This window comes from Rhineura floridana, chromosome 1 (assembly GCF_030035675.1).
Source record: "Rhineura floridana isolate rRhiFlo1 chromosome 1, rRhiFlo1.hap2, whole genome shotgun sequence".
NCBI lineage: Eukaryota > Metazoa > Chordata > Lepidosauria > Squamata > Rhineuridae > Rhineura > Rhineura floridana.
Genome location: NC_084480.1, coordinates 143,346,370 through 143,490,548, shown reverse-complemented (window position 1 = coordinate 143,490,548; position 144,179 = coordinate 143,346,370). Strand labels below are relative to the sequence as shown.

Genomic DNA, 144,179 nt, shown 5'->3' with positions numbered 1-144,179 from the left:
AGCAGGGGCACCTAAGGCGGAATGGTCAAAGCTGAAACACCAGACTAAGATGCATCCAAACTCAGAGGAAGGCAATGGTAAACCACCTCTGAATATCTCTTACCATGAAAACCCTATGAACAGAGTATCCAAAATGCAACATGAGCTAATGCTGGAAGATGAGACCTCCAGGTCAGAAGACACTCAACAAGCTACTGGGGAAGAACAAAGGACAAGTACGAGTAACGCTGTGACTAATGACGCAGCTGGGTCAAAGCCAAAAGGAAGCCCAGAGGCTGATGCGCACAGATGCGAAAGGAGAGTCCGGAGTTGTACAACAGATGCTCTTGGAGGTCACTGATTCATAGGGTCGCCATAAGTCGTAGTCGACTTGGAGGCACATAACAACAACAGCAAGCCTTGTAGCAGCAGCGCACCTTGTAGCTGCACCCTTTTTACTTATTTGTGTGTGTGAGAGAGACTGAGAGAGGAGGAGGAGTGTGTGTATGCTTGTGTGTGTAAGGAAGTGTCAGTTTGTCTTTTAATCCCCCCTTTATTTGTTTTTATTTTATTTTATTACCGTAAGGCAGAGGTAAGGCAACAAAGGAAGAAATGTCCACAGGTTTCGTTGGTTGATGAGACAAAAAAAAAACCCCTTTCTTGTGAAGACTTTTGTTTTTACTGAAACACTTTGGTGGTTGGGTGAGAGAAATGGTGGCCAGTCCATTTATGCCGTAGCAGTACACCTTTCCTCCTTGGCTAAGGTGGGGTGTGTGAGAGAGGGGATGTTTGCTTGCATTGAGGAAAGTTGTCTTCCTTCTTGGCCCTTTCTTGAGGGCCCTTTTCTGTGTAAGGGGAGCTGGGGGGAATATGGAGAGAAGATGGCAGCTGCAAAGCAGGAACCTTATTTTTAAACGGCGGAGCAAGAGAAATGGAGGGCAGCATGGCCTTTCTTGCCTTGGTCTGGGCCTCTTGAGAACATTTTTCCCCCAGTGGGGGAGGAGGAGAAGATAGAATTTTGCAGGTTTCTATTGAAATGTGTATGTGTGGGAGCTGCTTATTTATTTATTTATTAAATTTATACCCCGCTTTCTGGCCAAAAGGCCCTCAAGGCGGCTTACAAACAACACGAACGTAATACATCAATAAAACATAATACAGCAATAAAATAATACAGTTCTCAAGATTAAATAACAATTCTCAAAATTAAATAACAATTAACATTTGCACTAACTAACTATAAAATAAGATGATTCCCACATCATAACATAACAGTTAGCAAAAAAAAAAAAACACAAAGCAGTAAAAACAAAGAATCTTCCATGGTCTTCTTCTCCAAGGCAACCCCAAGACGACGCCAAGTGTGATGCTAAGTGTGCACTTAGCGTTGCACTTGGCGCAACGCCGAGGCGCTGCCTCAGGCAGCCCCTCTCCTTCATATACCTGCTTAGAGGGGAAATGTGTGTGTGTGTGTGAAGGGAAATTATCTGTTGAAATGTTATCGTATATATGGCTTTTCTTCTGGGCCTCAAGAATCTTTTTTCCCATTTGGAGAGGGTGGGTAAAAGAAGAGACAATTCTGGAGGCTTCTGGTTAAATGTGAGAAAGGATTACTTTCACACAACACATCATGTGGTATTGGCCTTGGTTTACTCACTTTTTTAAAAAGGTGATTAGATAAAGCAGGTTTTGAGTCCGAAAGCGCTTTTGCTAACTTGTGAACATAACTAATTGCTTCAAGAACCTAAACAAGCATGAAGATTTTAATTTTGCATACTATACAACTAACAGAAAAATAAAGCATTTTTACCCCACTCTTCCCCCTAAAAAAGTTTCCAAAGTTGCTTACTAAGATCAGTAAAAAGACTAGGCGGTCATGATTAGGAATAAAACATATAAAGCATCTCTTTTCCAAACACTTCTCATCATTGTCACTTTGCACAGAAGTCAACACAAACCTTAACATGTGATGTATAACCCTGTTCATGTTATATTTAGCCAAACTCTTAAGAGTTAACTCTTAACTACTTCCTATTCCCAAACTTCCAAACTTTTTATCCATTTATCATATTGGGGGGGGCACACCCAAAACATTTAGGATAATTAAGGCTATACTATATTAATTACAAATATTAACAATTTTCTCCCTCAAACAAATGTATTGACAGGACCAGAAACCCAGGGGCCTGGAGATCCAGAATCAAATCTTAAGCAGGGAATTTGAAATTGCTCAGAAATTAGAAGAGACCAAAAGGGAACAAGCATTGAAAAGCTGGTTTTGCCAGTCTTCTGCCATGTTCTCTGTTCCCTTTTCCATGTGGCTGCTTATTGAGGCAATTAGAAGCAAAAAGAGACATTGTAAGACAAGGAAAGGAGAAGTTTAAATGCACAGAAACACACAGCTGATGCCTGAAGAAAACCATCTCTTACTGAATAAAGAGGACCCGCAAAACATGAAAGGGAGGAAGCATCTCTTTCATGTGGTTTAGAATTGGCATTGGGGAAAACAAGCTTCTTGTGCCTTTTAACAGCTGTATCTCTACAATCAGGACCAGCAAGACATAGCTGATTTCCCATGGTAAATTTGAGGTTGTTTGGGGGTGGTGTGGGTATGGAAGCAGCAATGACTGCAACTGTGATCTCAGGGATCCCTTCTGAACCAAGGGAAGACATTTTAGGTGCTAAGTGTTTAAAGAACTGTACCGATTAAGTGCCCACTGTTTCTTTATAGGCTTGCCATAGTCCAGTCCCACAAACTGGGGCGTGCTAATCTGCATATTATGCAAACTATTTGCTAATTATGCAAATTAAGCATATTAGTGGTTGCATTGTCCAGTTGTTTTGTTTTTGTGCCTAGTAATTACCACCAAAAACTGGAGGAGGATATGATGAATCTTATTTTTTTAATCTGACATTTTCAGCCTTAAATGCCTAGAATATAGTTTCCAACACTATGGGAAATTTATTTATTAAGAGGATTTACAACCTGCCCTTCCACGGTTAAAAACAGAGCTCAGGGCAGCTTACAAACATAAAAAAATACACAATCAATATAAAAACATAATAAAACACAAAATAGAAACAAACATAAAACAAGTCAATGCTACAATATAAAAATCCAGCATAAAACAAAAAGCCAGCAAAGCAATAAAAAGCAATACTGTGACCAAGAGGTCGCCTGTACCAACAATTAGGAAATGTGAAATGAACGCACCACTACAATGCAGACAGAAATCAAGATTTTAATATTATCAGTTCAGTCAATCATCTTTTCTAAAGAGAGTAGTGTCTGAGCATGTGAGAAATGTCTTTAGTAAACTGATTCTCACATACCAGATCAGGGAGGAACACAGCCTTCTATGATAAAGGCTGGAACTTGATGGAGACTTGAGTGCTGGTGCCTCTTAAAAAAAAAAAAATGCAGTGAATTCTATAGACCTGGCAAGCTGTGCTAGCATCAGACAGGGCAGCTGTTCCATTCCTATTGGTCTTAAGAGGGAAAAGGTTACACCCCCCATTGTATTGAATAGAGAGAGAGAGAGAGTATGATTATCTATCTATCTATCTATCTATCTAGTCTCTGTATGTATATATATGTACATGTGTGTGTTTATATGCACACACACACAACACCCATTCCTGGGAAGGAAATGAAGACGGGTGAACTTTGGTGGAGAGATGCCTGCCAGTCATTTTGAAGAAGGATATGTATTAAAAATACTTTTTTAGCCTTTTCTGAATTGCTGAACAGAGGCTCTGCCAGGCAACAGAATGAGTGAGGCTGCATTCCAATGCAACTTTACTTGGGAGTAAGCACCATTTAACAGGGTGGGGGCAGGGCCAAAAATGCAAATACTACACCCAACACCCCGGCCTGCTGCTCCGGAGTGGATTTAGGAACCCTAACCTCTTGCATCTGTGTCCATAAACCACCTCATGGAGATATACTGAACAGGCCCTTCTGGTTGTGATGTCACCTGTGCATGTAAACCTCATGGCAACCAGGGAGGTTCCCAACCCTTGGAATCGCCTCCCCCCACAAAATACAGCAGGCACCAACTTTAGATATGTTTTGGCACTTGTTAAAGGTTTTCTGTTTTTTAATGCCTAGCTTTAAGTGATATGTTTTTTGTTTTGTTTTCTATGGTGGTTTCTTGTATTTATGATTTTAATATATTAAGTTGTTTTAACGTATCTTGTACATCGCTCTGGAATTTTATAATGAAGACCAGTATATGGATAGTTTACATAAATAAATCCATTTGCATTTGGCTTCCCAGACAAAGGGCTCATCTATACAGGGTTTTACTGTGTGTCTGAGGTTACTTGCATCCCCTTTTAATTTGCAAGGTTCACATGACTTTACTGCCAAACAGAAGCTATCACAGTTTCCCCCATGTAAATCCATACTAACCCAATCCTCTGATAATCCAAAAAGGGAAGGAAAAAAGTCTCCACTCCGTACCTCTAGTGCTTGCAGACGCTGTGTTCCAATGATTTTAGGTGGGTGTGTCAATCCTTCCCCTCTCCACACCCACTCCCTCCTCCTCCCTTCTTTCATTTCATTTCCTGTGGAATGAAGAGAAACTTCCACTTCTCTCTCCCGTTCTGTAAGCTTCTTTTATGTTGCTGCAAACAGTGCCTTTATTTTCTTTCCCCTTCAACTTGTGCACAAAAGCATAACACTTCTCAAACAAAGATTTGTATTTCAGCTGTATTGTACCAGTGAAAATACAAATAATCACCCTTGCGGGTTGTTGTTGTTTTTTTTTAAGTAAAAGTTACTGGTAGAACAGAGAATGCTCGGTTGCCAGGTAAGCAGCGGGAGTGGAAATGTTAAATTAGAGGGTGTGGTCTTTAGGAAACTGCATGATTGATGCTTCCTCTCAAGTGTGACTAGAAAGCACTGTGTTTGCAGCTGGCATTGATCCCTTACTGTAGACAGTGTAAACAGAAAACGGAGCTAAAAACAGCGTCTTTAGCAAAAGGTTATGCTCCCATATGTGGATAAGCCCAAAGACTTGTTTAGAACTGGAGGTGGCTAGCCAGTGTGAGAAGATGTGAAACTCAATCTCCTCCTCCTCTTCTCTTCCTCCTTCTCCTCCTTATTATTAATAATAATACTTGTTATTGTTATTTCACAACAATATAATGAAATGCTAAGCTTGGTAATTAATGAAATGTTATTGATGTGTAATTGAAGCTATTCTATATATGTTTTTCCCCTTTTTTCTGGTTTTTGGATTTTATGTAGATAGTGATTGTTTGGAAAATTAATAACAATTATGTTTTAAAAAATAAATATAGCCCATGTAGACAATGATCTAACCACACATTTTACTCGTTAACGTCTGAAGCTGATGTATGGTCAACTCCTCCTTACCACTTGGCAGGATGATATGGAAACTCTCCCATCATGGGGAGAGCATGTTGGGGCATTTTAATTAGTGTGTCTATGGGCTCATAGGTTAAGCTGGCACAAATTAGTTAATTCTGTTGGTGAAAATCAGAGCTTGGAAAAGTTACTTTTTTGAACTACAACTCCCATCAGCCCCAGCCAGCATGGCCGCTGGATTGGGCTGATGGGAGTTGTAGTTCAAAAAGTAACTTTTCCAAGTTCTGGAAAATGAATTTGGCTACTTGCTCCTTTGCATATTGTTTTGGCCACCTCAAACTATGGGTGATGAGAGATTTCAGGGGCACCAGTACATACAGTGTTTTGGGTTTCATTCCCTTAAAATGAAGGTCACTGGAGACAGTGGTGTCTTTGTGATGTATGGTTTTGTTGACATATAGATACAGGCTGAGCATAAGATGGAAGGGCTCACAGCAATAAAACTCCAATGAATCTTCCTACCCCATTATGTTTTTGGGGGGAGGGGGAGTCACTGCTGTGGATTCAGCACAGAAAGCAAGTCAGGCCTCTGAATCTTCCCAGCCCCAGCTCCAGATGAGACTGGCCCAGGTCAACTGGTCTCTTACAGTCATTGATGACATTACCTTGAGCCAGGGGATGGGGAAAGCCTTTTGCCCTCCTTCTGGAAGCATCCCCTTCTTATAGTTTTTGTGACAATCAGTCATGCAAAGGGATACATAACAGACTTGGCTAGAGCCATTAATGTAGCAAAGAGACTGACCAGTTGAGCAGCCTCTCTTTCTCCAGAATCCCATCTCACAGATAAAACCACAAGCTGGGGGGGGAGGGTGATCCAAAGATGAGAGCCAGCCCAGCCCCCCAACCCTATAACAATATTATTTCACACTTAAGGGTGTTCTAAATTTTAGCTACTTTTCTGCACTGGTGAATGGAGTGATGGAAAGAGGATGCTATAATCATAAAAATGGTCTTTGGGGAGTGTGATGCAAGGTGTCCCTTGCTTTTGACCCTGTTGCCCTAAGATCTGGTGTGGAGATGGAATAAATTGTGTCTTCTCTCTCTCAATGATTTTTTTTCTAATTAAGCTGGTGCTTCTTGAATTGAGGGTGGGAGGCATTCCTGCAGATAAGCACCACACTTTGCTTATGAAGGGTAAGAAAGGAAAGGCAAGAAGGGGAACATGAATATGGAGTTGTATGCAAAATAAATAAATGTGAAGATCTTGTACAAACTATTAACAATAACAGAGACAGAAAACACACATCCAACTGGCTGCATTTAAGGTAACTCAAATGCCTGCATAGTTCATCCTAATTCTGCAGCTTCTGACATGCAAGTGCCTGTGGGTAATTTACCAGGTAAAATGGCCAAATTAAACAACACAGTGGAATGCACTGAAATATAAACTAGAGAAATGCCATTGATTTCAATTCATTCGGAGCTGCAGTTGCTTCTATCTGGGTTGAATTTGGTTCTAGTCAATGATGGGTAGCAATCAGCCAGTTATGAGTATTGATTTTAAAAAGATTGTGATGGTCACTAAATGAAATGTCAATACTCATCTTTTTCTTGTAGCAGAAATCTGATGTGTCAAGTATGGTATAGATTTTGAGTCTCTTGTTGGTAGAGTAGAATTTGTGTATTAAAGACTATATTACATAGTCAATAGCACATAATAATAAGAAGGATCCCATGGAACATGTGCTGTTTGACAAAACACGCACTGCGTCTTCTGGGAGGATATCTGGTAAAGGTGACTGTATGTTTGGAAGGCATTTAAACATACCACACTGGAGAAGAACTGCTCAGAATGAAGACAGCACAATTTGGTTGCTACACAAGGAGTTACCATCTCTGTAAAGAGAGCGTCTCTCCATTCCCTCCCCTTCTTCATTTGCGCATGTTAGTTCTTTTACTGATAAGTACTGTCCTCAGTCAGCATGAGAGTTGTAGTCCAGCAACATCTGGAGGGCACCATGTTGGCTACCCCTGTTCTATAGTAATGCCCCACACATCTGTACATCTCTGCATGTTATATACGTCAGTGCAACCAGGAGACACTAGAGCAGGAAGGCAAGGTAACAGTTTTGGGGAGCCTGTAACTTTCAACCTGGGTGAGAGAACATTCCAAAAGCCTTTTCTGCCTCAGAACTACATAGCTCCGGGAGCTGCAGTGGCTGCCCATATGCTACTTGGGTCAGTTCAAGGTTTTGCTTTTAACATTTAAAGCCCCAAACAACTTGAGACCAGGTAACCCAAGGGACCACCTAATCCCATATATCCCTGCCCAGCAACTGCACTCCTCAGATGAGGCACTGCTAATGTTGCACTTAGCTTGTCCTAAATACTGGGCTTTTGATGTTGCAGCTCCAGCCCTCTGGAATCAGTTAGCCAGAATTAGACAGGTGCCCAGTGTCATAATGTTTAGGTGCCTACTGAAGATATTTTTGTTTAAGAAGGGTCTCACTGAGGTGTGACCCAGTTATGTATGAAACATTAATCGTACGTTGTAGGAATGGTTTCATTGTTTTTAGAGTTAGTAGAAATCATTTTAATTGTTTTTAAAATTTGTATTTTACCTTATTTTTATCTTGGACACTGCTTTGATTGCCTCAGACTATGAAGCAGTGTATAAATGTATAAAATAAATAAAAAACAGCAGAAGAGCATTGCTTTCTTCTTTCAGGAAGGATCTGTGCCTTTTTGGACGACCTTACCTACTGCAGTCAGAAGGACACGTGTGCATTTATATGTTTATACAACCCTATTATTTCTGACATCTCACAAGGTTTTGATACCCTTGGCCATGGTATCCTTCTGGACTGACAGCTGTGGATAGGAATTCAGGGAAGGACCATAGCTCAGCATTTGCTTTGCATGCGGAAGGTCCCAGTTTCAATCCCTTGCATCCCCATGTAGAACTGGAAGAGACCCCAGTCTGAAATCCTGAAGAGTCACTGCGGTTCAGTGTAGACAATGCTGAGGCAATGGCGTGACTTAGTATAGGGCAGATTCCCATGTTCCAAAGCTCTAAATGAAGAATTTATCCATGCCTTTGCCACCATTAATCCTGCTACTGTTAGCAAAAATTGTTTGAAGTGGGTCTGTTCCTACCTTTCAGCATAACTAAAGTCACCTTCTTTCACCACTTTCGGGAACTGCAGCAGCATTTGGGAGACCATTTGTGTCTGAAAAGGAAGCAGAGCAGGGGGAAATCAATGCGAATGTATTAATTCATTAATTAATAGTGTGTAAAGCTGCAGCTACAGGGCTAATACACTGCAAGGTGACCCTTCTGCCTGGCCAGCTGCTCTTACCAAGCCCCTGAGCAAATTGATATCTTGCTTTTATTCTACCACCTGGAAAAAATGTTGACTTATTCCATGCTGAAAATATAAAATAAATAAAATATCCCATCATTTTAATAATTATTAATGGGTTACGTGACCTGAGATGCCTGTTTTGCATCCCTGTCCAGCTTGCACTTGGAACAGATCCCATTTGCTCTGCCATTCAAAGTAAATTCCCAAATGTAGTGGGGTTAGAAAACTCTGAGAACACTAAAGGAACTGCTGCAAACAGGCAAGTGCTATGATGAGATACACTTCCAAATTACTCTAGACAAGAGATGGGGAGCCTGTGCCTCTCCCAGTGTTGGTGTAGTCTGGGTGAGGAATCTTTGCTCCTCCAGATGTTGCTGAACTACAATTCCCATCAGCCCCAGCCATCCTGGCCAATGGCCAGGGATGATGGGAGTTATTGCTATTATGTGGGTAGGATTCAATGGCATACTGACAAATTCAGGTTGTGCAGTTAAAGTTGATTTGGTGCTCTTGTGCCACAAACCTGCTTCCAACATTTTTTTTTTTTTAAATAAGACTTTTGCCGGAAATGAAAGTAATAGAAAAATGCACTGGAAAATGTGGAACAACAATTGCAAGATACAACATCATATAACCTCCCCACAAACAAATCAGAATGAAGGTTAGCAGACACCATGTTCCTGCCACACACACACCCAGCAAACCTTGTGCAAACATATCAGGAAAAAATGCTCAATAAACACATTGTTTGGAAGCGAGCCAAGAGAGTCCCAGTCTAGCCTACCCCCTGCTGTGCTGCTGCTGCTGTTTAACTTTTATGTAGCTTTACAACTACAAGAACAATGTAGGGGAGCATTCAAAAATGCATCCCCCACCTGTAGCATGAAGTGGTTCAGTCCATTCTACTGCCTCAGGACTTTTAACACCTCACTGACACTTCCATCTCTTTCTGGTGCTTGTGTGGACCAGGTCACTGACATATTAATTTGTAAGTTTACACAGAAAGTAATATTATAGTATTTTCAATGTGGAATGTTATTGGCAGAAATGCAAGTCTCTCCGATGTAGCAGATGTTTTTCTCCTTGCTGCTTGATCCTGTGAGGACCCAAATCGTTAATGTTTACCCAAACATTTGACAACTGAAAGACCTGTCACTGGCCACCCTGAAATTATTAGTTTTGAGAGTAGGTAATTGGTTTTAGGAGTTTTTAAACTGTTATTAGAAGGTTGTTTTTAACTGTTTTTAGGAGTCTAAATTGTATTGTTTTAGTATTAACATGTTTGCTGCCCTGGGCCCATTTAGAGGAAGTGTGGGATATACATTTAACTTATTCCTCCTCCTCATTTCTTCTTCTTGAATTAAACCAGGTCTGCATGACATTTAAACCACTCCTATGCCACTTTTAACAGTCATGGCTTCCCCCCAAAGAATCATGGGGACTGTAGTTTGTTAAGGGTCCTGGGAATTATAGCTCTGTGAGTGGTAAACTACAGTTCCCAGGATTCTCTGGGGGAAACAATGACTGTTAAAGGGGTATAAGTATGCTTTAAAAGCATGCTGTGAATGCAACTCAGAACTAGATGGCAGACAGCAAAAATTCCCAGTCCTTCCCATTTGCCTCTGACATGCAAAATGGAGACAGGGAAGCATTTGCCAAACAGTTAAGGTGACTGGCAGAAGACAAGGCTCGCCCAAGACATTTTGCTGCCTCCTCCATTCCACATACACACCTGACCAGACAGGCAATTGATTCTTACTTCAGTGCTGGAAATGGGATAGAATCCTGCTGCTGAAGGAAGCAGCCTAGCTTCTGGGATACAGAGCAGGCCAAGTGGCTCACCCAGCTCTGTCTGCTCTCCACCCTTCATCCTCTGCTGCCTGAGGCAGTCCTCTCACTCTGCCTAATGGTAGGGTGGCCCTCAATGGAGCTCTGTGTGTGTTCTTATCCCTTCCTCTGCATACTCCTTTTCTTCTGTAACAGTTCCTCTTCTCCCAGCAAGTGTCCAAGATTGGGGTGTTTCTGAGCTTGGGGAAGGGGCTGCAGAGAGCACAGGGCAGTGGGCGCCCCCATGCTGCCCAGTTTATTTCATGGGGAAAAACCCCAGCCTCATTATGCATGCTGGAGGCCAATGCAGGTTTGGGACTCCTCATTTTGCTGTTGAACATCTGTTTCTGACCTGAGTCATTGTATTAATTTGCAGCTTTACACTGTTCCCGATCTAACTGCTTTTCCCCCTCCGCTGCTTGAACTATTTATCTAATTAATTTCTCCCTATGTTAGAGGTACTGGAGTTGCTCTGGAGATCTTGCAAATTTTCCACTTAGTTATTCTTAGATGAAGGAGATGCTTGTAGGGATGGAAAGTAAATTTTGGTTCTCTTGGTTTCTCATTTTGTGCTCTGTACTTGCGAAGCTAGCCTGCTACAATCAGGTGCATTTGGGATGCTGTCCCATGGTCAGTGTTGAAGTAAGATTTCTTAAAATGTACAGGGGTATACATGTTAAATAAATAGGTAACTAAATAAATAAAACATGGAATTAGAGGGAGATTTTTCTTGTCCTTTTCTCAGATAGCAACATATCCTTGGGCCTAGGATTGTTGTTGTGTCAGATACATATCTATATATGTGCAGGACTGGGTAGGTACATAGTCTTGCTACTGCCTACTATTGAGTTCATTTGGTTGAAGAGAATACAATGTATGTGCCTATCTCTGTGTGGGTGCTTCTAGACATTCGCTATGTTTTGCAGGGATTCATTCACATACCAGCAAATTCAGGTTACACAATTACAGTTGATTCGGAGGTCTTGTGCAACAAATCTGTTTCCCCAAAAGATTGAACTTTTTGCAATAAGGGAAAGTGGTAGGAGAATGTACTGGAAAGCATAACACCTACTTTGATAGAATGTTATCTAACCTTCCTGCAAACAAACCAGAATGGATGTTCATTAAATAGCCAACATCATCTAATTTTCCTGCAAACAAATCAGGATGAATGCTCAATAAAGAGGTCATTGGGAAACATTCTGTGTCAGGTAGGGAAGAGGAAGAGGCAAATTCTTTGGTTGTGCAGGAACCATGTGGGTGGCCAGCACTTGGTTTACAGCAGTCTTTGCAGCCCTTGTACAGACAATGTTCAAGTTATATATTAGACATTTTCCTGCCTAGGAGGGGACATTGCTGGCAAGCTCAGAGAAGTTAATATTAATACTCATTACTACTCATTTGTTTTAGAAGTCTGTTTTGAAATCAAATGTAACTGTTGGTCTTTCAGGGCAACTATCCACTTAGTTTAGGGATGGGGAACAGTGGCAGCTGGTCCACTAGGGCAAATGGGGCACTGCCCCACTAACCTCAGGCTGCCCTCAGCCAAACCTCACCTCCCTGCCTTCTTACTTACATCCAGTCCAGGTGGTGGTCCTGGCTGTCAGCTTCCTTCACCTCCTTCGCCTCATCATTGTCTTTGTAGAACTCAGCAGGGAGGAGGATGGGAACAAACCTAGAATGAGTTGGCTCTGTCTCTCATTGGTTCTGGCTCCACCTGTTGTTGGGCTCACTACTTTCTGCCCCACCAGCCATCACTTGCAGGGAACCTGTGGCCTGCAAACTAAATTAAGCCCACTGAGCCAACCAATTTGCTCCATGTGGCCATTTTTTGGCCGGCCACACACACCTGTCACTCACCCAACATCATATGATGCCGGGTGTGGGACAGGTAAACCTGTGGCTGCCATGGAGCAATCAGGAGCCCTGGTCACCTCTCGTTTGGACTACTGTAATGTGCTCTACGTGGGGATACCCTTGAAAACTGTCCGGAAATTACAACTGATACAAAATGCGGCGGCTCGACTACTTACGAATAGTCGCCGCCGAGATCACATCACACCAGTGTTGTTCGACCTACACTGGCTACCAGTTGTTTTCCGAGCCCAGTTCAAGGTGTTGGTATTGACCTTTAAATCCCTACACGGTTCCGGCCCAGTTTATCTCACGGAGCGCCTTCAACGCCACCAATTATGCCGCCCGACAAGATCGGCCACACAGGGCCTTCTCTCAATCCCGCCAACAAAAACAGCCAGTTTGGCGGGTACAAGAGAGAGGGCATTCTCAGTGGCGGCCCCCACTCTTTGGAACTCCCTCCCACAAGATCTCTGGCACGCCTCTTCTTTAAATGTGTTTCGGAAAGCCTTAAAGACCTGGCTCTTTCAGCAGGCCTTCGGGGTATCTGGGGAGGGTTAATTGTTATAACTGAAATGCCTGCTGCCCAGTTTTAATATTGTTGCTGCAGATGTGTTGTTTTTATATTGTATTACTGTATTTTATCAATTGTATTTTAACAATTTTGTAAGTCGCCTAGAGTGGCCATTGGCCAGATAGGCGACGAAGAAATTAAATTTATTATTATTATTATTTATTATTATAATCTGTGTGTTGAACTTGATAGCAGTGGTGGCCACTGTTTTCAAGTGATTTGACAACACATTTCACACCATGTCCTGGGTACCACTTGGGATTAAGATGATTACCTCCCTTCTAACTCCATGATGAACTATCAATACAGCTTCATAATATCAGCTTCTTTAAAACAAGGACCATGGAATCTGACCACAGCAAAGGTCAGACATAGAAGGATCTGCAAGAGATGTTTTTCTGCTTACTAAACTGAATGTAATTCTACATACTTTGAACCACTTATCTGTTCCTGGCAACAACACTTCTATAGCACAAAAGAAAATTCACACCACTGACATTCAAATCTATTTCATAACAGTGTTTTAATAATTAACACCTTATTTTTCTATGAAAATGGCTGTCATGGTCCAACAAGGATATTTCTGCAAATGGGTAACCTATGGGGGCACCTGACAGCACAATGCTGTGAAAAATTGCAGCTGGTACAATTTAAATAAATTTACTCCTTGGATTCTTTTAGTAAAATAATTTCTTTTCACAATCTACAAAAACATTTGCATCATTAGAAAATTTCAGTGCACTGATTTGGTTGCAAATTATTTATTTCCAGGGCTCTGGGCTTATTTTACTTCCCTCAGTCTTTTAGGGTTTTTTTTTGGGGGGGGGTACAGTTTTTTAACCCAACAACTTAAAAATGCACTACATTTGCTTCAAAGAGAAATAGTAAAAATGGATTAGCCTCACTTTTTGATTAGCTTGTCCTGAATCTTCCAACATTCAGCTTCTTTAAATGTCCACGAGTTCTAGTATTATGAGAGAGGGAGAAGAACTTTTCTCTATCCACTTTCTCAATGCCATGCATAATTTTATTCACTTCTATCATGTCTCCTCTGACCCGCCTTTATTTATTTAGTATATCCCACCTTTTGATGAAATGATCCTTAATGCAGTTTACAATATATACAATACATAATACATAGAAGGGTAGCTGGATTAGTCTGTTCCTGCAAATATAAAGAGCCTTGAGGCACCTTAAAGACTTCTCAGATGGAAAATTTCAAAATCCATATTAGGGCAATACCTTTATTAGGCTGGCCAAAACATCACAAAACAATACACAACCTTTTGAGTTCTCCAGAACTCTTCATCAAGCTAGATGGTAAACAAAGCAAAAGGGGTGTGTGTGAGGTGAAACATGGTTAGTGGCACTGGTAATGCCATCAATCTGCATTTGGTAAGAATCATAAAACCAAACGTGGGAGGAGGTAACAGACATTCAAATGAGATTCCAATTGGAGTTTGGTATAAGTGGAGCAGCAGAGTGCAGAAACAAATAGTCTGGTAAGATTGCTGGTTGCAAGAATAAAGAAACATAAGGTTTATTCCTCTTGGGAAACAAAGCCATTCTGAGTACAGACACACATGTGGCCATTACGGAGTCATGAGGGTAACACAAACATGAACAAGAAGGAGGAGGAAGGAAGCATATCAACAAGTAGTTACTGAAGAAGGAACCAGTGACAGAACAACAGGTTGCCTTTCTGTGTATCCTCCCACCCCCCACTGGTTCAGGTTAGTTGTTTCAAGCATTGGTGTTTTACTCCCAAGTTATTTTAGGTACCATGCAGGTATGAGGGTTGCACCTAGGCCTGCTGGGAAGAAGAAACATAACAATGGTTGATTCCCCATCTCTGGAATGACCAAAAACAGGTGTAACCTATGTCTTTCTCCATCCTTAGGAAAAACACACAAGTACCTCAATAGGTCGATAACAGGAACAAAGAGATACTAGGCAGTTTTTGTATTAACAGAGCTGGAAATTAACTTTAGGTGTTGAGCCCAGTAAAAAGGCAATAGGAGCCAAACTGGGTAGTTTTACCTAGCAGTGGAAGGAATGTTTCCTCAGAGAATAAAATCTTATTTTCAGGTGTTTTAAGGTCCTCTTTCTCCATTTTAGGATCCCACTGATGAACATTTGACGTTTTAGTCACACAAAAAGTAAAAGCAGCGATTAAGATTTAAAAATAAAAATCACCAGGAGGGTCCCATTTAGTTTCCCACCTGATGTGCAAAAATAATGATACCCTAGCCTTGCAGTGAGAGTGTATCTTTAGTGTAAATGGACTGGTGAGCAGTGCTGAATGCTGGGGGCTACTGATGAAACAGTATTAATGTTCATTATATGCCAACTATATTTAAATTGGTTTCTTGAGCTGGAATATCAGATGGATTAATCACACTACCAAAGAGGCATAACAGGAGAGAGATATAAAGACACATGCTTATTCTCTGGGAGGCCACTGTAGCTTCAAATGAACATGCTAAATTGCTTGGGAGATGGATGAGTCTCCTTTTAATTGGATTGACATCATTTTTGCAAGGGCGCTTTTATTATAAATAGATCAAATAACAGCTAGTACATTTTAACCTGGACACTAACAAACACTCCCCACCACCGCCAGAAAGGCATCTTTTATCTATTTTTCAATATAGCTGAGTTTAATTTTCAATGTGAACATTTTCCAAACATTATTGGAGAGCTCTCTGTTTGATATGCTGTGCCAGGATTTTAATTAGCAAGGCTGTCACTGGTTACTCACCTTGTGATGATGCTGAACAGAGGAGGAGGAGAGAAAATGAGAAGTTCATATACATATCAGTTAACTGTTTCTATTGGAATTAATTCTATGGATCAAAACTTGCTCTGAGGACCTGCTCCAGGTTTGACCAGGCCTTGGACAAAATGCCTTTTAATGGAACTCTCTCCTTCATTGGTGGATTCTGGCAAGTGTACCTGGAGGTGAGTAGCAGTACCTCAAATAGTACCGGAAAGTCTGCATCCCTCAACCACTGAGTAGAACACAACTATTGGTCGAATATAGCATTTCTCTGAATTTTGCAATGCAGATGCCCACTCAAAAAAATACAGCAAATACACACAAAAATACTTAAATATATCCAAAATACAAATTCAAATCTATATACAATGTCAAAAAATACATAAAATACAGATTTTAAAATGTACCTTAGTGGAATGTTCTGTGCTTTTAAAAACAACAATGATGCTTAATAGAGAAATGGCACAAAATAGATCAATGACTGGGAAAAGTGTAAAAACAAATAGGAATGGAAATATTCTGATCTGTAGATCCTTAGTTTAGGGAGCCTTTTAATTTATCACAGTGTCCTGGAATGGTACTATATGTGGAGGACATTGTGTGAAATTAAAATGCTGTCTAGACCCAGCTGCCCAAGACTGCTTGGAGACCTGGATTTTTTAAGGGGGGGACAGGCATCAGCAGTGGTGTCTACTGGGACACTGGGGTTGGCAGGTGCCCAAGGATGCCAGATGCCTATGCTGGTCCTGCTTACTCCTCAGAGACAAAAAAAGCCTATAGATGCTAGCAGTGCTTTTTTTTTGTAAAAATAAAATGAAGTGCTAATAATCAGACCTTACATGTATGAACAAGATAGGACAGTTGATCTCTCTTCTATATATAGATGAATAGGACAATTATAGTAGCTCACAATGCTTTATTGGGGGATAAAGAAAATGATGAAAAAACATTGTCTGACAAAAAGCACAATCACAGTGATCCACTCAGCATCCCAGAGCCAGAAAAAGTTACCTTCAAGCTAAAATCAAGCAGATTAGGAGAATGGGCAAAATGGAAAATAAGACCCAATGCAAGCAAATATAAAGTAATTGACACACTGGGGCAAAATCTCCAAAACTGACACTCATTATAAAGGAATCTGATGATCATGATGACTAACCAGTCTTGGGGTTGTGGTAGAAAGAACAATGAATGTGTCCATTCAGAGCACAGCGGCAGTGAAAATTCCATGGTAGAGATTACCAGGAAAGGGAATGAAAATAACAGCCATTCTCTTCAGGAATGTTCATATATGTGGTGTAGCTGCATGTGGAATACTGCATACTGTCTGGATATTGTAGAGCTGGGAAAGGTGCAGAGAAGTGCCACTAAAATGATCACGGGATTAGGGAACCTTTGCTTTAAAAAAACTAATAAGAGTTTGTGGCCTCTGAAGACAATGGGGAAGTGATAAAGGTTAATAAAATTATGTATGATTTTATTTACATCTTTGAGCTTGATATGGTGGATATACTTTGGATCCCTACTGTTACTAACTTTTTGCTGCCAACTGAATTTTTGTTGGGTTTTAATGGCATTTTGCAGAAGTTACTGTTATCATCCTTTTCTGGTTTTATGTTGGTTGAGGGCTGAAAGGCTGGTGAGATATAAAAATAAATACATTCTCAAGGGTGCTGTGTAGAGGCCCCAAGCTCCATCAGGATACGGGAAAACATAATTAAAAAAAAAATCACCTGCAGCTTACCATATGATAATGATAAGTAAATAACATCCTGCATAGAAAAGCTAAGAAAGTTTGATGGAACAGTTTTGATTCAGTTGTAATTCATCTACATCTTCTTATTAATTTAATTTTCTAAGTCTACAATGTTAGAAATGTTGAAGAATATGTTTCCTGTTGCTTTTATTTCAGAGCTCAAAGTTGATTAGAATATTTTCACAAAGACTGTGTCTGAAAGACTGGGCAAAGCTGTAAATAAGCTCATTCATTCCAATCAAATGGTCATCAGACAAAATTGTTATCTTCTCAAAAACAGCAACAGATTTGCTTTGAAGTTTAATAAACCTGCTCTCATCCTTCACCAGCTTCACCTCTTCATGCCAGAAACAGAAGGTATTTGATAGGCTGAAGTAGAAACATATGTTCTCTCCCCTTCCTTTCTTTGTCATATGAAATGACACATCATTAAATAGTTAGGTATGTTTCCCTTTACTATTCCCCCCCCTCTGTTCAAAAGAACACACAAGCTCTCTTCATGCATTACATGCATGAATGGGGTCCATGCACAGAAAAAGAAGTGAGGCTGAGTAGCTGCTGGTTTCAACCTGCAACATTGCACAGCCAGGTTAGCTCTCCCTGCCAACATCTGTGTGTTGAGTGCAAATGTCTGAATTGGAGCTCCTGCGTGTGAGCCCCTGCTCACACAAAGGGGTTCCTCTTCAGGCATCCACGCTCAATGTGCAAACCAAACATCAGGGGGCTGGAGCAGAATGTGACTTCACTCCGTGTTTTGTGCATGAACCAGCTTCACAAGGGAGTTGTATTTGCTCCTCGGCTCTAAGCACACTTATTAGTTAATAAAGCCAATGGTGTATGTTCAGCAAAATCATGGTAGAGACTTTCCCACTGCAGTTTTCTGGTAGAGAATTGGATTTGTAAATGTTCCCTCATGTAAGAGATTCCCTGCATGTAGAAAATTAACATACTAGAGAAAAGTCACTAATCTGGTCTGATATGCTAGTTTTTTACATTCAAAATCTTTTAAAAGAAAAGAAAAGAAAAAAGTCTAATTTTGTGAAGAACTATTCAAAATGTAATTCCCCACCTAGAATCCATAGAAATCTGGTTCAGGAAAGGACTCTGTTATGCAATTTGGATAGCTCAGCCCTGAGTCTCATTAAATTCAACAGAATGTGTATTGAAGTCAGTGTCTAAGACTGCAGCCTTAAACTCTTGACCATTTGATCACACCTCTAAAACAAGATTATTTTTAATAAATATATAGAAATTAACAAATCACCAGGTGCACCTAAGAATTCTTAAAGAACTCAAATGTGAAATTATTTATGTCTTTAAAAATGTGTCTCAAAGATCAGTGTCCATACTGGAATGAGGACAGAGAAGTGGCTAATGTAACACCAATGATCAGCTGTCGGGGGGGGGAATGAGAGGACGACGAACAAGAAAGTGAAAAGTCCTCGAAGCCCCACATGTACATCTGACTAAAGAGGAGAAGTGGAGAGTCCCTAGTTCCTTGACTGGAGATTTGGACACTCAGCTCATCCCTGGTCTTTCTCTAGTAGCAGGTGCCACAACAACTTTTTCATCCCCTTTTATTTGTTTGTTTGTTTATCCATTCATATGATTTGCATACCACCCTTTGAACATGCAACAAAATCAAATAAGATAAGAATAGTCCATAAAATAACACAATTCTTAAAAATAACCATTACGAACAACAGCAGCAACTAATCCATTTGTCTAATCAGGGTATCTCCTTCTTTGAACACTGGCCAAAAAAGTGCATCTGAACTAACCCCCTCAAACTATAAAGAGATGGGGCCAGAGATTAACTTCAGTAGGGAGGGAGTTCCACGCACCAGAAGCTGCCACTGGAAAGGCCCCTCCTCAGACCCGCACACCATGTATTTCATCCTGTGTAGGGACCACCCAGAGAGTCTGATCCGCTGATCTTAAAGCACAGGCAGGTCAATATGGATGAAGGTGTATGTGCAGATATTTGGGTGTCGCAAGCTCTATCACCATAGACTTCCCAATAGTTTAAGTTCTGGCTCACCACTGAGTATGAACACTCAGATCTCCCACACGTTTGTTTCTTCTCTGTTTGAGTCTTTCCACTATGGTTTCCTCTCCACTGGAGAGGAGGCTCCCCAAAGTTTGCTCTCCTGCTGCCCTCACCCCCTGTGTTAATGGCACCCACTTGTTACTGTGATGGTGAAGATAGGAGTGTGTCAGATAGCCAGCTGCTGGTTCCAGCTAGGGATGGAAGGATCTGTTAATTTTGGTTCTCTCATTTTCTCATTTTTCTAATCTTAAATTTGGTTCCCCATATCTCTGCAGCAATTTGCTATTAAAAAAAATCCTCATGAAATTTTGTCAGCATTTTAGTGTAAATTTCTCCTAATAAATACATTTTAGTATGCAGTTTTGACCAATGAACACATTTTTGCAAGCAATTTATCCTAATATTATTTATTCTTGTATGTTATTTTTATCAATAGATTTATTTTGTGCACAACTTTCCCTAATATATGTATTTTTTGTAAACATTGCTTCGATGAAAAAGTGTGAATTTCAAAGGATGTCTGTGTTTCAGTTCTCATATTTTTTCGGAAAGTGCAAATTTGATAAATTTGGCTTTGAATGCAAATTGAATCAAATTTCTCCCTCAGCCCAACCATGCTTACTTCTGAGCAGGCCAATCATGGTGTGATGCGGAGGCAGGAGCTGCCTCTTCCTCCTCCTGGCACCAATTTTTCAAAGGGATGCAAGAAATTACATCTGTTCTGGGAAGACTGATGGAAAACCAGAGCCTACAAGTGCCTACAAGGTGCTGGCCTTGGCTGCTGCACATCTAAGCAGCCTAAAACAACATTAAAAATAAAAACACACACAGAGCGGTAGTAGAATAATTCTTTTTATCCATAAAATAGCAATGGTGGTCTCTCCGCTGGTAAGGGAGGTGGGGAGGAAAGCAGAGGCCACTACTAAGATCTTTGCATGTCAAACCAAGTGCCACCCTGCCCACTCAGCCAGCAAGCACAATCTCTCTCACTTAACCACCTCCTGGACCCTGCCCTGCCACCATCTAAGGGACACCCACCCAAACAAACATTTTCCCCTGAGATGCAAAAATGTTAAAACACTGCAAATGCAGCACAGTAGCCAGGGAGGGTGGCAGAGGCTGCTTTGCATGCCAAATGCAAATGCAGTATTCACACACACGTACGTTGTCATCTTTCACCTCCACAGTTCTTTATCTCCATTCTGCTGCTGCCTCCTTCTCCTCCTATATCCATGTTCTTGCCCTCTGGCTCCTTTCTCCCTGTCCTGCCCAGAGTTTGACATAGTAGTTGGAGGCGAGTCTGGCAATAATTCTTGCTTTATTAGAATGACCATTACACCAAAGGCAGTGCATCCCATAGGCCTGGCTAAACTAGCTCACTACTGATGCCAACTATGCTAAGCATCCTCTGCAGCGTATGGAGTACGTTGACTCAGCACCCCAATCAAAGGGGCGCCGCCTTAAGTAGGAAAGGTCTTCGCTTGACTCCTTCGAAGACTCTCCCTCTTACCGAACTGTTTCTCGCGTCGTCTTGCACAGGGTGAAGGGGGGGGCGAGCCTCCGCCTGGTCATCGGACATTACAAGCTCACTAGGTGCCTGCTCGACTTCAGGGGGCGGGGAGTGAGTTGGTGGGGAAACATTTGAAGGTCCAGGGGGGTTGGAGTTGGTACTCGTGTGAGATTGCTCCCCAATGGCTCTGGCAGCACTCTTGCAGGTGGCAAGACGCTATCAGGTGGAACAGGCTCTATGCCGCCCGGGAGAGTGTCCAGAGAGATTGAAGGGTTGCTAATGCTTCCCCCTCCTTCAAGGCTCTCAGAAGTCTCGTCTTCCTCTGCCCACTCGCTCTGAGGCATTTGGAGTAACTGGGGCTCAACACTCCCTCCACTCTATTTTTCTCCACCACCATCCATTTTTTAAAACAATTGTTTTCTCCACTCCACCCTCCATCTCGCTCTCCACCTCCTCCCCCATCGCCTCCTACCCACCCACAGAGCATGAGGGAAGAGCGACGCTGCACAGAAGCCCACTTTGAGGCACATGATTTTCATTCACAAATCAGAGGAGCAGAAGACTTCCCCTGCTCTCCCTCCCAAGCAATGCCCCAAAGTAATGCTGGAAACATTACAATTACTCCTCAAAAGTAATAAAATTACTCCTATTACAATCAAAATGCAAAGGAATTACCCACTCATTCCTCAAAAAAGTAATAAATTGCAAGTAATTTTTTTGTAACTAATTACTTCCAAGCTCTGTGGAAAACATTATTAAAGAAAATGTAATCAAGCATATAGAAGAGAGGGATAGAGGCAGCATCCCAAATCTGTTCCAGCCCAATTATATGAGTGAAGGTCTGTGAGTGAAAGGACTGAATGCCCTTTGGGAAGGTTTTATTTATTAAAAATTATATACCACTTGATTGTAGAAAACCTCTACGTGGTTTATAAAAAAAACATTAAAATTATCAATAAGACACTTAAAAACAAGTAACTTTTTACTTTTTAAAAAAACTATTAAAACAACATCAGACTAAAAAGATTAGAATACATTAACATCTGTGTGTATCGATAGGCTTGCCTAAACAAAAAAAGTTTTAAGCAAGCATAGAAAAGAATACAGCAAAGGTACCTGCCTGATGTCAATAGTCAGGGAATTCCAGAGAGTAGGTGCTGCCACACTAAAAGAATTATTTCTTACAAGAGCAGAATGAGTATTATGCACACCTGTAATAGTGCCAGTTCCATAGACTGAAGCACTTGAGCAGGCACATATGGGGTAAGGCAGTCCCACAAGTAACCTGGTCCCAAGTTGTTAAGTACGTACAACTTACAAGGTGATCCAAGGGCTGCCTCTTGCTCTAATTTGTTTGCATCGCATGTAATTTGAAAAATGTGCTTTCCAGCTGCCTAGACAAGTGGCTAGCTAGTGCAAAGAGTTCCTGCTGCCACATTCACTGAGGCTGCTTTCACACTGCACTTTATTCCATTATTCTGACGATTTCTTACCTGGTAATTTGCGCATTATATTTGATCCTTCACACGACGCACAAGCTAGCTCCAGAATCCTAGTGGAATGTAGTGGAAGTTTAGTGCTAATTTCTGTGATAAATGATTCCAGAAATAATCCGTTAGCAAGGCTGGGAACCTGGAAGATTGCAGGAGTTTTTCACTAGCTGCAGCCGCTCATGTGACAGGCATCCCAGCATGCAGTGCGTTCCCGCCCTTTAGTCGCACAGGTTGTTTTATTTTTGCCTGACAAACTTGTACCGGTATTCCAGCATTGGCGCAGATAGCAGCAGCATTTCCCACACATACACCTGTCTTGATACAAGTAAAACAATTTTAAAAGTCAGATCCTAAAAGGAGAGGGCTTGCATGGCGATGGGACGAAATCTTAGACCTCCTACACAGTGAGGAACAGTGTGCATGGGTGAGGGACAAAAACAAGACGTGTGAAAGACAGTTGCGTGAAATGCCGCTATATCAGCTGAAAAAGTTGCTGTTCCTTAACGCAACAGGTACTGCAGTGTGAAAGGGATTTTAGAAATCGGGACAGAAGCGCTACCATTTTAATCCATTAAACTAACGCAATCAGCCCCATGTGTGAAAGCAGCCTGAATGTAGCAATACCCCCATTTTTTTCTCTGCACAAATCTCTGAGTGTGACAGCACACCATCAAATACCTTGGCTTATGCTAGCTAGCTGCTTGTCTAGGTGGCTGGAAAGTGCCTTTTTCAAATGGTGTGTGATGCAAATGAATTAAAGTGGGGTGGCCAATGTGGTGCCCTCCAGATGTCAGGGGACTACAACGACTGGCAACCTCAACCAGCATAGCTAATGATCAGGAATGATAATGGAAGCTTAGTCCAACAATATCTGGAGGGCACCATAGAATGACGAAGAACAATGCAATGTTTGGGAGTTTCTGGGAAAATAAAATGGCAGCTTTTGAAATGAATTCTGCTGCCTCCACCACATGGAGTGCCCCCTCCCAAAAGAAATCTGTAAAAGAAAGAAAGGCAAAGCAAATGGGAGTAATGAGGCAAATGTGAATTTAGCAAGTGAATAACAAACTACAGTAAATGTGATTTTTTTGAAATGAATTTTGAAAGACTCAGGGAATTGTCCTTAATAATGAAAATGAATAGGATAATGAAACGCTTCCCCACCACCACCCTGAACACAATATTAAATTAAAGGAAAATGACATACATAAAATATGGCAGGGATTATGGTGACCTGTTTTAGGGCTGTCCCAGTAGGCTTTTGTGATGATGTCTTAAGCAGAACACAATGGATTATCTATCTATCTATCTATCTATCTATCTATCTATCTATCTATCTATCTATCTATCTATCTATCTATCTATCTATCTATCTATCTATCTATCTATCTATCTATCTATCTATCTATCTATCTATCTATCTATCTATCTATCTATCTATCTATCTATCTATCTATCTATCTATCTATCTAGGGCTACCATCAGTGCAATTCTTTTCTTTTTCTACCCCCCACTTTTAATTGTAGGCTGTTATTTCTAAAGCAGGGGTTGGGAAGCCTGAGGGCCACTTTTCTTCATGGTCAACCGTTGGAGGGCCACATGACAGTTATTGGCAGGGTCAGGCAAAAAGTGAGTGGGGCTAGAGGCAAAAGTGGGCAAGGCAGCAGCTGTGACTCTTATCTTTGTACATTAGGCTATATTCAGTGGCAGCTGGTGTCTCCATGTCAGTGGGGCAGTGGAATCCGCTCCGGGTTTTAGTCTGAACTTTCAAGGAGTTTCAGCCCTTTGGACAGCTCTTGAAAGTTCAGACTAAAACCTGGAGTGGATTCCACTGCCCCACTGACATGGAGCCACTAGTCGCCACTAGCTATATTCCAGCCACACAAAAGTCAGAGGTTTCACACAAACATACACACACCTCTCTATCTAGGCAAGCTAGAGGCATTTCTGAAGTTCAAAGTCATATTCTGTTCAGGTAAAAGCACATGAAGGTAGGGTTACCAGACCTCTGGCTTTTGACCAGACCCTCTGGCTTTTGGGGGTGCTCTCTGGATCTCTGGGCAAATCATCCCCCTGTCCCTGGATCTCTGGTTTTCTGGCATGGCCACCCAGCTGCGCATGCGTGTTCTGGTCTTCTAGCCATGCATATGCCACCATCCATAACCACCGCTGGAGGTGCCTTGGCCACGGACTTCTAAGAAAGGTGCCAAGCAGCAACATAAAAGGAGGCTGGAGCTGATAAAGCTGCTGCCACCCCACAGACTGCTGGGAGATGGAGTCCCAAGCTGAGATGCTGGGTATATGCAGCACTTGGGAAAGGACTCCTTTTCCCAAGAAGCACCACAGTCACTCTCTTCCCCCCCTCCCCCCCTTTTCCCAAGCACCGGCAGAAGCAGACTTGCTCTCTGGCTTGGGATGGAGATACCTGGGCTGGTGAAACAAGAAATCGCTTTCCATCCCTCTTTTTCCCCCCCCCTCACCTCTGTAAGTATTCATTTACTTGTGCTCCCTTTGGGAACCCTCCCATGGTAGTTACTTCCAAGTAAGCTTGTTCTTTCTCCAGGATGAAGACTACAATTAGGGTTGCCAGGTTCAGGGCCTGAGACTGATCCTGTATCTTTAGGAGAAGAGAAAGTCAGCCAAGTGCCGGTGTTCTTGCAACACTGTAATTCTCCCTCCCCCTGCACAACTTTTAAAGATACAGAAGACCTCTTGGAGGCCATGCCCGCTATCCCCCCCTTCACCTACCTTTCTTTGCTGTTCTTTGCGGCTGCGCACACTGCGCACACAGGGTTGCCATCAATCAAGATGGCGGCAGAGGTTTCCATAAAGGGCTGAAGCCTCTGCCACCATCTTGGTTGATAGCACGCACGTGCGTGCATTGCTACCATCAACCAAGATGGCGGCAGAGGCTTCAGCCCCTTATGGAAACCTCGGCCGCTATCTTGATTGATGGCAACCCTGCATGCACTGCAAAGAACAGCAGAGAGAAAGGTAGGTGAAGCAAGGGATGGTGGGAGGCTCGGAAGCTCCTCCTGTCCTGCAATCTGCGGCTCCTGCCACAGATCGCGGAAGGGGAATGGAGGGGCCCCTCAGGGGCCTCTGTAGCTCCAGGAGCCCTCAGGCCAGTGCCCCACCTGGCCACCCTTTAGAACCAGCCCTGCTTCCGACCTGGCAACCCTACATGAAGAGGATGTGGCAAAGGACTAGGGATGAAGGGGTATGCATGGGGTGAGGAGAGATGGATATCCCAAGACACGGACAGAGAGGCCTGGAAATTCCCCAACCCTTCTCTAAAGGATTGACAACAAATAGCACTGAAAAGGTGTGGTAACAATATCCTTGGAATTTACTATGGTGCTTCATCTGTCTCTTAAGTTATGTTCTTTTTTTGTCACCAAGCTTTTTGGTGAACAATATATTTGCTTTGAAAATACTCCTTTGAAGAATGCAAGCAAACAAACTGCATATACAGAAAAGGCTGGTTCTGTTCCTTCAGACAGATGTTGTGCAGAGCAACCTTTCAGCCATAACTATGTCATCATTATAACATGGATTTTAAATAAAATCCATTGTGTTGCCTTATAATCTGGTTATTCTACAACTATCTATGAGATTCTCAGGCATATGGAAATTTAAAACTTGATTTTTCAAATTGAACGGTATGGTTTACAGTGAATGTACTTCGCTCTTGGTTTACTTAATTAACAGGATCATTTTATATCTTATAAAACTGCATTTCAGCTATTACCAAAGCTTACGAAAAGAATAGATAGGTCCCTCTTATTTTCTTTCTTTCTTTGTACATCAACAGCAAAATCAGCAGAAGCAAACTCTGGCTTCGTAAAAGACTGATGTGTGGTTACCTACAGTCAGAGCTTGGAAAAGTTACTTTTTTGAACTACAACCATCAGCCCCACCCAGCATGGCCACTGGATTGGGCTGATGGGAGTTGTAGTTCGAAAAAGTAACTTTTCCAAGCTCTGCGTATGGTAGTGTAGTAGCAAATTCAGATGTGCAGGGTCCCTTCATGAGTCACAGCTACCACTATCCCCTTTGTTTGATGCTGGGATGAGAATGAGATCCTTGTTAATGCTTTCTCCCACAATAACAGACATGCCTAGCAGCCAATATGCATGAATGGGGAGAGAGTTAGCTACTGAAAAGGGCCTTCTCAGTGACTAACATATTCCCCTTTCATGCTGATTGGTTCATAGGAGCTGGAGACAAAAGGATCCTACTCCCCAAAAAGTAAGGGGTCTAAGACCCCCCAAGACCCCAGACGACTACACCACGGTTACCTAGTTTTGTAACATTCTATTTATGGAATGCTGTCCCTAGGGAAGCTTGTTTGGCTTTGTCCCTGCATTCGGTGAGTGCATAGTCTGTGTACCTGTGTATACAAGCAGTTCAGCAGTACACTTGTACAGTTATTCACATGCAATGTTCAGTGAATTTACATGCTGTATACCTCTGTACACAACAGTTAAAATGCACAAATCAAAAAGTGTATGTCCTTTTTACACAAACACTTGTACATGCATAGAGACAGCTTGCACCTGTGTTCAGTGTAATGTGTGAACAAGTCTTTTGCCATCTTTTTTGAACACCAGGCAAAATGTTTTTATTTTGGGGGGCATTTGGACAGTATTAACAGCCTAGCTTTTTAGCAACTGTTTCTGGTGTTTGTTCTTGTGCTGGGTGGATGTGGCTATTCTATATTTCAGGTAACTTTGGGTGAACACTTTTAATATGTTTTAATATTTTCACTGATACTTTATTATGCAATTTTGTATTTTACTTCTCTTGCAAGTAGAATACAAGTAAAATCCCATCTCTTGGGATGCCTTTTAGTGGCGTGAAGTGATATATAAATTTAATAAAAGAAACTAACTAGATGTTGTTTTGAAAATGCTGATGGGACCTTAACTCAGTTATAACAGCATGGTTTTCACTCCTCACAATGAAAAGAAAGGAAAAGAGGGACAAGATCTATGAGCCTGCACATTTGGCATCCCTGACCATTGAAATCTACAAGAAGAATCGAAGCCCTGCTCTAAAGGGGGCTATTAAGACACACAGCAAATGAATAATTTAAGCCTAGCCTTCCTCTCCCTTGTTTGTCACTCTTCATGTTCACTTCCCAGATGACTATTACAGTCTCAACTTTTGTTTCTATATCTGCTCTATTGGTTTGGAATGTAGGTCTCATTTTCCCTCTTGTGTTTATTCATCTGCTGATCCAACTCATTATGTTCCTGGACAACCCGGTACCTGCAGCTTCTGTGTGGGGACCTGGAGTTTGTTTCTTTAAAAATAGATGCCGTGCAACATATGAATAGTTTATTAAGGGCTAATATAATACAGTGCCAGGCTAGAAACAGATTCTAGACTTACTGTAAATGTGTTGCGGCACAGATGGCTGAAAACCCCAGTTTGTGTTTCTGTTTCAAACTCTGAGCACTGCTTAATTTCTGGGGCAGAAAAAATGCCAGGGCAGAAATCTGAGAAATTGCTAGTCTTACCGAAGTTGTTTTCAGGGCTAGCACAAGACATTTTGCTGCCTGAGGTGAAGGACAAGATGGCACCCCCCCCCCGTTTCATGTACAGAAGCTGACTGGACAGGCAGTTGAATCTTACTTGTGACACTGGTGAAGGGGCACCAGGCTATCTCAGGGGGCACAGGGCAGGCTGTCCTCCAGCATCTCACTGCCCTCCCTAGCATTTTCCACCTGCGGCAACTATCTCACTCTGCCTAATGGCAAGTCTGGCCTTGGTTGCTTTAGTTGTCCCTTTGAAATGTGCCACATGTTTTTCCCCAAGTAAAAGCTTTCAAATGTGTCTCACAGTTCATGAGAAATTCTATGGCAACAATGCTGATGAAGGTAGGAATATGAGGAGGGGCAATGGGAGCGCCTGGTAGACTGCAACCTAGACAAGGCCGCTATATTGACAGTTAAGATAGCACTACATTTATTTTTTATACTTGTTAGATACATCATAAATAAGTTCTCTGGGCATTGTAATTATCAGTTCAGAACAACAACAACAACTCCTTAAGAAATCTTAAAAATCCAGCCCACCATAAAGCCCTATGATGGGGGGGGGCCTCAAAACAATAAAATACAATCCCTTCTCAGGAGCTGAAAACAACCAGGAAATACAGGAACTAAAACCACCAAACATAACACAGGGACTTAAAAACTATCTTAAAAGGTCTGGGAGAATAAAATAATGCTAAACGGATAATAAATGTGGACTCCAGGCAAGCTTCCCTAGGGAGAACATACCATAGCTGGGGGCCCACCAAAAAGTAGAGGATTTCACTGAACACAAGATTTAGTTTGACACCTGATTCATTGATTTGGAAAATAATCTGATATGGTTTGGGCTGTTATGGAGACCATCCTTGGTTCTGAAACAGGTCCTTGCTTCGAGAACTGAGATTTCATGCTATTATGAGGAAAATAAACAGCTATAATTTTTTGTCAGAATTGGACAAAATTTGTAGGCTCCTCCTGAGTGGATAAAGCCTGCTAAATTTCAAATTCAGAGATGAAGATGCTTTTGTGCTGGCTGCCTTTAAAGTTTGATTTTTTTTAAAGGGAACCATCTATAACTCTTTTTTTTGGTCAGAATTGGATGAAGTGTACAGGCATAGTTGCCCATTCTGAAGGAATTAATACTAATAGCTTTCAGAAGAATAGGTGCAGGAAAGTTCCTACAAGGGCAGCTTTTACAGCAGGTATAGGGAACCTTTGGCCCTCCAGATGTTGCTGAACTACAACTCCCATTTTCCCTGGCCATTGGCCATGTTTGTTGGGGCTGATGGGAGTTGTAGTTCAGCAATATTGGGGGAACAAAGGGTCCCCAGCCCTGCTTTACAGTTTTAGGGAGCTTAAAAAAGGAGTTGCTTCTCCCCCTATTTTGTGAGCAATTTGTATGTGAATAGTATACATCATAGAGATGCCCCAGGTAAGAAACCTGCCAATTTCACAAGAATATCGGCAGGGGAGTTTCTGCTTTTAAAGCCTTTAAAGTTGATTGGGGAAAGCTAAAAAAAAGTGTTTTTTGTTTTGCTTATTTTCCTGTGATTTGGGGGGGGTATAAAAATTGTATAAAATTACATAATTGTAGAGCTGCCACTAGATAAGTGATTTCAGAAGGAATTATGTTAAATAAAAATAGTTTCTGGGTGTTGTGGGGTTTGTTTTCTGTTCCGTTTGACAATTGATAAGTTCCTTCTACATTATTTCCAAAAACCCTATGACTGGAAGTAAAAAGGAAAGCTATTCCCTGGTTAGAAGCTGTCAGAGATAAAAACTAAACTCCTGCCTCTCCCTCCCTGGTTTTATATGGAGAAGGTGCAAAAATGTAATGATTTTAAAGATACAGGTTGTTTAAGCCTCTTTGAATTCTCACAGATTACTGAAGGTAGACCTGAGACTTCAGAAGCAGCTTGCTTCAGTTTGGGACACCTTTGAAGACACCTGCTTTGCCTTGGAAGAACCACAAATCTCTTTGAATCTACCTGATTTTGCCTGTAATTTGGAATTTGCCTGAATCAAACACATACTCCTACCCAAATGGCCCTATTTGTGAGTGCATGAATGTCTGGATTAGTCAAGGGTAGGTTATGTTCTGTTGGTAAGAGTGGAGGACAGGGAGGAGGGCAGGATGTTAGTTAGTTATTGTCCCACTGATAAACTTTAAATAATAATTTTAAAGATGCTAAATTGTGTAGGATTTTCATTTCAGTTTGGCACAATCTTGGATTCTGAGAGACAGACTGCCCTACAAAAGCCAGCTGAATCTAATCATTTGGGTAGATGCTACTGCCTGAATGCACATATGGAGCTACCCACCTTTGCCACCAAATTGGACCATCACAAATCTAACACCATGGACCTTGCATCACCTTAGATTGGCCTTCCCCAATCAGGTGCCCTCCAGAGTTTGGGACTAAACTCCCATCAGCCCCAGCCAGTATGGCCCATAAGTTGTAGTCCAATGACACCAGGTTGGGGAAGGCTGGTCCAAGGTGATGCAAGGTGATATAAAAGCAACATCAACAACAACAACATTTTATTGTGGTCAACCAACCATTAAAAAGTACGCAACTGGATAAATACATACTCGTAAAATCAGAAGAACAAAGGTGAGGATTTAAGGGCTAATAGTCATTGAATGTTTAAGAGATATTACTACATTCAGAAATATTGCTAAGTGTTGAGTAATGAATGTATTGGATCCCTCAAGGAAAATGCTCAGAAGAATCTCTAAGGATTGACTGGGAAACCGCCTCAAGGACGTATATGATATGTTCTCTGACCCCTTGATAAAATCCACAGTAAAAGAATACATGGGAAACTGCTTCAAGTTCCAGTTGATTACACAGACAGCACCTATCTTTAATAGGAACTGCCCTCTGCCTATAACATATTTGAAGGTAAAATATTAAAATGTGCAGCAGAACAGCTCTTCTATACTTAGGAATAGTTAAAATGTGCAGAAATGGCATAGATTGATTAGAGCCAGGCCAAGTCAGGCCCAGCGAGCATGGTGGTCAAGGCCCATTGCTAAGGCATGTGATATAAAAGCTCTCTCCATGGTGCTAGATCTGTGATGACCCCTTCACACACATGCAAGTCACTCTGATGCCTTGCAGTACCACTGTGATACCACCAGTAACTGATAAGCACACACGTGTGGACTGACCCATAGAGAATTGTATTTTCTGCCAATGCTTGGAAGTTTTCCTGCTCCCTAAGCTCTAATGTGTCAACGCCTTGTAGATTCTGTATAGAATAATTGGGACACAACCATAAATGTGTTCCTTTTATGCTCAGAGGATCTATTTTCATGATTGTTTTAAAGAATTCATGATGACCCAACATTGCTTTATAGGCAACATAAAATCCAATTAGAGGAACTCTGTTCTGCATTCATTATGCCGTAGTTTATTGTATAAGATTGCATATTTATTCTAATGTCAAAGTTAAAAAGAATTAAGAATAAGGTTCACACTAGAAACAACAGTTAATCACTCCGATTATGTTTAAGGATACAGCGCTTCTAAATGGCACCATAAAACACATGTTACTTGTTTGAAATGTTGTGAGCTGTAAGTGATGAAGCATCTGTTCAAATGGCTGAGTCTGCCATGGATGCTTCTCTTAAGGACTGTGCTCGTATTAAAATTAAGGTGAAAATATGGTGTGAAACGATAAAACTGTAGGGCTGGGAGATTGTACTCCTGCAATAGGTTCATTATCAAAACACAGCAGACAGTTGTCACCCCAATGGCGACAGAACAAAGGATGCAAAACAGGAGAGTTGCCTATATTTTCCAGATGCTGTAAAATGTCTCTGTAAATCTTGGTTTTGAGAAGACATTGATGTGATCAGCCCACAAGAACAAATGCAGTTGGATAGAGAATTCAATTTGGACTGGAAAGACAAAGGTTCAATTCTCCATTTAGCTGCAAAGCTGACTGGCTGGCATTGGGCATTATTTTTTAGCTTACTAATCATAGGGGGTCTAAGAAACCCCTCCATGCATTGAAAGAATGTACTGTTGCAGGGTATTGCAGAGGTGTGCAGCCTAGCCCCTCCTGCCACCATGCACCACTGCCACATTCCCATGATCAGTGGATCACGTAGAACAATGATCAGTAGAACAGGTTCTACGGATGTACAAGGGTAGAGTTCTACCATGTGAGACGCCCTAGGAAAAATGTCCTCCACCCTGATTGGGCTGGGTCTCTCCTCACATGGAGGAGATCTATTCTCATGATCATGCAAACATCAGAGAAACATGGTAGTGGGTGGTCCTAGGCTGTGTGATCTCATGCCCCCCTCTCTGCATGATTTCAGTTCATGGAGGGTTTTTTGCATGAACCCCTACCCAATGTATCACGTTTGTATTACACCGTCTCTCAGGAAACCAGGACAACATGCATGAATCCCCCCCCATTTGATCTTCACAGAAACCTTAAGGGGGGTAGGTTAAGCTGAGAGATAATGCTGGGCCAAAGTGCAGTGAGCAGGCCTGGCATTAGCATGTGGCATGGTGGGGCAAATGACAGGCCCCCAGGGACCCACCATGGCGAACAACAGCTGAACTGTATTTTTTGGGGGGGAAAGTTTTTTATTGTTGTTTTCTTTTAAGGTTGGGCTCAGCATTGAGTGGAGGCACACTAGGGTGGATGACTGCCATGACTGCCCCCCTCCTTTCCCCAAAATGCCTCTGGGCCCCTGTTCCCAATGTAACATCCCTGTGCAGTGCAAGGTGGGGGCCTAGAGGCATTACTTTGTGCTTCTCTACTGAGCAGTGCCTCAACTCTAAAATAAAAGACCTTGCCTGCTCAGGACTGCCATACTACCATCTGGTAAGCTTGTTAGGAAATGCTGTAGGATGTTGGGTGTGTGTGTCTAGGGATGGAATGATCGTCTATTTCCGTTCTCTCAGTTTCTCATTTTTCTAATATTAAATTCGGCTCTCCACATTTGTGCAGCAATTTGCGATTTTTAAAAAAAAGAATCCTGATGAAAATTCTTCAGCATTTTAGTGCAAATTTCTCCTAATAAACACATTGTTTGACTGATGTACACATTTTTGCAAGCAATTGATCCCAATATAATGCATTTTGTATGTTATTTTCACCAATATAGTCATTTTGTGCACATTTTCTCCTAATATATGCATTTTTGTAAATATTGCTTGGTTCGAAAACTGCATCATAAAATTCAGTTAAGTGTGAATTTTGAAGGATGGCTGTGTTTTGGTTCTCATATTGTTTCATAGAATCATAGAATCATAGAGTTGGAAGGGGCCTTGTAGGCCATCGAGTCCAACCCCCTGCTCACAGCAGGAAATCCACAGCTAGAGCATCTCCCACAGATAGCTGTCCAGCCTCTGCTTGAAGACATCCAGCGAAGGGGATCCCACCACCTCCCTAGGCAGTCGGTTTCATTGCCGAACTGCCCTTACTGTCAAGAAGTTCCTTCTAATGTCCAAGTATGAATTTGATACATTCAGTATTAAATGTGAACTGAATCAAATTTCTCCCACATCTCTAGTTGGGAAAGGGCACTTGCCCGGGATCTCCACAAGCCTGTGAACTAGCCTCCCTTCTTAGAGTTGAACATGTTATCTACTACACCATACCAACCTAGACTACCTCACAGGATTGCTGTCACAAGATTGGTAAAACCCTGTTTATACTGGCCATGGGGAAGCTCAGGATATTCATCCGATATCCATAGTGCATTATGTTTGTGACTGAAATCTCTAACACTGATTGGTGGATTCCATTCAATATGGTGGTATGAAATGATCAGTTGGCTCAGGGAACCAAACAGCTTGCAGTCCTGTTGTTATGTGGGAAGGAAAAGTTGCCAGTTTGAATTCAACCTGTATACAGGGCAGCCTGACTACTCAAAAAATGTCATGGATGTAAGAAAGCAAAGAGAGAAGAAGCCCATGGAGTAGGAAGGCTGAAGAAAGGATCAGCATAGGCACTGGACTTAGAAAAAGGAATCCAAAGGAAGGCTTGAGGTAAAGGGGAGAGGAGAGAGGAAACTGAAGCAAAATGGGGGCAAGTCAGTCAAAAGATGCTGAAGAAACTTCCCAGAACTTAAGGCGAGGAAAGACTGTATGCTATGTAGGGTAAGGGAGGGCAAAAGGAGTGGTAAGAAAGCTGGTCAGGAAACAGGATGACTAAAGGAAATGTTTGCTAGGACCCAGACAGGGGAATTCTCTTAGGTGTGGCTTCTGTAATCAATGCAGCCTTGTGAGCTAGCGACTCTAAGGGAGCAACAAGGGCCAAAAAGAAGTGTAAAGGTGGAGCGAATCCCACACATTTATTTGAACTAAGCAGCAAATTCCTTTGGCTGCAGCCCTCTGTCAAGCATAACCTTCTGAAGAAAAAGGTCCTATGCTGCTTTGGGGGAGTGATGCACCAGTGATTATTTCATTGATATGCCACTCTTCAGTGACAATATTTTCAAGTATGTTTAACGATGCTGCATGCCAGCAAGGTTTGGAATCCCTGCTTTGAAATGCAAATCACAGTAAGCTGTAATGCCTTGTGTCAAAACTAAGGCAAGCATGTTATGATCATATAAAGCTGACTTTGCAATCGGAATCATAGAAGAACCCCTCCACCTCTCCCATTCCCATAAGCACCCTTACCTGACTGACAGGAAGGGAGGTCTATCAGGCACCCTGGCAATGTGATATTCCTCAGTGTGCCTGACACCTGGGATGCTGCTGTTGTAGAATTGCAGGTGCCACAGAGAGAGAGGGAGAGAGCCACCACTGCAACCACCTTTGCAGCAGCTGCAGCTAGATAAAAGGACAGGGAGAGATAGCAGGAGAGAGGAATTTGCAGTGCGCCAATGCTAGGGAAGAAAGTTTGACAGAGGGGTGAAGGCTCATCGATGCCGGGGAAGAGAATTCAGATCCTATATTGCTTCTACTGCTATCCTCTGGAGTGCGTTGGAGTTAAAAATGGGCTCATAATCAGAAATTACCAAATACTGAGCTTAAGTTACAAATTGAACCCTGTCAGGGGTGTGTGTGCGCCCAGCAATAACATGTTAGTCCACCCCCTAGAGCAGCCTTTCCCAACCAGTGTGCCTCCAGATGTTGGACCACAATTCCCATCTTTCCTGACCATTGGCAATGCTGGCTGAGGCTGATGGGAGTTGTGGTCCAACAACATCTGGAGGTACACTGGTTGGGAAAGGCTGCCCTAGAGCCTCATGGAACTGATTAGAGGAGTTAAGTTATTCTTTGGGAGAAATGACACAGTGGGTTTTGCTGCAAATGTACACAATAAGTCAAAAATAGCTTTTCAACGAACACTGAAATTTAGGCGTGAATTTGAAACATGTGCTACCTTTCAGCTTTGATTATTCCCCCCACCCCGTTTTTTTGCTACTTATCACATCCATTGCTGAAATTATTATTAAAGTGCTTCAACGTACAAGCCGCTTTATACAGTGTAAGCACAAAGGAAAGGTCTCTGCCTCAGACAGCTCACACACTGAAGTTACACATAAGGACGCAGAGACACTCTGAGGAAATTATGGCCTGACTGCAGTTTTGCTCCGCAGTGTGTCAAACTCCCTGTAAACTGTTTAAAAATGAAGGAAACTAGGGATAGGGGAGAAATTTTATTTATTTATTTATTGTACTTATATACCGCCCCATAGCCGAAGCTCTCTGGGTGGTTTACAGTAACTAAAAACATTAAAACAAATATACAAATTTAAAAACACATCTTTTAAAAACAATTTAAAACACAATTAAAAAATTTAAAACAATTTAAACGTCGATTCAGGTTGCATTTAAAGGTGAACCTACCTAATTTGCATTTTCCAAAACAAGAGACAAATTGAAACATACAAAAATGCATTATCTTAGGGAAGATTGCTTGGCAAGAATGTGTATCTTAGAAGAAACTGCACATAACGTGTGTATTATGGGAAATTTGCACTAAAATGATACATGTTCATAAGGACTTTCTAAGAACAAAAAAGTAAACTAATGGAGAACTGAAGAATGGAATAATGAGAACTGAGAGAAACTGAAACTGACAGCCATTTCCCCACCCTCTCTGCCACAGCCACCCAGTAAGAGAGAAAGGGAGGGAGATTGACTTGGAGGCAACCCCCCCTTTTTCTTCTTTTTCCCAGAACGTTTGACACAGGTTGTCAAGTGTGCTGGGTAGCAAAACTCAGCAACCTGTGTAAAAGTTAAGAGAAGAGGGGGGAAAGGGACCCATTTGTTCCCTTCCCATTGCCTGGTAAGGTGGGGGGGGGAGGATGCGGAAAAGCAAGAGATCAATGCAACTGGGTAGCAAAGTGATAGTCTATAACTAAACTGTAAAAAGTTTGCAACATCTGAAAAAGGAAAGAGAGTAAAAGTAAAAAGGGACCCATTCATTCATTTGCTGCCATTGCTTGGTAAACTGGGGGTGGTGGGAGGGAGTACCCAGGATGGGGAGGGGGAGAAAGCAGGGAGACTGAGTGGTCTGGGCAGCATGGGAGATTGCCCAAGTCTGCATCTTCGTAGGGCTCTCTCATACTTAGAGTGCCACTGAACTCATTTCTCAGGCCCAGAGTGAGCTCTCAGCATATGCCCATCCAACCTTCTGTCAGAAGCCGTCATAATTTTGACTCTAGTGCACTGCAGAGGGTGTGATATTGTCCTTTCCTGAGCTTCAGCATTATTTCTGTGTGGATCATGCCATTATATAATTTGTTCACTGGTGGCACTGGCCTTAGGAACATAGGAAGCGGCCTTACATTAAGTCAAACCACTGGTACACCTAGTCCAGTATTTATACTGACTGGCAGAGGCTCTCTTGGATTTCTGATGAGGGCCTCTTGCAGCCCTACTTGGAGATGCTAGGGATGGAAGCTGGAACTTTCTACATGCAAAGCAGATGCTCTCCCTCTGCATCTGGCCAGAGTCAGGAGCTTCCTATTCTGTTCTTTTTTGGGATAATAAATGAAGTTCTTCTCTAACTTCCTGTCTGATGTGTCCACTAAGCCTCCCACCACATCTTCCATCAACAGACATCTATCATAACTAGGGATGGGATCTGCTAGCCGGTGCCAGTTTGAAAGCATTCCATCAACTTAACAGGCCAGTATCAACTTGAGTTCATTCTTTGTCTGCTAGCCACTACTTTTACTGATCTGTTTTTTCCCTTACAAAAAATATTGTATTAATATCAACATTTTGAAAGGAAATATTGATAAAATTATCATTCTTGATATCAATATTTTAGAGGTGGGTTTTTTTTAAAAAAAAATCTGAAAATAGCCACAGAAACTTGCTACATAAAAATACAATCTGCAATGATAGAGAAGCAAATAAATGGAAAATTCAGTACCAACTTCAGTACAGTAGGGCCCCGCTTTAAGGTGCTTCGCTAATGCAGCGGTCTCAATTAGATGCAATTAGACTAAAGCCCCATTCATACTGCACTTGTTCCGCTTTTATGGCAGTTTTCGGGCATCGCGTGCCATTCTATTCAATGAGTTCTGCTTTACAGCGGTTTTCGCTTTACAGTGGGGGCCCGGATGTAACCCGCCGTATGAGTGGGGCCCTACTGTATCAAAGTCTAGCAGTGACCAAGACACCAAGTCAGAGGCTACAGTGTTACCAGCTAAGGAGTCAGAACAGGTTCCTGGCTATGAGCCTGATATTGATGATCATGGTACCACTGAGCCAGAGGCTGGCAAGAAAGAGCCCACTGAACCAGATGCCACAGTCCAGAGAGGGGATGGGGGAGAAATTTGATTCAGTTTGCATTTAAAGCAGAATCTATCAAATTCACACTTTCCAAAACAATAGGAAAATCGAAACACAGCCGACCTTCAACATTCACACTTCTCTGAACTTTGCAATGCAGTTCTCCAACCAAACAGTGTTTACAAAATGCATATATTAGGTAAAAGTGTGCATAAAAATAGATTAGTGAAAATAACATACAGAATGCTTTATATTAGAAGAAATTGCTTGCAAAAATGTGTATATTAGTCACAGCAATATGAAAATGTAGTTATTGGGAGAAATTCATACTAAAATGCTGTAGAATTTTCACGAGAATTTATTTATATTCCTCCAGCTGGGAGGAAAGGCAGGATATAAATCAAATAAATAAATAAGAAGAACTGGAGCCACAACTCTTATGGGCACCTTCCCCTGGACCTTAGGAACAGAGTGCCTCCCATACCGCCTCTCCAGTCCAAAGATGCAGGGAACACATCAGGCAGGAGGCCATTGAATGCAGGAGAAATTCTTGTCTTCAGGCTAGAGAGTTGGCCCTTTAAGAAACTCTAGCCCAGAAGAGGTTGACTGGAGGTAGAGGCTTAAAAGCCCTCAGTTCACTTCCAACCCTCACTGAAAGCAAGTTGTTCACCTGGAGCTCTCCATGGTGATGCAGTAACTAACCTGTCTTGTCCTATGGGCTTCTCTGTGGCCCAGAACATGACAATGCCCATTTTCTGGTTTCTTCCTAAGCCTAGCTGTGTGTATGTGTAAGAATTTGTGGATGTGTGTCCGAAAGAGAATCCAATGGGGTGACTGTCTCACAAGGCTTGATTATTGACACAATGGAAAGAGGTTTTCTATAAACTGGAGGATGAGCCGTAACATTCCTTGACAAATGTCAGAAAAACCGTTCATTTGGTTTCTCTCAAGTTGCTTGCCCACCCTTATAAACTAGATTTTTACTATCACTTGCAAACTTTCGGTCTTTTAACCCTCCCAACATTTTCTGTTAAACTTGCTGTACAAAGAAATCTCTCAAGGGCTGAAAAGATTAACTTTGCATCTCTGTATCTCCAATGGGAGGACAGCACCGAGAATCTCAAAGCTATTAATAAGGTACAACCTATTTTTGTAGAAATCACAGAGTTTATCCTTGGTGAAATTTGGAATCCCACCCTCCAAGCCCATCAAGTGGTCTCTTTGTTGCCCTTTCAATACATCCCTGGCTTCATTGCTGACTAATTGGACTGCAGTTTTCCTAATAAATCCCAGCTCATTATATTAAATAAATGCTCTGCTGAATGCAGTGGTAGGCTGGTGCCCATTAGGAATGCTAGGGCAGAAGGCAGGGAGGCCAACAGTGGGTGGAGCCAGGGCCAATGAGCCAACTAACTCTAGTTTTGTCCCATCCTCCTCCTTGTTGAGTTCTACAAGGGCAACACAGACAGGAAGAAGCTGACAGCCAATGGCACCCACTGGAGCGATTGTAAGGGAGAAGGGAGGGCAGGTGGGGGCTGGCTGAGGTTGGTGGGGAAGAGCCTTTACGGCAGCCTTTCCCAACCAGTGTGCCTCCAGATGTTGTTGGACCACAACTCCCATCTTTCCTGGCCATTGGCAATGCTGGCTGAGACTGATGGGAGTTGTGGTCCAACAACATCTGGAGGCACACTGGTTGGGAAAGGCTGCCTTACGGACTATCCTCCACTGGATTGAATGCTTTCTGTCTGTAAAGATCTCTCCTGAGCTGTCTGATCTTTCAAGAACTGGCCCTTTATCTAACCCACTTCTAACTTCCACCTATTTTAGTATCAGTTTAGATTTCTATTCATAGTGCCTCCTCATTTTAAATAGTAACAGTCAATCGTAGGATGCACATTATCCAATTCAGACCATATGAGAGCTATCCCAAGTCTGAACCGCATCTCAGATGTGGAAAAAATGTAGCTAACCTTTACTGTGCTCACTTCCCACACAAAACACTTGTCAAGGACTCTGGGGCTCTCTTCAGGCATTACCACTCTACAACAGAAGTGCTCTACAGGCCTGGAGCCAAATGTGGCCCTCTATGCCTCTCTAGCTGGCCCTTGGGACTCTCCCCATGCTACACCCTCTTCTCAGATCCTGTGCCTCATCATGCTCCATGCCCTCCTCAAGTTCTTTCGCCTGGCTGGAATGTGTCCTTGAGCTGTGATAATGCCCTTTTACTGTTGGATAGAGAGATGTGTGTACAGAAACCTCTGACTTTTGCATGCTCAGGGTGCTGAGAGTTGTTAGGAGACCCCTCACAGAGCTATAATTCCCAGAGTTCCCTGGGAAGAGGGCTTGACTGTTAAATCACTCTGAGAATTGTAGCTCCATGACGGGAATAGGGATCTACTAAGAACTCTCAACACTCTTAACAAACTACAGTTCCCAGGATTCTTTGGGGGAAGCCAGGACTGATTAAAGTGATATGATATTGCTTTAAATGTATAATGCAGTTGGGGCTTTTGTGTGTACAGCTCTTCAGCACACCCCAACTCCTTGCTGAATTCATATATAGATGACATTTTAATTCTTTGCAGCTACATTTCAGTGCCCATCATTGGTCATCTTGTGATCAACAAAAGTCTGGGGATCCGTGTTCCTTTCAAAGAGTTTCTTAACGGATGACTTCCCATCCTCAAATAAAAATACTTCTTGTTAGTCCCTATATGCACAATATTACACTTGGGATTACTAAATTCCATTCCAGCTCTATTGCTCTAGTTTCTGAGGCCTTCCAATCCATTTTTCATCAAGCTTCTCCTTCTGTGCAGTTCAATGGGACGGCAAAACATACCACACAGTTAGCTATTTATCATACCAAATAAAATGTTCCGATATGAAGCTATATATAACACTTACTGGGTTGCTGAAGTCAAACCTTCTAGAAGTGTCCTTGTCCTCCACCTTGTAACACGTCCTCCTTGATCTTCACATTTCATCTGAGTCAGAGGAGCAGAAATTGTATTGAGAAATATTCTCTAACCTTTTAAAGGGTTCCCATTTATCTGCATTGCCATTGCCCAATTTGCTTTAATCATCTTGCCCTGCAGGTTCATGACGGTTGCCATCATTATTCATTTTGGCTCTTATCTTTTTTCATCTCGGCTGTTAGCCATGATGACTGGGCCTGCCACTTAGATTCTCTCCAGACACAAACATCTTCTCTTGCTCATCTCCCTGCACTGCTTTCTGTCACAGATGGTCTTTCAGCTAAATTCTCCCAGCTGCCTTCCCAAATTTGTCCACAGGCCTGATTCAGCAAAAGCCTTGCTGAGTTCAGTTGCATTACAGCTTGAGTCACACACATGCAGAACGTTCAGCATAAGCGCCTGTGCTGGTAAATGGGCCCTTGAGCCTTGGAAAAACATGTAAAGCAGGTCTGGCACTGGGCTGCTTATTTTCCTTTTTACATAGCTCAGATGAACCTGTGAACCCCCTGGGGAGACTTCATCACTCTTAAAGCTTGCAGCTACACAGTGGCTCTGCTCTTAATGGTGCTATTGTCCTTATCTTGACTTTGCTGCTCCTGCTGCTTTTAATGTTGTTATAAGTAGTGAAGCAGTGCTTGAGAACAGAATGAACATGAGTCCTACTTTACAGTCTCCTCTCCTTGAAGGAGTTCTCTGTCTGAAGGGCAGTACTGCCCAAATCCAATATAAAGGAGCCTTAAGAAGAGACAGCACCTCAACTTGAAATGATTCCACTAACAATTAGTACATGGACAGCAGTCTGAACAGGCTGCTGACCTTGCCACTGCCTCACCTCGCCTCTCTCCCTTTTGCTCCTGGTAAGCAGCAGCGACATGGGTGATGGGAGGTCAGGTAAGCATTGCTGCCCTGCCCGGCCAACCACAACTGCAGCATACACCCAGGCTGGGAAACTTTCCGCTGCCACCCACATTAGGGGGAGTTCAGCTAGGGCTGTAAACCACACTCTCTCACCTCTTGTTCCCACTAGGGATAGGCAAATCTGTCTATTTCAGTTTCTCTCAGTTTTTCATTTTCCCCCATCTTAAGTTCAGTTCTCCAGATTTCATTGTGTGATTTTTTTTAAAAGTCCTCATAAAAATTCATCAACATTTTAGTGGGAATTTCTCCTAATAAATACATTTTTGCACATTTCCCCTAGAATAATGCATTTTGTATGTTATTTTCATTATGCTTTTATATGCACACTTTACCCTGGTATGTGCATTTTTGCACACATTATTGGACTGGAGAACGGCATTGCAAAATTTGGAGAAGTGTGAATGTTGAGGCTATGTTGCGGTTCATGTATTTTTTTTTGCAGAAAGTGCAGATTCGGTAAGCTCGCCTTTAAATGTGAACTGAATCCAATTTCTCCCCTCTCCTTAGTTGCAACTACAGGTTCTACACCCCATGTATTTATTCCTCTGTGTATATGAAGCTTTACAATGTAACATAAATGGGGGAAAGGCTGGTGAGGTTGGGAAAAGGCAGTTTCCTACTCCAAAGAACTGACAATCGACAGGAACGATACAGGGAGGAGAGAAGAGAAAGAGGCAATGGGATTTACAGGGCCAGGGATGGATATGAGCAAATTCAGTTATAGGTACTTAGGTTTCATTTTAGCAGAAAGTGATTTGGTTTTTCAGTACAATGAAGTACTGAGTATGTTTTCTCAATACATGATAGTGCGGTGGTGGTGTTTTTTCACTCCCCAGAAGTAAAGGCACAAAAAATGACAATGCTTTTGCTGGATTTCTGACAAGCCCAAGACATTTGAGCAGAACTCCTTTGTATGCTTGCTGGCCTACATTACGATAGTTTTTATTCCAATCCTCATTTAAGAAATGGACTGACAGGCTAAACTGTTAGCAAACACGGGTTATATTTTGTGGCTCCTGAGAGGGGACTGGAATAGGATAGACCCATCGGGAGTACCGGCCTTGAATTCAGTGCATTGTGTTTTTCTGTTTGAGAAATGACTAAGGACTATGGGAATCCTCGCTCAACTCCACCATCACCCTGACATCATATTATGCCCCCTCTTTGCCCCCCATTATTTATTTATTTATTTATTATTTTATTTATACCCCGTCCTTCCTTCCATCAGGAGCCCAGGGCGGCAAACAGAAACACTAAAAACACTTTAAAACAAAATAAAAGACCTTAAAATACATTAAAACTAAACAATGTTAAAAACATTAAAAAAACACTTAAAAAAAATCTTTTAAAAAGAGTTACAAACATATTAAAAGACATATTAAAAGCAATTCTAACACAGATGCAAGTTAAGGATGGATGAATCTGTCAATTACAATTTCTCTCATTTTCTTATCCCCCCTGCCATTTTTTCCCATTTGTAAGTTGCATCTGTTTATGGTTTATTTACATATTTTTAAAAGTCCTTGTGAATTTTTTTTGCCATTTTTGCAGATGTTACTCCTAATGTACATATTTTTGCAAGCAAATTTGCCTAATATAATGCAGCTTTGTATGATATTTTCACCAGTATATGCACTTATATATGTACTTTCCCTTGATGTGCACATTTTTGTACATGTGGAGAACTGCATCTCAAAATTGAGGAATTGCAAATTTTGAATGATTTTGTATAATTTGCACATGGTGTGAACCAAATGGAAGTGCTGCCCTATCAATAATAATAATAATAATAATAATAATAATAATATAGTTTTATTTATGCACAGTCCTTACTGTCATGTTTGAGTGGTTGCCTTCATCTAAACGTTTTTGGTATATCTTCTATGAACCTTTGAGTTCCCTGTAGCATGCTGATACCTTCCTCTTGTTTTTTCAATGGCCCCATTTTTGCTATAGTCCTATTGGCACTGGCCAACTGAGTTTGCTATTAGAGGGAGTAATAATGATTACCACACCATCAGCATACACCTTTGCCGTGTTAGATCGGCAACCTAGACAGGTTTCTACTCCCAGTCAACTTATAATCAAACAGTGGGAACACTATGGAAGGGATAAACAAAAGCGCAGAGAGTAGCATGCGGGCAGATGATGTTACACAGACTATACAACTCCCAACTTGCTATGCCTGAAACTAAGCTAGTAACTAAGACTAAGACTAAGGCGCCCTCCGTGGCGCAGAGTGGTGAGCAGCAGTAACGCAGCCGAAGCTCTGCTCATGGCCGGAGTTCAATTCCAACGGAAGGAGGAAGTCGAATCTCCAGTAAAAGGGGTCGAGGTCCACTCAGCCTTCCATCCATCCGTGGTCAGTAAAATGAGTACCCGGCACATGCTGGGGGGTAAAGAAAGGCCGGGGAAGGAACCGGCAATCCCACCCCATATATACGGTCTGCCTAGTAAACGTTGCAAGATGTCACCCTAAGAGTCGGAAATGACTCGCACTGTAAGTGCGGGGACACCTTTACCTTTTTAAAGCCTAAGACTGCAGGAGAGGAGAGTGCTGTATGCACTCAAGTCCTGCTTGCCGGGTTTCCCATGTGCAACTCCCTGTTGTTATGGGTGTTGTGTGGGAGTGGAATGATTGTGGATGCTTCCTGGTGAGAGGAGGGAGCTCCAGGGGTGGAGAGTGTTGCCCCACCTTTCGATGAGAATGTAAGTTGGGGTGGTAGCAGCAAAAGTGGGAGTGATGCTGCTACCTGTACACACACGCTCGTGTGTTTGGTGGTTGTGGTTGTTCGTCTTCGTGGTATATTTGTGTTATAATATATTTTAGTTATTTTGATATTTAAGATATTTTTATATGGTTTGAATTGTCTTAAATATGTAATTTGGTTTTTATGATTAATGTTAAGATGTTAACATTTAAGATGATTTTTTCAAATGTTTTGTATTGTTTTAAATGTTTAATTTAATTTTTACAACACTGTAAACCGCTTAGAGACTTCTTTTGAAGTATGAAGCGGTATACAAATTAAATTACTACTACTACTACTACTACTACTACTACTAATAATAATAAACTGGTTGGCCGCTGTGAGAACAGAATGCTGGACTAGATGGGCCATTGGCCTGATCCAGCAGGGCTGTTCTTATGTTCTTATGTTCTAAGGACAGAAGCCTTCAGTGTTTGCTGGCACATAGGGGTTTTTTTGGGGGGGGGCACAACATTAGAGTTCTGTAGCCCAAACTGAAAGCAGTCTGTCGTCATGAACATTAGGGAACAGTAATAATTCCTTAGTGACTCTTCATGCATTAGGTGGGCAATGCTAGCTTTCCCAAATATTTTTAAAACATAATATTCAACAAACAAATCAAAACAGATTCAATGTTCAAGAAATAAATATGAAATGGCCCTCCCATGATTGTACAACTTCAGAATGTAGGTCGGGAAATCACATATTTGAAAGATGCACTACACTCACAAATCTTCCTGAATGCAGAAATCTAACACGAGGGTAGATTAGTTTTTCTCACACAGGAAGTTTTTGCTCTCTCTCTCTGTGTACATTCAAACATGTGGCCCCCTGCTTGCATTCTGAAGTGGTATAGTCCTGAAGTGATTATTCATGTGCTATCAAAAATGTTTAAATTGGCTTTAGGTGTTCAAAGTTGTGTAGAAAAGCTTGGTAGGATGACATCTAAAAGCTCAAATCCTAAACATAAAATAATCAATTTTTTTGCTTATTTACTGAAAACTCTTATTGAGGTCTGAGTGGGACTATTCAAATATGTGGAGATGAGAATGCAGGGAAGGAATTATTTCTGTTAAATATGTGATTGTGAACAAACTGTCTCCCTATGACACCTTTTTCCAGATGGTAGCTCTCCGCCTATAAGAGTGCATAACAGGCAGAAATTCAGCGGGTGCACCCAGTATGGTTCAGACTGGGAAATCATACATGCATTAACATGTTTAGGAAGACAAACATAAAAAATGCTTTAAAATAATTGAATTTTAGATTTGGAAAGACCTTGCAGTCCAACACCCTGCTCAATGCAGAATCTGCAGTGATATATGCAACTATACCATCACTGACAGATGGCCATTCCAGCCACTGCCTAAAAACCTCCAGTGCAAGAGAGCCCTTCATCACCTCCCAAGGCAGTCTGTTCCACTGTCAAATGGCTTGTATCATATGGGTCAGACCAAAGTTTGCCTGATCTAGTGTTCTGATTCCAGCAGTGGCCTGCTATATACACGTGGAAGCTCATTGACAGCTATGAAGGTGATGGCCATCCCCTGTCGTCATCAGGGTTTTAGATTTATCCTGCCTTTGTACGTGAAGGCTCTGATTTGCTATCATGTCTAATATAGACCCATCCTCCAGAAATGTGTCCTTTCCCCCAACACACCACAGGGGAAGCCTACTGTCATGCCCTCACCTGCAACCACACTGTTTGTAGCAGATGGGGACACTTTTTATTTACTCAACACACTCTTATAACAATGCTGCTACTAGCGACTCTGCTGCATTCCCTCAGTCCTTGCTATAAACAACCAGGTTTACAGGCAAGTCTCATCCCCCTGTGCATCGTTGTGCCTTTTAAAAACATCACAGCTATGGACTGCTCCCTTAACCCGTTACTGTTTCTCTGAGGTAAACTCCGCTGCTACCACTGATATTATTTCAAGACCTTTGTTTATGTGCAGCCAACACTTAGGCCCTTTTTGATAGCTGACCAAGAAATAGACATGTTTGAAAACTAAACAGATTTTATCTAACAGAAAAATGAAATAAACAAGGTTATTTAACTCAGTTCTTAAGCATGCTGTTACAGTTACTGTTAATTGTTCTTTAGTTCAACTATTACATTTAATAAATTCCTTAATTACCATGGCAATAACCTATTTCACTATCCCAAGATAAACCATCCAAGTCCTGTCTCTAAACCAAGCAGCACTCTATTCACTCACAGACTTTTCCGTCTCACTCACAAATTTTTCCATCCTCAACTGTCAAAGCTTCCAAATATAAACATTCAGCTCTCACACATTCAGCCAATCACCATACAGAACGCACCAACATTCTACTCACTCATTCCCCCTCCCAACACTAACTACTTACCATATAAACTCTAACATAAACAACTTACCACATATTCTCTAGTACATAAGCAGAAAACAATGTTCCACGCTTTATTGTTAATGTTTACTATCTTCAAAACTTCAAATGAGAGCCAATGTGGTCTAATGGTTAAAGTGTTGGGCTAGGATGTGGGAGGCCAGGGTTCAAATCCCCACTCAGCATTGTGATTATGATTTATTACCGGGCCTTCACCATCAGGTCCCAGGGCAAGTTACAACAATTTAAAATTCAATATTAAAAACAGTTAAAGCAAATTATAGTCACAGGAATAGAGTGGGTCCCAAAAACACACATGTCCTGTCCTTTGACAACTAAAAGAGGTGCATCTTCAGCATTTGGAAGAAACTGTATAATGAAGGTGCCAGACACACCTCTGCAAGGAGAGAGTTCCACAACTTAGGGGCTGGCACAGAGAATGCCCTCTCCCAGGCCACCACACCCCAAATTTCTGCAGGTAGTTGAACTATCAAGAGCATCCCCTCTGTTGATCTTATCACCCAAGAGGGAAGGAGGCTATCTGATATTTGGGGCTTAAGTCATTTAGGGTTTTAAACACTAATATGAGCACCTTGAATTTGGCTTGTTAACGATCTGGAAACCAATGCAGCTGTTTTAAAGCAGGAGTTATATAATAATAATAATAAATTTAATTTCTTCGTCGCCTATCTGGCCAATGGCCACTCTAGGCGACTTACAAAATTATTAAAATACAATTAATAAAATACAGTAATACAATAAAAACAATAGATCTACAACAACAATATTAAAACTGGGTAGGAGGCATTACAATTATATCGATTAACCCTCCCCGGATATCCCGAAGGCCTGCTGAAAAAGCCAGGTCTTTAAGGCTTTCCGAAATACATTTAGGGAAGAGGCATGCCGGAGATCTTGTGGGAGGGAGTTCCAAAGAGTGGGGGCCACCACTGAGAATGCCCTCTCTCTTGTACCCGCCAATCTGGCTGTTTTTGTTGGCGGAATTGAGAGAAGGCCCTGTGTGGCCGATCTTGTCGGGCGGCATAATTGGTGGCGTTGAAGGCGCTCCGTGAGATAAACTGGGCCGAAACCGTATAGGGATTTAAAGGTCAATACCAACACCTTGAATTGGGCTCGGAAAACAAGTGGAAGCCAGTGTAGGTCGAACAACACTGGTGTGATGTGATCTCGGCGGCGACTATTCGTAAGTAGTCGAACCGCCGCATTTTGTATCAGTTGTAATTTCCGGACCGTTTTCAAGGGTAACCCCACGTAGAGCGCATTACAGTAGTCCAAACGAGAGGTGATCAGGGCGTGTACCACCAGTGGGAGCTGATGAACAGGAAGGTAGGGTTGCAGCCTTCGTATGAGGTGTAGTTGGTACCAGGCTGCCCGGCTCACTGCCGAAATCTGAGCCTCCATGGACAGCCTGGAATCAAGCACAACCCCAAGGCTGCGGACCTGGTCCTTTACGGGTAAACTCACCCCATTGAACTTCAGGTCAATGTCACCCAACCTTCTCTTGTCCCCCACAAGTAGTACCTTGGTTTTATCAGGGTTCAACTTCAGCTTGTTCCTTCCCATCCATCCACTCACGGATTCCAGGCAGTTGGACAAGGTCTCCACAGCCAACTCTGGTGAAGGTTTAAACGAGAGATAGAGCTGAGTGTCATCCGCATATTGATGACACTGCAGCCCAAATCTCCTGATGATTGCTCCCAGCGGCTTCATATAGATGTTAAATAGCATGGGAGAGAGGATAGAGCCCTGTGGCACACCACAATTGAGAGGCCAAGGGTCTGATACCTCCTCCCCCAATGCTACCTGTTGGTACCTGTCGGAGAGAAAGGAATGGAACCACTGTAATACAGTGCCTCCAATTCCCAATCCCTCCAGGCGAAGCAGAAGGATACTGTGGTCGACAGTATCAAAAGCCACTGAGAGATCGAGGAGGACAAGAAAGGTGGATTCTCCCCTATCTAATGCCCTCCTCAAATCATCAACCAGAGCGACCAAGGCTGTTTCAGTTCCGTGACCAGTCCTGAAACCCGATTGGTATGGATCCAAATAATCCGTTTCATCCAAGTGTGCTGACAACTGGTTGGCCACCACCAGCTCAATGACCTTGCCCAGAAATGGTAGATTCGAAATTGGGCGGAAGTTATCGAACACTTGGGGATCCAAGGAGGACTTCTTTAAGATGGGCTTTACAATTGCCTCCTTGAAGGCTGATGGCATCACACCCTCTTTCAAGGATGCGTTTACCACCGCTTTGATCCCCTCGCCCAATTTCTCTCTGCAGCTCACAAGGAGCCACGAAGGGCAAGGATCAGTAAGACAAGTGGTTGGCTTCACAGATGAAAGCACCTTGTCCACTTCCTCAGAAGGGAGAAGCCGAAACCGATCCCAATTTACCGGCTTGCAACTGGCCAACTCTGGTTCATCGACTGTGTCCACGGCGCGCGGGATCGAGCTCCGTAAGTGTTCGATTTTATCAGCGAAGTGTTTTGCTAATAGGTCACAGGAGGCCTTTGACTGTTCCAAGGGTTCCTGAGCAACTGGACCGACCAGGCTTCGGACCACCTGGAACAGCCTCCTGGGACAACACTCCGCAGACGCAATAGAGGCAGCAAAGAAAGCCTTCTTTCCTACCTTTATTGCCACTTGGTAGGCAGCTACTGCTGCTCTAACCTGTGTCCGGACATCTTCGGAGCGGGATTTCTGCCACCGGCGCTCTAGTCGTCTCACCTCCTGTCTCAAGCTACGCAACCGCGGTGTATACCATGGAGCTAGCTGAGTTCTATTGAGGGGGAGAGGATGTTTTGGAGCCACCTGGTCTAATGCCCTGGTGATCCCCACATTCCACTCCTTCACCAGGGTTTCGACCGGGCGACCTTCAGCAGGTTCCAATTCCCCAAGCGCAGTCAGGAATCCATCCGGATCCATCAGGCATCTGGGGCGGACCATTTTAGTAGGTCCTTCACCCCTGCGGAGGGGGCATGGCAACGAGAAGTCCATATTTACCAGGTAGTGGTCTGACCATGACACAGGAGTGGCCTGAACCACTCCCAACTTCAGACCACTTCTCTCCTCTCCCAGGACAAATACTAGGTCGAGAGCATGACTGGCTACATGGGTGGGCCCAGTATTACTTAGGTACAGTTCCCAGGAAGCCATGGTTTCCAGGAAATCCCGAGGGGCTCCTATGAGAGCGGCCTCGGCATGCACGTTAAAGTCACCCAGCACTACCAGCTCTGGGGACAATGCCCGTACAGCCGAGATCACCTCTATATGAGATCTAAAGGGAACCCCAGCCAGTAATCTGGCCACTGCATTTTGGACTAATTTATGTCTTCAAAGGTGAGTAAGGGCTGCTGGACTGGGAACAGAAACTGGACTATATGGAACTTGGTCTGACTGGCAAGACAAATTGTAACTTCTCAAAAGACAGCAGAGGACTGGACAAGATTATCTCTAAGATCCAGCTCTGTAGTCCTATGTGTTAAATAAATAGTGGCATTAAATATTCACTAAACAAAAGGTGGGTGGGTGGGGGATGATTAACTTGCAACTGTGTTTGACATTTTACCCAATGAGCTACCTGATTTGAAAGAAACAGATGTCAAACACCTAACCTTCACCAACAAGGCTGGGATGCTATAATCCTCTAAAAACTACTGATTTGTTTTTAAGATTGTATGGAATTTGCTGTTGACACAAATGAAACTGGGGTTGCTCATATGCAGTTCACAGTGCATCCGTATTTAATGAATGTAAGAAGAAATGCCCATATGGAAAAAAAATGTGACACCAATTACTGGGGATTTATTATCGGCACAGAACAATGCCACAGCTAATGGGGGGAAAGAAGGACACAACACATCCCAATGTGTGAATAACTTTCTACCTATTTGCTATATCTGTGGAACAGTTATCTGTATAGAACACAATGATTTTATACCAGTTCAACCCCCATCATTATGATACTGGGAGTGAGGTATGATACTGGGAGCTGGTATAGCGAGATACCCCTACCAACACAATGAACCACTGTATGCTCTGTGCGCAGAGAGACACGCAGTACCTGTAACCAGGGTCTCTAGCAGCAGAGCCCAGGTGTCTTATGTGCTGGGGAAAGGTCACAGCTCAGCAGTAGGGCACATGCTTTCACACAGCAACTCCTGGGTTTAATCTCTGGCTTCTCCATCTACAAGGACCAAGTAGCAGGCAATGTGGCAGACCTCTGGTTGAGACCCTGGAGCGTTGCTACTAGCCAGGACAGGCAGTTCCAGGCTAAAAGGACAAATTGCCTGACATTGTGGCATAAAGCACTTTCCTTTGCTCCCTAGTGTGGAAGCCTGCTAGAGGAGGGTCTTGTCGACTTGTTCTGTACATCACCACTGCTAGTTCAGAAGGCCCAAGGGAAAGGGCCAATTGGGATCCACTTGGTTCTAGACAGCTGCTGTCTCTGGCCTGGTTCCACACTTGTTTTCGAGGCACTGATTGACTGACCGACCCACCCCTTTCCTGAGGGATCCTAATCAGTTGAGAGGAGGGTGCCACTTAGCATTATGGCTGGAGGGCAGGTTTTGTTCTTACTGCAGTGTTGGATTCATTTGACATTGAACCAACTGATTTCAATTCAACACATGCTCAAATTAATTCAGATTCCAAAATTCCCAACAGCTGCAAATGTCAACATTATGTTCAGTCATGTGAATGAAGACTGAAATGACTTTGCCTGGATAAAATACGTTTTATTCATGAGCACTGGGTGGCAGTTTGTTCTAGTTGCATTTGCTACATGTTTCAACTCAATCTGACGGGTTGCCTCACCTGTGGTACTTGAGAATGATGCTGGGCTGCATTTCTATTCAATCCTGCACATTCAAAGTGTTGCATATCTGCAGAGTGAAGTCACAGTCACAGAGTCAGCAGTGGGAAACTATTTGTGAAGCTTTGTGAGAAAGTCACAGTGATAAGATGCTCATTTCAGCTGGAATATACTCTTTTCATAACATACTTTTTGAGGAAGGAAAATGGCTCTGGGAAGATAATGACAGTCTCTGGCAGAGATGGTGAACCTGGTGCCCTCTAGACATTGTTGGACTCCAGCTTCCATCATCCCTGACCATTGGCTATGCTGGCTGGGGCTGATGGGAGTTGGAGTCTGTGAAGATCCCACCTCAGACCACCACCTGTTAAGTCCCTCCAGTCGGGATCCTGGGTTTTTATTTGTTATCTCACACGCTCTAGCACAGATCTCACAAGATCCCCCTGCTACGCAGCACCACCAGTCACTCCCTGTAAACAATACTGCCAGAGACTTTGCCTTAGTCTCCCTATGGCTTGTTACTTTGTGTCTGGGTGCCCTTGCTGTCCACAACCCCCTTGTATCTTTGTCTATAAAGCATACAATCCTGGGTTGCTCTGGATACTTGACGATGTTACAATATCTCCCTTCACCGCTGCCACCATTTATTTGATACTGTTTCCCTCCAGCCTTGGTAATTACCCTGCCCTCCCTTCTGGTTTGTGTATCCCCAGCCAAGGATCAGGCTTTTGGTAAACCAATAAAAGTATTTATTTGATAACACCAGGAAATAACAAGATTACTTTAGGAATGTTCAACAAGCATATGGTTTCATATAGTGTCACTCTTTATGTTTCCAGTCCTATATATTCTGCCTAAATACCAGCCAAATATAATCCAACCCACAACCAACTCCAATCCACACTCCACAACCAATCGCCAACAACTCCCCACAAAACAGAACCCTGAACCAACTGTCATCCTCTCATTTATACCTTCAGCCATTCAAACACTCAGCCAATCATCATCCACCATTCTCCAACATTCTAGCCTATGTACTCCCCCCTCTTACTCAGTCACTTACCATATATCACTTAATAAACCCGCACTTACCATATTTACAGATATTAAAGTACAGGGACATCACAGAGTCCAACAACATCGGGAGGGCCAAAAGTTCCCTATCCTTGTGGCCAAGCTGCATGGTAAAAAAAATGTAGGAAGAACATAGGAAGACACATATCTCTGCCTTATACTGAGTCAGACCATTGGTCTACCTAGCTCAATATTGTTCTTCTGTACTGACTGGTAGGGGCTCTCCAGGATTTTAGAGAGGAGTTTCTCCCAGCCCTACCTGGAGATAGCGAGGATTGTACCTGGGACCTTCTGAATACAAAGCAAATGCTTTACCACTAAGCTGCAGCCCTTCCCACAAAGAGAACATAAGATTTTATGTTGATGACAGGACTGGCCCAAGATATTTTGCTGCCTGTGGTGAAACACAACTTGGTGCCCTGCTGTTCAAAGCCAACTGGAGCGGCAGATGAATCTCACTTCAACACTGGTAACAGGACAGCATTCTCTACCATACTTGAGGGCAGCAGGGTAGCTAAGAGGCACAGGACAGGTCACATAACACATACAGTGCTGTCTTCCATCACTCCACACACCTCAGCCTCCACTTCCTGAAGTAGGTCCCTGACTCTTCCTAATAGCAGAGCCAGTCCTGATTGATGTATAAAAAGATAGTAAGTGATCCCAATTTGTTTATTTTATTTTATTAAAAACATTTTTAAGATACCAAAACATGGCTAATATGACTGATGTATAAAAAGATAGTAAGTGATCCCAATTAGTTTATTTTATTTTATTAAAAAACATTTTTAAGATACCAAAACATGGCTAATATCGATATTTTCATATATCAACACTTGAAAAAACATGATATTTGGAGAATACTGGACAAACATCTGAAAATTCTGAGACCATCTGGTGAACATTCAACATCACCTTTTCAAAGACTTCCATTGTGGAGAAATTTTTTGGAAGCAAATATGTTTCAGCCATACTGTGTTCATCATTGTATTGACCCAAATGTAATAGCACAGGCTTTTATTGCGGAAAACCATTAGCCTCTTAAAACATCTCTTGCCTAGGCCTTTGTCTCTTCTTGAATATAATCCAGCCCAGGAAAGGTTCCTAGTTTCTGTTATTTGCTCTTGATGAGTTACTGTGCCTGTCTTGTCCAAATAAAGTTGCTCTTCTTGAGATAAAGGTTGGATCTAGACTTACACTGCTATCCAATACACACTTACCTGGGAGGAAGTCCCATTAAACCCAATGGAGCTTACTTCTGAATAGAAATGTATTGGATTGCAACCTTAGTCACACTTAATCAATGGTCCTTAAGTTAGCCATGTCTAGTTTAAGTCCCATTTATTTCAGTGTGTCTATTCTAAGCATCATGAGAAATCTGGATCCAACCCCACGACTCTAAAAATGAAATATTTGCATTGGAGATAGAGACATCTTGTCTCTTCATGCATATGAATGTTCAATTTGTGAGTGAAGCCAACTGGTCCAGGTCTATGCAATATTACTCAGCTTTGGATCAGGGATTCAAATGTATAAATAACCATATTCTGTATAACATCTCTCTTTTACCTTACTAAAAAAGAGCATTTTCAGAACTGAAATAATTCTAAATACAGGATAAACAATCTTTGATTTATCTGGCAACAAACATTACAGTTGGGATTGTAAAGTAAATTAACAAGGACAAGCAATTACTATGCTTGGTGCTTTCAACTCAATTAAATAATAGTTGGATGGCCAGGCCAAATAAGCTGCAACTCATGTCAATCAGCTGCTTGACAGAAAGGGAAGTAGTAGATGGTTTAAATCTCACCCCCTCCCTGCACACATTCCCCAAAAGAGGTGATCAGTGTGATTGCAGTTTGCTTGACAGGGCTATGTATGTATGGTCCTCGCCAGGGTGAGGGAATTGTGCACATTTCAACTTACAAAACTTCAGGCTGCCTCATTTTGCCTAATGGTAGGGCTGTCCTCACATCTTAAAGAGATACTGAACATTTTACCAGAAATATATATATATTTATTAAATTACAAAGTTTACATTAACATACTATAAGTGCTCACAAACAAACCAAAAACTATATAGAAGGGTTGACTTACATGACAAAACTTACATTACAAAAATGTTGAGGGGGGGAGTTAAGAAAGGCATAAAATACCTTTAAAAAAAAACATATATATTTGTGTTTTTAAACATACTGATAGATTATTAATGCAAATAAATTAAACAGGACTATTTCATGTGTTACCTTAGCGTTCCAAAACGGTATAAACAAGGCCCATCTCTCTAAAAATGTATTTTGGTAATTATGGTATATACATTCCTGTTATGTGTCAACAGCATCATAAAAAGAGAGCAAATGGAAAAGAAAAGAAAAGAAGGGGGAAAAACATTGCTTTTAAGAGCAGGTACCTCAGGCTTGGGGGCAAATCATGGCCCTTGGGATTCTGGTGCAGACTGTACTGAGATAGATGGCTCAATGGTCTGACTTAGGACAAGGCAGCATCTTCCTAGGTGACTGAGTACCTGTGCTCTGGTGTCACAGAAACATGGAAAGTGAGCGACCCCTAAAAAACTGCATCAATGAAAATTAACAGAAAAGAAGTCCTATGGAGTTGAGCAACCTTTTACAATATCCAAGTATAAAATACCCATCAGACTAGGGATGGGGGAGAAATTTGATTCAGTTCACATTTAAAGGTAAACTTACCTAATCTGCACTGTCTGAAACAATATGTGAACTGCAATACAGCCATCTTTCAAAATTCCAGTTCTCCAAATTTTACAATGCAGTTCTCCAACCAAGGAATGTATACCAAAAAAATCATATCCTGAGGTAAAGTGTCCATACATATGCATATATTAGTGAACACAACATACAGAAATGCATGATATTAGGGGAAACTGCTCTGCAAAACATATTAGGAGAAATGTCTGTTAGGAGGAATTCTCGCTAAAATGATTTTCATGAGGACTTTTTTAAAAAAAATTGCAAGCTGATGTAGTAATGTGAACTTAAGAGCAGAAAAATAAGAAACAGAGAAAACCCATAATTGATAGATTCACCCATCCCTATATTGGATAGTCACCTTGTAGTGGTGAGTGGGTTTGCGTGTTCCAATGAACCCTGTGAGCGATGCCATTGGGAGCCATGTACTCCCAGCAGGGTCACCCACAGCGGTAAGGTCAAGGGAGAAGAACCAATCCAAGAAAGTCCTCAGCGGCAGAACAGGCAGAGGTAACAATGTGTATGTTACAATGGCTGTGAAGGCAGATGAAGACTGCAGCAGATAAAAGACTTCCAATCGTCGTGGTATCCATGCCATTGGATCAAGGCCTTTTTCTGTCAAGATTGTGTGTTGATTGTCGTGCACCGATCTCCCCACATAAAACAAACTCACGCACCGGCGTCTTCCAACCAAACCAAACCAAAAGTCCCATGGCGATTGGCGAATGGCAACGGGGGCAGGATTGTGAAATCCAGAAGCCCCTAGTCATGGACCGGCACATGGGCAGTGGATTCAGACTCAGTCGTCCTGGTTCAAGGACCAAGGCAGTTGAGTAGTTCGGCAGCTGTATCCACAACAGAGCAGTCCTATTCAGGATCCACTCTGCTCACCCCATATGGGGAGGGGGCTAGAAAAGGTGCCCTAAACATAGTCTGCCTCATCTCTCTCCCTGACTGGATCACCACATCCAGTGGGGTCACCACTTAGCAGTCGCAAAAACAAATGAACTTTGGAACGTGGAATATACGGATATTGCTGGACAAATAGTGAACATCCTGAACGCAGGACTACCATCATTGCAAGGGAGTTGAGACGTTTTAATATTGACACAGCAGCACTCCAAGAAACTCGAAGAGCAGGAGAGGGACAATTGAAGGAAGAAAAAGGAGATTACACCTTCTTCTGGAAAGGACTGCCTGAACAAGAACGACGAATACATGGAGTAGGCTTTGCTATTAAAAATGATCTTGTGAAGCTCTTGTCAGAAGTTCGTACTGGCATTAATGAACAACTCTCAACTCTCTGATTAAAACTTGCCAAAAACCAGCAGGCAACTATTCTAAGTGCTTATGCACCAACATTAGATGCTGATGAAGACATCAAGGAAAATTTTTATACCCAGCTGGACACCATCTTATCAGAGATACCTAAGGAGCATAAAATTATCCTCCTGGGTGATTTCAATGCAAGAGTTGGGCGTGATTCTGATTTATGGCCAGAAACCATTGGGAAAGAAGGGGTTGGCAATAGCAACCTGAATGGAATTCTACTTCTGACTAAATGTGCAGAGCATAATCTTGTTATCACAAATGCACTCTTTCGCCAGAAAAATACATTTAAAACATCATGGAAGCACCCTCGGTCAAAGCACTGGCATCTCCTGGATTACGTAATTGTCCGTGCCAGAGATCATCGTGATGTACTCCTCACCAGGGCCATGATGAGTGTTGATGACTGCTGGACAGATCACTGATTGATTTGATCCACTATGGGCATTAATATTGTTCCTCAACGTAGGTGTAAAATGAACATTCACACCCTTCAAGATCCTATTAAGTGAACTTGCTTTCAAACAACTCTCAAGAAACATCTACCTATGGAACTCCCTGAAAACGTTGAGGAACACTGGATTAAACTGAAGACTTCCATTATTGCAGCGTGTGAACAAACTATTGGATAGCAAACTAAGAAACATCAGGACTGGTTTGATGAGAATGATAGTGAGATTGAACATATCATTGACAAGAAAAGGAAAGCCTTCCAGGTATGGCAAAAAGACATTAACTGTGCTGCTAAGAAAAAAATCTATGCCAGTGCAAAGGCCGAGGTCCAAAGAAGAACTAGAGAACTTAAGAACACCTGGTGGATAAAGAAAGCTCAAGAAATCCAGCATTTTGCAGATGCTCATGATGCATGGGGCTTTTTTAATGCCACAAAGGCCATCTACAGACCAACAAATTATGGTACAAATCCCTTACGCTCAACAGATGGTACCAAACTTCTAAAGGACAAAGAGTCTATTGCACTGTGTTGAAAAGAGCATTACCATGACCTCCTTAATCGTAACTCTATTGTGGCTGATGAGGTCTTCTCGCAATTCCCACATCAACAAATTAGAGATGAGCTTGCAGTATCCCCTAATTTGGATGAAGTCAGTAAAGCCATTAAGCAAATGAAGAATAACAAAGCTAGTGGACCTGATGGGATTCCTGCTGAAGTCTTTAAAGAAGGTGGGCCTGAATTTACACAACAACTTCATAAGCTCATCGAAAAAATCTGGGTGAGGGAGGAGATCCCGGAAGACCTTAGAGATGCCATAATTATCACTCTTTTCAAGAAGGGTGATAGAACAGATTGTGGGAACTACCGAGGCATCTAGCAGGTAAAATCCTTGCAAGGATCCTCTCAAATTGCCTCCTACCTATCTCAGAAGACATCCTCCCTGAATCCCAAAATAGTTTCCGCCCTTCCAGGGGGACAGTGGACATGATCTTCACTGGACGACAGCTTCAAGTAAAATGCAGGGAGCAAAACTGACCTCTGTATATTTATTTATTGATCTGACTAAGGCCTTTGATACTGTCAATCGAACTGCTCTCTGGACCATCCTTCTGAAAATTGGATGCCCTGATAAATTTGTGAATATTTTGCAACTCCTCCATGACAACATGATGGCAACAATTTTGGATAACAATGGCTCTCAAAGAGATCCATTCAAAGTGGACCGACCTTATTTGCTATTTTCATCACCATGATTCTACACCTTGTTGAGGGGAAACTTCCTACAGGCATGGAAATCACATATCAAACAGATGGAAAGCTTTTTAATCTCAGTAGGCTGCAAGCAAAAAGTAAGGTAATTACAACCTCTGTCACAGAACTTCAATATGTGAATGACAATGTAGTCTCCGCACATTCAGAGGAAGATCTTCAAACTATCCTAAATGTTTTTGCAGAAGCATATGAAAAGCTTGGCCTCTCGCTTAACATCAAAAAAACCAAAGTGCTTCATCAGCAAGTGCAAACCAATCCCTCTGTAGCACCATCAATCCAGCTCAATGGTGCGACGCTGGAGAATGTTGATCACTTTTCTTATCTTGGCAACCCTCTCTCTGTAAAAGCTGACATTGACGCTGAAATTTAGCATCGCCTGAACTCTGCGAGTGCCGCATTCTCCTGAATGAAACGTAGAGTGTCCAAGGATCAGGATATTCTCAGGGAGACCAAAATGCTTATTTACAAAGCCATTGTACCGACCTTACTATATGCCTGTGAAACATGGACCATCTATAAACACCACTCCCAACTTATTGAAAGATTCCATCAATGCTGCCTCCGGAAAATTCTGCAAATTACTTGGGAAGATAGGCGGACTAATGTTAGCGTATTGAAAGAAGCAAAGACCACCAGTGTTGAAACAATGATCCTCCAACATCAACTTTGCTGGGCCGGCCATGTTGTTCGAATGCCTGATCACCGTCTTCCAAAGCAGCTACTTTACTCCCAATTTAAGGATGGAAAATGGAATATCGGTGGACAGCAAAAGAGGTTTAAAGATGTTCTCAAAGCTAATCTAAAAAAATGTAACATAAGCATCGAGAACTGGGGAGCCTTGGCCCATGAGCGTCCCAACTGGAGGCCGGCCATTATGAAAGGTGCTATGGACTTTGAAGAAGCACAAGTACAGGGCGAAAGGGACAAACGAGCTAAGCAGAAGGCACGTCAAGCAAATCCTCATCACGACCATCTTCCATCTGGAAACCTGTGTCGTCACTGTGGGAGGCTGTGTGGATCCAGAATTGGCCTCCACAGTCACTTACGGACCCACCATTAAATACCTTATCTTAGAAGACAATCTTACTCAGCCACAAGTGATCGCCAATGATATTGGAGTAACTCACTGAATCACTGAAAAAAACCTATGTCCTTTAGTGCTTGTTTACTTAAATGGTATGAGGAAAAAGTTCATTTATAGATCATACATCACATCATTCAATTCTGCCCCCTCATTTTGCTATACGGATACTCAGTCCTTAAGAAACAGAGAAAGCCAAGAACCCTGAAAAAAGTACACAGGTTTGAAAAATTCAACCTTTTCTATTAACAAGAATATTTTGCTGGCTCCATGCTGTAAGGGAACTATTTTCACCAATCCTGGCAAATGGCATTCTGCTATTGCTTCTATTTATGGTGACATTAGCTGCAAACTATACTTTCTTAAAATAAACAAAAGGCACATTTTGTCCCCCTACCCCCTCTGCTTGCAAACACTCACTGTTGCTTACTTAATGCACAGTAGACAAGAAAGATGTTTTTCTGAGCCTACATGGTAACATCACAAGGAATAAAAATGCATACATGCAAATATTCAGGAGAGAGAAAAAATCCCAATGATGAATCTTCATTAGGGACATCTGTTTCCTTGCAGGGCCAGTCCTAACACTAGGCAGAGTGAGGCAACTGTTTCAGACAGCTGATTAGGGGTCTCATAAAAGGGCAGCACATGGTTAGTGATTTAATTGATTAAAATTGCTTTTTGTTTTTGTACTGCCAGAGAGGTGGAGAGTTGCTTGCGGAATTGTCTGCCTCAGGCACCCAAATAACTTGTTTGGCCTTGAATATTACAAATCTTGAGTGCCATTTGTTGCTGTGCTTAAGCAGTGTTGGGAGTAAAGCACCAATACTTATAACAAGTAACCTGAAGGAGGGGGGGAATAGACTGAAAGGCAACCTGTTCTCTCTGTAGAAGCTCTGCAGGTTTGGGGAAAGATCTGCCCTGCCCCTTTTACTCCAAACAGCCTTCAGAAGCCTACACCTGATTCATTTTTTAGAAACTAATTCTTGTTTGTTTTTCTCAGGCTTTACTTCCTTTCTTCCTTTTTCCAGCTAGTTAGTATTAGTGTGTGTGAATGCTACCTTCATTACTCCATAAATGGCCACATGGATATATATACTCTGAATGGTTTTATTTCCCAGGAGTAATAAACCTTATTTGCTTTATTCTTTCAACCACCAATCTTACCAGACTACTCCTTTCTGCACATTCCATAGGCAGCAAAATACCTTGGCCCAGTCAGGAAGGAGGATATCAAAACATTCTTTGCCCATCTTTAGGGTTATATCTGATGTTGAAATGAATAATCATGACTAACTTAGGCCCATTCATTGCAGTGGGTGTACTCTGAGTAGGGCTTGGTTGGATGCCACCCTCACAGCTGAAAAAAAAGGAAGAATCCCACAGGTAAGTGATTAAGCTTGATTTTATTGGCTCTCCATTTATGTCACTATATGGCCTACAGTTTAAATCATGATAAAGAGTGCCTTTGGGTCCCTGAATGCTGGGGTGCCAGTAAGGTAGTCCACCACCCCCCAGCAATTCCTCCTGGGTTAAGGATATTTCTTTCTCTCTGTGTTATCCTATCTGTTTCTCAATCCAGTCTCCCCTGCCTAGGGTTGCCAGGTCCATAGCCTGAGACTGATCCTGTATCTTTAGGAGAAGAGGTCAGCCAAGTGCAGGTGTTCTTGCAACTCTGTAGTGGGAAAAACCACAAGGTGGAATTCTCCCTTCCTCCTCCACAACTTTTAAAGATACAGAAGACCTCTTGGAGGCTGGGCCTGGCAACCAAGAGGTCTTCTGTATCTTTAAAAGTTGTGCAGGGGGAGGGAGAATTCCACCTTGTGGTTTTTCCCATTACAGAATTGCAAGAACACCTGCACTTGCCTGACTTTCTCTTCTCCTAAAGATACAGGATCAGTCTCAGGCCACGAACCTGGCAACCCTACCCCTACCTATTCCTACCTGAGTGAAAGAGAAAGGAGTGATATTGGCCGAGTGCTGCTTGGAACATCAGCAGCTCTGCTGTCAGCAGTAGGGATGGGGCAAAGATTGCATTTAAAGTTGAATCTATTAAATTCACACTTTCCAAAACAGTATGAAAACTGAAACACAGCTGTCCTTCAAAATTTGTACTTCTCCAAAATTTGCGATGCGATTCTCCAACTAATGTTTACAAAAATGCATATATTAGGGGAAAATGTGCATAAAATGCATATATATTGGTGAAAATTACAAAATGCATTATATTAGGGAAAATTGCTTGCAAAAATGTGCACATTTGTCAAAGCTCCATACAAAAATGCATTTCATAGAAGTTCCCACTAAAATGCTGGGAAAATTTCATGAGGATTTTTTTTTTTAAATCACAAATTGCTGCAGAAATGTGGAGAACTGAGTTTAAGATTGGAACAATGAGAAATGGAGAGAACTGAAATGAGCAGATCCTCCCATCCTTAGTCAGGAGGTCTTGCAGTACAAACACATTTGAGTTTGGAAGGGCCGTGGGTTAGTGGTAGATCATGTGCTTTGTGAGCAGAATCCCAGGTTCAGTCCTCAGTGTCTCCAGGTAGGGTTGGAAGAGACCCCTGCCTGAAATCCCAGGGAACCACTGTCAGTCATGATTGACAATATTGAGCTAGATGGACCAACAATCTGACTTGGTATAAGGCAGATTCCTATGTTCCTACCTATTAGAGTTTGGTAAGTGGTTTAGTCAATTAAGGTTTGCCCCTCTGCCTTGGACTTGCCCTGCTGTTGTGGGTCTCAGACCTCTAGCTAGCCTCAAGAGGAGGGTGTATGGTTTCCTACCTTCTATGGTGAGAGGGTTGATGTCTAGGGTTGACTTAGATTGCGCTTCTCCAGTTTCCTTATTTATTATTGTTGTAGTAGTAGTTGCTGTAGAGAGCCAGTGTGGTGTAGTGGTTAAGGTGTTGGACTACAATCTGGGAGACCAGGGTTCGAATCCCCACATAGCCATGAAGCTCGCTGGGTGACCTTGGGCTACTCACTGCCTCTCAGCCTCAGAAGGTGGTAAATGGTAAACCCCCTCTGAATGCCACTTACCATGAAAACCCTATTCATAGGGTCGCCATAAGTCGGGATCGACTTGAAGGCAGTCCATTTTCAGCAGTTGCTGTTATTAATATTAGTATTTTAATTTATTACCTACCCTGCATCCTGAGGCCCCAGGGCAGGTTACAACAGTTTAATAATGCAAAATTAAAAGCAAAATTACCAATATCACAAAAATAGGGTAAGTCCTAAAAACATACACCTCAGGTGTCAAAGGCCAGGGTAAAGAAGTACATGTTCAGCATTCACCAAAAACTGTACAATGAGGTTGCCTGACACAGCTCTGTGGGGAAGCGGTTTCACAGTTTAGGGGCTGCCACAGAAAATGCCCTCTTCTGCCCCCCTTGAACTTTTGAGAGTGGTGGAACTGGTAATCTTAATATCCAAGAGGGTCTATAGGGAAGGAGGTGGTATTCCAGAGTTTGGGGTCTAAGTCATTAAGGGCTTTAAACACTTAAGCTTTAAGCACCTTAAATTGGGCCCAAAAATGAACTGGCAACCAATGCAGCTGTTTTAAACCAGGGGTTATATAAGTTCTGGCCGCTGCATTTTTGACCAGCTGAAGTTTCCAAGACATCTTGAAGGGCAGCCTCACACAGAGTGCATTGCAATAATTCAATCTGGGAGTTACCATAGCATGGAATACAGTGGCCAAGTCATTTTTGTCCAAACGGGGCTGTAGCTGGAGAGCCAGCCAGAGCTGGGAGAAGGTATTCCTAGCCACTGAGGCCATCTAAGCCTCCAGTGACAGTGCTGAATCCAGGAACACCCCCAAGTTGTGGACCAGCTCCTTCCAGGGGAGCGCAACTCAATCCAGGACAGGCTGTCTCCCCATCTCCTAAATGTGAGAACTTGGAAGACATAACACCTCTGTATTTTCAGGATTCATTCTCAATGTATTGGCCCCCAGGTAGCTCATCACCACTTTCAAGCACTGGTCTAACACCTCAACCATCTCTCCCGATTCAGATGGGGCAGAGAGACAGAGCTGGGTGTTATCTGCATATCGATGACGCCTCACTCCAAATCTCCTGGTCAACTCCCAGTGGCTTTATGTAGATGTTAAATAGTGTGAGGGACAAGATGGAACCCTGCAGAACACCACAGGACAGCTCCTATGGTGCCAAACAGTAGCCTCCCATAATTACTTTCTGGAAATGGCTCGGGAGGCAGGAGTGAAACCACTGAAGCACATTGCCCTGAACTCTCACCTCCCAGAGATGCTCCAGAAGCATACCATAATCAACAGTGTCAAAACCTGCTGAGAGATCAGGGATAACAAGCAGGGTTGCACTCTCCCTATCTCTCTCCTGACAAATGTCATCAACCAGGGTGGCCAAGGCAGTTTCAGTACCTTTGCCAGGCCTGTAACCAGACTTGAATGGATCCAAGTAATCAGTTTCCTTCAAGCATGCCTGAAGCTGGACCACAACCATCTTCTTAAGCACCTTGCCCACAAAGGGGATATTCACCACTGGGTGATAGTTGTTTAACTTTTGGGTCCAGGGAGGTCCTCTTAAGGAGGGGACAAACCACCACCACCTTCAAGGCAGATGGTAGCCCCCTTCCTCCACTGAAGCATTAATCACTTCCTAGACCCACACACTCAGCCCCTGGCTAGCTCTAAGAAGCCAAGATGGGCAAGAGCAGGTGGTTGGCCATACTTCTTCAGGCAGCTTATCCATATCCTCAGGCTCCAATAATTGAAACTCAATTGTTCTCACTAGAGAGGAGGGGCTTAAAGAACCTTTGGCTTATGACCCAGGTCATGCAGGAGTGAGTCACTAAAGGGAGCTAATAATTTCCTGGACCTTGCTAACTTCAAAGTATGGCTCCTGTTAAAAATTAAGTCATTGAGCAGGGGCCTACTTCATCAGACACATCTTTGTCATCTTCATGACAAATCTTCAAGACACATCTTCATCAGACTCTTCCCTTTGAAAGCTTGTGCTACAATAAAAATGTGCCACAGGACCCTTTGCTGGAAAACTTGAGCTTTAATGTCAAGTCACACTACTTTGATCTGATTTTGGTTTTCAGTTTTAGCAGTCCTGAACATTTTCAAACAACTCTGCAAGAGAATGCAAGGTAAACTTCAACCTGAAGATCAAGTCTTCTTTGTTCCCCACCTACCATCATCAGGCAGCAGTGAGTTCTAGCATCATCATATGCAGCAATCAGATGGGGACATTTTCCTACATTACCTTGGCAGCATATTAGTCCTTATGAAGTTACTCAGACAAAAGATGAGAATGTTGCATCTATCCATACTATTATAATATGGATGTAATAAGATTCCTTATTATCCAACATGGATGGCATAAGAATTGTCATGGCAGGTCCCAGGGCCTCTGAGAGGAATTTTATCAGAGGGTACAAAGTTTCTTTTGGGCCCCTTCCCTTCTCCATTAGTCATTCTGTTTTTATCCACTATGGTTTTATGCCATGAGCTGTAGCCTGTAAGGTCAAAAAGGGTATGGAAGACGAGAGAGGGGTGGAGTGGAGCGCTCTGTTAACTTTCTGCATTTAAGGCCTTATGCTCTTATACTCCCTCCATGATAAATATAAATATAAATAAATATAAATAAAATAAAAGAGGATCAGAGATAAGAAAGCACATTTGATTTGAACATCTTTGTTTATGCTACAATACAGATAAGGAGAAAGAATTCACATTGAAACAAGGTAGATAAACTTACTATTTACTTAAAAAAAACAGCTTTCCTGGCCTTTTTTTGTGAAAAATTTCGAATCACAGCATGAAAATGAATTGTTCTGGCAATGTTTGATTCAATACTTAGCCTGGCCAAATCCACAAGACGTTCCTGAGACATTGTAGACCTTAAATAATTCTTAATTAGCTTAAGTTTGCTAAATGACCTCTCTCCAGAAGCTACTGTTGCTGGATTTGTTAATAGTATTCTTAAGCTAACACAAACATTTGGAAACAGGTCACCAAGTCTGTACTCTGTTAACAAGTTCAACAGATCTAATGGCTTTAACTGTGCATTTACAAAATTTGCTTTATGTACTGAGGGTAAATGTTGCATTTTCCAAAATCATCACCATTAAGGTCAGCAGGATATTGCTCTGATAAAGATAAAGCTTTTCTCTCCACATCACTTTTGGACATGGTGAGATATTTCCACAAGAAATCAATTTTTTCTGCCAACTGCTTAACAGCATTGAAGCGGACAGTTAATCCTGCTATAACATTGTCTACCAAAACACTTTCTGAAGTAGGCCTCTTCTGGAGTATCATCTGTGTCATTCATTTCTTCCAAGTTAGCATCAGGTGTGCTGTCGTCATGCAGCCTTGCCCTCTCACACCTAACTCCATCACATCTATGGGAGAGTTTTATTTCTATATTTAGGTTTGACGCAACCAATTTGGCTTCATTCCACATGCATTTCCAGTTCTTTCGAAGTTTTGCCAGCTCTGTGAGGAGAGTTTCTATGTTTGCTACTTCAACATCCAGTGTGGCATCTCTAGCTTGGATGACCTTGTTGCAAATATCTATGCCAGCTAATATTTTGTACCACACGGCTGACATTAACACACAGGCAAAAGATGTCACATATAATAAAACTCCATGGACTTCATTTCTTGTTTTGGCCGTCAAATTTAGTTCTAGGAGGTCTTCCAGTGCTAATTTAATGCCAGGCAAGTGAGCTGCAAAAGGCTTTACACATTCAACACGATCTGCCATCTTGTTTCAGACATACAGGCATACCCCGCTTAACGTTGCTTCACTTAACGTTGCCTCGCTATAACATACATGCTCCATACGTTCCCATACCCTGCTTAACGTTCGCACGCTTCGCAATAACGTACCTTTTATTGGCATGATGCCGCTGCCATCTAGTGGTGTTTGCGTGCAGTACAAGTGAAGACAATTGCTTCACTTAAAGTAGATTTTCACTTAAAGTATACTCTCCGGTCCCATTGCGAACGTTAAAGCGGGGTATGCCTGTACCATGAAGAGAACAACCAATACGGTTTTGTAGTAATTCCCACCGCTTAGCACTAGAACTGAACAGGTGGTACACAGTTTGAATTGTTCCGAAAAAGGTTATTGCTTCAGGTATGCATTCAGCAGCATCATTTCCACATAAGTTGAGTGTGTGACAACCGCAAGGTGAAAAAATGGCTGTTGAGCATTGTTCTTGTATTTTTGCTTGTGCGCCGTTGTATTTTCCGGCCATATTTGCCTCATTATAGTAGCCTTGAGCTCTACAATCACTGAGAGGAATAGCATGTTCTTTCAATGTATCAGTTATCAACTGAGTAATTTCTTCCCCTCTTTTGTTGCTACAATCTGCAAACTTGAGAAATCTTTCTTGAATCTCCTACTGCGTTTCTTTTAAAAGTACGTATCTCAAAAGAAATGTTGTTTGTTCAATATGGGAAGAATCTGGTGTGGAATCTACTAGTATTGCAAAGTACTTTGCAGATTGCCTCTCAAGCAAAATGTGTTGTTTCACAAGATTCGAGCATTCTGCAATAAATTCATTTTGTGAGTCAGGGGACAGATAATGAACTTGAAGCCGCTCACTCCTTTTCTGTGACTCCTCTACACTTAGCACATGTTCCTGAAGGATGGGGTCCCACCTGGAGAGCAGTTCAATTGAGTCCTAAAAAGTTTCCATTGTTTGAATCACCAATTTGATGGAATGAACCAGTAAATGCTAGACCATGTTCTCCCAAGAAGAGTACAACATCAATGATGCGCTTTAAAAGGTTGTACCATTTCACAGCTTCAGTTTTGATTAATGCTTCTAAGATGATGTCAACTCCTGTCCCAGACAGCAGGCGCCTTTCTAGTTCTCACCAAGGTAGGTAACATTCTCTGTGACTATTGCCTTTTTCATGTTTTGGGATCCTGTAGGAAAGTTTCTGCCACTTCCCATTAGAATCCCAGCCTTCAGCAGATACCAGTGCACACTTAGACGCAGAAGTGCTAGTCTTGACTGTCTTGTGCCAAAATAATCGACATGGAAAGCAATATAAAGCTTGTTTCTGTTGACTCCAGACAAGCCAGTCTCTTACATGTAGTTCTCCATTAGTGCTTTGAAATTTCAGTATGCTTTCTGGGAACACTTGATTGCAGGTGTCTTTTGGGAATGTTTTAGGCAGAGGGATGTGACCATTCGTAACATACTTTTCTATTTCCTTTTGAGATGGAAACTTGGTTGTGATACATCCAGTGTCAAGACCTACATTATGATTACTCCTCTCATCTTCCAAATTCACTTCCACATGCATCTGTATGTCTGTTTCTTTCTGTTTTCCATTTTCATTTTCTGCATCTGCCCCTTCATCAAAATACTGTGCATGATTACCCAAATCAACTGCTCCTTGTTTGGGGATGAGGTTTCCAACAGTTTCTTCTTGCTCCAATTCTGTAGGTGAGTTCAATGAAAAAATTTTTGAAGCCGCACTTAATCCAAATTGAAAGAGCATTTGTTGACCCCCTTTTCCATTTTCCTCTCGTTCTTTCTTGTCTTTTCTTTTCTTTTCTTTTCTGGGCTCCTGATTTGTGAGAATACATTTTGGAGAGATGATTTTCTCATCGTGATAGGGTTTAAAGGCTCACACTGCTTACCTTATATGAGCCCTCAAACTGCATTTTTCCTTTCATACTAAAGGGGAAGGGTTAATCTAGCTTCCTAATGACCATGCCCTCTTAAGGTCAAAGTATCTCTTCCTCTTGTTACCTTGGCCACCGAGCATGCTCAGTTTCTTCCACAGTAAGTTTCATAAAAAATGAAAAAAATCCTCAAGTTTGATTATTTGTATTTTCAGAATCCAACAGAAATACAAATATTTGTTTGAACAATGTTATGCTTTTTTGCACAAGTTAGGGGCGAAAGAAAAAAAAGCACCATTTGTAGCAGGCTTGCAGAATGGGAGCCAGCAGGAAATGACATAACAAAGGGAGGAAAAGGGAGCTCCCCTCCTTTGGCTCCCGGGCCCCCTTTTTGACCCCGGGCCTAGGTAAGATGAACCCCCTGCACCCCCCTCTCATGGGCCCTGGCAGGTCCATGTGGACTAGCTGCTCTGGCTGTAACATCACCAGAAGGAAGCCTCAGATGAGATTTTTAAAAAGAGCGGTTTTTAAAAAGGTGGGAAGACAGACAGTGACAGCCCAAAATTGACTAATTCAAGATACACTGTGGATGCAGTGATAATCCATGATTTGGATTATAGATGTCCTAATTAAAATAAAAAAAGTTTCTGCACAATTATCATGGCAAGGAAGGAAGGAAGAAATGCAATTAAGCCCATTATTGCACATAATAGCAGCTCAGAACCATGTGAAATAGTTAATTGGCACTTTGAATGGGAACAAGGCACTACCAAACTAAGATGCATGGTGAAAATTATGCCACTTTTTTTGCAGATAAGTGTCCCAAACATGCAATACCACTTGTGGGGTGAAGTGGCAATTCCTATAGAAATACTAAGGAAGGTTTTGTACATCCTCAGACTGTGCTGACTCTAAATGTGGAGACTATTTTTGTACCTATCTTGGCTGACTCCATTTGATAGACCCATCCTCTACTAATTTATTTAACGCAATGGCCTCATCAAAGCATCCTATAGCAATGACTTTGCAATGCTTGAAGCAGTCCTTCCTTTCATCATTCAGAACAGAGGAGTCAGTTGAAACAGTGATAATTTTGGCAAGTGCATGTGCGTGTGTGTCAGTGCTCATATTGGGAACTATTTTCATCATCAACAGGATCAGGGCCTTTCTTAGCTGTGGAATGAATTAGAAATGTACTGAGGCAAAGAAGGAGCAATAAACTTTGTATGATGTGGACCCAGGATAGATGGATATACAGACACTGTCTCCGTATCGTTAGTGTGCAGTCCTGAGGACCCTTAAGAATACAGTAAAATAAAGATCCACACCCTCCTTTGAAGGAATTGGCAAACCTTCTAAAGTTAATAAAGATTTGCTATCTCCTGGGACGCCTCTGTGTTGAGTCCAATTGAATAATGTAGTGAGTTATTGTAGCAAAGGAAGTGAATGTAACATACAGCAGAAATCCTCTCATCTAAAATTAATAAGACAGGCTGCGGTTGCTCTATAGAGATGGGAAGGCAGCCTGCACACACAAAGGTATATTTTTCTTCAGGGACTTGGCCAAAGATGGGAGTAGGTCATGCCGTTAACCATGGCCCTGTTCAATGAGGTGGTAGAGCTACAAGGCCAAGACCTGAAGAACCTGCATGGCATTTTCCCCTTTTTATGTGACTGCAGCAACATCATGGATATTAAAGCCAAAATAAATATTTTGACACCATTAAAAAAATTACAACTTCACCATTCAGATTTTGAATGTGAAACTTTGAATTCAAAACTTGAATTTGTATTCTGAATGCATTTTTTTTTTACATCAAGATTTGAAATCAAGTATTTTAGGCTCATTGGGGGTCCTTCAACAGCTTTGGCAGCCGTCATCTTATAATAAATACTATTGCATGTCAACTATCCAGTTCAGTCAAAACTATGTATCATTACTTGTCAAATATAAATGATTGTCAAATATCACGTGTTACATAGAATTGGACCCAGACGTGTCCTCCAACAAATAGAAGGCCTCTTTTTGCTTGTGGAGCAGACTCCAGGCTTCCTCTGGAGGGAGGGGAGTGGCAATTTTTGCCAATTCTCCTTTATTTTTTCATGCCACCTCCTACACTGTTCTGGAGGTCCCCAACCCCTCAGAGGAGGTTTTCAGGGGCCACAGGGGAAAGGAGAAATGGGTGAAAATGGCCTATTCCTAGGGGTGGATGCATCTGTCAGTTCTGGCTTCTCTCAGTGTGTCCATTTTTCAGTCTGAAATTCCAGTTTGCTATATTTCCATACCACTTTGCAATTATTTTGAAGTCCTCACGAAAATTCATCAGAATTTTAATGCACATTTCTTCCCAAGATGCACAATTTTTTCAAGGAGTTTCCCTGAATATGCATTTCTATATGTTATTTTCCTTCTGTGCATTTTAATACACCCTTTCCCCAACATATGCCTTGTGGTGCATACCTTTTCATTGGAGAACTGCACTGCAAAGTTCAGAGAGGTACAAATTTCAAAGGCGCATTTCATTTGGTGTGTTGTTTCAGGAAGTGCAAATTAGGCAGGTTTGCATTAAAGCATGAACCAAATCCAATTTCTCCCCTATCCCTACTACCCCCTTTCTCCAGAGGGAACACCTTGCGAACGGAAGCCTGCTCATGGTCAGTATGGAGATCCAACCCGTAGAATATAAATATATATATGTATTCTGCAAATATCCAAGAGAATGAATGACTAGTGAATATTAGGCACCAAAAGTTGAGGAAGCGTATTTTTGGGGAGTAAATTTGTGTCAGCTGTAGAAATACTACTAGTGCAGTGTTTGCTGCTTGGAAGGAAGATCTGCTTAGCATTCTCTTCCCACGGTAACCATGCACCAGCTCAGGAAACTAGAGCTACAGGAACTGTGGGCTGTGAAAATAAAGAGGGCCACTTAAGAGGCTGGCAGGCTCTTGCCTGAGCCATGTATCAGGTAAGCTGCTCAAGAGTCCTAGAGCTAAGCACTGCCAGGAAGGAGAAACAACAAGGGGAAGGTTTCTAGGCAACCATGAATTCTGAAGCAATAGGCTATTAGCCTTTTCTGCTCAGCTGCATACATCAATCAAGCCAGCATCCCAGGAGGGTAGGAGCTAGGGGCAGCCCATGTATACTCAATGTTTCTCTCTGGCAAAATATTTACCTGCTAAAATGTCACCTTCTCCTTTGATCTGCAGCCCTCAGAGGGTCTGAGTTTCCTTCTCTGTAGTCAAAACTAGATGTACAGTAGAGGAAGGGTCTTCTGCTTGCTCTGAGAGACCAACTGAACTAGACCAATTCTCCCCCATTTCACATAGCCCGGCGTATATTTGGGATAGAACAAAACGTGGTAAGAAGGTGCACCTCTTCAATAGAAAAATCAGGGGACTCTTTTAGGTGTACACCTGAGGGTGTTGTTTTTTTTAAAAATTAAAATATCAGGTCTGAATGAACAAACACATGATGGCAAAGTATAGTGCGGAAGCCATTGGCTACAGCTAACTACCCTCAATCAATGGCAAATCAAAGTTTGCCTTTGTTTAATGTGTGAAAGGTCATTTATTGCCAGAATAAATTCAAACTGGATTCATGTGGTGTGAGGAGAGGTGGTCATAAAAAACTGAGCAAGTGAGAACTTTAAAAGATCTATAAAACAGAAGGGATCCTGTGGCCCTTCAGAATGATATAGCTGGACTACAGCTATCATAATCTGGGGCTGTTGGCTGTGGCTGATGGAGTCTGGCACTAGATTGGTCCCCCTTCCTATAAAAGAATGAATAACTCTGGATGCCTCATTTCTAGGAAACATAGACGAAAAGGGAGATCAGTGGATAGATGTTGTTGTGAAGCATAGAAATACATAGATATATCATTACGACAGGAAAGGAAAAGAACTGAGAAAGAACCAGGAAGATTCTTTTAAAAATCATATCCATCCAATTAATTTTTCTTTAAGAGTTTGGAGGTGGAAGAAATCTGGGCCACGGAATTCCATCCATTGTCAAAGCAGAAACAAGAGCTTTGTACAATATGATAAATATATTCTAATATATAACACAGTATAATAAATGGCACAGCTAATGTAATGATCAGGATTGCCCATGTTTTTTAAAAGTTAATAGCAGTCATGGAGAATGGGCAAATTGGATCAAGATCATGACATGGGGGGGGGATTGACTCCTTTCCCCCAGTGCAGTTTGTCCAGTCAAAGTCTCCCTCCCCACACAATCTGCTGTTTTTCTTGTTAAAGAAAACACGCAAGTGCTATATATTTTGTTGGAATGTATGAGGTTCAACTCCAACTTGTGGGTTGAGGCTACATGGGGTTAAAAAGGGTAGCTAGAGAGGAGACCTCTTGGTTGCTAGGCTATACCTATCTCTTTGATCTCCTGCTGTCTCATCCCTTCCTTCTAGACTGATATGCAGAAGAATGTTGATCCCAGTTCCTTTCCGCCTTCCCAGTCTTCTTTCTCTAGAGAGGGGAGCAGACATCTTTCCTTTGTCTCTCCCTTTCAACCAGCATGAGGGCTAGCACTGGGACCAGTGCCGGCTGCTCCAACATAGCTAGTTAGCTAGATATAGAACTCTTTCCTATGAAACATGTACTTCCAGAATAAAGTAGTTCTTTCTTATTTTAAAGCTTAAAGTCTCTGACTAATTTGCAGGGAAGGTAGAATCTTAGCAAAGATTCAAACACACACACATAAGCTCGCTCGATACTCTCCGTTCCGCTACGCAACTCTGCAGGTTCCTACAGGACATTGGGCCCAACGTCCTATATATTTTCCCTAATGTGGCAAGGAGTGACTGTGTGTGTGTGTGTGTGGGGGGGGTTATTTACATCAGGAAAGTGGTGAAGAAAGGGTTACTTCCCCTCTCCCCAGTGCCATAGTCCCAGTCCAGTCCTCCCCCTACACCTATTCCTGCTATTGAAAAGAGAGAGGAGATCCAACCACAGATCTCTCTGATGCCTCATCTAATTTGCCCCTTCAGGCAGCCTCTTTCATATCAGGGAAAATAACTGTTTGCCAAATATTGGGGGGAACACGCACACTCACACACACATTTAAGATGTTGCACGTTTGGTTTGATTTCAGCTATACTCTCTGAGATAGCAAACTAATTTTCATTATATAACTATGGCTCATTAGGTTTATCACCAGCTGCTACTTTCCTCACTGCAGCATATGCAAATCACAAACAGACACTGATGGACTCTGTTTTGTTATTCTCTTGGCCTCCTGCTGGCTTCTACCAATACCCCATTTGTCAGTTTTACCCTTTGCTCAGCCGCATCTTACACATAGGGTGTACACATAGAGCTGAGTATGTATCAAGTGGAGTGCATGTCCAGAACACTTGGAAAGCTGTAAAGTCCTACTGCATGGAGAGGAGAATTATACTGTTGTTAACCAATTGGGGCCCTATCTGCCCCACACATTTAAAGCAGTATCATGCCACTTTAAACCGTCATGGCTTCCCTCAAAGCATCCTGGGAACAGTAGTTAAGGGTGCTGAGTGTTGTTAGGAGAACCCCTGTTCCAGCCTTTCCCAAATAGTGGGCCCCCAGATGTTGTTGGACCACAACTCCCATCAGCCTCAGCCAGCATTGCCAGTGGTCAGGAAAGATGGGAATTGTGGTCCAACAACACCTGGTGGCCCACTAGTTGGGAAAGGCTGCCATATTCCCTTCATGGAGATACAATTCCCGGAGGTAAGGGAAGGTAGGGGACTGGTTGAGTTGGGAAAATGAGGTAAAAGCCCTAAGATCGTAAGGCAAGAATATGAGTAGAGACATGCTTACTGTTGTGCCGGTTCCTATGTGTCTCCATTTCTCTTTTCTGAAAATGGGGGCACATGATGCTAGTCAAACTCCACCCCCCATTATTCTAAAAGTTTGGTTGGATCAACTCCAGTGTGTTGTTTTAATTCAGCTTCAGGCAGATTTTGCAACTGATTGATAGATCATTTGTTGTCCAGGTGTGGCCAATGGAAACACTTTGCCGCAGAGACAGTGATTGGCCAGCACTTTGCTGTGTGCTGTCCTGAAAGGTCTGTAGTCAGCAGTGGGGAAGGAAGATGTGGTCAGCAGAGGACAGAACTGCGTCAAAACACAGCCAGAAAAACCAATCTGGCTGCTTTTCAATATCTGTGTGCTCACAGCCCCAAACCTGTCACAATATCTTTGTTTAAACATGAAGGTAGTTGGTTTCCTCTCTCCTGCCCTGCCACTACACACAGTGGACTCACTCATTTACTTATAGCCACAACATCCTGACTGAAAAGGCAGAATACATCACCCCACTGCCCCAGCCATGGTTTTCCTGTCAGTGTAAGGGAACAGAAACCTGCTAATTCAAACAGTGCTGCTGACTAGTGGCGAGTGGTTCCTAAAGTAAGACAAACAATGATTTCATATTGCCCCATGTGTGGAAAACCTGTCTACTTTGGTAAGTTTATTTCTCTCACCTACCTGTATTTAAACTGTAGCTCTCATGAGTTCATATGTGGAGGCTGGATATTAAAGAGCAGTACTTTGAGGCTCTAGAGACAGTGACAAGTCTGAAAAGCTCATGGTTAACAGACTGATCAGTGAAGGAAATAGATGTTTGCATGGTAACTAACGGTAAAGATATGATTTCATACTAACTTGCTTCCAGATCCTCTACTGTAGGAGGTTAGCACCAAAAGGGGGGTATTACAAAGGGGAAGGGCTATAGCTCAGTGGATAGAGCATCTGCTTTGCATGGAGAAGGTCCCCGTTTCAGTCCCCAACATCTCCAGGTAGAATTAGAAAAGATCCCTGTCTGAAACCCTGGAGAGCTGTGGCAAGTCAGTGTAGACAGTACTGAGTTAGATGGACCAATAGTCTGACTTATTAGTTCTGGTTCAGATTCTCTCTTATAAAAGAGAGTTGATGCAGGAAATTTGGGAATATTTTCCTCTATCAGTAAAACATTGTTCTTTTGATTCTGGGATCTGCCTGCCCAGTGGTTACATCCTCTTTGCCAATTCTGTCTCTGGTGCTTGAAGTTCAACACAGCATACAAAGGTGGGTCTGAACAGAAGAACAAACTCCACACGGCTACCTCATTAATTTTTGAGCTCTAGGCTATTTCAACAGAACTGCCTAATTGTTCCACTTTGTTTTCCCATAAAGAATGTACATCCGATCCTAAATTTGAAGTGCTCAGTATTGCTTTCATGGTCTCAACAATGGCCTTCTTCCAACTTATCCACCCCCCCCAACCCAGTGCACTGAGAATGATTCCTTTCTGTTAAAACTGCAGTTCCTGTATTGAAGTATATCGTGGCTGTTATGCAGAACTATCCCACTCATGCCAAGAAAAAAACCTGAACAGTTGAACAGCATACCCTTTTCAGAAAGTTATTAACTTGTAAAATAAATCAGAAAGCTGCATCCGGATTTAAATCATGAATAAGAACTGGTTTTGTAATATGGCCTCCTTCTGTCATATCTAGGCAAAGTCAGAATGCCTCCAGTAGCTAAAACAGTTAAATCAGTTGTGCCACACTCTTTTATGTTGCAAATTTTGTAATTCATCAAAAACCCACGGTATGGGTTGGAAGGAGGTTGAAGAGGGCATTTAGGGAGCAGAAAAGAGAGTTTGTGGGTCACTGTCAGTGGAAATATTCCTTCTTCCCATTTTATGGCTCTTCTCAGCAAGAGCACAAATAGTGAAACAAAACTTTTGCAAAGAATGCATTTGGGGATCTGGATGGGAGGATCTTCTAAGTTCCATTCTCCCTTACTGCTACACAAGCTAGAGGGAGCCCCCGGATGAAGAAGCAGCAAGGCCCCAGCTGACAAAGTATCAAGGTGAGTTAAGCAGCAAAGCTAGAAGAGGATAAGTAACACCCATTTATTAAATTTTTTTATTAAAACAACTCAGAGTAATAAGGGCATCATATGGTCACTGTGAGCTAGGAGCCAAACCCTGAAAGAATGTATAACTTAGGAGCAGTATTCTAGGGGTAGAAACTTAGCCCATAGAAAACTAGTTTTCAACACTTATCCTAGCAGGAAAGCTTGAGGAGACATAGTAAACTAGGCTAAACTCCAGTTTTGGAGAAGGGATAAAAAGGAAAACCCACCAATCCATACAGTGGGAGAGAGAGTGCAGTTTTAAAAAGGGGAGGCTTAGCCTTCCTTAAACACACACACATACCCAACAATCTGTCTTTTCCTAGATTAAAAAAATGTTAGGCTGTTCTAGGTGAAAAAAAGACTCATGTAGAAGTTTCAGCCTCCTGTTGAGATTAAAAGCAGCTAAAAGCTAGTCTAGTTTGTCCAGGCGAGAGTGCAAGGCACCATATCAAATGACGGGATCTTGCATTGATAAAAGTGTGTGTTGTCTGCAAATAACATAAAAATAAAATAAAAGCTAGTTAGCTTTTCTTAGTATCATTAGTAAGGGTTTTTAAACAGGCCTCTCTCAGGAAGGAAGGCTGAGTTAACTCCCAAGGAGTTAATCCCCAATTGACAATTGAGCCATCAGCCTCACTTAATCCACTACTTTTGCGCACTTTACTGCAGTCCCCAACCTTAGGGGGCTAAACTGACTAAGAGCAAGGATTTAATCCACACATCATGAATTTATTGGCTGGCAGCAGTAGCTGGGAGAAGCCAGCCACACATTTAGAACACCCTAGCAAGGGAGCCTGCTTAACTGCCAGCCCCCAGATGACAAAGCATCAAGGTGAGTTTAGCAGCAGAGCAAGTTTGGCACCAGGGTGAGGAGGCCAGGGCATCTCTCTGCCTGTCTGACTCTTGACCTGAACAAAACCTTAGTTTTCAATAAATTAACTCAATAAACTACAAAACCAATTATGCAGGTAGGAAGCCAGCACAGGGGTGAGGGCTTTCCAGTGTTTCGCACTGTCTGTAACATGTATGACTATCTGAACTGAGTCTAAATCCTAGCAAGATGGAGATGCTGTGGTTTGGTGGTTCCCGAGTTCAGTTAATTGGTCAGTTGCCTGCTTTGGATGGGGTTATACTCCCTCTGAAAGAGTAAGTCCATAGTCTGGGGGTGCTCCTAGATCCATCTTTATTGCTAGAGGCCCAGGTGAACTCAGAGGCTAGGAGTATCTTTTACCAGCTTCAGCTGGTAAGACAGCCGCAGCTGTTTCTGGACTGGGATACCCTACCACTGTTGTCTATCCATTGGTAATCTCCAAACTGGATTACTGTAATACACTCTATGTGGGGCTGCCCTTGAGGTTGGTCCAGAAGCTGCAGCTGGTGCAAAATGCAGCTGCGAGACTGCTCACTGGGGCAGGGTATTGCCAACATGTCACCCTGTTGCTGAAAGAACTGCACTGGCTGCCCATTAGCTACTGGGCCAAGTTCAAGGTTCTAGTTTTGGTGTAGAAAGCCCTATACAGCTTGGGACCAGGATACCTAAAAGACTGTCTTACCCCTTATATACCCAGTCGATCACTGCGCTCTGCAGGTGAAGGCCTCCTGCACATACCATCTTATCAGGAGGTCCATTCTGCACAACATAGGAAACGGACCTTTAGTGTGGTGGCACCTACCAGGGAGATCTTGAGATGAGAAATGCAATTGAGAAAGCATCCAAACTAGAAAATGTTGTAGTAATGGGTGACTTCAGCTACCCTGACACAGACAGGCTATGTAAGTATTCTAGTCATGACAAAGAAGCAAAATTTCTAGACATCCTAAATGACTCTGCCCTAGAACAGTTGGTCATGGAACCGACCAGAGGGATGGCAACCCTGGACTTAACCTTAAGTGGCACCCAGCGGTGTGAGATGTAAGCATTGTCAAAAACAATTGGGAACAGTGACTATAGTGCTATTAAATTTCAAAAAACTTCCCAAGAATGAGGAGATTAGTAAAAGGAAAGTTGAAAGACAAAGTCCAGAGGGTCAAATAGCTCCAAAATGCTTGGGAGGTGTTTAAAAACACAACAATAGAAGCTCAACTGGAGTGTGTACCTCAGATCAGGAAAGGTCTCACGAGGGCCAAAAGGATGCCTGCATGGTTAATGAGCAGAGTCAAAAAAGAGCCACCCTGGGTTCCTACTGGGAGGAAGGCTGGGATATAAATCTAATGGTAGATTAGATTAGATAGATAGATAGATAGATAGATAGATAGATAGATAGATAGATAGATAGATAGATAGATAGATAGATAGATAGATAGATAGATAGATAGATAGATAGATAGATAGATAGATAGATAGATAGATAGATAGATAGATAGATAGATAGATAGATAGATAGATGCAAGAAGGTTTACTTCAAAAAATGGAAGTCTTGTCCAAAGGAGGAAAACAAAAAGGAACACAAACTCTGGAAAAAAAAAAATTCAAGAAGACAATAAGGGATGCTAAAATAGAATCTGAGGAGCACATTGCTAAGAACCTAAAAACCAAGAAAAAAATCTTTAAATATATTCAAAGCAGGGAACTGTCTTGGGAGGCAATTGGATCCTTGGATGATAAGAGAGTCAAATATATACTAAAGCAGGATAAGGAGATTGCAGAAAAGCTAAATGGCTTTTTTGCATCTGTCTTCACAATAGAGGATATAGGGCTGATCCCTGAACCTGAACTAACATTTGCAGGAAGGCAATCTGAGGAACAGAGGCAAATAATGGTGATGAGAGATGAACTTCTAGGCTTAATAGACAAAATAAAAACTAACAAATCACCAGGTCCAGATGGCATCCACCCAAGAGTTCTCAAAAAACTCAAATGTGAAATTGCTGATCTTTTCACAAAAATATTTAATTTGTCCAACCTCCATACCTGAGGACTGGAAAGTGGCCAATGTAATGTCAGTCTTTAAAAAGGGATCCAAGGGGGATTCTGGAAATTATAGGCTGGTTAGCTTAACGTCACTCCTGGGAAAACTGGTGGAAAGCATTATTAAAGATAAATTAACCATGCATATGGAAGAACAAGCCTTGCTGAAGCAGAGCTAGCATGACTTTTGCAAAAGAAAGTCCTGTCTCACTAACCTATGATAATTCTTTGAGAGTGTCAAGAAGCATATAGATAAAGGTGATCCAGTGGATGTCGTATACTTAGACTTTCAAAAAGCGTTTGACAAGGTACCTCACCAAAGACTCCTGGGTAGGCTTAGTAGTCATGGGATAAGAGGAGAGGTCCTCATGTGGATCAGGAATTGTCTTAGTAGCAGGAATCAGAGAGTAGGAATAAATGGACAGTTCTTCCAATAGAGGGCTGTAGAAAGTGGAGTCTCCCAAGAACCAGTATTAGGAGTTTGGGACCTATGCTTTTAACTTGTTCATAAACAACTTAAGGTTAGGGGTGAGCAGTGAGATGGCCAAGTTTTCTGATGATACTAAATTGTTCAGGGTTGTTAAAACAAAGGGATTGCGAAGAACTCCAAAATGTCCAAGGAGCTGGTGGTGATGAAACGCGTGAGACGGAGACTAGAGCGATGTTGGCGGAAGACTCGGAGCGAGTCTGACTGAACACGGGCTAGAGCCGCTTTGAAGGCCTACTCTGTGGCAATGCGGGCAGCAAAGAAATCTTTTCTGTCACCATGGCATCTGCAAGGAGCCAGCCAGCGGAGCTGTTTTGAGTGGCCAGAGGCCTTTTACATTCCGGCCCTCGTGAAGGCAATATGGACCACTCAACAGCCCGCTGCCAAGAGTTTGCATGGCACTTTGCAGATAAAATCGCTCAGATTCGTTCCGACTTAGACGCTATAATTGATACAGTTCCAGGGGATGTAACTTTGGCCTCTGTCTGTCCTGTAATGATGGATTCGTTTCAATCTGTTCGACCCGAGGACATGGACAAGATTCTTGGCGAGACGAGGGCCACCACATGTCTGCTTGACCCTTGCCCTTCCTGGCTTATAAGAAGTGCCAGAGAGGGTCTGGCTGAGTGGGTACAGAGAGTGGTTAATGCCTCCTTATGTCAAGGCAGAATGCCAGGTTGCCTAAAGGAGGCAGTGGTAAGACCTCTGTGAAAAAAGCCCTCCCTGGACCCCTCTATAATGGATAATTACCGGACAGTGTCCAACATTCCATTCTTGGGGAAGGTAATAGAGTGTGTGGTGGCCTCCCAGCTTCAGGGATTCTTGGATGAAACAGAGTATCTAGATCCATTTCAGTCTGGTTTCAGGCCTGGTTATGGGACAGAGACGGCTTTGGTTGCCTTGGTGGACGATCTACACAGAGAGCTGGACAGGGGGAGTGTGTCCCTGTTGGTTCTCCTGGACCTCTCAGAGGCTTTCGATACCATCGACCATGGTATTCTTCTGGGTTGCCTTGCGGGGATGGGACTCGGGGGCACTGTTCTGCAGTGGCTCCGTTCCTTTCTGGAGGGATGAACCCAGAAGGTGGTGCTGGGGGATTCCTGTTCGACCCCTTGGCCGCTTGCCTGCGGGGTCCCTCAGGGTTCAGTTTTGTCCCCTATGCTATTTAACATCTACATGAAACCGCTGGGAGTGGTTGTCCGGGGGTTTGGTGCCATCAATATGCTGATGACACCCAACATTTCTCCTTCCCACCTACTTCCAAGGAAGCTGTCTTGGTTTTAAACCAGTGCCTGGCATCAGTGGTGGACTGGATGGGGGCGAACAAATTGAAGCTTAATCCAGATAAGACAGAGGTGCTCCTGGTCAGTCGTAGGGTGAATCAGGGAATGGGGATACAGCCGGTGCTGGATGGGGTTACACTCCCCCTGAAGACACAGGTTCACAGTTTGGGTGTGCTCCTGGACTCAGCTTTAAACCTGGACTCCCAGGTTTCTGCGGTGGCCAGGAGCGCTTTTGCACAGTTGAGACTAGTGCACCAACTGCACCCGTTCTTTGAACCGTCGGACTTGGCCATGGTGACACATGCCTTAGTTACATCCTGCTTAGAGTACTGTAACGCGCTGTACATGGGGCTGCCTCTGAAGACTGTTCGGAAACTCCAGCTGGTTCAACGTGCTGCTGCCAGATTGTTAACTGGGTCGGGTTACAGGGACCATACTACCCCCCTGTTAAAAAAGCTCTACTGGCTGCCAGTCTGTTTCCAAACACAATTCAAAGTGCTGGTGATGACCTATAAAGCCCTATACAGCTTAGGTCCAGGCTATTTATCAGACCGTATCTCCCTGTATGAACCTGCCTGGGCCCTGAGATCTCCAGGAGAGGCCCTTCTCTCAGTACCCACCTCCTCTCAAGTACGATTGGTGGGGATGCGGGATAGGGCCTTCTCGGTGGCGGCCCCTAGGCTGTGGAATTCTCTCCCTAGGGATATAAGAATGACCTCCTCCCTGCAGTCCTTCCGGTGTCAAGCAGAGACTTTCCTATTCCAACAAGCTTTTGGTTCTGATGGTTGCTAAAGTTGGGACTGCTGGGTTTTAATATTGGATGTAGTTTAATTTCATTTTAATGTAGATTCTGTATGTTTTAATTATATGTGCTTTTATCTGGAAGCCGCCGCGAGTTCCAGTATTGGAAGGATGGCGGGATATAAATAAATAATAACTAACTAACTAAATCATAATGCCATTGTATAAATCTATGGTGTGGCTGCATTTGGAATACTGTGTCCAGTTCTGGTCGCCTCACTTCAAAAAGGATATTGTAGAACTGGAAAAACTTCAAAAACAGGCAACCAGAATGATCAACAGGATGGAGCGACTCCCCTATGAAGAAAGGCTGTAGCATCTGGGAATTTTTAGTTTAGAGAAAAGGTGAGTCAGAGGCGACATGATAGAAGTCTATAAAATTATGCATGGCATGGAGAAAGTGGATAGAGAGAAGTTTTCTCTCTGTCTCTCATAACACTAGAACTTGTGGACATTCAGTGAAGTTGAAGGTTGAAAGATTCAGGATAGATAAAAGAAAGTACTATAGAATTTGTTCCCACAAAATTATTATTATTATTGTTGTCTTTATTTATACCCTGCCATTTTTCCAAAACTGGAACTCATGGCGGCTTCCAGATAAAAAATACATATAATTAAAAACATACAAAATCTACATTAAAATAAGATTAAACTATTTCCAATATTAAAACCATACACACATACAGCTAAAAAAGTTCAAACTAGTTTAAAAATGATATAATAGACATTAGCAATGCAGCACCCTTCACGCCCTATCCTTAGCCTTGAATTCCAAAGGCTTGTTGGAATAGGAAGGTCTTTGCTTGTCAGCGGAAGGACTGCAAAGAGGGGGTCATTCTTACCTCCCTAGGAAGGGAATTCCAAAGCCTAGGGGCAGCCACCGTGAAGGCCCTCTCACGCGTCCCCACTAGTCTCAACTGTGCAAAAACGCAGGTTCACAAAAGGCAGTGATGGCCACCAACTTGGATGGCTTTAAAAGAGGATTAGACAAATTCATGGTAGATAAGCCTATCAATTGCTACTCGCCATGATGGCTGTGCTCTGCCACCATAGTCAGATGCAGTATGCTTCTGAGAACCAGTTGCTGGAAGCCACAGGAGGAGTAAGTGCTCTTGTACTCAGGTCCTGCTTGCGGGCTTCCCATCGGCATATGGCTGGCCACTGTGAGAACAGGATGCCGGACTGGATGGGCCCTGGCCTGGTCCAGGAGGCTCTTCCTATGGTCTTATGCCTTGTTTGGCAGACTCTGACAAATTGCTTCTAGATTGCATGCCTGGTGTAAACCCATAATGTACTGCAGGCCCCAGGGCATGCTAGGAGGCCTGCCCAGAATAGGCCTGCCAGTAATGGGTACCCCAGCTAGAACCCAGGAATTTGGCCAAATTCCATTGCAGTGGAATTTATCCCTAATTTTTGAGTTGTTTTGTTCCATAGGAAAGCCATCGCATAGATAGGACAGACCCCTCCTGCTTTGTTGCACTTTCCAAATAGCACATGAAATGTAGAAAATAGAGAGGTCTGCACCATTCTGTGTTTCTCCACTGATGATGATAATGATTATGATGACTTATTGCATTTCTATACTGCCAGTTAACTCAGTCCTTGAGTGATGTTGACAGTAGAGGAGGTATTCTAGCAGGCCCAAAGTATCTGGCTCTGTTTCCAACAAAAAGTGTCCATGTGGTACAGCTAGACCAGAAATAAGGAATATGTGGCTTACCAGATGTTAGTGGACTAAAACTCCCATCATCACTGATCATGGCAATGTTGGATGGGGCTGATGGAAGTTGGAGTCCAACACCTGGAGGGCTCACAGGGTCTTCATCACTGAGCTAGATTAAGGTCCTTTCTAGGCAATTTTGTTTTGCTCAATAAACACATAGCTTTTGCTCATTTGTTGTATAGGAGGACCCAACAGACTCCCTTAGAAGAAGGCTTGTCTATGGTGGGAAGGAATGTGCCCCCTCTCATCCCAAGAAATTTCACCTTGTTGATGAAACTCCTTTCACTTCCTTCCTTCATGTCATGTGCTCATGTTGACATTGGGGACACCGGACATGCCTCCAGTGTTGATGCATCCATTGGCCACTCACCCCAGTGGCTATGCATTTGGCATTAGTGGGAAAGGTTTGCCGAACATGTGAGGGGTTCATATGAATACCCTTTATGCCAACACAAGGACTGTGTAGAATGTCATTGTATACCTGCCATGGACCCATACTGGAGAATCTACCACATATGTATGGTCATGCTCACTATTTTCATGCCAGAAGTAGCTTCAGATACTGGGCTTCTTGGTTGCTTTTACCTTCACCGGAGCCAGGGTGGGTGGGTCCCAATGCAGGCTGCATCACAGAGGGTGGTATTCAGTGCTAGTCACATGCAAAGTAGACCCATTGACATTATAGGCATGACTAACTTAGGTTCATTAATTTGAATGGGCCTACCCTAAGTAGGACTCTGTTGAATACTGTTTTGAGAGCAGAGTGGGGGACCTGTGGCCCTCCTGATATTGCTGGACTACAACTCCCATCATCCCTGACCATTGGCGATAGCTGGGACTGATGGGAGTTGGACTCCCAACATCATCTGGAGGACTATTGGTTCCCACCCATGCTTTACAGCCTACTGTTGGACTTGGACCAGAGAGACCGGGTGACCTTCATTCCTAGATTATTCTTTTGTTCTGTTTCTCCATCGGTTAATCCTTAACCTCCATTTGTATAAGTATCTGATGATCAAATTTTCCCTCCTAGCTATTTAATAATACTTGATGTTAGTGTTCCACTTTTCCATGGCCCAGAGCTCTCCACATCTGTCTCAGTAATCCTAACAACTGTGTAAGCTAGACTAATATTATGATCTGTGTGTTAAAGATGGAGGGGAGACACTGGAAGCAGTATAGCTTTTCTAAGGCCACCAAATGAGTTCACTGCTGAAGTGACGTTTGAACCCAGAACATCTCACCTCCTTCTCAAAACACTATACTGATCTCTGTATGCTAGCCTGTTTAGCTCAGAGGGAAAAAACAGGCAAGGTGTTAATGATGTGGAAGTAATGCAAGGCTGGCATTTAGAAAGCACAGCATTCAGAAGGTAACAAGTGTAGCGGGAATAGGAAGAGCAGGTGACAAACAGGAAGCAGCAAGTATGACAAAGTCTTTCACAGCCGGCAGCCGCCGCACAGGAAACAAGAGGCAAATGTTTACAAGTGACAGAACATGAGCCAAAGAGAGCTGTAAGATGATTTTAAAAACAGCACACCAGAGAAATAATTTTGTGTGATACAAACCTGTAGTTGGTGCCTCTACCTCTTCACTAAGTGAGTTGCCAAAAGATTCTCCTGAGACTTTAATAACCATGTGACAAGGAGATTTTTGACCAGTGTGTGATTGCTTTTTTCACCACTGCAAGTATGCAGAACCCCAGGCCCAGGAACCAGATGTGGGCCCCCAGGCCTCTCTATTTAGCCCTTAATGTTTCTCCTATCTGGGCCTCCCCGTGCCCACCATATAGCTGCATCCTCCTTGGAATGAGTCCTTGAACTGTGATAATGCCTCTTGCTTACCTGGATGGAGAGGAAACGGAATGCAGCTTACTGTGCAAAGAATGTGAGTCATATCCATTGCTCCATCAAGTTGTGCATCTGGTCCAGCCCACTACTGCCATGTGGCCTCCAGAGGTTTACTCATGAGGGAATGCAACCCTTAGGCTAAAAAAATGTTCCCCAGCCCTGCACTACACCATCAGGCTCTCAGTGTTGTTCATTATAAATAAAAAGGAAAAACAGGTAATCCTTGAGCTTCCGTTTTACATTTATGCATGCAAGGGGTTGAGTAAACAGGTTGCATTGCTCATCTAGAAAATCTGGAGTGAAAACTACTTGCACCTGTATGTTAACTGACTTGAATTCTTCAGGACTGGCCATAGAGTTAGGAATTCTAGAGAATGGGCTTGTGTGAAGGAACTGGACTATTCTGTATTATATAAAATTATAAATCTTGTGTGTCAATTTGTTTGGAGATAATGGGGCTAACTTGTCAAACCTGACCTGTGCATGGCTCAAGCTGAAAGGTGGTAGATATGATAGACTACACATGGGCTGCCTGGAGTTGGGAATTTAAAAAATCTAACTTCATTGAAGTTTTGTGGATTGGGAAGCATGAGAGTCACATAGCCACAGGCTATATTAGAGAGCCAGAATAAAGGACGAAGAGATTCAAGGTGGTATCTCAGGATAGAAAGGAAACACGTGCTGGAGGATGTAAGATATGGCTAATTGGATATGTCAGTAGCTTTAGGAATTGTGATTAGAGAGGGAAAGAAGACTGCGTTTAACCCTTAAGTTTATTTGTAAACTTTGCTCCATTGGTAGGATGTGCTGGTTTGCTACAAATCATCCTATATGAAACCTTTCTCTTAAGAACTATTTTTTTATCCTGTTAGCAAACTTTTTAATTTTAATAAACCACCCCATGTCTGAGCCGAGTTCCCTGCTGCTTTGAAGTGTTAGGCTGTGTGGTGGAAGGCAGCCTTGTAGAAAAATAACTTTGTTCACCTGGTTGCAGTGAGAGTTTAAGCAGGAAGGATGAGCAAGCAGAGGGGTACACAGGGAAGCTGGGGTGCCATGACCGCTTGGCTCCGTACCTCCAACCTTTCAAATGTCTTGCTTCCTCTCTGGTCTGAAATGCACTTATTATATTGTGAATTGTTTAATATTTAAAATTCTTCTTTTATCATCATCATCATCATCGCCGTGCACAGACCCTCCCTATCTGCCCTGTGGCTCCAATCTGGAGGGACCGCCCACCTTGGCTTGGAGCTACTCCTGAATAAGTTTGGGAGATGGGCTCATGTTTAATTAGGATAAAAAAAACAATGAAACATGTGGTGAGGCAGGGAAAGGAGATGCTGTGTCTCCTTCCTCCACTCTCAACCAAGAGTGGGGTCAATTTATCCTTTACAATGCTGTTTTGCAAAGGGTTTTCCTACAGGAAAGCTTTTTGCACAACAGCATTGTGCAGGAGGGAGTGATCCTGATGGATATTTTTCACGTCACCCACACCCTCAGAGGATCGCTGCCTCTGCTCATCTGGTAGGAAGGAGAGCTGTGGCTGCCTCTTCTTTCTCCCTGATGCCCCATCCCCTGACAGCCCTGGGTCAGTCTGGGTCACTGAATCCAACCCGTAGCGATCTGTGGTTGTCAGAACCCAACTCAGCCAAGGCGAAAAACATCCGAATAGGCCCAATTTGGGTCGGGGCTCAGCTGAATCTGGTGCACAGCTCTTATTATTGTTCTTATTATGATGCTGTGGAAAATGTTCACAGTGTTTAACATTTATATCCCAGTAATCCTTACAACAACCCTGTAAGGTAGGTTACTATTATAATCTCCATAATGGGGAAAAGTCTGAGAGACTTGTTTTCTCTGTGGGCACTGAGCAAGTAAGTTCATAGCAGAGCCAAGATCTGAATGGTAATCTTGTGGATCACAGCTCACTCTCTTAGGTGTTATATTACCCAAGTAAACATAACAGTACTATAAATTTGGTCAGTAACAATGAGGTAGAATTAAGAAATTTGCTGCTTCAAACCTTCTTAGCTATGAATCTCATCCAGTGCACCCTCTTTCCAGTCTGTATCTGTAATAAGGAGGCTAAAACACTAACCTATAAGGTGTTAAGATTATTGAGATAAAGTATGTGTGGAGCTTTGAGGAGTCAGGAAAGCACTGTATAAATGCCATTTCTCTTGCCAGACTAACAAAATGGCTGATGCAAGGCTAGCATTGTCATAAGGTTATTGGCAGGATGTTTTTCTTAGCTAGCTTTTGTGTGATCTTGTTCTAGTTCAGAAACTTTCCAGGTGGTAGATTTCCAGTAAAAGTAAACTGGCCAATTAGCTTTCTGGTGCCAGCTCTTGGCTTTTTAAGACTTACATACCCCCCCCCCAACACTTCTCCAAAGTGATGAAATGAATATTAGTGGAATTGTTTCACAAACTGGAATTTTCACAGGTAACTGCTATGTTGGGTTGATTTACTAGAATTATTCTGGGGGGGAGAGGGTTGCGTGAATAGCACATGCAGAAAAACAGAATGTAGCAGGATAGACAGAAAGGTGGGTAAAGATCACCCGTTAGAGATTGTGCTCCACTCTTCTCCCTGTATTGATTATTCCCAGTGTCTAGGGTCCATTCATTAGAATCTGAGAGTCATGACCAAATTCGCACAGCTGTGAAAGTTAAACAGCAGCTTGAAAATGCTACAGGTGTGATGCAAAATAACTGATAAAATTAACTCATTTTAGGGAAATTCACCCAAATTAATGACACCCTTGCTATATCATGGGGGTAATTAAGCCTTGATGGTTATGGAAATGGTTACCACTGGTAGTATTTTCATATCACCATGGATTTCCCACTACCACAATAGTGATTACCACTGTTAATCACTGCTGTGGTGTTTGGTCAAGTAAACGCTCCTAATAGGAGTAATTAATACTGACGGCATACTAATGGTACTGTAAATGCTGTCAGAAATGACTGTGTATATGAGTCCCGGCTGTGAAATCTCTTCCATTAACGAGTGCTTATGGGCACAACATGACCATGAACAAAAGCTTGTTTGCTTGCCAGTGTTTTGACTTTGCAAGGAAGAATGTGACAAGGAGAATATTTAGGATGACAAGAGGACTGAAAGGAGGAAGAAATGAACTAATCTGATAATTGATATCAGTGATTTAAACGCAGGTATCTATGCACTTGGAAGGCTCTATTTCCCCGCCCGCCACCCATTCGTAACCATCCAATCGGTTCCTTTTATTGCTTTGCCTCTTCCATACGTGCCCTTAGATGCTTTTTTTTTAATAGGGCACCCAATTTACAATGTTAAAAAAAGGTGAGAAGCAGGTGAAAAACAAAACAATGAAAGACATTACCAAACACACCAGACCTTCCCTTATTGCAAATTTTGGCAGAGCATGCCTGAACATATATTGCAAAGACCACTCCAAATTTAAAATGTAAAGATACAAACAGCCGATTTAAAATTAGCATGCTTCAATATTGAGGACATGAGCAAATCTATTGTCTGAATGGCTACAGGGGCGGACAAAACATTTGGATAATCAGAAATTCAGATATACGTGTGGGATGATTTAGGTGGGGTGAAATAGGAGACATACAGTGAGAGAGTATACAGCCACTTGGTTCTAACTTAAGGGACTGCCGATACCAGCTGGGACTGAAGGGAATTGGAGTCCAACAACATCTGGGGATTACAGGTTCTTTATTGTTCGCCTGTATCGGGGGCTGACATGGTGCCGGCAAAGGCCTTCAGGCAGGGGCCCTAGACTCTGAACTTTCATCCATTTTAAAAAAGGAAGTCACTAACCCTCCTAGAAAGAAAGTTATAAACCAAAATGTGCAGGTTCCCTTCTAAATAATTTCTAAGCTGAGCTGCCCTGGTTGCTCCTGCCTGCCAATGTTTTTAGCCAATGAGTGAAGTCAGAGTTCTGAGTGAAGTCAGAGTTATTTGGACACTAGGAAATAGGAATCCCTGGGACCCTAAAGAGCTTCTGTTTTCCCCTCCACTTTAGTGCACTTTTTCTGCTTCTTTCTTATTTTTCATAGTCCATGGGTCTCTGTATTTTGTCCTTTCCCCCCTAGCAAACAGGACATATCTTTCCTCTGGTGGGTTTGTCTGAGACCAAGCACTTCCTAGCGGGATTTTCTGCAAGTGCCACAACAAAATAAGTGCAAGTGGATGTTAAGGAATCCCCTCCCCAAATGGCAAATGCAAAATGTGAAGACTTTGCAAAGAGGCTTACACATGCCTCCTGCTGTGCAGCAGCTAAGTCCAGGCCCTCCTTAACAATTCACTCTATAGTTACTGTTGCATGCATGTGTACTTCAGAAGTAAGTCTCTTTATGTTTAATGTGGCTTACTCCCAGGTAAGTGGGTGCAAGATGGGAGCCCAGTCTTTGGTTTAGGACTGGCATTGCGGAAAACAGGGCTCTTGTCTCTTTAACCACAATCAGGCCAGCAGGACATAGCTGACTTCCCAAGGTAGACATGAGGTTGTTGGGTGGGGTAGGGGGGAAGCAGCAATATGTCTAATTTTGTGTTATGCCATGCCCCTGATGGCAGCCATTTTGTGACTGATGCCCACAGCATTCTCAAAATTCAAAATGTGCCCACTTGTTCAAAAATGTTGGTGACCCCTGGCATACATGTTGTGTGCTTTTGTGATTCTCCTGAGGAAAGGGCATCTGGAAGACATTCCCAGCACAATCCTATTTGTCTAATCTGAATTACTCTCAGGGTAAGTATAGCACTGTAGTCAGGGCCGGCGCCAAAGGGCAACCAGGTTGGGCCCTGGCCAAGGGCCACAGGGGCCCCATGATAGGGTGGGGGAGGAGTAGCACTCCCCTTCCACGATCCACGCAGGGAGGGAGCTTCCAAAGCACTTGCCTGTTTGCTGGCTCCACCTACCTGTCTCTCCTGTATTTTGTGGTGTGCAGAGCTACCATTAATCAAGATGGTGGCTGAGGTTGCCCTAAGGTGCTGATGCCCCTGCCGCCATCTTGGTTGATGGCAGAGATGCACGTGCATAGCATGCATGTGTGCCATCAACCAAGATGGTGGTGGAGGCTTCAGCCTCTTAGGGAAACCTCTGTCACCATCTTGATTAATGGTAGCCCTGCGCACATAGTTGCAAAAGACAGGAGAGACAGGTAAGTGGGGTGTGCGTGTGCTCTGGGGCCCGGGGCCAGCTGGTGCCCAAGGGCCCCGGCATACCTGGCACCGACCCTGATTGTAGTATTCAGATATTCCTACTGGTGTGCTAGAACTCCCAACTGTGAGCATGTAAATTTGGCATCTGGAGGTACTGATGATGATAATAACCAGTACAAAGGAGAAGATCCCAAAGGATATAATAAAACAACAGACAAAATCACAGGTATCCCCCAATAAAAATGGTATAAATGTAATTTATAATTTAACAAAACAAAACTACATGTAAAATGAAAATATATGCAGATATAATGGGTAGCCACTGTTGTGTAACAGTTAATCCAAATACTTCAAATTGCTATGAGGAGATCTGGAATGCATCCCATTTCATGCTTCATTAGTACAAATAGAGCGTTTGGTCATATCTGCACTATAAATTTAAAGCAGTATCATATCACTTTAACAATCATGGCTTCCCCCACAGAATTCTGGAGACTGTAGTTTGCTAAGGGTGCTTAGAGTTCTTAGGAGGCCCCTGTTTCCCTCAGTTCTCAGAGTTCCCTGGGAAGAGAAATTGGTTGTTAAACTACTCTAGAAATTGTAGCTCTGTGAGGGGAAACAAGGGTCTCCTAACACATCTCAGCACTCTTAACAAACAGCAGTTCCCATAATTCATCCCCAGTTCAGGCAAGAGCCATATGTGCATGAAAGCAAAGTAACTGGACTGGGAATGGTGAACACTGGGACTGCACACGTGAGCCTGGTAAATCAAGCTGGGATCCCACCATCAGTGATACAGAAGGAAAAATAGGGTCCAGATTCTGTCCACCACCCAACTTGCTCTGGATTCTGGCCCTAAAAAACTGATAAGTGAGATTCCAGTTCTTGTCTTGGATTACCTGCTTACTCTGTTGCATTGGGGTCAATAGATGTAATATTTTCAGTAGCCAATAAAGTTTAGTTTTGATAAATAAGGCTGCAATCCCAACTCCACTTCCTGGGAATAAGCCTCACTGAATTTAATAGGATTTATTTCTGAGTAGACATGGTTAGGATTGCACTTTAAGCCAGTACTGTATGTGTTTCCATCCTTCTCCTGCTATAACTCCCCCACTTTTCAATTGCTCAAAACTTCCAAAAATCTTACATCTCCAATTATTTATTTTTAAATGATCAGAATCAGATTGAAAAACTGAGTTAGACTCTCAGATAAACCTGCTACCCTTTGCTGGGAGAAGGGTCGGCCCTACCATTAGACAAGTGAGGCAGCTACTTCAGAAGACTGATGTTGGGTGTTCACAAATGGGCAGCAAATTGTCACTCATGTCATTTGTTCTTACTGTATTTTTACTCCCAGGAAGAGAGGCAGTTGTGGGATTTTCTGCCACAGGTGCCAAAATAACTTGGCTTGGGTACTATGACAACTTGACTTGCTGGGGTGGTGGATCCCTTTTTTGTTCGATCTCAGGCTGCAAAATGTCTTTTGAGCCAGGCCTGAGAATTATTTAGGTGGTGAAGCAAGGCAGACTGTGTGGAGCTTTGAGGGCACAGCCGAAGAGTCACTGCACTGTTTTCGATGTTAGATTTTTATTTGATAGGAAGTGGAGCCCTCTACTGACTCCTGATACGAATAGGCTTGTGTTGAGGGGATGTGCTCACCTGCTTACTAATGCTTCACCTCAGCAAGGGCAGTGAAACATTCAGTTTGTTCCGGAACAGCCTTTTCCCTAAGGCGACGAGGACGTACTGTGCTGAGCGTGGAGGCCCTGAAGTAGCAGCCTCCGCAATTGAGCTAACGAAGGGGAGTGTGGTGTTTTTAAAGTGTGACTGATGTGTTGTGCACTTAATAAGTCCCAGCACATCCTGCTGGAAGGTGATGGGACAAAACCGCTGACAGATTTATTTTCCAGGATCAGATGGCTCCATTATTAATCACAGAAGGTACATACCAAGGGAAGGAATGAGATGAAAGATAAAAATAATCTGGATTGGGAACTGATGGAGCTTCTTTTACCGTTCTCTTTTTTGAGTTTTCAAATGTTGGATGGAAAGTAATTTTGGATGAAACAGCTCATCTATATTTTGCAGCAGATTTTAAACACATATTTTATATATTGGCTGTGGTCCAGAGTATGTGCATTGCAGGACACATTGCTAGCTGAGAAAGACAAAGCATCTTGCTGTCTCCTCTCCACCTAAAACCGGTGAACAGCCCTCCCAGTATCAGCTGCACTTTATTTTTATTTTTATTTTACTTTACAGGATCACCAAATCACCAAAACCTCTGAGCAGTTTCATAAAACATATTCAATTTACTGATAAAACCCAACAGATATAGATAGATATAGATATTTACATGTCCGGACAGGCTTAAACAAAAATGTTTTTAGTAGGTGGTGAAAACAGTATAGCAAAGATGCCTAATATCAATGAGCAAGGAGTTCCAAAGTGTAAGTCCTGCCAGACTGAAGGATAGATTCCTTGCAAGTTATCCCATATCTTTTTACTTATTCCATATTTATTTATTACATTTATATCTCACCTTTCCTCCAAGAGTCTCAAGGCAGCCTATCTGGCCCTCCCCTCCCCTTATCTCCTCAACAACCCTGTGATGTAGGTTAGGCTGAAAAGTTGTAGCGTAGATATGCCCTTAGTTTTCATCCACATCCAAATAGGAGGCTTAGTATGCTTCATTTATCTTTCCTCACATTCATTGCCATGTTACCCTGGTGTGAAGATAAGCTCTGTTTTGATTGTAAGAACCTTTTCTTGAATAACTCCTTCTTGCTCCTTAACTGCCCTTAGTACAAAACGGTCTTTCTGTCTGCCCCATATGATCTGGTCTGCTCTCACAGAGACTCCCAGGTAAGTGGAGTTACAGTTGCAGCCCTAGTCTGCCTGCCTGTCAAAGGCTAAATTGAAATTTTTGTTTTCCTTTGAAACCTGCCTGCTCTGAATCCTTTTCTCTGTGTATCTCAATAAACTACCCTATTTGGATTCTTTGCTTCAGCTGGCAAAAGTGCAAGCCAGAGGCTTTTCTCATGTGCCTGGCTAGTCCGTATTATTTTGCAAGGAAAGGCAGGGAAAGGGGAGGCAGAGTGGAGCCTGCAATCCTAAACACACTTACTATGGAGCAAGTCCCATTGAACACAGTGGGGCTTACCTGCAAGCCAGCGTTCTGTACATAGACTGTCTGCCTTGCTAGAGAATTCTCCTCCAAGACATCGTAGATAACCATCACCCCCCAGAGCAGGGATGGGGAACCTTTGGCCCTCCAGATGTTCCTGAATTTCAATTCCCATTAGTCCCAGCCAGCATAGCCACTGGTCAGGGATGATGGGAGCTGTAGTCCAACAATGTCTGGAGGGCCACAGCCTAGTTCCCCATTTCTGCCCCAGAAGACTCTTCTATCTGGGAAACAAGGATGAAATATGTCAATCTACCTTGAAGGGAATACAGAGGTGGATCCTGGGAAAGCAAGACATGCCGTTGTTATAAGCATCTTGCCTCACCCATTCCTCCCCTCTCTCTGCTATCTTCCTGTACTGTCAAGATTTGGATAGCAAACTCTTTGCAGCAGAACCTGTCTTTTGTTTATTTCCTGCATATTTTACTTATTAAGTCAGGGTTGGGGAACCTGTGCTGGGCAGCAATATAGTGGCAAATTTAGAAGTCCAGGGCCCCTTTATGAGTCATCAGGATCAGCCTCACAGGCCAAATTTGACAGGTGACTGGGGCCACCCACCTGTCAATCACATGACATCATTATCCAAACCATTTATCAAAACTCCTTGTTCCCAAGCCACAACATCCTGCTGGCAATTGGGTGCTTGGGAATCGCTGCACATGGAGCATTGCACATGGAGCGTTTCCCAAAGCACCAGACATAGAGCTAGCAAAGTGGTTGTATCTCCCCTCCCCATAGGGGGTGGGAACAAAGAAGCTGGTGTTTTACAGGTATTGCTACCTGCAAGAAAGATCCGTCTCACAGCTGATCTGCAAAAAGCAGGTTTCTTCCCCCTGCGTTTTATATATTGGCTGACAGAAGGATTTCTCTCTTGCACATGATGCCTGTAAAATACAAGGGGCATTGCTTGACAAGTGTTTCTTTCTGCTTGCACAAACTCACTGCAACCAAAACAGAGGGTGCACTGAGAGAGAGAGAAAGAAGGCTAAGAAGAGTGGGTGGAGAGTGAGGTGAGATGGCATTTCCTCATAAAGAAGGGGGCAAAGGAAGACTGAAGAAAGGGAGAAGGAAGGCTGCCTGTAAAATACAAGGGGAATTGCTTGTAAAGCCGTTCTTTTTCAGTTGTGCTTTTTGCAGATTGTCTGTGAGAAAGTGGAAGGGGAGGAGAGGAAGCCTCATGGAGGGCAGGGGAAGATGGGAAGAGCAAAGGGAAGAATGAGGCTGCCTGTATTTTACAAGGGGAAGAAACCTGCTTTTTGTAGATCATCTGTGAGAAGGAGTTCTGTCTCGTGCAACGATGTCTGTAAAATACTTCCACTCTTCTTAGCCTTTTGTCTCTCTGTCCCTGCACCCTCCAATTTTTCCCAGACAATCTGAAAAAAGCACCATTGAGGGAGAAAAAATGCTTTACAAGCAGCGCACTTTGTATTTTACCAGCAGCCTTCCTTCTTTCAGCCTTCCTTCCTTTGTCCCCCTTCTCTGTGAGAAAATGCAGCTTTGCCTCCCCCCTCCCCCCAGTGCGGCCGCCTTCACCTACCCTCCACGTTGGCTGCTATGAGCCTGTGTGGGACTGTTTGAAAGCTCTCTGTTTCAGTAAGATTCTGATGCAAAGCGCATCTTCAATCAGGTTGGCTCTCCCTCCTCTTCTCCATAAACTTCCCTCTCTTAACTCCTGTTGACTCTCTCCCTCCTCGTGTTTCTCTTCTCCCCACAAAAAGTGATAGTGGGAGTCAATTAGCATGCAAGGAGATTCATGAGTGCTGATTAGCTCTAGTGACCCCTGACCTTGCTAGGTTCTCTGGCTCTTCTAAGGCAAGAGGAAAGGTTGTAGCTTTTAAATGCAAGCATACAGTCTGTGTTTAGGAATTGTGGTGGCTAGATTGGCTGTAGAGATAGATAGAGGGATTCCGGTAGGTGCTGGGTGCAAAAAAAGTAATGGGGCTGCATCCCAGAGTGTCCCCCCAGGAAAACATACCTGGTGTTGGACTATAACTCCCATCATTCCTGACCAGTGGCCATACTGGTTGGGGCTACTGGGAGTTGGAGTCCAACAATATCTGGCTGAATGCACTTAGAATCCTCCACATGCATGGGATTCCCAGTCAGGCAGTGTTCGCAGTTGTATGGGGGCTTTTAAGTACTTTCCAAGATTCTGCCTCCAGAACTTCCACTCAACAGGCAAAGATCTGAGACTGCAGCCAGCAGGGATGGGAACACTGACTTGGGGCCAGGACGAGCAGCCTGTGTAGTCCTGCTCCTCCCTTCATAACCACCTTGACTGTGCCAGAGACCCTCTTGCCTGTGAGTGCTACAAGACCCTCTCTCTGCTTGCTGGCCTCTTTCCACCCGGCCTGGGAGGGTGGGGCCCTGACTGACTGCAGCAGCTATAAAAGTGGCTACTGCCTGGAGGTGCTAGAGACCATCTTGATTGTGGGGAGTTGTTTAAGGGCTTCTGGTTGGGTCAGATTTAATGTTGCTGGTCAGTTATTTTTGTTGTTATTGAGGTTATGTTTTTGTGTGTCATTGTTGGCCTGATTATGAATTATAAGGTATGGTTTCAATTTATTTTAGTTTTCTTAATAAGAAATTTTCTCTAACTAATTGACAATTTGAATTTTGCTTTGTAATAGTGAATTCTGTAACTTTTCATGTTGTGAGCCCCTTTGAGGATAGATTACTATGGAAAGGCAGCGTACAAATAACCAGAGCTTGGAAAAGTTACTTTTTCGAACTACAACTCCCATCAGCCCCAGCCAGCATGGTCACTGGATTGGGCTGATGGGAGTTGTAGTTCAAAAAAGTAACTTTTCCAAGCTCTGCAAATAACCCATGATGATGATGTATTCAGAGAAGGTATGGAGGCAAACAATGGAATAAGCTTTAGATTAGGGGTGGGGAACTTCAGGCCTGGGGACCAAATGCAATCCTCCAGGCTGGCATGCCTGAATAGAGGATGGAGACACGTGTGTGTGTGTGTAGAACAGCCTTTCCCAACCAGTGTGCCTCCAGATGTTGTTGGACCACAACTCCCATCAGCCTCAGCCAGCATTGCCAATGGTCAGGAAAGCTGGGAATTGTGGTCCAACAACATCTGGAGGCACTCTGGTTGGGAAAGCCTGGGGTAGAAACTTCTATGCAGATGTAAGACTGACATCCATTCCTCTGCCCACTTTTGCCACACGTCCCATCACATAGGATCACTACCCTCAGAAGGTTGCCACGAGGCCACGTGGCTCTCTGGCTGAAAAATATTTGCCACCCTTGTTGTAGGTCCATTACATGCAGTGATTTTGGGGGGAAGGGTGAAAAATGAGGTGCCACTGCTCATAACTTGATAAAAGTGCTGTAGGTGCCAGCACAAAATGGCTGCCATGGGCAACAACAGTCTGAAATGACACTCCTCCTTCCGTTTTAGTTATGGGGCTGTTCTGCATGTAAATATTGTGTTTACTTTGACTTATATGACTATCAGGAAAAAAATGTGAAATTGCACTGGTTTCCTTTGCCTTGGGGTATAGACCTATTAAACCTACAAGGAGAGCGGGCACGTGGGTGGGCTTGGAACAAAAGACCAGCCCTGATCCTGGTTGACTGAAAGAGACTGGGGTTTTCAGTGCAAACCTTTGCAACTCCCACCTCTAACCTACATTTCTGTAGTAGTAGCATCCTGTCCTGCAGCCACATGAATGAATTTTTAAATAATGTGTCAGGGACAATTAGATGATTTCATGTTAGAACAAATCTCCTTCCCTTTGTATTAATAAAGGGTTGTTGCCTGTTATGGACTAATGCAGGGATGGGAAACCTATGGCCCTCCAGAGGTTGTTGGACTACAGCTCCCATCATTCCTGACCATTGGCCATGCTGGCTGAGGCTGATGGGAGTTGAAGTAGTCCAACAGCATATCACAGACCACAGGTCCCCACACCCAGATGAATGCAGAACATCAGGGCCGAGTCCAGCTTTTTACAGCCGTTGGATGACTTACAGCTCAATCCTAGCCACATCTAGCCAGAAGTTAAGTCCCACTGAATTCCATGGGGCTTATTCGCAGATAAGAAACATTAGGATTGCAGCCTCAGTCTAAGAAAAGGCCTCTCAGCTATTGGTGCAGGCATAAGCAGTGGCAGATGGAAGAGATCAGGACATGCAGTGTGGAAGGATGGCTCACACCTCCCCTGCACAAAATCTATTTCTGAGGGTCAGGCATGGATCTCCTATTCCCCGCATTGCCAGGGCTGTTAATTGGAGAAGGGAACATCAGGTGAGGCAATTCAAGTCAGGACACATACGTCAATGGACTAGAAACCCTCCAGATCCTAGCAATCCAGAGAGCCAATCCTGTGCTATTGGCTGCCATTGAGTTCCAAGAGCTGTGGTGCTTGGTAAGTCACTCAGCTGCCCTTTTGTCAGGCCCAGGATGTGACTCAGGAACCAGACCAACGGCTGTAGTTAATTCGTGTTTTATTAGGGTAATGTCCAAACAAAGACTGCGTTTTCTCATGAAGCAATACAGGGATACAGGTCCTGCGGCATTGGGAGAAAGTTGACAGAGCAAGGGACTTCTTCCCGCCTGTTCTTTAAGAAGGGGCCAAACGGGCGCGCAATCTTTCGCTCCTGCTTAACTGCCCCTCAGGTACTGCCCACCTTCCCCCCCTTCTCTCCTGTCTTTTCAGCTGTCTGCGTGTGCGCGGTGAGGGGGGAAGCATCACCCCCTCCTCTTCTGAAGTTTCCGATTCCAGGATGGGGGATAGGGGAGGGGCTGATGGTAAACTGCCTCCCCGCTTTTCGGCTGTGAGCAGCCCTCCCTCTTCCCCCTCTTGCTCTGAGCCTGAAAGAGGGGGAGGCGTGAGAATGTCCAGGGAGGGCTCAGGCTCCCCGTTGCTAAGCGACCTTATCACTGGCAGTTCCTCTGTTTCGTCTTCGCTCCAAAGGGGGGAAGTTCCTCCCCCTTCCCTCTGCCATCCATCCGAATACTCTTCTCCCAACTCTCCGGGATCCAGCTCCCCGGGATTGGGACCCCAGCTCTGCCTTCCGACACCTTTGCACTTCCATCCTGCCTTCTTTCTTGTTGCCCCTCACATTGGCCTCTTGGGCAATGCCCTGCCCTGCCCTTCAAGCCCAGGACCTGGGGCATTGGTCTGGCTTTTTCTCTGAGCTGTAAACTATTCTGTCCTACGTCTGTGGCTTCCAGGTACCTGCAACCTCTCCAGTCACTGAGCCTGAACCTGACATCGAGGAAGAAGCTCTTCCCCAGGGGGGATATGATAGCATTTTGTGGGTTTTGTCACTGGAAATGATGAAATTCATGAGGAAAGGCAGCTTTATCCAGTGAGTGGAGCCAACGTAGTGTAGTAGTTACAGTGTCAGGCAGGGAGTTGGAAGACCAGAGTTCAAGTCCCCACTCAGCCATGAAGCACAGTGGGTGGCCTTGGACCAGTCACTGGCTGTGTTTGGCCAAGGTATGCCCAGCTCTTTTGTCTGTAGCTGCAGACCCTTTGTTCCATCATTAAACAGGAAGGCTCTTATTAATTGAAGTTTCCCATTTCATCCAAAGTGTGCAACCATGGTTTCCAGCTGTGGAACAAGCCTGGAGTTCAAGCATGGTATGAAGCTGGTTATTGGGCTCCTCCAGACGGGTGTTCGATTGTGGGTGTATTCTGCAGTGCTTCTTCAATGCTACCATATTATTGTTGTCCAAAGGGGCTATAGCACAACAAAAGTGAGACAAAATGTACTATAACGTTTGTGCTATAAAAATAGTTCTAGAATTTCAGCAGCAAGTTATAGGATATGCACCACTGGAAATGAAGCCATGTGACCACCCCAAAATGTTTCCAGGCACAAACAATGTTGAAATGAGGATTGCATGTGGCCGCCCTAATGGCATCATGATGAGCACAAATCATCATGAATGTGCAATCAAAGGATGTTTGGAGGGGCCTTAAGAGCGTGGTTTGTTCTGAAGCAGATCACCATAATATCCCAGTTTGAACACAATGGAAAACTATGGCTAATGAGAAACTCCCTAGTTTAATTGTGGTTTGTGAGAATGGAGGAGTAAGTGACTCCATGCATGAGCAAAAGGTTTGTGCATATCTCAGGTTAATTGTCCAAACTGGGGCATTTTCTCTCAGCCTGACTTACTTCACAGGGCTATTGTAAGGATAAAAGAGGGGGATAATAATGTTCACTGCTTTGAGTTATTTGGAGGTAAGGTAAGTTATAAATATAAGAGGCAGCTGGACAGCCATCTGTCAGGAATGCTTTGATTTGGATTCCTGCATTGAGCATGGGGTTGGACCTGATGGCCTCATAGACCCTTTCCAACTCTACTATTCTATGATTCTATGATAAATGGGATAATGAACAAACTAGAAAAATAAAACACACTTGTGTAACTCCAAAAACTTGTAAAAATTGTCAGTCCACTTTTCATTTTCACTTTCCTTCCATACCAAAAGGACCAAAGCTTTCAGCCTGCAGACAAAATGATGCTTCTGCCTGAGCACTCAGAGAAATTTCCTTGAAAATCTCAAAGGCATTATGTGCCCCCTAATTGGAACACACAAATCATATATACTAAACACTACATGACCTGGGGTAAAAATATATTACTATTTGTGTGTGTGCAGAAGATGGCACAATATAAAAGAAAAACAACACTTGAAGATGAAAGCTCTTTTATTGTCCTGGCAAAGTATGAAATATCTCAATATGTAAAGTTTGAACAAACTTCAAAAAAGATTCATGTTGCAAACACTTAAGGTGTTAAAACAAAGGGGAAATGCCAAATTGTTCCTGCATGAAAAGATTCTATAATTCGTTTCATTCTGAAATTACTTTGGCAAGTAATTCCATGGATCAAAGTTGCATTCCACATATGCTCTTCTGTTAATGAGGTGCTTGGAGTATAATTACTCATACCTTTTTCCTCTGTTAACAGCTGAGCGGAAGCGTTCTGTAGGCAAAGACTACCATCCCCTTTGTCTGAAGTGCTACCATTGCAAACAGCAGCTCAGCTCTGGCCAGCACGCTGAGGTAGGGAACAAACTACCCCATCTGTCCACTTCAGTGACTTGTTACACTCTGACAGCAATCTGTCTCTTCTGACGGAGGACTTTGCTTTCAAAGGCCTGCCTGGGCTTGAGATGCCACTGCAGGCTGATTAGAAGTGCTTTAATGTGATGGCTGGGGAGACAGGGAGGAGGATCTGATACGAGGACACACATGCTATAGCCGCCTCAAAACTACCCAAATGCCTGTCATGATCATGGACTCTCTCTCTCTCTCTCTCTCTCTCTCTGTGTGTGTGTGTGTGTGTGTGAGAGAGAGAGAGAGAGAGAGAGAGAGAGAGAGAGAGACCTGTATATTGCAAGGATCTCAGTTTGCATGTTCAGGCAATGTGTCTCTAAATAGAGATGAACAAATCTGTGCATTTCAGTTTCTAATTTTTGCAATCTTAAATTCATTTTGGCAGACTTCCACATCAGTTTCCAAATATTTATTTTTCAAAGGTCTTCACAGAAATTTGTCAGCATTTTTGTTCACCATAGCTTCTAACAGACACATTTTTGTAAGTGTTTTGCCTAATATACAGAATTTTGCAACCAATTTTCCCCAGTATGATGCATTCATGTATATTATTTTCACTATTGTGTGATTTTTTAATGCATGCTTTCCTCTAATATATGCATTCTTGAACACATGTTTTGGTTGTGTTGGAGTGATACTAATTTTGAAGGATATCTGTGCTTTGGTTCACATCTAGTTTTGGAATGTGTGAATTAGGTAGGTTTGTAGGTAGGTTTGTATTAAAATGCGGACCAAACAGAATTCCTCCCCCATCCCTGTCTCTGTATACGGAACCATGATGTATGCCACCCCACCCCATGGTCTCTTGTCAGTTTCCTTAAGAATGTCTGATTGAGCTTGTTGCATTAAATCAAGTTATCTTCATGGAGATGTATGAAAAATTCATGGTATATGGAACAGCCCTAATACTTGCACAGCATGTGGCACAGAATAGGGAAAATACTAACATTATTTCAGCCACGTTTGAAATTCTTGGAGGGAATCAAACCTTGCAGCATAAAAACTTACATTTGCAGGACCATTTCCTGAGATTTACCTATTATAGCCCTCCACTCTGGACCCCACTTTCTGCACCAGAGAGCTCTGGATTTAAGAATATGGCCCTAGAATGTCTGATCTAACTGGCAGCAGTCTGTTTAGATAAGTCTGAAGATGCATAACATGCATTAGATGCTTCTCTTTATTACAATTGTTTATTATGTTCATCTTTTCAATATGTTGATGTAGACTGTATTGGATTTGGTAAGCAATGGCCGGGATCCAAAGAGGTCCATGCATAGGCCCAAAGAGTATTCATATACACACAGGGATTTTGTTGGTTTTGCTTCAGCTGCATTCTGCTAAGTTGGCTCGGTTACTGCACTGGAGCGTTCCTGGACCCTTGTGAATTTCTTGGGGGAAACTGTTTCTTTCAAGCTGCTATTGAATGCAAATAGCACTTTCAGAGAAGGAGCAAAAAGGACTGAACTCCCCCTGCCCACCTGCTGTGGTCCCTGTCATGAACCTGTAATGTTCATGAGTTATTAAAAATCTTAAAAGCAATACTTTGGCTCCAGCAAGGGACTCTGGGAGATTTTTCAGTTAAAAAAAAAGACAAGCCTTTGCCAATTTACAATTCTGAGTTTCACTTTCCAGCTGAAGACGGTTAGAAGAAGCCTTAACAAGCTGCACCTGTTTATCTTTGCTGATTAGCAAGTGCCTGGTATCCAAGGTCATCCTTGGCCTGTACCGTTGGAAAACACAGTTGGGAGAGGGGCCTGCAAGGCGCGAAAATGTGGGAAACATCGAGAAGAAAGTTACATCAGCTAATTCCTGATTGGTCAATTAATCTTGGACCGTTAGGATCCTTTTCCTTTAAGCATAGGGCTAGGGACCCCTAGCCTTTGTTCTCTGTTCTCTGCCTTATGCTGACTTGGCACCAGAGTTCCAAACCTTTCTGCCTTATGGTTCCAGGGGGTTGCCTATGGGAGGTAACCTATGTCTGGTTCCATTGCTTTATGTTGAACATCGATCTCTCTTAGGAGGGATGCCACACAACCAACTACCTCGTATGTAAATAGTTAGGTGAGTTAGTTTGTTATTTTCTTGTTGTGTGTATGAATTCTCTTGTAAGTACTTAAACCCCTGTTTGGGTGTATGGTCTTAAAGGATTATTTGCTGCTATATTTGATGTGCACTTATATATCTTAATAAAGCTACTTCTATTTAACCTGGTGTGTTCATTGAGAGAAGGGGTGGTTCTGGATTCAGTACCTTGACCATTCTCAGTCACTAACTACCAAGGAAGGTTAAGAAGTTAAAGGCTTGGATCTTAAGTGTTAAACCAGAGGTGCCAGGCATGTAGGGATTCATGACAGTCCCCATAAGGGATGGAAAGATTTGTCAGTTTCAATTCTCTCAGTTTCTCACTTTTTTCCAATCTTGAATTCAGTGCTCCACATTTCTACAGCACTTTGCAATTGTTTTTTTAAAAAAAATCCTCATGAAAATTCTCCACTATTTTAGTGCAGATTTCTCATTTTGTAGGCATTCTTACTAATGTACACATTTCTCATCATTCCATGCATTTTTGTATGTTACTTTCACTCATATATTCATGTTTAATCCACACTTTCCCCGAATATATGTGTTTTTGTAAACAATGGTTAGCAAACTGCATCACAAAATTCAAATAAGTGCAAATTTCAAAGGATGGCTGTGTTCCAATCCTCATGTTGCTTCGGAAAGTAAGAATTTGATAAATTGGCTTGAAATGCAAACTGAATCGAAATTCTCGCCATCAGCCAAGATAGCAGCAGGGGCATCAGCCCTTAGTGAGGCCCCCACCGACATCTTCGTTGATGGTAGCCCTGCGTGCGCAGTGTGCAGGGCATTAACATGAAGCGATGGGAGAGGTAGGTGGGGTGTGCGGGCGAGTGCCACAGATCTGGAGCAGGCTGGTGCCCAAAGGCCCAGTCATGCCTGGCATCAGCCCTGCAGGTGGCACTGGCCAAGGGTTCTGCAGCTGGCCAAGGGCCCCTACATCAGGGAGGGTGGAGCTCCCACTCTGCGATTTCCACCAGCATGGGGTCATGGGCCACAACCAGACAGTGGTACTGATTGTGGAGCAGGAGCCACTCTCCCAGCCAACATCACCCACGCTCACAGCCAGCAGGTGCTTAAGTACATCTGGTTGTTTCATCTTGCGCATCAGCATCAGCACACATAGCTGCCATCACCCAAAATGGCAGGCATGCACTTTCATGTGCGAAGTGGCACAACCGGATGTATTTAAGTGTATGTGCATGTGTGCACACAGGCACACATGCACACACACGGGGAGGCGGGGGCCTGCAGTGTGCTGCAGCCCAAGAGCACGTTGCACACTGCTGCTGGCCCTGAACAGATGTAAGAAATATAAAAAAGTTTACTCCATATTCAGGTTCCTGAAACATGTTGTTACAAGATAAAAATTACTGGTTTCATTTATCGTACTCTTTGCAAAATCTCCTCAGAGAATAAAAGTACACCCACTCCTCAACCTTCCTCCTAGATATATTCACCCCCACCCCGTTTACTCCACCAATCAGTGTACAACATTTCTCAAAATTATAACTTGTTTCTTCCCCCCTTTCCATACCACATTTACTCTAATATAGACCCCTTCCAAACTTTACCTATTTAACTGATTGTAACAAACCATTGAAAGTGAAACATCACTCCCACACACATACCAAAAAACGCAAAGATGGCTGTTAATATCATGGCTAGTTTAGGCCAGTGCTGGGAAAGAGCTCTGCCTGCGGCTCTGGAGAGCTACTGCCAGTCAGAGTAGATAACAATGGGCTAGGGAAACCAATAGTCTGTGTCCATCTAATATGGAATAATATCAATATGATAAAATTAACAAAAGCACTGTCATTTTGAGAAACCAGGAGTTATTTCATTAACTTCTAGAAGAAGCAGTGGCCTATTTGGAAAGGTTTGGTAAAGGTTGGGGAATCACCAGTGGGTAGAGTGGTTCTGCTTGTGGGCTTCCCCTGGGCATGTGGTTGGCCAGTATGGGAACAGGATGCTGGACTAGATGAGCCACTGGCCTGATCCAGCAGGCTCTTCTTATGTTTTTAATCAGTCATACTTGCAGATCTTTCAGAAGCACAAATGCTTCTCTGCTTCTGATGTACTGGTCTATGATGGGTTGACAAAAAGGGAGACGACTGAAATGGGCACCTCCCAGGAGACAAAGTATGCACGACAGACTTACAGTTGAGAGTGTGTCGCATAAATCCAGGAGGAGGATAAATCATTCAAATGCAAGCCTCTGCAGCTACGGTTTGTAGTGCTGCGCTCCAGGAAGAGTCTGTAATATATAGTGCCATGAGCATGTGAAGAGTGCCTTTCCCTCAGCACTGAGGGAAACCCGAGGCAGAATCTGGGTTGAAGAGACAAATCTTCCAGATTGCTCAGATGATACCACTTCAAGTCAAGCTTCAGTCCTGGCCATTCTCATTTTAGAAATTCACTACTGTACTGCATTCTGCTGGTGCAATTCATCTTAATGGAGCATAACCTGTCAGGAAATGCCTAGGTCAGGCTGTCCCAATGTAGCTTTGGAGAGCAGACTGCTCTGGGGTGGAGGTGCTCTGACAATGGGGGTGCCCAAAGCGCATTTCTGCCATCAGCATTGGCTATGGCTGAGTTCAGATCAAACCATTCTTCACATAACAAGGAGCTAAAGTGTGAAATAATGGCAAGTTATTAACAATGGTGTCTCAGTGAAGCCTGTGTGAGCTTCCCACACCCCATTCCCTTGTTAAGTCCTCATCCTGGTCTCCTATGTAACTGCCATGTGTTTTACTCTGCATGATCGCACCCACATCTTTGCCAGAGTTTAAATCCCATTAACAAGAACATTTGGGGGAGGCACAATGACATACCTCCTTCCTTGCATTGTAATGGCTTTAGACTCAAGGTGTGTTTTGAGTGACTTGTGTGTGTGTAGGGGAGGGAGACATTAATAACATTAAAAGGTAGGGAGCGGTCTCTCCTCCTCAATAGTTCTTAGAAGGGTCCTAGTGTATACACCTGGTACGTACGCTATAAATAATTTTCTATTAGCACTGGTTTGAGGTTTTAATAGCTAGGTTTTACAAGAAAAATGACCTGACTGGATTTAGAAGTTTCTGAGGCAACCTAAGCTTGCAAAGCAGTTTTTGGCAAGTATATGAGATATTGAAAGGAGACAGGTGAAACTTATTTTTTAAAACATCTATATTCCGTGTATATCTTTATATAACATTTTCTGTTAAATCAGTTTATAAGAACATGGGGAGCTGCCTAATACTGAGTCAGCCCAATGGCCCATCAAGCTCAGTGTTCTCTACAACAGTGTTTCCCAACCTTTATGAGTACGGGGCCCCCTTTGTAAACTCAAAATATTTTGTGACCCCCACATGCTAATTGTTGTAATTTTAGTCTTTGTTAATTGAAAATAATACACAATGAAGTGTTGTAATGTCATTTTGTTATTCCTCTCAACAACAAATATGATGATATTTATTTGATATATTTATTATCTGTCCTTCACCAGAAAGTCCCAGGGCAGATTACAGAATATAAACAACTTCTAACAAAGTTTGAAGGATAGTATACTAGGTTACTAGGGGCTTCACGCACCAACCCCATACACATACATACACACACACATACACTCCCAAAACATGCACATACATCCCAGAGCTCCCAAAACACACACCCCCACCCCCAACACCCACCCCCAGGGATCCCCACGCGCGTGTGTGCACATGCGCGCACACACAGAGGGACTCCAGAACAGGCCCCTCCCAAAATGAATCTGCTCAGATAATTACTTCTGAAACTCACAATGTGAAAAAGAGTGAAACCAGGCCACATTCACACCATGCATTTATTCCGTTATTATTCCACTTATATAATCATGGTTTCCCCCAAAGAAGCCTGGGAAGTGTAGTTTGTGAAGTGTGCTGAGAGGAGGCTTCTGTTCTCCTCAGAGAGCTTCAGTTCCCTGAGTGGTTTAACATTCCAACCCTCCTCCCATGAAACTCTGGGAATTGTAATCTGTGAGGGGAACAAGGGTCTCGTAACAACTCTCACCACCCTTAAGAACCTACATACTTTGGGGGAAGCCATGACTGTTTCAAGTGGAATAATAGTGGAATAAATGTGCAGTGAATGCAGCCCAAGAGCGTTCAGGTGACCCAATGATTTAACTGTTGACGGGTTCTTAGAATCAGGCTCATACATCCATGGTATAACTGAGTTAATGAGAAGGCAGGTGCTGTTTTGCAGCTGTCAGAGATTGGAAGTCTGGTTGAAGCAATGTAAGTTTCAACTTTAAATCTGGTTCCACATCTAACTTGTTTCGATATTTTGATTTCAGTGCAACAAGTGCATTGGCTTCTTTTCTCTCCCCCCCTTCTCCTCACCTCCCCCCCCCCGCAAGAAAAGGGATTCCTCTTACTTTTCAAGAAGCTACCATGCTGGGAGGGAAGAAGAAACATGCCTTCTGACTTTTTCAGCCCAGCGCTGCTCCCCCTTCATCAGAGAGGAGAAAAGCCTTGGTAAAAGCTTCTCCTGCCTCCACTCCCTTTTCCCTTTACTGCAGATTTTCAATCTGGACTGGCTTTCTCCTGCACACTGTGTTTGGCAGGAAGATGTGCAGTGTAGGCACTCTAGAATGGGAATGATCCAGATTGCATGTGTAGTGACTGCCTAGGAGAAAATTACCAGATATAAAATGTATGTTGGGTAGTTTTAAGCTGTGCAGCCACTATGCATACAAGCCGAATCACTTCTGTTCAAAAGAGCTTGCAGTGCACACCTTCCTGTTCAGCCCAAACCATCTAGTTCAGGAGGAAGGCGGCTAGTTAGGTGGTGGTGCAGCAGCGTTATGTCTGGGACTGGGGAAGAGAAGTGTTTAGCACCCTTAACTAACATACAGCTGCGATGCCTTTAGTTTTGAACTTGTTTCAGGATTTCTCACAAAATTCCCTAGAATGACATCACAAACACACACGCACTGAGCCTCATCTGCTGCCCACCCAGGAAAGATAGGGTACCTGAAAGCCTATTTGTGGGCATGAGATTTTACACAGGTGTTGACTTGGGAGGGAGATATCTTACCTGATTTTGCTTATATAATTCTATGAGGTACCGTATGGATTTGAGAGCATAACACTAACACCACCCTGGGAGTAATCCTGCTTCCATGTAGCTTCCTGTTGCTCCAGAGACCTCCCACCCTCCATGCCCTCACCTGCTGCCCGCCCCAGCCTCAGCCATGTGCTGACCATTCTGCTCTCTGAGGAAAACCAACTTGAACTTGCGCAGCAAGTTGCCGAACTCGCTGCTGCCTCCTCCAGATGTCAACATGACAGGCAAGCAGGGCTGGCAGCGGGGGGGGGATGGGGTGGAGGAGGAGGAAGAAAGGAAAGAAGAGGACCCAGCCAGGGAGAAGGGAGGGAAAGGCAGCCAAGTAGCCGGGCTGGGCTGACCAGAAAAAGACACAGCTCCAGCAGAGCTCCAGCCGCCTCACAGCCAATTGCGTTACTTCCACTCTGCAACTACGCGCCCCCTTCATGGATTTAGGCGGGAAGGGTGAGCTCCTCCAGTGCCGTGAGAGGAGACAATGGGAGCGTCATGAGATCGATGTCATGGGTGGGAAAGGTTATGTTGCTGGCGGCGGGGTAGTACCACAGAGATAGAAAAGGGCTAGAGCCAACACTCCACCCGTGGCTTACCATTATTTGCAGTTCCTTTTAAAAAAAACACTGTCATCTTCGCGACCCCTTTCTGATTGTTTTGCGACCCCCTTGGCGGCCTCAGCCCCCAGGTTGGGAATCACTGCTCTACAGCAAGGATGGGCAGACTGTAAGCTAATGTCAGATCTTGGGGTTCTAGTAAAAGACAGGGAATATATACCAACTAGAGCCAGGTGCAAAAGACATATTGAAAAAACAGGGCACATTCTCTGAGCACATTCTAAGAACGTAAGAAGAGCCTGCTGGATCAAGCCAGTGGCCTGTCCAGCCTCCTGTTCTCATACTGGCCAATTGGATGCCCATGGGAAGCCCCAAAGCAGGACCTAAGTGCAACAGCACTTTCCCCTCTTGTGGTTCCCAGCAACTGCTATTCAGGGTCATACTGGCTGTGGCAGTGGAGGTAGAGCATAGCCATTGTGGCTAGTAGCCATTGATAGCCTTGTCTTCCATGGATTTGTCTAATCCTCTTGTAAAGCCATACAAGTTGGTCTTTGCTTACAAATTTGTTTTCAGTACCAGAACTGATCTGAGGCCACAGTCCTTTTGCAAAAACGCCACTCCTGGTTAGCATTCTTATTTCAGCAGCCTAATTGAGTGTGGGGAAATTTAATTTTATTGCTGCTGTTCAACAATTGGGAGTCAGGAACCCTTGCTGACTTACAACCAGTCTGTCTTCTGCCCACCGCTGGGATATGCTAGCTGCTGACTCCAGCTCTCCAGGGTTTCAGGCACGAGTTACTCTGGGGATGGAACCTGGGACCATCTACATGCAAATGCAGATGCTCTACCACCGAGCTATGACCCTTCACTGTACGGCCTGCCATATGCTTTTAAAAAAAAACACATCAAGAAGGATAACAACAATACTGAATGATCTTAATGAAACATTTTATTTATTTATTTATTACATTTGTATACCGCCCCATAGCTGGAGCTCTCTGGGTGGTTTACAACAATTAAAACATGAAAAGCAAACACACAAATTTAAAAACACATTTTAAAAACAATTAAAAAAAACACACGTTCTTAAGATTGCTTAATGTTTCAAAATAAAAACAACAAATACTGCAAATCCCATGCTAGAAAACGTAACGTTTGTTGCAGTCCTGTGACCCCCTGGGAGGGTGTCTCAGCACAACCCATAAGATATAGAGAGCCCTGACACTGGGGAAGGAGCTTGCATGTTACATCTCCTCTCCTTGCTGCCTTGGAAACCTCCGATGCCCAAGCCTTGTAAGTTCAAAGGGAGAGCATGCTGTTGGTGATTTGGGCTGTGAGTGGGCTGGGAAACAGCCAGGATCCAAAGCCTTCTCAGCTGCCTGACATGCCCCCTAGCCAGGGGGAGATTTAGACCAATTCAGGAGCTGACCTAAACAGGAAGGGCCCTAGCTCAGTGGTAAAACATCTGTTTTGCATGCAGAAGGTTCTAGGTTCAATCCCTGGCATCTCCAGGTAGGAATGGGATAAATCCCTTTCTGAAACTCTGGAGAGCTGCTGCCAGTCTATAGACTCCATACTGATCTAGATGGACCTATGACCTGGCTTAGTATAAGGCAGCTTCCTATATACATCTATCCCATTGAATCCCCCCTCATTCCTCCAGGAATAGGCTAGCTTGGACTTTGAATAGGCAGTTAAACTGCCTTTGGATTCCACACACCCTTAGGTTTGCGACCTCAGATTCACTTTTTCCCATAACCTTGCTTGACTAATATGGTCCTAACAGATCCCCTAAAAACCAATGCCTCTCTAGGGGGGGAGTGAGTTCCATAATATGGGTGTCACTGAAAAGGCCCTGTCCCTTGGATTATAACCATGGTTAGTGAAAACAATCCAGAATCAAAGTGTGGTTTCAGATGCTGACTTGCTCTCAAGCCATAAACAAACCACAGTTCCTTGACATTGGGTGTCACAGGTGACTATGGTTAGTTTAAAACCATAACTAGTTGCCTCCAATCTCCTCCTCTGACTCACAAATAGATGGAAAAGGGAGTGCATGAGACCAGGGCTCACTGCAATTTATTCACAGAGCAGGAAGTCATAGTTTCCTATGATGTGTGAACTATGCCCGCAAATGGATCAAATTTCATATCTGCATGCAATTCATGTTCAGGAAACTCTGCCCATTAATCCAGAGGTGGGAAACTGGTGGTGTTCCAGATATTGTTGGACTCCATCTCCCATCCACCCCAAACAGCATGGCCAATGGTCAGAGATGATGGGACCTGTAGTCCAGCAATATTGGGAGAGCCACAGTTTCCCATCTAGCTGCACATTCTTAATTGTGAAGGAGCCATTCTGCACACAGAATTACATTTTATATTATCACTGTCAGTGAAAGAGGCTCCCATGCAGAATGCTGGTGAACCTCAGATCATATTCAGCTCTACATCTTCTTTTTGTCCTTTAAATCTCAGCTCTGAATCAACATCTTCAAGAAAGCCTTTCTTAAGCCACTAGGGATTCACCTGTTTGGTGTTAATTTTGCTCCTGCCTTCACATTTGCTACATTTAGGGACACCTGAGGAATTCAATTTCTGTGAATTCCAGTGCAAACTAACCTGATCCGCACCTCCTGAACTAGTGTGCAGATCAGAATGTAATTATTCCTTCAGACTTTTGCACCTCTCTAAATTTTTTATACCATTCTCAGCTTTAAAAAAGGTATTAAAATGAATATTTTAGTATAAAATATATTTAGAAATGCATGCACTGAGATGAAATATGTATTTAAATTTGAATTTCCATGTGTATTTTTTTTTTTAGAAAGTTGCAGATTAATGTGGAAATGGACTTACAAATGAATGCATATAAAAATGGAAGGCCAGAAATAGCCTGTTTTGTCCATCCCTAAGCATCTTTGCATATTATTTTATACCTTTGTGTGATAGGAAGTTCCAAGGGCAGGCTATTGCAGGATTTGTTTGCTAGTGACAAGAGTGTATGGAAGAGTTATGGTGCCTTTTATAACCAGCTGTTTGTTTACAAATGTACAGGCTAAGCAGATAGGAATCATGCATGTGTTGGATGTTGTATCTGGCGCAAGCAGATGCCCAGGATGCAGAACAGTATAGTGACAGGCTAGATGCCAGTTGAAGCAATGAGCCGGACAAGCAATAAGTTTTAAGAGTTACTTTACTGACAATATATCACAGCTCTCTCTGTACAAACTCCTCGCCCCCCACACTCACAAGTGTCTGCTGGCCCTCTATATAGATAAGGCCAGCTGCCCGAGCCTAGGTTGCTTAGCAACGTGTCCTTGAAGATGGCTCGAGCTCTGCCAACTTTTGCTTCTAAGTCACGTAGCTCACTTGTGGAAATTTAACCTCTGCTTTCTCGGTTTAATAGCCAACAATCCCCCACCTTAAATTTCCACATTCAGCCAGTTACATTTCTCTTCCATTTACATGTGTTACATTTTACATGTCATTACATTTACATCATTTGGTTTTATACTTCTGATACATTTCCTTTTATTTCAGTTTACATCACTTTCATTTGTAAGACAGTTACTCCATTGCAATCTCAGCATTATTGTCATTATATTTCATTACTCTTCATGATTTCCATCATCCCACTTTTTCCAGTCATACCTACTTGATTTATCAGTTTTGAGAACTTGTCTTCACTTAGTGGTTTTGTCATAACATCAGCCAGCATATCAGCAGTGTTACAATAAGTTAATTCCACAAACCCTTGTTTAATCATTTCTCTGACATGGTGATATTTGATGCTGATATGCTTGGTTCTCTTGGTGTGTGCTTCTGACTGAGCTAGCTTAATGCAGGTCTGATTGTCCTCATATATTTTGATTGGTTTGTCTATGCCTTTTCCAATTTCAAACAGTAGATGGTCGAACCAGGTAAGTTCGTTACAAACCAGAGACAACGCTATATATTCAGCTTCTGAACTTGATGTTGCCACTATAGTTTGCCTCTTGCTGCACCAATCAATCACTGAATCATATAATAGAATGACAACACCAGTAGTAGACTTGCGGCTACTGGGATCGCCAGCATGATCCGCATCTACATAGCAGCACATACTCCTGTGTTTACTGCTGGACAACACTAGACCTTTACTGCTAGTACCTTGCAAATACCTCAGGACTCGTTTTATTCCTTGCCAATCTGTCTCAGTAGGCTGTTCTACTTTTCGACTTAAGATGCTAACAGCATTACAAATGTCAGGTCTTGTTACCTTAACAAGATATTGCAACTGTCCTATGATGTGTCTGTACCTAGCAGTGTTTTCACAAGCTGTCTCTGTGTTTTCTTGTTGAAATGATGTTGTCATGGGAGTCCCTACTGCCTTACATTCAGACATCCCACAATCTGCTAGTATTTGTTTTATCTTTCCTTCCTGTTTTAACATGAAACTCCCGTCTGAACCCCGTATGACCTCTGTACCTAAATAATGACTTACAGGTCCCAAACTTTTCGTTACCACATGTTGTTTCAGACTATTATGGAACTCTCTTTCGTCTTCCTCCTCATGGGAAAAGTACAGGATGTCATCCACATAAACTAGGCAGTATGTGAGCCCCCCCTTTATTTCTTTCACATACACACAGGGGTCTGCCACACAACGCTTGAAATTCATTGACTGCAGAACATCATCTAGTTTTTCGTTCCAACAGCGCGCACTCTGGCGCAGACCATACAGGGATTTCTGTAACTTGCAAACTAGACCTGGCTGTGTTTCACATCCGGGAGGCTGTTCCATATAGATTTCTTCTTTCAACTCCCCATGTAAAAACGCCGTGCCAATGTCATAGTGGCTTACATGCATGTTTTCTATGGCAGCTATTTTTAGCAAAACCCTGATTGACTCATGTTTCACCACGGGAGCGAAAACTGCATCGTAGTCTGTCCCGAATTGCTGTGTAAAGCCCTTAGCTACTAGGCGTGCCCTATACCTTTGTATCTGTCCTGTACTCGACCGCTTATGTTTAAATATCCACTTACACCCTATAGCTTTCTTCCCTGGGGGCAGAGGTACTAGCGTCCATGTGCCATTTTTTCGCATTGCTTCCAGCTCCTCTTTCATCGCTGCATGCCATTCATTCTGTTCGGCTATGGGTAATTGTTTTATATCCCCGAGGCTTGAGGGTTCTTTTTCCTGCTCTGTTTTATAAGCCACGACATCAGCATCAATCACTGGCGTCTGTGCTTTCACTGACTGCGTCAGGTTAATCCCTATTGAACCTCTATGTGTCCTGTCTGTGTCTTTACTGAGGACTCTCAGCTGCATATAGAACAGTGACTACTATCCCTTTCATGAATATTTTTCCTCCTCTCATCACATGCACTGAACCCCTTTTGAACATTACTGTGAACCCCATTTCATTGAGTTTCGACACAGCCATAATGTTACATTCGATATCAGGAACAAACAGCACATCTGTCATAATGGTATTGAAACCTGCTAATTTCACTGTACCCCTACTTTTGATCAGTTTCTTAGATCCATCAGCCATTATTACATGATCCTCTACGTCACAAAATGTATGAAACATAGATTTATCTTTGATTATACTATTTGTTGCCCCACTGTCAATTGCCCATAAATCTTTACAGTTATTTCCCTGCTCATTGTTAATACATTGCTTATTCTTACTAGCATAGATCACCTGTACACATGGTTTTCTTCCTCTTTCTCTTCTTCTTGCTTCACAATTCCTTTGAAGATGTTGCTTGGAACCACAAAAATAACATGCCTTTTGTCCATACAGTCTCTCTTGTGCAGCTTTGTTGTTCTGCTTTTCCACGTTGTGTTTAGACTCAGTCTTTTTCTGCTTTGCCATTTCCTGCTTCCTTTGGAATTCTTGTAAAAGTTTGCCTTCTATATAATCCATATTGAGATTTGCATCGTCCATTGCTTCCAAAGAGCTCACCAGACTATCATAACTTGAATCTAGTGAAGCTAATGTGATATACACTTTTTGCGTTTGAGAATGTTCAATTTCACGTTCTGACAACTCAGTAAACAGTCTGTTTATTTCCAACAAATGCTCTGACATGGTTGTATCTCCAGATAAGCACATCTGATACAATCTTCTGGCAAGATATATTTTAGAACTGGCAGTCTTTTTCACATGAATATTTCTTAAAGTTTCCCAGGTTTCCTTTGCCATTGTTGCATCATGCACGTGCAGTAGTTGAGAATCATCAATAGCAAGAACAATTAACGCCTTTGCCCTCTCATCCAGCCTTCTCCAATCTGCTGGAATAGGCACCCCGGCGGGTGGGTCTTCTGCGATAGCTTTCCACAGGTCTTCTTTCACTAGAAAAGCCTGCATTCTCTGTTTCCAAGTGCCATAATTTTTCCCTGTCAGCCTTTCCAAGGGAATCCCGGCCGATAACGTAACAGACATACTTTCACTTTTCACAGTTCACCGCCTTTGTCATTAGAGCTTCTCACCTCTGTCCTTCAGTCAGTTATTCCCACGGCTCTCTCACAGCTTTCAGCTCAGCTTTCGGTTTCTCCGTCTCTCTGCTGTTTTACTCGCTGGTCTGCAGTTCTGGCTTTTCTCTGCCGCTTTTCTGCAATCCTCCGCTCCAGGTAATCCTCAGCACCAGGTAATCCTCAGCACCAGGTAACCATCAGCACCAGGTAACCATCAGCACCAGGTAACCATCCTCTGCTACCACTTGTTGGATGTTGTATCTGGCGCAAGCAGATGCCCAGGATGCAGAACAGTATAGTGACAGGCTAGATGCCAGTTGAAGCAATGAGCCGGACAAGCAATAAGTTTTAAGAGTTACTTTACTGACAATATATCACAGCTCTCTCTGTACAAACTCCTCGCCCCCCACACTCACAAGTGTCTGCTGGCCCTCTATATAGATAAGGCCAGCTGCCCGAGCCTAGGTTGCTTAGCAACGTGTCCTTGAAGATGGCTCGAGCTCTGCCAACTTTTGCTTCTAAGTCACGTAGCTCACTTGTGGAAATTTAACCTCTGCTTTCTCGGTTTAATAGCCAACAGCATGCACATAGGTAGTACTAGACCCAAGCAACATCAGTCCAGCTCCCCAGTATCCTATAATCTCCTGCATGTTTCCCAGACAAGGTCAAGGCTCAGAATGTTTCATTCTCTCTCACTGGCAATCAAATGTTAAAAAAAAAATTCTCTCAGCCCAAGTGAGCTGTAACATAAATTCCAGTGACTTGAGGTAGCCAGTAACCATCAACAGTCATGGGGCAGTGTGGTGCAATGGTTAGAGTGTTGGACTATGATCTGGGCAGATGTGTAGTCCTGCTGGGTCACTCCAGGATGCTGTCTCATTACATTTTTTGCTGGTGGCCTCCTCCGATCTGCCACACACCCTGCCACATGGAGAAGGCAGGAGAGGAGGGCCCCCTGGGCTGAACAAACGAGCAGAGGCCTTGGCAACAGTCTCCCCAAGCAGGGCCAGACCACAGAGGAGGAACAGAAAGAGGAGGTGCCACAGTGCGGGGCTGCTGGGATGGGCAAAAAATCCACTTAATTCAGACTGGGGTTGGGGGTGGAATAAAGCTGATATTCACCCACCCCAGCCTGCAACCTGTCTCTTGGCCCATGGTGTGGCGCCTCCTCTTCCTCCTCTGCAGTCTGGTCCTGCTGGGGAGGCTGTTGCTGAGGCCACCACTCTATCATTTAGCCCGGGAGGGGGGGAAGCTCCTCTCTTGCCCTCTCCTTCTCCATGGTGACAGATCGGTGGTGACTCAGCGGTGTCTCAGGATCCCATCGCCAGAATGCCCTTGCATACTGATTGGCTCCCACTGCATTGTTGTGAGAAGGAGAGAGTCACAAGGAGTTGAGAAAGAGAGAGAGAGAGAGAGAGAGAGAGAGGCTGCAAGGGTGTGTGGCATGACTCATGAAGGGACCCTGCATTTCTAAATTTGCCACTACACTATTGGACCTGGGAGATCAGGGTTCAAATTCCCACACAGCAATGAAGCTTACTGATCTTAAGCCAGTTACTATTTCTCAGCCTAACCTACCTCACAGGGTTGTTGTGAGGATACAGAGGGGGAGAACCATGTACACCATTTTGAGTGCCTTGGAGGAAAAGTAGTATATAAACGTAATGAATAAATCAGGCAGATTCCTGTTGCCTGTCATCAAGCACTCAGCAGGGGAAGGAACTTCTACATCAGGCCTCTGTCTTGTACAATAGCCTGCATGGTATTTGTGATGAATGGATGCCTTTAGCAAATGTGGGGAAACTAATCCATTTTCTGTTCTATTTTCACAGTATGATGACAAGCCCTACGGCACCCATTGCTATCTTCAGCGCTTTGGACCAAGAGGTAAACTCCTACCCCTTACGCCAGTTGCTCTGCAATTGCAAATAACTATTGGGGGGCAGGGAAGATAATCACCACCTATATCTTTGATTGACAACTAGTTTTTAATAGAGGCTGCAATATTTGCTGCTGCGAACTTTCTAAATGATGCAAATAGGACTGGAGTGTGCAATGAAGGGACTCTCTTTGGACCTGGCAACTCTTGTTGTTGTTGTTATGTGCCTTCAAGTCGATTACGACTTATGGTGACCCTATGAATCAGCGACCTCCAAGAGCATCTGTCATGAACCACCCTGCTCAGATCTTGTAGGCAACTCTTACAGTCATAATATACAGTGGCTGCTACTGTAGTGCTGCGTTCCTATTATTTACTTAGTGTCCCTTAGAACTGATCCTCTAATTGCAACAATCCATGTTGTTTTGGTCCCTACTCATACAGCACAATCCTATCCATGTCTACTCAGGAGTAAGTCCTGTTGAATTCAGTGGGGTTCACTCCCAGGGATGTAGGGTTAGGATTGCTTCCTCAGTCATTCTTATTAGAGGCTGTACTATTTTTAATTGTGCAAGAGCCGACAACACAGGCAAAACCCATTCTCCACAGGGGCTGTGTCGGATGCATCTTTGTGTGTGCCTCACCCTCCCAGTACCATTTGTACATTGGATTGCTCACACAGTTTTGAGAAACTGATGAGAAACCTCTGGCAGAGCTGCTGAATTCATTTGCTCACAGCAATCCAATGCAGGAAATCACAGCACTCCAAGAGATTTAAAAAAAAAAGTTTAATGAAGATTTATCAGCATTTTAGTGTGAATTTCTCCTAATATACACACTTTTGCAAAGCAGCTTCCCCTAATATAATGCATCTTTGTATGCTGTTCTCACTAATATATGCATTTTTATTTACACTGCACTGTAGTGGATGCATTTTTGTAAACATTACTTGGCTGAAGAACTGCACTGCAAAATTCAGAGAAGTGTGAGTTTCAAAGGATAGCTACGTTTTGATTCATGTATTGTTTCAGAAAGTGTGAATTTGGTAGGTTCACCTTTAAATGCAAACCAAACCAAATTTCTCCTCCACCCGTTCACATTATGCCCCCTGTGTTCGGTGAATTAGTGAGACAGGGAGCAGGATTGCACCAGCTGCCATAATCCCCAGCCACTGCCCATTCAGCATTAATGAGCAAAGGCCTTATATGTATCCGAGTGGAGGTGCTTCAAGATCTTCCTCACAATTGGGAAACCTCAGTGTTCCAAGGAGACAGGGGATTAATAATGTAAATGGGTCATTCAGATATCTCAAACAGGTGCTTCCAGACTGTTGCTATTTTCAGGTGGGATTCACTCTCACGCTGGCAAATTCAGGTTGTACAATTACAGTTGATTTGAAGGCTTTGTGCAACAAGCCCACTTCCCCAAAGACCAGACTTTTTGCTAGAAGGAAAGTGATGGGGAACTGACTTGCTTTGACATAATGTCATCTAACCTCAGAATGATTGCTCATTAAATAACCAATGTTGTCCAATCTCCCTGCAAACAAATCAGGATGAATGCTCGGTAAAGAGGTCATCCCAGGTCACTGGCAACAGTTTATTAAAAACATTTTAACATTGCAGCAGTGCTGAAGAAAACTACAAGGCCAAGGACCCCTGCGACCTGGCACACTGCTCTAGAGAGTATCCTGGCAACAATGCACCTGCAGAAAAATTCATTGAGGCTGGTTTATCTGAATGACCTTTCCTGATTCATAAAAAGGGACTGTTAAAGTATGATGTGCCTGTGTGGCTCACACAACCCAGGGTGTGTTCACTTTTTATCTGGAAATAAGTCCCACTAAGTTTAAGGAGACTTAGACTTCTCGGTTGTGATTTCTGAGGCAGCTAGATGAAGTTACATGAGATTTTTGTTCAGGGTCATTATCCTGAATTAACAAATTTGTTAAAACAAGAAGGAAGCCTGCTTGGCACTGTTGCTCAGGTCTATCTGCTTCCAATCGCGATTCATTCTGTTCTTGCACAGAATTCAGACTCCGTCCATCATAGGAACATAGGAAGCTGTCTGACAATGAGTCAACGTGTTGGTCCACCTAGCTCCGTACCATCAAGATTGACGCTACTCCAGGGTTTCAGGCAGAGGTCCCTGTGATGCGTCCTTCCCTGGCTCTCCCTGTCAGGTTCCTACCTGCTCGTGGTTACTGCCTGTCTCTAGGCACCACCAGGGACTCCACCAGTCCGGACCGCACTCTCTTCTGGTTTCTCTCCCCGCTCTAGCACAGATCTCAACAGATCCCCCTGCTAGGCAACCACCAGTAACGTCCCAATACTAGTATTCCCAGAGACTCTGAATACTGGTATTGTTATTCTCTTCACCGCTGCCACCATTTGTTACAGTTCCCCTTCAGCCTTGGTCATTACCTTACCCTCCCTTCTGGTCTGTGAAACCCCAGCCAAGGATCAGGCCTTTGGTAAACCAAATTAAGTATTTATTACAGATAACAAAACTAACAAGATTAACAGGATTTCTTCTTAAGGCACATAAGCATATGGTTTTACTCAATACTAATCCGAACTCCACCTCCCTCCTTCTTCACTCTCTCCTGACAAACAACTCTCTCAAACCCCACCAAGCAATCCACTCTTTCTCTTCTCCCCCCCTGATTCCACTCTCACTCTTCCTTTTATACATTCAGCCATTTTAAACACTCAGCCAATCATCTCGCATTCTACTGCCCATTCACTCCCCCTCTTTCACTCCACTTACCATGTATCTTCTAAAACAACAACACTTACCATATATACATTAATATAGGAACATCACATTTCCCCCCCCTTAAACAACAGCAGAGTATTATTCCTGTTCCAGGATTTATACGTCACGTTAACAAATAAAAGTCTCTATGGGGAAAATGTCTTTCTTTGTTCCTCTGTCTGGTCACGTCACTGCAGTCCCAGCCACTTGCCTGGAAAGTCCATCGGCCAGTACATTGTCCTTGCCTTTTATGAACTGGAAGTCCACTTGATAGTCCTGTAGGGCCCAGGACCACCTCTGCAGCATAGTGTTATGGTTTTTCATAGTCTGCAACCATAACAAGGCCCGATGATCCGTAGTCACTGTGAATCTTTGTCCCCACACGTATGGGCGCAACTTGTTCAGTCCCCACACGACCGCTAGGCACTCCTTCTGGACCGACGAATAGTTTTTTTCCCTCAGCGTCAGCTTGCGACTCAGGTACGCCACTGGATGTCTGGTGCCTTCTCTCTCCTGCAGCAAGACGACTCCCAGCGCGAGGTCCGACGCATCTGTAGCCACGATGAATGGTTTCTCATAGTCTGGTGCTATTAATATGGGTCCTTGACACAAGGCTTGCTTCAGTAGATCAAAAGCCTTCTGACATTCATCCGTCCATACCACACGCTCAGAACACTTCTTCTTTGTTAATTCATGCAAGGGGGTTGCTATTTCCCCAAAATTTCTCACAAACTTCCTATAAAATCCAGCCACACCCAGAAATGCCCTTACTTGTTTTTTGGTTAAGGGGATCGGCCACGCTTGTATTGCCTCCACCTTGCTCCATAAGGGGGTGATTTTCCCACTCCCCACCTTATGTCCTAAATAGATTACTTCCTTTAGTCCAAACTGGCATTTCTTAGCTTTTATTGTGAGGCCTGCTTTTCTTAAGGCCTCCAATACTGTTGTCAGGTGTTGGACATGCTCAGGCACCGACTTGCTAAAAATGGCCACGTCATCGATATAGGCCACTGCAAAATCTGACATGCCTCGCAACACAGTATTGATTAGCCTCTGAAATGAACTTGGTGAGTTCCTTAGTCCCATGGGTAAGGTCACAAACTCATATAACCCATCTGGTGTACTGAAGGCAGTTTTGGCTCTGGATTGCTCGTCTAGTTCCATTTGCCAAAATCCTTTACAGAGATCTAGAGTAGAGATAATGGTTGCTGCCCCTAATAACTCTAACATTGCGTCTACCCTAGGCATAGGATACGCATCTGGGATAGTAATTTTATTGATTAGCCGATAATCAATGCAAAACCTTGTCGTTCCATCTTTTTTCGGAACCAGGACAATACTTGAGGCCCAGGGACTGATGGATTCCCTGATCACTCCTAATTCCAGCATATCTTCCACCTCCTTTTTGATCTCATTCAAAACTTTCCCATTCGCACGGTACGGAACAGATCTGATTGGGGCATGATCTCCAGTATCAATGGAATGTATAACTATACTGGTTCGACCAGGTTTGTTGCTAAAGAGATTCCTATAGGTTTTCAACACTCTCAGAATCTCTTCTTTTACTTCCTCCTTCACCTCCTCTGACCATTCCACTTGATCTACCCCTCCTTTGTCTTTGCTTTCCTGTACCAAATCTGGAAGTTCAGGCCCACTTCCCTCAGGGAATAAGGTAACTTGCAACACCTTTGCATCCCTGGTATGGTAAGGCTTTAACATATTTACATGAACCACTTTGCTTTTGTTTAATTGGTCTGTGGTGATTACATATGTCACTGTGTCAAGCCTTTCTCTGATGGTATATGGTCCTTCCCAGTTAGCCTGTAATTTGTCATGTTTCCTGGGTATGAATGCCATAACCATATCTCCCACATCATACACACGTTCTCTGGCTGTTCTGTCATACCAGTAACTTTGCTTCTCCTGTGCATGACTCAAATTCTCTTTCACTACTTCCATCATTGATGTTAATTTATTGCGGAATTCCAATACAAAATCTACTACTGAAGTTTTGTACTCTCCCAGAGTTCCTTCCCATGAATTTTTTAGCAGTTCCAAAGGTCCCCTCACTTTTCTAGTAAACATTAGTTCAAAGGGTGAGAAGCCTGTTGACTCCTGAGGGACTTCTCTGTATGCAAATAAGAAGCATCCCAAACGTTCATCCCAGTCTTGTGGGTGATCTTGAACATAGCTTCTGATCATGCCCTTCAAAACTCCATTGAATCTCTCAGTTAGCCCATTAGTGGCGGGATGGTAAGTAGTGGTCTTTAGATGTTTTAGACCACAACATTTCCACATACATTGCATCACTTCTCCCATGAATACACTGCCTTGATCTGTCAGCACTTCATGAGGGAAACCCAGCCTCATAAAGATTTTTAATAAAGCCTCTGCCACTACAGGGGCTTCTACAGATCTCAGTGCTTCTGCGTCTGGGTACCTGGTGGCAAAATCCACCACCACCACTAGATATTTCTTGCCATGCCTTGTGGGTTTGGAAAAAGGGCCCACCAAATCTATTCCCACTCTATAAAAGGGTTGTCCAATTATAGGAAGGGGCTTTAAGGGTGCCTTGGTCTTTACTCCACTCTTTCCCACCTTTTGGCATATTCCACAAGATAGACAATGTTGTTTTACATCCTTGGAGATATTTGGCCAATAATAATGTGCAGCCAATCTCCTCTTGGTCTTTTTTATTCCCAGATGTCCTGCACATGGGACATCGTGGGCTACCTCTAGCAATCTGGTTCTGTATTTGCTAGGTACTATCAATTGCTTCACTGGTTCACATTCATCCTTTCTCTCAGCAGGCATCCACAGTCTATATAAAATCCCATTCTCACACACAACTTGATTCCTCAGTTTGTCAGTGAAAGGAATCTGTTGGGTCAGCGCTTGTTCCTTTATCTGCTTCAGACTTATATCTTTATGCAGCTCTTCCCTGAATTGATCTGCTTCTTCCCCAGAGACCACTTGATACAGTCTGTCTCCTTCACCAGGCCTGCTAGTGGTTGCTATGGTGACCTGAGGCTGGTTAACAGATTCCACCCTGTTTGTTTCAGCCCCCCTTAATATGGCTTCTTTTTCTCTGCCAAGTTGTTGTCTGGTCACTACATAGATCTTTCCTTGGGCGCCCATTACATCCCTTCCCAGTATTACTGGTTCTTGTTGCTGGGCATTAATGCCTACTTTATATCGGCCCTCTCGGCCTCTCCAAGTCATATCCACCAGGGCCACAGGCAAACTTTCTGGTTGACCTCTCACTCCTTGGATAGTCACAGTTTCCTGAGGTAATATTACCTCAGATTTTATTAAATCTGGCCTCACTAATGTCTGAGCGGCACCAGTATCAAGCAATGCCCAATAATTTGCCCCTTGTACACTCACTTCCTCTCTCAGACTTGAATCAAGGTCTGTTACTTCTGTCCAGTTTATCTGGCAGAACTGAACCTTTTTTGTTGTTTCTAAAGCCTTGGGCTCTGTTTTCACTGCCCTTGTCTGAGCAGGATTACTAATGGGGTTGGCAACCTCACATTGAAAACGTAGGTGCCCCGGTCTACCACATTTGTAGCATAATTTCTCCTCACTTTTAGGGTACACAGATCCACTCTGGGGTGTCCTGTGCCCTTCAGATTTTAATGGAGGACTCATTCGCTGTGGCACCACATCCCTTCTGGAAGCACTATATGGTCTGGATTTAAACTCTCTTGATGTTTTCCCCACCCAGCCAGTTCTATTGGAGGCAAAGTGATCCGCCATCTCGGCGGCCTCCTGCACAGATGTAGGGGAACGGTCTTTGACCAGGAGCCTTATTTCTGGTGGTAACTGATGGTATAATTGATCCAGTATCATGAGGCTTTTCACCTCTTCCACTGACTGAGCTTTGGCACTACTCATCCACTTTCCAAATATATCCATCAACTTTGCTCCCAGTTCCACAAAAGACCTCCCTGTCTGTATCTGGCAGTTTCTGAAAAGCTTTCTAAAATAATCAGGCACCAGTCTGAATCTTTTAAACACTGCTTCTTCGTATTCAGCATAGGTGACGGGCCTGTCTGAGGGAAAATATTGGTATACCTCAGCCAATTCCCCTTTAATCAGATTTGATAAATACTGCATGTATTTATCTTCAGGTAGCCCCCACAACTGAGCTGCTTTTTCAAAGGTGCTGAGGTAAATTTGAGGATCTTGACCAGGCTCATAGACAGCAAAGTCCTTTGGAGTAATTTTTATTTTTGCTCCATCTCTGTCTTTCCTTGTCTCCTCAGAGTGAAATTTCTCTCTATCAAATTTTAACTTTTCTACTTGTAATTCAGCATCCACTGTTCGTTGCTTCTCCCTCTCCTCAAACCCCAATCTCATTTTCTCAGCTTCCATCCTCAATCTCTCAGCTTCCAACTCCCTCTGCTTGTCTTTTTCCTCAGCCTCCCTCTTCAATCTCTCAGCTTCCCATCTTAACTTCTCTCTCAAGTACTCTATATAAGCGGGATTGCTTAAATATCCTTCTGGGGTCTCTTCCCTGACAGGTTGTTTTTGCTGGGCAGTTGCAAATCCTATAAGTGCTACCCTCAATTCATCTACCCCTTTACCCTCGTGAGGTAAATTGAATGTTATGCACTTCTCCACCAGCTCCTCTCTTTTCATTTTTATGTATTCAGCCATGGTTGCTCACTCTTTGCCACACACTCTTTGCCAGTCACTCTCACAAGAAATCTTGTTTTGTTATTTCTGTTTGCCACACCACTGTATCTGGATTCTCTAGTATTCGTATCTGGATTCTCTGTTGTTCGTATCCCACCGCTACTGACACCACATGTGATGCGTCCTTCCCTGGCTCTCCCTGTCAGGTTCCTACCTGCTCGTGGTTACTGCCTGTCTCTAGGCACCACCAGGGACTCCACCAGTCCGGACCGCACTCTCTTCTGGTTTTTCTCCCCGCTCTAGCACAGATCTCAACAGATCCCCCTGCTAGGCAACCACCAGTAACGTCCCAATACTAGTATTCCCAGAGACTCTGAATACTGGTATTGTTATTCTCTTCACCGCTGCCACCATTTGTTACAGTTCCCCTTCAGCCTTGGTCATTACCTTACCCTCCCTTCTGGTCTGTGAAACCCCAGCCAAGGATCAGGCCTTTGGTAAACCAAATTAAGTATTTATTACAGATAACAAAACTAACAAGATTAACAGGATTTCTTCTTAAGGCACATAAGCATATGGTTTTACTCAATACTAATCCGAACTCCACCTCCCTCCTTCTTCACTCTCTCCTGACAAACAACTCTCTCAAACCCCACCAAGCAATCCACTCTTTCTCTTCTCCCCCCCTGATTCCACTCTCACTCTTCCTTTTATACATTCAGCCATTTTAAACACTCAGCCAATCATCTCGCATTCTACTGCCCATTCACTCCCCCTCTTTCACTCCACTTACCATGTATCTTCTAAAACAACAACACTTACCATATATACATTAATATAGGAACATCACAGTCCCTCCCAACCCTCTGTGCAAACAGAATGAATGCTCAACAAAAAGTGGCATTATATAACCCCTGCATACATTTTATACAAACAAATCAGGATAAATGCTCAATAAAAAGGTTGTCAGGAAAAGCCCTTAATTCACTAAATGTTGCTAGGGCAAAGAGGTGGGAGGAGAAGGGATGTGGTTTTGGCACCAGCCATTCATTGGCCAATACAAACAAAATGAAGGCCCAACTACTTATAAAAATGTATATAATTTTCCCATACTGCACCATACTAACATTAAATACCCATATCAGTTACGTATAAATTCTTCACATTACAATGCACCAAACAGACATACAATAACCACACCTGTTTTACAAAATCTTGCAAAACTGAATCAAGATACTGAGCTAATTTTTATAAGTCTCAATGTTATTTATTTATTATTGCACTTGTATTCCGCCCCATAGCCGAAGCTCTCTGGGGGGTTTACAGCGATCAGAAACATTAAAACAAATACACAATTTAAAACACATATTTTAAAAACAATTTAAAACACAATTTTAAAATTTAAAACAATATAAAAACAATGTTTAATGTTGCTTGTATTGTTTTCTGGGGACCCTTATTGAGCATTATATTGCATCCATGGATTACACCCATTGGCCAAAACGTCTCAGTCTTGCAGAGTTTGGAAAAGTTACTTTTTTGAACTACAACTCCCATCAATCCAATCCAGTGGCCATGCTGGCTGGGGCTGATGGGAGTTGTAGTTCAAAAAAGTAACTTTTCCAAGCTCTGGTCTTAGGCTACTTATGTTGGTACAAAGTGTAATGTTCTTCAACATAAGTATAATCCTCTGCAGTCTGCTATAGGTATATAAACTGGGAACAGATTTCCCATCTACGTCTTATATGTCAAACAATATCAATAAATACTGAAGCTTATGTTCATTTGGTTTCTCATGAGATTGAGAAGTTCAGCTGATTCCAGGTTTTAATTGAACACTTTTGCAAGGGTTTTGCAGAACTCTGAGCAGGCTTAATTTCCTGGCAAGAGGAATCTTGATAAGGGTTTCAAAGGAAGTGCTGAAGATTAGGGTTGTGCACCATGTTCTACAGCAGGCTTCTATGTTTTTAATTATCCAACTGTTGAATGTGAATATCTCTTTATGGATATAATATTTATGTTAATAGGAATGTAAGTTGAGCGGTTAATGTGCATAATAACTAGCCATTGTGCACATTCACCAGGCCTGATGGTGAATGTGTATATTAACCTTTCATGAAGAGGGAATTATGCACATTTCTCAATCAATATACATAATCTCCAACAAACCTTGGGAAATGTGCATATATTGCCTGAATTTTGTACTTCTCTGGTCATTATGCATAATCTCCAACAGGGTTTGGGGAATGTGCATATATCACCTGAATTTTGTTCATTTGCTAGCCATGATGCATAATAGGCTTTGGAGAATGTGCATATCTCAACTGAAGTTTGTACATTCTCCAGGCAATATGCACATTCTCTGGCCATTATGCATTACCTTCAACAGGCCTTGGGGAATGTATTTGTACATTCCTTGAGCAATATGCACATTCTCTGGTCAGTATGCATAATCTCCAAGAAATATGCCTTTTCTGTCTCTTTTCAGAAATGTGCAATCTACCCTTGCCCCTGGGCTGCTCCTGGCTCACTGCCTAATCTTACATGTCCCACAACATACCCTCCCACTGATCAGCAAAGCAATGGGAAGGTGGTGCTCCAAATAAAGATTAACAATTGACATTTTTCTGCAGTCCAGCCCTGTTTTCACCATTCTCTTATGTCCCCCAGTCAACTAAGCAGCGCAATGGGTGTTGCTGGAAGAAGGTGTAAAACCTTCCCTCCCCTACCACAATTCCAATGGAAATTGCCCCCCCCACTGCTGCTTTTAAGCTAAGGAAAAACCTTAATAGCAGCATGAAGTCAATCATCATGGGAACTGAAAGGGAGGGAAGATTTACTAGATGAGGAAGAGTAAACCAGCAGGGAAAAGAGGTCTAGCAGAGAAAGATGTATATACTTATACACACATGCATGAAATGAAATACAATTTTCTTCCTAACATTTTATAAAATGTATTATTTTTAATCTATAAAGGAACAAGACCATTAACAAGCCGCTCATCCTTTGGTGCATCTTCTTCTTCTAAGGTCCCAGCAGAAATCCGAAAGGGCTCCTAGAAGTCTTTCCTTGGTTATGCTATGGAAGTAGCAATTTATAAAACTATGTCAGTTGACAAAGAATGTTGCTTCAACATAACTAATAATCTAAACAAGGTCAGACAGATTCCGAAATGGAATTCATCTATCTCGGGTTAACACAGCAGGTGTGATAAAATATATTTTAACAGGTTATAGTGAGTGTTGTTGAGATGTATAAATCATTGCAAATGCAGAATATCTTTATTTTTTATTTAGGCTACTGGATGAACCTGTTTGGTGTATGTTGATGATGTATAATACAGCTCTGGTGAACATCAGCATCACGTCATGTAATACAGACAAACCAAAGGCTGAATTAATGCCCCCAGGGCTGGCTCTAAAGGGCGGCCAGGTGGGGCCCTGTCCAAGGGCCCTGCAGCCCACTGGGGCCCCTGAAGGTCCCCTTGTTATGGTGGGGGAGTAGCGCTGTCCTTCTGCGGCAGGCTACCTGACATGGATCGCAGGGAGGGAGCTGCCCACCCGCTCGTCGGCCCACCTGCTTGCTGTCCCCCTGCCTCCCACCATGCTTGCCCTTCCCCCACTTGCTTGCTCGCCAACCTGAGGGCCCTTCATTATGGTGGGGGAGTAGTGCCCCCCTTCCATGGCAATCTGCCACGGATCACAGGGAGGGAGTTGCCCACCCACTCACTGGCCCACCTGCACCCACTCGCTTGCCAGCCGTCTTGAGGGCCCCTTGTTATGGTGGGGGAGTAGTGCTCGCTCTCCGCGTCAGCCTCCCTGCCATGGATCGCAGGGAGGGAGCTGCTGCTGCCCACCCACTCGCCAGCCCACCTGCCCACTCCCTCCCTCCCCTCCCCCCACTCGCTCGATGTCCCACCCAACCTCCCGCTCCTCTGCCTGCCTGGTAGATAGGTAAGTAGGTGGGGCATGTGTGCGTGTGCCAGGGCCCAGGGCAGGCAGATGCCAAAGGGCCCCAGCATGCCTGGGGCCAGCCCTGAATGCCCCCATTACAGACTCTCAACCAAAGACATAACTGGACTGGCCCAACTTCATAAACAATTCAAACTGTCACTTAAATGTTTATATGCACAACTGTGAAACCTGGTGCAAATGGAGGGAGATATTCTGGGATCTCATGTGACTTGGTATAATCCAAGAGTAGCACCCAGCATTCCTTGCAATGCTGCAAAGGATTCTGGGGTGTATCTCTTGGATTACAGAGTATTGCTGTGTGATGTGGAAAAATGTCTTGGGCCAGTCCTGAGACTTGGTTGATTATTCCATATCAATATGAAAAATCCTGGTCTACTCATTCAGCAGAGAGCAGAAACCACACATAAGCTGTAGTAACTAAGTATCACTTTCTGAATTCTTTAAATGACTATTAAAAAAAAAGTTCTAAGAACCAAAAAAACACACTGGCAATTTTACGTAGCAGCATTTTAAAGGATGGCATAGTGTGGATTAACAAGAAAGGCTTTCTTTTAGCACATTTGGGTACCATGGCTATTTTCTACAGACCAATAGAACATATCCTCCAACTACTTGGGAAATGAACCATGAGTGGCACACTGTTTGTTTCAGAGGTTTTCCAGATTATTTTTTAAAAAACAGAACAGGAGAATGTGTCATGATTTCTCTACCTTTGATACTATACATAGCTGGCTGCTATATGTGAACTGATGATTAAAAAACATGATGTTTGGGGTGAGATGACAATTCTAGCTGTGATGTTTATCTAGATCTGTGATGGCTAGCTCACACATGTGAGTAACTGCTCAAAGTTGCAATCATCAAGCAAGCAATGAACATGCTTATGCAAACCAGGCCTAGGTATATAGCTCAATATAGCTAAGTTGCTGGTTCTGTTAGCACAAAGATTTCTCCTTGCGCAATGGAATGTTCTCCTACTCTCCCCCCCTTAGCACCATCTCAAGCTGATTTGGGGTGACACGGGACATGCCGGGTGAGTGCAGGGAAAGGAGAGGGAGAAGCCCCATTGCATTAGCACCAGTCCTTGCATTAGTGCAATTATTAAGTTGCCTTTAGTCAGTGCTGCCATTGCCTTATCCTGCTCCATGTCATAGATGGGGAAACCTTTGCCGCAGGAATGAGAGTTATAGTGCAATTCACACTTTTTTCTTTCTGTAAATGAGAATAGGGATGGGCTGGAATTCCGCTAAATTTCAGCTTAGCTTTGGACTTTAAAAAAGTCTGTCTGTTCCCTACCTTTGTGAAGTGAATTGCTCCAAACTTCAGACACTGGCTTATCTTCAAGCAGCGAGCGAGCCAAACCTACAGTTTTTAAAATGCCAGCCTAAAGAGTGGCCCACATTAAGGAGATTTTCTAGGCTTGCCTTTAAATCTCTGCAGTATTAATCCTCTAAATGCTGTGTTTAAAAATGCTGGAAGTACAGCATTTAGAAGTTAATATTACAGGGATTAAAGGGCAAACTGAGAAAATTTCCTTAATGTGGGCGAGACTCTGTAGGCTTGCATTTTAAACTCTGTGGTATTAACCCTTTAAACCCTTCCCCACTCGTCTTATTTGCTGATCTGGCGATCTCTCTCTCTCTCTCTCTCTCTCTCTCTCTCTCTCTCACACACACACACACACACACACACACACAAACAAAACACACACACACACTTAAATCCAAGTGGGTAAAACTAAAGGTAAAGGTGTCCCCGCACTTGCAGTGCAAGTCGTTTCCGACTGTTAGGGTGACATCTTGTGACGTTTACTAGGCAGACCGTATATATGTGGTGGGTTTGCCAGTTCCTTCCCTGGCCTTTCTTTACCCCCCAGCGTATGCCAGGTACTCATTTTACCGACCACGGATGGATGGAAGGCTGAGTGGACCTCGACCCCTTTTACCGGAGATTCGACTTCCTCCTTCCGTTGGAATCGAACTCTGGCCGTGAGCAGAGCTTCAGCTGCGTTATCGCCGCTTACTACTCTGCGCCGCAGAGGATCTTAGGGTAAAGCTAACATACATGAAACTGACCAAACACAGGCAAGCAGACAATCTTTCATTTTCTCCCATGGCTAGGGGTGGGGGAACAGGATATAATTCAGATAGGAGGAGAAGGCAATGAAGGGGAAGATTACATGGGTGGCACTGGCCACCACTGAGAGAAAGAGAGAGAGTCACCGTCCTTTCTCAGAAATACCTATTGCAATATCAATATTTCTTTAGGAAGAAACAACTGGAGCAATAAAAGTGGAATAGAGCAGAAAACAAACTACAGTGAAAAGAGCCTGACAGTCCGACAGAATGCAATCAGACTGGCTGCACCAAGCGGATCTGTTCCCTGAATGAGAGTGGATGAGAATTGTAATGAGGAAATACATGCATATTCAGCAAAGGGAATAAAATCCAGTGAAGTTTGGATGCAAAATTTTGGCCGTTTCAGATTTGTGAATGAGTCCTTCGTATATTCATGTCATAAAATATACACTAATTTAGTAGGTCAAATTTTAGAGTTTACCAGTCATGTGATTTAGTATTACAGGACCAATCAACCACTTTGACAACAAAAGGCCCAAACAATGAATATCAAACTGAAGCATTTGATTTGGGAATACTGGAGGCTCTGTCACATGTGACCACTTCTTGCTGCTGAGATAAAGGATGAGTGAATGCAGCTTGAACTTTCTGTTTATTGGACACAGACATAACTAGTGATGTGTTCACATGGCGACTGAAGTAGAGATATGGCAGCAGAAATTTTCTTTCTTAACTGCAGAATAGCCTGTAAATCAGTATGCATGGCCAAAGGAATGTTTTGATTACAGCAGGTGATAAATCCAAGGTTATCTGTACAGCCATGCCTTGCTCGTGTGGGACAGATACACACTCCAAAAATAGCTCAATCAGGCACACAGAGCAGCTTTCACAGCTCCTATGAGAATTTTTAGCCCGTCTTCATCTTGAGAAACCACTTGTGAGTTTGATAGTTAGAGGGAATCGTAAAAAGCAAGCCTATCCCCAAATTTTGGCTGCAATACAACTGCAAGCTTAACTGAATAATACATAGCAGACACAACAAAATCAGCAATTGATATTGTCTATGTAGGTTATAAACATATGAAACATATATAAATATATAGTTATGTGGCATCTTAAAGACCAATAAATGTATAATGGCATAAGCATTTATGAACTGCAGTCTGCTTCATCAGATGCACAAAGTGTTAACCTAAAGAGTGCACACAGCACACACAAACCCTTTAAATTAAGGTGCACATGCAGAACACACATACATACTTTTTTGGGGGGGGTGTAAATAGCAAAGTCAGAGGGAAATTAAATGCAGAAAGGACATAGGCCGTGACAATTACATAATTTGGTTATTCACAGAACAGTTTTTATTGATAACATAGACATCTTGACAATTAACACACATAGTGTGATAAAAAAAAACCTTGTCTCACCTTGATTTAATCCACATGCAATAGCATTACACCTATTGCAGAAGCAGTTCATCAGGTGGAGCATAGCTGCTGTGCTGCTTCCCAGCAGGTGAATACCTGGAAGGTCTTGCTTTCTTGGAGGGGGAGGTGGCAAGGAGGTTGGTGCAGTGCAAGAGCCCCAGATTTGTCCTGCCCAAAACTGACAAAGACAGACTCGGACGCGGAGGTGAGTCTTTCTTTAGTAGCTTTAATGGATAAAGTAAGTTTGGAGTACTTCATGAATCAGCTTGCAGATTACATAGTGTTGACGAAATCTTTGGTTCAGTCTCATAACTAGAAAATGCAAGGCATGACTATACTACACTAAGACATTGTTGCAGCAATTAGACGCATTCCCTCACTGACCTTAAGTAAGGACAGGCAGGCACCTACTTGTCTGGCCTGTGAGTCACTATGGACAGCACATACGCAAACGAGCACTCCTCCTCAGAGGGATAGTGCGAGCTCGCTGAGATTGCTGGCACAAGAGCCTATGAGTACAGGGGAGGATGGCCGGGCCAACTCAGAAGACCTTCCTCCCTGGTAGGGATCGGTGAGAATTTTGATACAGTTCACATTTTAAGCAGAATTTATTAAATTTGCACTTTCCAAATCAGTATGGGAACTGAAAAACAGCCATTCTTAGACATTTATTAGAATTTTGTGATGCAGTTCACCAACTAAACAATATTTACAAAAATGCATATATGAGGGGAAGGTGTGCATAAAAATGAATATGAGTGAAACGAACATGGAAAATGCATTAGATAACGAGAAATGGCTTGCAAAAATGTGTACCATTGTTAAAACTGCTTACAAAAATGTGTTTATTAGGAGAAATTTGCATGAAAGTGTTGGAGAATTTTCATGATGACTTTTTAAAAAAAATGCAAATTGCAGAAATGGGAAGAACTGGCTTTAAGACTGGAAAAATTAGAAGCTGAGAGAACTGATATTGACAGATCTTTCCATCCCTACTCGCTGGTAACTGAATCTGCATGGGCAGAGCTGTCACTGTCTACAGAACGGCAGCTCGCAGGCTCTTGTGTGCCTGAAGACACGTCACTGGTGTCTTCTTCTCATGTATTTATTTATTTATTAAATTTATACCCCGCCTTCTGGCCAAAAGGCCTTCAAGGCGGCTTACAAAAAACATGAACATAATACATCAATAAAACATAATGCATCAATAAAATAATACAGTTCTCAAGATTAAATAACAATTCTCAAAATTAAATAACAATTAACATTTGCAGTAACTAACTATAAAATAAGATGATTCCCACATCGTAACATAACAGTTAGCAAAAAATAAAAACAAAACAAAGCAGTAAAACCAAAGAAGCTTCCATGGTCGTCTTCTCCAAGGCAACCCCAAGACGACGCCAAGTGCGACGGTAACTTGGCATGACTCCAAAGTGCTGCCTCAGGCAACCCCTCTCCTCATTCACAGTCCTCCTCCTAATTGCCACCACCCCAAGCCCTTCCCACAAGGCTCATGATAAGATTGGCTCTGCCAATGTACTTGCATCACACCCACCTCCCTGCTACCCCCCTTCTCCACCCTGTAAGCAACAGCAACCCACCTGTTGGGAAGCTAGCATAGTAGATATGCCCCACCTGACACTGCTTCTAATCTCTTGATGAATTATGATTTGGTGGTGTCACATTGCAATCTCTCTCTCTCTACACACACACACACACACAGAGAGAGAGAGAGAGAGAGAGAGAGAGAGAGAGAGGTTTGGACAGAAGGGGGTAGATGTGGACATGAAGGAAGAGGAAAAAATGGACGCTGACTAACAAAGACGTGTTTACTGAAGTCGGAGTGGTGTTTGGAAGAAATCTATTAATAACAACTTCCCTGTGCACCAAACTTCAGACTGATAAGTGGGAATTCTCCCTAAACTTCAAACTTCACACTTCAAAGAATGCCAGGAAATCTGAACCTTAAAAGTAAGCTCTCTGTTTACTGAGGAAGATATATCTGCTGACCTGGAACCCTCAGAGGTAAAGCCCTGCTCAGTAACAAATGGCTCTAATGACTAGACGAACGAACGATAATCAACTAACAAAGTGTGCTGAGAGTTATCTTAATCTTCCTTCCCTTCCCTTAAACCTTGCTGATACAGACAAGTAAACTGTGGCTCTTACCCTTTGAAGCTAATCTCTGTTTTGGTTGCGTCGTCCTTGGGAGGCGCTGATTTCTCAGTCTATCGTAGCTGAAGTATAAATATCAAGTATAAATATCAAGTATAAATATCAAGTTAAAAGGATGGTTTTAACCAGAAAGAAATGTAAAGAACTTGGAATAGAACTATGTACTAATATAAACTCCCTCCAAGTTAAAGGAATACAAAACAAGATGACGCATTTTTATGGTCCAAAGGATATAGCAAAGGAAGTTGGGCTAGGGAAGGAGATCGAATCTATGATGCCTGACAAGAACTGTAATAATGATTGGTCGCTGGATAACTCTTTGTCGTGGATTCTAAACATTGAAGAGCCGTTAGGGCATAATTTGGCTCAGGAATTAACAACAGCTGCAGAGGGAAACTCCCTTTCTGAAGTAGCAGCTCAGGGGAAGGAAATTAATACCTCAGCTTTAAGCGATTGCAGCTCAATGCCCCCTCTTGAATCCTCATCAATTTATGAAGTCTAGTTCCTCAGAATTTAGACATCTCCATGAACAGACAAAAGATCTTGATTTAAATAACCATCAAGGCTCCGTGGTTAATGAAGATTGGCCCCAAGTGATGACTCAATCCCTAATACAAATTTCCAACTTTGTGGCTGAGTCAGACGCTTTGCTTTCCACACTAGCTGATATAATCATCAAGAAAGAATATTACCATAAAGGAGTGGCAACTGATTTATACACAAACTCACAGGCTACCCAAACCTCATGCCTGAAATCATCTCTTACCATGGTAGACAAAAAGACGAGCTCTCAAACATCTAATCGATCTAAGAAGAGTAAAAATATTAAATCTTGTAAGACTTGAAATAAATCTCACATGAGATTTGATAAACTCTTTAAGCTAATGGATACTCCTAATGCACCTAATAAGGGCAAAAAGAGGAGAAAAAGGAAATCTAAGAAAACAAAGACGGAAAAGAGTACAAACACAACTATTTCTGTACAAATGATGCAAAATAACAACCCTGCTGATCCAGAACCTTTTAAAACAGAGTCCAATACTCTAATTTCACATTCTTCTTCAATCAATTATACTAAACCTCAACCTCAACAACTTAAAGTGATTTTGGGCAATTCTGAATCGACTGAGACACATAAATCCAAATCATGGGAATTGGTCCTAAGCAAGGAAAAAATAGCTATAATAAACTTTCCTAAACCCAAAGGAGCTTTAACCCAGATTCAGCGAAGGCAGCATTTCCACTCTATAATGGAACATATTATTCCAAGACTAGACTGGTGTATGGAGCTTGCTTCGATAGAATACCTTTTCTATAACTATATAGAAGCAAGAGCCATAGTTACATTCCATGATAATAAAATAGCCAGCTTCCTATACGAAAATAGAAATTTACTTCTTTCACAAAATTTAAGGTGTTACAGGGTCTTTGAAAATGTAGCCCCAATACAAAGTCTACTTCCATTGACTTTAAATGAGCTTAAACTCCGATCTTCAGAATTGAATGCGGGGACAAAGGATCTGTTTTCCCAGCCGATGATCCCTGAAGATACAAATACAAATGCTGCAAAGCTTCAAGAAATCCACGAAAGAACTACTCTTCCAACTGCTTCAATTGAGGAAGGAATGTTTGATATCCCGGAACAACAACATTTACTCGAATCATATTCTGCATTGTCAACAGAAGCACAATTGGAAATTTTGACGAACCTTGAAAATTTAGTAACTATCTTAAAAGCGAAAAGAAAGGGGCAAGTTGACGATACTTACATTAGATCGGCGAATTGTCGAGTAAGTTCAGAACTTTTAGAAACATCAAATTCACCCCTCTCACATTATGCTGGAAAAGAGAGCGAGGATCTCTATGAGATATTAGCAGAGGGGAATCCCAAAGAAAAACTAAACACGCATATTTTAGCAATGCCTAACTCCTTGGGTCAACCTACCGCTATGCACCCCATGGAATTGAAGACCGGGGAAAAAATGTCACCATGGGATTTTTCTGCCCCTCGGCCTTCTGAAATCTGACAAAGCCCTCCTTCAAGCTTACACCAACTAAAGATCATTTCCTGGAATATAGCAGGATGGAGGAATAAAGATCTAGACCCTTATGTCACTGATTTTCTAGCTCAATTTGACATTATCTTTTTACAAGAAACCTGGACAATGGCTGAGCCTCATTTAAATAACTATGCCCCTTTTTATTTAAAGGCTACCCAAAGTTCCAGAGGTGGTCGCCCAAAAGGAGGCAACTGTCTATTTGTTTCAACCAAAATTAATGCCCAAATTTTAAGGCTTGAACCCTTGTCAAACCTAGCTCTGGCTCTAATTATAAAACTGCCCTGCTATACTGTATTGCTTGTTGATGTATACTTACCTCCAAGTAAAGATAAAAAAACTGCCCTTGACAAGGTCTTAAGTTTGGAAGGGTATTTAGAAAATTTAACTGCTACATACCCCGAAGCTTCATTGATAGTTGCTGGTGATTTCAATGCCAGATTAGGCGTGTCTGATGTTGCTTTATACAACAAATACCAAATGATTCCTCCTACAATAGAAGGCTTATTTAACTTACCTGTAAGACAATCAAGAGATAGTGGAATAAACTATACTGGCATCTATCTGATGCAAAAATTAACTAATTTAAATTTAGTTCTTCTAAATGGTCGTACTTTGGGGTATCTTGAAGGGGAATTTACTTATCTATCACCAAGAGGAGCATCCTTGATTGACCTAGTCTTTGTATCGCATGAACTTTCTCAACTAGTGGATAATTTTAAAGTGGAAGAATGCCCGGAGAGCAACCACCGACCCTTAAATATTGTTCTCAATTGTAATGCATCATCTTTATTATTAGATCACCGGACATTTACTAAAATAGATGTAGACATTCGGCCGGGAAGGCTGAGATGGATACCCAAATTAGAGAAAGAATTAAATGTATGGTTAAATTCTTCAACTACTTTAATGATAAGAGAATTTATTACTACAACATCCTATCCTGACGACCCATCACCTTACTTTCAAGAACTAGTAGCTTCCTTCCAAAAATCTCTTTTAACAACTTCTAACTGTAATAGAGAAAATGTTCTAAAAAAATCAAAATCATGGTTCGACCAAGAATGTTGTGACAATAAAAAACAATTAGTATTAACTTATAAAACCTATAAAGTAAATAGATATCTGAACATTTATTAACCTATTGTATGGCAAGGAAACAATATAAAAATTTGCTCAAAAAGAAAAAGAAAACAGAACTGAATAAATCCTGGCTACTCCTTCTATATGCCTCCAAGTCAAAAAATTCTACCCTATTCTGGAGACTTGTCTCGTATAACTGGCCAAAACCTTTATCCAACTTAGATTGCCATATCCCTCCAGTTGTTTGGGAGAATTATTTTGCCAGATTATACCAAAAGAATATTGACACTGGCGCTGTAATACACTATTCGGAAGATGAAATTCCTGAATGGGCTCCTGTTACTATACCGGAGGTCCTCGACTTAATCGCAAAACTTAAGCTCAGGAAAGCCCCCGGTAGTGATAATATCCCAGTGGGTTCAAATCAAACCCAGAATGGTGGTCCCCTTTATTAGCTGCTCTGTTTTCCTATATATATATTTTTATCATTAATTTTTATTCAAATTTTCAAAAACAAAACAAAACAAAACAAAAATAATTAAACAATAAAATAAAATGTTGACTTCCGATTTGTCGCAGATCAGTTATAGGTCTACAATATATAACAAACCTGTCTCTTAAATTATATTACAAAATCACTTTCCTCCAGTAGTTATCTTAATTAATCATCAAATCTCATAAACATTACTTTATTCTTTCCACAAAAAGTCAAAGAGAGGTTTCAATTCCTTGAGAAATATATCTATCAATTTTTCTCCAAATAAACATGTTGATTAATCCATCTCATCAAATCTGTTAGGTCCAATAATTTCAATAGCCATTCTTCCATTATCAATGTTAATTCCATCTTCCATCTTCAATAATCCTGTTAAGTCCAGTAATTTCAGTAGCCATTCTTCCATTATCAATATCCCATAATAATCTTGCTGTCATAGCCATAGTCATATAATAAGAGTCTGATGGGAATTTCCTTTATCACAAATATTTCCTTGCCATCAATTCTGAATGTGTTGCTGAAATATTGTTGTAAAGTCATATCTCTGTTCTTTTTTACGAAATGCACTGGCACATCTCTTGAGAGTTTTTCCATTGACACATATCTGTAATTAATTCCATAGATTTTTTCTATGTCAAGCTCCATCACATCATTCCAGTCCAGAAATTTATCCAAGACATTGATAACTTTATCTCTAATATCTTCATTAATTTCTTCAGAGACAACGTTGAATTCCAAACAGTAAATTTTATCTCTAATATCCATGAACTCCAAGTCTTTTTCCAGTTCCACATTTGTTCCAATATCCAGGGCTTGCATCTTCCCTTTAATTTTTCTTTTTTCATCTTCTAATGCTTGTCCAGTTGTATCTCTGATCTCATCAACCTCCTCTCTCACAAGATCCCCTATTTCTTTAAGCTCCTGCTTCATTTTGCCAAATTCAATTTTCATCTCCTGTCTACCCTGTCTCAGGGTTTGTTTCGTTATCTCAATCTCATCCATTATTTTCTGAAACATAATTACTTCCAGGATCTCAGCCACTTTCTTGATTGCCATTCTTAAAACCACAAAGAAGAAAAAAACCACTTCTTATTCCAGCAACAATTGGGTTAATATTCCAAGCCTGATGACATCACAGTGTAGACAGCACAGCCTGCCTTATCTCTTATATGTTCAGGAATGCAAAACAAATTTAGTTCACAGCATCAAAACAGTTAGTGGCATCGTGAACAAGCAGATTTGTCAAAATGAAATAGACCAAAAAAAATAGTCCCAGACATATAATACTCCAAAGTTCATAAATCAGATTTATTTATTTATTTTCTCCTCGGAATAGAAATCCCTCATCCGTTTGTATCTTTAAAATGCACAATTCCAGGCCAGCTTTTTGCAATAATAACAAAGATTTCTTTCCTGCTTAATTTCGTGAATGAAAGAGAAGAGTTATAACTCACCCAGGGATTCTTTATAGCTGATTCATTGACAAATCTCTTTGTGGTTAATCTCTACGTTTCTCCCTGCCCGGGAGAAAGTCTTTACCAGTCAAAAAAAACCGTTCTGACTGATTTTAAAACTGAAAAAGCTTCCTCTGAGACGAGAGCTCGTCTCAAAGGCAGGCACAGGCGAAGTCACCATTCCCGGAAGTCCTCTGTTTTCCTATATTAACCGCTCAATAAAATCCCTAAAGAGTGGGGCCTTGCAATAATTATCCCGATATATAAAAAAGGTTCTCATACTGATCCAGCCAACTATAGACCGATAAGTCTTTTGAACATAATTAGCAAACTTTATGCGACCCTATTGTATGAAAAACTGAATGCCTGGGTAGAGCAAAAGAACCTATTGGCCCAGGAACAAGCAGGCTTTAGGCCTGGCCGTTCAACTATTGACCAGGCCTTAATTCTTTATCATTTAATATCTAAATACTCGACCAAGCCTGATACCATGATGTACACAGCTTTCTTTGATCTTAGATCAGCGTTTGACTCCATCTCTCGTGAAAGACTCTGGGAGAAATTAAGTGCCTTGGACATTGATAAAAGACTGCTTTTATTGATCTGGGGACTGTACTTGGACACATCCCTACGGGTTAGATGCAATAACAAGGGCCATTTATCTAACCCCATCCCCACGTTTAAAGGGGTTAAGCAGGGATGTGTTTTAGCCCTGTTACTATTCAACTTATATATCAATAGTATAGTAGATTCCTTGGCCACTATCTCTGCTCATGCACCGATACTGGCTGGCAGTCCCAGGTCCATACTTTTATACGCTGACGATATAGTTCTGTTGGCAAGATCCTTGGTTGGCCTTAGAAGACTCTTAGCAGCTTTGACTACATTTTGTTCAAACGAATTGTTGTCAATTAACTACGAGAAAACTAAGGTTTTAATATTTACCAAAAAAGACTGAAACATCTTTTCAAATTAAGGGTCACTCAATTGAACAAATAAATACTGCTATCTATCTGGGCTTAACATTTCAATCTACCGGATCATGGCAAATGCAGATCAAGGCAACGATCTGGAATGCTAAAAAAACACTGAAAGCCCTGTTATCATACTTTTTCAATAAAGGGAGTCAGCTTATTATTCCAGCAATTAAAGTATTTACTGCTAAAGTAATTTCTCAACTACTTTATGGAATACAAGTTACCACCCATGAGAACTTTTCTGCTTTGGAATCGTTACAAAATTCTTTTTTGAGGACTATATTTGCGGTCCCTAAGTGTATTCCTAGCTTTATTCTTAGACTTGAGGCTGGTTTACCAACTATAGAATCCAAGATTTGGACCTTGAGAATTTCCACTTGGTTGAAATTGAAACTTGATCCCATTGGGCTTTCTCCCCAAATTCTTCGAGATAATTTTCAATCTCCCTGGGAGAAGTTGATAATAGATAAAATTCAGAATCTGGGTTTTTCTATCCCTGTAATCCAAGAAATGGGTTATCTAAAAGCCAAGATCAATATTTCACAAAGAATCAAAGATATTGATTATCAATACCATCTAATACAAGTCAGGAAACATAGATATAACCCTAGATTTTTATCCCCAATGCCATATTTGTCCAATCTCACCATTCCCAGTTACCGCAGAGCATTTTCTCTTGCAAGAATGAATATCTTACCATCAGTGCTCTTAGATGGCAGATATAATAAAATCCCATATTGTGATAGGAAATGTCCCTGCGGTGAGGACGAGGTAGAAACTATTGCCCATGTCCTACTACGTTGCCCTTACTACCATGATCTCAGAAATCAAATAATTAAACCTATCCTAGACCTCATACCTGGTAGAAGTGAGGATAAGTGTTTGGAATACCTACTCGGAGACCACCAACAATTAACCACAGAGAAAGTTGCTAAATTTTGTGCAATTGCTATTCTACTTAGGAGGAATCGGGTAAATGACTCTCGAAATTGAGTTCTTCCTGGCTCTCCTTGTTTACTCTTAAATATGTCGGGATGAGTATTAGAAATTTTAACTAACATGTTTTTATTCTATATCAATACTATGATCTGTATCCCTATAATATCCAGCTTATTACTGTAACAAACAATAATGAATAACGAATGAATAATCAATATTTTATTTAGATCTGGAAACTAATTCCTGATTAGTTCTTAACCTGAATATGTTCCTCTTTTAATAATCGTTTTATGATGTTTGTTTTACTTTTATACTGGCCTTTGGCCGTAATAAAATTGGATTGGATTGGATTGGATTGGATTGGACACGAGGGAAAGGGAACCAAGTGGACAGACCTGATGTTTTTTGGGAGACAGAGACCTGAGTTTCTCCGTAAGTTAATAGCATAAGGGGATGCCTTCCTCTGGAGATCTGATTTGGAACAGTGGATTTGATTTGGTGGCCTGTTGGAGTGTTTAAACTGTGCCTCCAGCTATGTCCAATCATGTAGATTTGCAAAGAAACTCAAATATTACAAAACACCAAAAGGTACCTCCTTCCAAAGGAAACAAAACTCAGAAAAGTAATACAGCCCTGGAATGTCTCACCACTTGGAGAGAAGATATTTATAACTTTTACAGATTCTTTTCCAAATCTCCAAGCAGTTGAGCAATCATAAAATCATAAGAGCAATATAAAACAAACAATACAAAATTCAAATAATTAAATAGAAAATAAAGCTGCAAAGCCACGTATCTGACCTTAGGTGACACGTGTCTATAGCAGCCTACCATGCAGAATGGTGAAGTTTTCCCTGCTACTTATCCCCATTCCAAACAAAGTTTCTTCTAGTTCATTTCTGTGTGATAAGATGCAGTGTGGTAAGATGAGCAGGGCCATTTGGGGGCACACACAATTTGTCAACCCCTAGTTGGCTTTTGGTTATGTGAAATGGTATGATATGAAGCCTGAATTTTGATATTGCTACAGTGCTCATATTTTATTATGACATTATCTGACCCAAGCTTTGGGATGGAGTAAACCATAAAATCAAGCTAAGCAAATTCAGCATTATGCAAAAAGTGTGTCTATAGTCCTGGTAATTGGGATCCTGTCATTAGTATCTGTTTATGACAACCACAGTATTAAATGCTGCAGTCCTAAAACACTCACACTTATAAGGAAGGAAGCCCTGTTGAATACAGTGTGACTCCTTTCTGAATAGAATAATATAAGACAACTCTTGCTGGTTCAGGCCAAAGGACTTTTCACAGTGGCCAGCCAGATGCCTATGGGAAGCCTGCATGCAGGTCATGAGTGTAACAGCACTCTTCCCACTTGTGATTCTCAGCAACTGGCATTCAGAGGCATCCTGCCTCCGACAGTAGAGGTGGAACATGCATGGGATTGTGCTGCAAGACGTTCTTCCTTGGGTTTATGCATAACAATATCACCATCAATGGAAAAAAAGAAATCACTAATAATCATCCTACATTTTCAACAAGAATAACAAAAAACTCCCTGCATTTCTTTTCATGTTTGTTTCCATATATTATGCTTACCCAGCAGATGAAAACACAGGAGCTGTAAGTCAATGATGAGAGAGACCATCTGATGTGTTGCCAACATAGTTATAAAAAAAATTAACCACAACAAATTGTCTTAAAATAAACTGTGCCTCCATATATCCAGCTGCTTGTATCTTGTCCCCACTCATACTGAAATTGAAATCTGAAATGAATCTAAAGGCCCAAACAGACCTTATGTAATAGCAGCCCCATTGGAAACTTGAGAAGCCTCTCTTTTCCACAGCTATTTTGCTGCCCTTACTGCCCCTAAATACAGCTTACCATAGGCACTTACCAGTGTATAATTGCATCCACCAGGAGTTTGTCTCCATCTGCACTCAAGCTGTCTCCGGCTTTTTGGTAAAAGATGAGGAAACAATCAAAGACCAAGAAGGCAGAATTTACTAAAGGCATTTGGGAACAACTGGAGTTAATTAAACTGACTGCATTTGCAAGAAATCCACTGCAGGATACACCTGGACTCAGGGTGACAAAGAGTCATGTGACAGGCACACCGGTCGTGGCAGTCCCTCTGCCCCATGTCCCTGAAGAGCAGACATAGAGGAATCCCCGAGAATCCCCAATACTACTTAGTTATGGACCTTTAAATTTTTTTCTTTTTCATTTAAGAAACTGTGTAAAGTTCTGCAAAATTGTATCGTGATGATGCTGTATAAGATATAGCCTTTAGGCAGCAAAAAGTTTCTGGTCAGCTCCAATTGATCCTATCTTATGAGAAACACAGGGCTGCTGCCCAAACCTGCATCCTTGTGTTCTCGTTTTCTGTAATGCCTTGTAACACCACTGCATTGTGCATTTTCCTTACCAGCCAATCATTTGGAGCAAGGCTAGAGAAATGTATGATGTCATAAAATGCAATGTTAGCGTTAACACACATTTCTGGGGAGAGGGAAAGAACTCAATATGGGGGGGATGTCATTTTCAGCAACATGCTGCAATTTGTGGTTCCACCCTAATCCTAAACCCTGTTGAACTTAGTGGGATGAACTTCCATGGAGAGAGAGGGCCCATCCAGCCTGTTTCCCCCGGGTGTACTCTGTCACTGATGTCTTAATAGTGCACTAGTGGTGGATTTATACTGGACCGTCTACACATCATTTTGCTTTATTCTGTGATGCTTCCCCCAATGTGACCACATCATTGCCATTTGAAAAGGCACTCTTGCACTAAAGTGCAACAAAAGCAGGGCAATCTCCCCTCCCTCACCATTTGAGGTATAAAATATTACAGGACTCAGCAGGAAGCTATGCAACGTGTACTGACTGGAAATCAAGTGGCATGTCTACCCCAATGCTTTTGCAGGTGTAGGGATGAGCAAAAAATTCAATTCAGCATTTCAAGCTGAATCTCTCAAATTCACCCTTTCCGAAACTTTATGAGAACCGAAACACAGCCATCCTTCCGAATTTCCACTTATTCAAATTTTGCAATGCAGTTTGCCAACCAAACAATGTTTACAAAAATGCATATGTTAGGGGAAAGTGTGCATAAAAATGAATATATGAGTGAAGAAAACACAACAACTCATTATATGATGAGAAATTGCTTGCAAAAATGTGTATATTATTCAAAATTACCTACAAGAATTTGATTATTAGGAGAAATTCACACTACAATGCTGGAGAATTTTCATGAGGATTTTTTACAAAAACACAAATTGCTGCAGATATGTTAAGAACTGAATTTAAGATTGAGAAACTGAGAGAACTGAAACTGACAGATCTTTCCATCCCTACCTATGCAGGTGCGAACAGTATTGAAAATGGGATTGTGTAAAACTGCCCCAATGCCATCATGAGCACA

The 144,179-nt window shown here is 42.6% G+C and overlaps 1 protein-coding gene across 2 annotated transcripts; it reads left to right on the top strand.

Moving 5' to 3' along the window:
- Positions 1-60,565: 60,565 nt before the first annotated feature.
- LOC133382129 (cysteine-rich protein 1-like) lies at positions 60,566-130,490 on the top strand. 2 transcript variants are annotated; one of them, XM_061621823.1, is made up of 4 exons: positions 74,644-74,686; positions 100,474-100,568; positions 116,641-116,695; positions 130,327-130,490. In XM_061621823.1, the coding sequence occupies exons 1-4, from the start codon at positions 74,644-74,646 to the stop codon at positions 130,443-130,445; spliced, it is 312 nt and encodes a 103-aa protein (XP_061477807.1). In that variant the 3' UTR covers positions 130,446-130,490. The 2 variants fall into 2 exon arrangements, 1 of the variants encoding a protein (XP_061477807.1); XR_009761841.1 differs by lacking the exons at positions 74,644-74,686; positions 100,474-100,568 and adding an exon at positions 60,566-60,968 and having other exon boundaries at positions 130,327-130,351.
- The last annotated feature ends 13,689 nt before the right edge of the window (positions 130,491-144,179 follow it).

Coding starts and splice junctions, on each gene's coding strand:
- LOC133382129 (XM_061621823.1), top strand. CDS start 74,644: ATGATTTCATATTGCCCCATGTGTGGAAAACCTGTCTACTTTG. Junction 74,687..100,473: donor TGGAAAACCTGTCTACTTTG/GTAAGTTTATTT, acceptor CTCTGTTAACAG/CTGAGCGGAAGCGTTCTGTA. Junction 116,696..130,326: donor TCAGCGCTTTGGACCAAGAG/GTAAACTCCTAC, acceptor ATATTTCTTTAG/GAAGAAACAACTGGAGCAAT.